General features: G+C 52.1%; 7 protein-coding genes across 9 annotated transcripts; 3 read left to right on the top strand and 4 right to left on the bottom strand.

Moving 5' to 3' along the window:
• The first annotated feature begins 1,809 nt into the window (after positions 1-1,809).
• Positions 1,810-11,762, top strand: YBX1 (Y-box binding protein 1). 2 transcript variants are annotated; one of them, XM_059829995.1, is made up of 8 exons: positions 1,810-2,095; positions 2,519-2,582; positions 6,176-6,209; positions 8,485-8,574; positions 8,796-9,098; positions 9,507-9,589; positions 9,693-9,958; positions 11,722-11,762. In XM_059829995.1, exons 1-7 carry the CDS (start codon positions 1,939-1,941, stop codon positions 9,925-9,927), a joined length of 966 nt encoding a protein of 321 aa, XP_059685978.1. In that variant the 5' UTR covers positions 1,810-1,938; the 3' UTR covers positions 9,928-9,958; positions 11,722-11,762. The 2 variants fall into 2 exon arrangements, with proteins under 2 accessions (XP_059685978.1, XP_059685977.1); XM_059829994.1 differs by having other exon boundaries at positions 9,681-9,958.
• Positions 11,763-14,271: 2,509 nt separating this feature from the next.
• LOC104254905 (claudin-16) lies at positions 14,272-17,024 on the bottom strand. Its single transcript, XM_059830083.1, has 5 exons — positions 16,845-17,024; positions 16,481-16,583; positions 15,290-15,454; positions 14,946-15,137; positions 14,272-14,363 (listed from the first exon to the last, which is right to left on the bottom strand). The coding sequence occupies exons 1-5, from the start codon at positions 17,022-17,024 to the stop codon at positions 14,272-14,274; spliced, it is 732 nt and encodes a 243-aa protein (XP_059686066.1).
• A 4,872-nt stretch (positions 17,025-21,896) lies between these two features.
• Positions 21,897-26,105, bottom strand: CLDN19 (claudin 19). Its single transcript, XM_059830062.1, has 5 exons — positions 25,883-26,105; positions 24,315-24,479; positions 24,002-24,089; positions 23,387-23,533; positions 21,897-21,948 (listed from the first exon to the last, which is right to left on the bottom strand). Exons 1-5 carry the CDS (start codon positions 26,103-26,105, stop codon positions 21,897-21,899), a joined length of 675 nt encoding a protein of 224 aa, XP_059686045.1.
• A 3,210-nt stretch (positions 26,106-29,315) lies between these two features.
• On the bottom strand, positions 29,316-37,630 carry P3H1 (prolyl 3-hydroxylase 1). The gene is made up of 15 exons (XM_059829908.1): positions 37,163-37,630; positions 36,555-36,707; positions 36,145-36,334; positions 35,542-35,673; positions 33,355-33,494; positions 32,527-32,616; positions 32,360-32,412; positions 31,869-31,990; positions 31,575-31,702; positions 31,382-31,477; positions 31,101-31,251; positions 30,476-30,593; positions 30,191-30,266; positions 29,878-30,018; positions 29,316-29,796 (listed from the first exon to the last, which is right to left on the bottom strand). The coding sequence occupies exons 1-15, from the start codon at positions 37,628-37,630 to the stop codon at positions 29,671-29,673; spliced, it is 2,184 nt and encodes a 727-aa protein (XP_059685891.1). The 3' UTR covers positions 29,316-29,670.
• A 215-nt stretch (positions 37,631-37,845) lies between these two features.
• Positions 37,846-41,535, top strand: C27H1orf50 (chromosome 27 C1orf50 homolog). The gene is made up of 4 exons (XM_059830073.1): positions 37,846-37,977; positions 39,070-39,156; positions 40,282-40,413; positions 41,195-41,535. The coding sequence occupies exons 1-4, from the start codon at positions 37,846-37,848 to the stop codon at positions 41,375-41,377; spliced, it is 534 nt and encodes a 177-aa protein (XP_059686056.1). The 3' UTR covers positions 41,378-41,535.
• Positions 41,536-46,728: 5,193 nt separating this feature from the next.
• On the top strand, positions 46,729-76,016 carry CDC42 (cell division cycle 42). Its single transcript, XM_059829818.1, has 6 exons — positions 46,729-46,776; positions 60,069-60,210; positions 65,127-65,199; positions 68,285-68,394; positions 68,498-68,695; positions 74,593-76,016. Exons 2-6 carry the CDS (start codon positions 60,106-60,108, stop codon positions 74,680-74,682), a joined length of 576 nt encoding a protein of 191 aa, XP_059685801.1. The 5' UTR covers positions 46,729-46,776; positions 60,069-60,105; the 3' UTR covers positions 74,683-76,016.
• A 30,489-nt stretch (positions 76,017-106,505) lies between these two features.
• On the bottom strand, positions 106,506-122,028 carry WNT4 (Wnt family member 4). Of its 2 annotated transcripts, none has more exons than XM_059829905.1 (5): positions 121,952-122,028; positions 110,026-110,261; positions 107,710-107,841; positions 107,198-107,340; positions 106,506-106,973 (listed from the first exon to the last, which is right to left on the bottom strand). In XM_059829905.1, the coding sequence occupies exons 1-5, from the start codon at positions 122,026-122,028 to the stop codon at positions 106,506-106,508; spliced, it is 1,056 nt and encodes a 351-aa protein (XP_059685888.1). The 2 variants fall into 2 exon arrangements, with proteins under 2 accessions (XP_059685888.1, XP_059685890.1); XM_059829907.1 differs by lacking the exon at positions 121,952-122,028 and adding an exon at positions 119,806-119,840.
• Positions 122,029-136,972: the final 14,944 nt, after the last annotated feature.

Below are 136,972 nucleotides of genomic sequence, written 5' to 3'. Positions count from 1 at the left end.
TGGAGGCGAAGAGGAGGTGAAAGGCGGTTGTTAGAGAAGATGAAGAGCCCAGCAGCGATGCTTTCCCGACTGCCTGGGTGGGGAGAAGGGCTCGGGGTAAGGCGAGCTGTCTCTCCCCTGGCAGAGGAGCTCCGCTGGGAAGGAAGAGTGGGATACTTAGGAAAAGGCTAATTAAAGACAAGACTTCAAGAGACCTCTGACCCAAGGCCACAGCCCGGCTCTTAAATGGCTCAATTAGGAGCATTTATCTTGAGTACCCCCCAGGCAGGTGCGATCAAAGGAGCTCTGGGGCAGCAGCGGGAGCACAGGCAGAGCAGAGCCGGGGGGGGCTCGTGGAACACCTCCCCCGGCTCCCCAATTTCCATGGGCGAAGCCCGGACCCTGTACCCCCCTCACCGGGAGCGCTGGCAGCGGGCGCAGGACCTCCGTGCTGCCTGCACCCGGGGGCGGGGGGGGGTTAGACCGGGCTGCCCTCTCCTCCGAGGGGGGGTTAGACCGGGCTGCCCGTTCCCCCGGGGGGGGTTAGACCAGGCTGCCCGTTCCCCCCGGGGGGGGTTAGACCGGGCTGCCTTCTCCCCCGGGGGGGGTTAGACCGGGCTGCCCGCTCCCCCGGGGAGGGTTAGACCGGGCTGCCCGCTCCCCCGGGCGGGGGGGTAGACCGGGCTGCCCTCTCCCCCGGGGGGGTTAGACCGGGCTGCCCTCTCCCCCGGGGGGGGGGGGTTAGACCGGGCTGCCCGCTCCCCCGGGGGGGGGTTAGACCGGGCTGCCCTCTCCCCCGGGGGGGTTAGACCGGGCTGCCCTATCCCCGCGGCGGGGGTTAGACCGGGCTGCCCTCTCGCCCGGGGGGGGGGGGGGGTTAGACCGGGCTGCCCTCTCCCCCGGGGGGGTTAGACCGGGCTGCCCTCTCGCCCGGGGGGGGGGGGGGGTTAGACCGGGGTGCCCTCTCCCCCGGGGGGGGGGGGGGTTAGACCGGGCTGCCCTCTCCCCCGGGGGGGTTAGACCGGGCTGCTCTCTCCCCCCGGGGGGGGGGGGTGTCAGGTCCGCCAGCGCGGCCCCCCCCCCCCCGTTTCTCAGGGGCCGGTTACGGCGCTGTAACCGCACGTTAATTCTGTACTTGAAGCAGCTCCGCCATATCTCCGGGTCCGTCATTTCCCACCGTTAATTAACGCTCGCGGGCTCCTTCCGATTGTTATTTCTCTTAATGGGAGCCGCGCGCCCCGGGGCTGCACCCAGCCCCTGTACCGGGCCCGGAGGCGGGGACCGCCCGCACGATCGCTCTGCCCCGCGTTTTTAAAGCGAGGGGAAACGCCGCCAGCGCGTCCGTTGGGCCGAGTCCCGGTAATACCGGGGCTGGGGCGGCCACTCAGCCGGGGTGAGAGGGAGCGAGAGGCCCCGGCGGCCCCGCGCGGGAGGAACCGGGCTCGCGGGGCGGGAGGGGACGGAGCAGCACCGGCCGCCGCTACCGCCACATGGCCGCACGCACTTCCCCGGTCGGGCCCGTTCGGGGCGGGAGCGGCGGCGGCGGCCAATCAGGGCGCGGGGGCGGGGACTCCGGGTAGGCCGGTAAGAAAAGAGAGCCTGGCAGCCGCGGCCGGAGCAGCCAATGGGCGCGCGTTTCTGAGGAAAGGCAGGTGCCGCCACCAATAGGCGTTCCGCGAGGGGCGGTGGCTAGGAGGGGAAGATCCAATGGGCTCGCTGGCGGCTTAACGGACGGGCCGAGCGGCGAATAGAGTCGCGCGCGGGCGGGGCGCGCGGGGTGGCTAGCCGGTGCGGGCCGCCATTGTGGCCAGTTCGATCGGTATCGGGAGCGGAGAGCGGAGCTCAGCGAGCCCGGAGCAGGGAGCAGCCCCCCCACGGCCGGCCTCAGTCACCATCACACCGCGGGAGGCGGCGCAAACAGCCAGTCACCACCACCGTCCGCACCGAACAGCCGCCGCCATGAGCAGCGAGGCCGAGACCCAGCCGCCCGCCGCCCCCGTCCCCGCGGCGGCCCCCGCCGCCCCCGCCGACTCCAAGCCTAACGGCGGGACCGGGAACGGGGGCAGCGGCCTGGCCTCGGCGGCGCCTCCCGCCGGCGGGGACAAGAAGGTCATCGGTGAGGGGAGGGGGGTGTCCGTGGCGGTTGGGAGGCCGCGGCGGCGGCGCGATCTACCCCCCCCCCCCCCTCCCCCGCGCCATCGCTGAGGGCGGCGCGAGCTCCCCCTCGCTGAGGGGCGGCGCGCGCCGCTGCCGCCTCCTCCTCAACCTCCCGGCGCGCGCACCCCCTCGCTCGCGCCCGCGGCGGCCGTTGGGCGCTCTCCTCCTCCTCTTCCCCACCCCCCCACCCCCCCTCCCTCCCGCGCGCGCCGCCGGGCCCCGCGTGTCGGCGGGTGGGGGCGGGGCGCCTCAAAATGTCCGCCACGCGGGGCCTTTGTGTGCGCCGCCCCGCCACGTGCCGCCCTGACGCCGCCGCCTCTCTCCTCTCTCTCCCTCCTCTCCCTCTTCTCCTCCCCCCCCCCCCCCCCCCACCTTCCCTCAGCAACGAAGGTTTTGGGAACAGTGAAATGGTTCAACGTGAGGAACGGTTACGGCTTCATCAACAGGTGAGGAGGGCCCGGCGGCGGCCTCCGCCCCCCGCCACGGGGAGCACCGGGGAGAGGGCTCGGGGCGGCGGGGGGGGGCCATGCGCTCGGGCCTTGCAGCCCTTGGGCCCGAGGTGAAGTGCGCTTCGGGGTGACACGTGCTGCAGGGAGCGGGGCGGGCGGGTCAGTGCCTCTGTCACCTCTGTCACCCTGCTTGGTGACGCTTGGCAGAAGAAACTGATGGGATGTGTCCCACCTCCCTCCCGGGGTCTCTTACCCCGTCGGTTTGTACCAGGTTGGCTCTTCAGTACTTGAATCTTGGCCTTGCTCTCTTAGTGAATTCATTTTCATGGCGGTGTTTCTTATGTTAAGATTTTTTGTACGGTGGTTGGGGTTTTTGGTGGTGTTTTTTGGGTTTTTTTTTTTTTTGCTCTTGAGGGCGTAAAAGTCTGCTGGCTGCTAGCACGCACAAAATACTTGTTTAAACTCCTGCATGAAGTTCAGTCGCATCAACGCAAGCAAAAATTGCTTTGAGCAGTTGGTAGTTAAAAGGGCGCTCTCTTGAGGGAACCCTAAACGTACAGGGAAATGAGCAAAGTTCAGATTTCTTTTATATTGCAAGACTGGAGTGTATAAAGGGGTTTCAAGAAACAAGCGCCTAGAAAATTCCTTTTATGACAGTAGTTGATTTTAAAGAAAAATTTGAGCACTTAGAGTTGTGCAAATACTTAAAATTGGCGTATCAGTGAAGCTATCCAGTAGTAGAGGAGTCCTGGAATTGCTCTGCAAACCAGTTCAAGTGTAGATACTGGTGTTTTTATTGGGCCTTTTATTTAGGTTTGGTTTAAATACTGCTTTTTTTTAACTGTCTGTTACCTCATGACCCAGTCTTAAGTGTCTGCCAAGCTCCTTAATTGGTTTTGTGTCTGCAACTTTAAAAACTTGACTCTTGAGTCTGCCCAGCTTGCATTCTTCACGTAGGTTTTAATGTTACGTGTCCCGTAGTCATGGGTGCTGTAAGCTTTAGCGTCTTTGGGTTTTGTAAACGCGCGTAAAGTCATAGGCCACAAACTCTACCTCTAGGGAAGGCTTTTTTCCTGTCTCCCTCAGTAGTGGAAGCGCTCAGTGATGTGAGTCAAGCAAGGAAGCAACAGCAGCTAGTTAAGACATCCGAATGGCTTCCCCGGCCATTAACTTGGCAGCTGTTTAATCCCTGAGGTTGCCATTTTTAATGAGAAACCCAGCGTGATCTCGTGTTATCAAGAGGTTAGAGCCACAGCCTGAGAACCAGGCTGGAGGACATTTCCTCGGCTCTGGAATCTCTCTGGCTTGCTGCAAGGGAAACTTTGCGGGAGCTCCTGCCCTTGCTTGTCTTTGCTTCAGCCGGGTCTGCTTGCAGCTAAAATTAGCTTTGGAACTAAAATTTAGCTTTGATGTAGGTGCACGTTAACTTCAAGTATTTCCTGTGTTCTTTTAATGTTAGAAGTGCATTTCTGTTCTGAAATACTAGTTTGAATTCTGAATATCTGTCAGTTGTTTCTCACAGTTGTCAAAATAATAAGCGGATGTGCAGGCCGCTGGCTTGGTCCTCTTGCTGTAACTGGAGCTGCACATTGATACCTGGCTTTGTATTTGGTGCTCCACTGGACTTAGTGGTGTTTTCTTAGTCTGTCTGCTTGTCTGATTCCCTTTTTTTTTATTTTAGGGGTTGAAGGTGTTGAGGGGAGAATCCTTTAGTGCAAAGATAGGCTAAAGGGCTTGTTAGGCCTTCAGTGTGGAGGTTTCTCTTGTACCGTTTCAAGTTTTCTTTGAGAAAGTGATTGCTGTCACTGTGACACCATCCAAGCGGCAGTAGGCTTGCTGCTTCTGGATGTGCTTGCTGGAAAACACCATCGGGAATCACATGGCAGGCACTGGGCTTCAAAATCAACCAGTACATTTTTTAACTAACCCCCTGTATACCTTCAGCTATATTTGTGTAACTGAGTCATTCATGGATCTAAAACTCCAGTGTCCTCTTAAATGGAAATTGCATTTTCAAAAGGACTTTAAAAACAAGCATCTGGTGTGGTTGCCCAAAATCAAACTTGGACAAGAGTGTGGAGCGTTCATGCTTGCAGAGCACAGACGAGGAGCACTTCCTACCACCATTTTTCAGTTGAGAGTGAAGGAATGTGCTGAACTTTTTTTTTTTACTGAAAACCTGTAACTGGGCTCTTCTGAATCTGAAGGTTTTCAGCTTTTGGAGCAGCTGGTAAGAGATCTTGCATTGCGAAGAAGAAAGTATTTAGGCTCAGGCTTTGCAAGGGCTTCTGGGTGCTGCATCGTGGGCCTTGGAGATAAGCTAAAGATGATGCCTCATGGTGAAAAAAGCCTCATGATGATCAGACTGGCTCTGCTTTGTTGCCTTTTCACTACTTTTTTCCAGTAACCTTTGATGCTTGTAGGCACCGATTCCATGAGGAAACAAGGTGTCTTATTTTTGCTGGTGCTGTCTGACAGAAGAGCCATAGCTTGGATTGGATTTTTGGAAAATGTTTAATTGTCATCCTCATGTTGTAAAGCCAGGGGTGAGAACACCTGGCTTTATCTTTAAAAAAAAAAATAAAATAAAAAATTCTTGCTTCAGTCACCCATACCTGTAAGCTCTCCAGTTCTGAGCACATTCTCACACAAGCTTGCTTTGTGATGTCTTTAACCAGTCATTCTAGGAAATAAAAGCCACTTTGGTATTGATTCAAACTGTTCCATAGACTTGTGAAACTAACACTGTAGCGATGTTCAGTTGGTACGATGTGAGCTTGGACGCGTGGCTGTAAGCTTGGTATGAGTGGTGCAAACGGCACGTACGCCGCTCAAACCAGCACGGAGGCTGTTTTGGCTGTGCCTCTGGATTGCAGAACAGAAACTTTTCTGACTTCGGTTGGTACTCTGTTGTGGTTGTCCAGCCTCGCGCAGCGTGGTAGCTGTGGAAACTGTATTGTGATTGCGCTGAAGGATGCTTTTGGATGCTTGTAGGTACAGACTTGAGCTGTTCTCCGTTTCTTGTGAGGGGAGAACCCAAGCTCTTCCTTCTCTGCTCACAAATGCAGCTTGACTAACCCTGCTGCCTCCAGTGGAGCGCTGATCAGCTAGTGTTGCTCCTTAAATGAAGGAGAGGTTGAGGCTGAGACGATGTAACTCTGGAGAGATCACGCAGGGCTCGAGTGGTGATATTATAGCTTGTTTCAAAGACTGCGATAGCTGCTCTTCCACACAGAGCACTGCCAGAAATGATTGTCTGGTCACTGTCAGGTGCTCTTTCAAACATCTCCGTCGGCGGGATGTGAAGGACAGAGGGGCATGCAGGAGGGAGGAGGAATGCTTTCACAGGCGACTTACTGGACTTCATTGTGTGCTCTGAACCTTGCATAGGCTACCTGACGATCCCTTCACCCCGCGCAGTCAGCTAGTAGGGGACTAGTTGCGAGCAGGTTGAGGAGCAAGGCTGATGTTGAAACCCGGTTGTCTTGACAGCTCCCTGTTTTGTCCCCACCCCAAACAACTGAATTTTTAAATTGGGCTAATTTACTGTGTGTTTCATACGTGAATTCCAATTTCCTGTTGTCTTGCAGGAATGACACCAAGGAAGACGTGTTTGTCCATCAGGTAAGATTTCCTTGAAACTGGAACGTGTTACCTCTGTGAAACGCACTGTGCATGACCAATGTAAGTAGGATTGAAGTTGTGAAAGAGCCTCGCTTTCTCCAAGAAGTGTTACTTGAACACAAACTTCCGTTTCTCACTGTTGGACGGCAAGCAGAGCCTGCTTGTACTCGGGGGTTTTGCACATCACATACATCCATCCTGAGACACGAGGTACGTGGAGCTGAGCGGGCTGGTAGTGTTCAGTGATGAAAATTGCAGTGTCTGCAAGTACGCTCTGTTGGCTTGGGGATAACTGTTTGAAGGCCGGTTAGTTGCCTTCTGGATTCATACACTTGTTAGTAAGCATATGGAGATAAAGTTAAATGAAAAGCTTGCAGCAGGGGGAGAAATTAATTGGGCTGTAATAGGGATGAAGTGCCAGTGAAGATTTTTTCTTTTTAGGCAAAACTTTTATGGAACTTATGGCTCCAGCCTTTCAGTGAAAGCCTGAAAACATTTTAATAGATACTTTATCAATTAAACAGATAGAGACACTTAACTACAATCTCTGGGGAGCATGTAAACCTCTGCAAACCGGACCAGAGTGAGACTGCACACCACACCTGTGCTTTATTTCATGGAGCGGGTTGGCCTTAGTTTAGGCCTTTGTGTCTGACTTGCAAGTCTCTGTGATCGTCTCTGTGTTTTTTACCCTGTCTGTCTTAGGATCTCTTGTTGTGAAGCAGCCCACAAAGAGTTCTTACTGGAGCGTGGCTTACTTCTGGCATTTAGGAGTCTGTGGATTGTTGTTTTGTTTTGAGTTAGGGATGTACTGCTGATGTTGTAAACAAAGGGAGGAAAAAGTAACCTCTGGGAAGTGTTTTGGCTTGAGTTTGATTTGCCAGCTCTCAGCTTCTTGCTTGTGCTATGTCTGAATTACCTGCTATTAAAACGTAGAGGCATTTGTTTGTAACAAGTTATTCTGTAATGGGCAGTGGAGAAAGGCCAAACGACTCTACTGTGTTTTTGTGTACCGAGGCAGGAATACATACCCTGAAGGAAAGTTTTCAGACTTCATTACTCGATTTGCAGGTAGGGTAACCTGTAAGTGACCTTGACTTACGAGTCAGATTTCAGGACTTGTCATGTAACTACTGTCTGTGTTTCTAAAAGCGCGGTTTGGCAGTGATTTGTTTTAATGTAATTTTCACAATAAAACAGTTTTAGGGGTCTAACCTGAAAGAAATCAGCTTGTTTTAGGAGTCATGGCTGTGTATGCTTTTTCCCATCCCCATTATCAAGCTTGGGTGTCATAAAGAGCTGTTAGACTCAGCTACTGTTGTAACGAGGTTTCCTGTCTTTCCCTAAAATCACTGCTTTATAGGCTGAGAATTGTGGGCATGTTTTTCCATAGGTTTTGTTCCATTTAGGGAAGAAAATCTAGTCAAAATCTGTTGCTGGTATTTTTTTGTGAAGTTGTTACACTTGCGTTACTGTTCAGTTAAAGTGCTTGATAAGCAGAATGTAGCTGAGAGCGGTGCATATTGAGTATTAACCATTCTGTCAAAAACTTAATCCACTGCTGAATAGCACAGAAAATCCAGTGTTTTCTAGTAATGTCATTTAACACACAGATACCGATACAAAGGCTTGTCTGGCGCCGATACCTTGGAAGGGCTAATTCTTGGCGTGTCATACACGGCTAGAGTAGATTTGTGATTAATTGGTAAATGCTGTGGCTGAAGCGATGGTATTGGAAGCCTCAGGAGAAAGAAATCTCTTCATTTATGGCCATCGATGTGTTTACATAGCTTGGGACACGTAGTCTACTGCACGCCGCGGTGGTGTGGGAAATGGTAGTGGGCTGGAAAGCTGAGTGTGTGATTGGAAAGGCTTATATATTGGTGTATATACTTCAGAGGAATGTATAAATACTATAGGGTTGTTTAATGCTAAACTCTGGTAAGAAATACTATGGCCAGTGTGTATTGTGGGTTTTCTGTTTGTTTGCAAACTGCTTTTTCAGCTAGCAGGCAGCATGTTGGCAGATGTTTCCAGTCAATGGTAAAGCCGTTGCACATTTCAAATAGGCCAGAACTATAGTAATACAGGTAAATTTTATGGCTTCCTGGATGTGCAGTGTTTTAATTGCTTTTTCAGGAGTACAGGTCTTCCTCCTAAGATACTAAATACTCAAATTCCTTAATCTTTTAAAAAAAAAAAAAGTCGCCACATATGCTACGTAATATTCTCATGCTGTGTCTGTAAACGTAATCCTGCAATGTTATGTTGTTAGACTGCCATAAAGAAGAATAACCCCAGGAAGTACCTCCGCAGCGTAGGAGATGGAGAGACCGTGGAGTTTGATGTGGTTGAGGGAGAAAAGGTAAACACATCTCTCGGTGTTGGAGTATGCGCGGAAAACTTGGTCTGCAGGCTTTGGTGTGGTGCCTGTGGTTTGAGTCGATGCCTGATGACATCCAAGGAGATGAATGCTTTTTTCATTGCTTTACAATGTGGATGTAAATCGTTGCTCAGTACTAAATTATATTATGCTATAACCGATTTGATGCTGACTGTTCATCTAACGCTTTCCCTGCTCTTTAGGGTGCGGAGGCGGCTAATGTTACAGGTCCTGGTGGAGTTCCAGTGCAAGGCAGTAAATACGCAGCAGACCGTAACCATTACAGACGATATCCACGTCGTAGGGGTCCTCCACGCAACTACCAGCAAAACTACCAGAATAGTGAGAGTGGGGAAAAGAACGAAGGAGCAGAGAACATACCAGAAGGCCAAGCCCAGCAACGCCGTCCCTATCGCAGGCGGCGGTACCCACCTTACTATATGCGTAGGCCCTACGGGCGTCGACCACAATATTCCAACCCTCCCGTGCAGGGAGAGATAGTGGAGGTAACATTTGTTTAAAGTGTGATGCTAAACTGGCTTGATTGCTTTGGAGCAGGGTGTTGGGACGGAGCTTTTTGCCACTTTTCGTAGATACTCAAGATGGTTTTGGTAAAGTTTGGCAGTAAGATGGAACATTGGAGCAGGTGTTGATAAGCTGAAGGTCTTAACATTACGGCTTCTAAAAAGCAAAGTGTGTTTGAATTTGTGTTGACTTCCTGTATGATTAACTGGAAGAAACACCGGTTCTAACGGTGCGTACTCTTGTGCCCTAGGACCGCTGCCTGCCTTGTTGTACACCTCAGACTTAACCTGACAGCCCCCTTACAGCCGCCTTCCTCACGGCTCCGCTGGTTGTGGCATTGATAGGCTTTTGCATGTGGCTGAGGTGGTTTGTTGCCTAATGTCTTCCAGGGTGCTGACAACCAGGGTGCAGGAGAACAAGGCAGACCAGTCAGGCAGAACATGTATCGAGGTTACAGACCACGATTTCGCAGGTATGCTGCAGATCAACTTTTTTTTAACCTTGCCTTTTAGCAACAGAGACAGAACATGGCGATGGTCAGATGCTGCATTGTTAAAGCCTAGCTTGACTTTCAGGGGTCCTCCTCGTCAAAGACAGCCTAGAGAGGACGGGAACGAAGAAGATAAAGAGAACCAAGGGGATGAGACCCAAAGTCAGCAGCCACCTCAACGTCGGTACCGTCGTAACTTCAACTACCGACGCAGACGCCCAGAGAACCCTAAACCACAAGATGGCAAAGAGACGAAGACAGCCGAACCACCAGCTGAGAACACGTCCGCTCCCGAGGCCGAGCAGGGCGGGGCTGAGTAAATACCGGCTTACCATCTCTACCATCATCCGGGTGCGTGTCCGGAGGTTCTTGAGGATACAATTTAATGACTGACTTTTATTTTCTTTTGATGCTCTCCTTTAATTTTTGCCTTACAAGGTTTGGACTATCCTTGCTCGCTTTGTAACTGAGCTGACTGCACTTGCGAGTCTGCAGAACCAAGCTGTGAGACTTTGCTGTGCAAATGCTGATTAATTGGGAGGACTGAGTTACGAGGCTTCAGTTTCCATTGATGGAGTCGCTGCCTAGAATACCGTTAATCTTGAAATCTTGGCTTTGCTCAGTGGTTCAGGCTTTGTCCACCTAGAAGTAGTAATTCCAGCGGTGCTGGTGTAGTGACTGGAAGGTAGCTAGGAGAAACAGGTTCTGGGGCTGACTCCGCTCTGTAAGTGTCTGAGCCTTTATTGCTTGGTTCCAAAGGGGAGGTGAATTGCATTGACTTCTAGGCATTAATTTCTGGGAAGTTGGCGCAGAATTTGCAGGAGCCGTCTCCTTAGCAGCTTTTTATTGAAACAAAAATGTGCTGGAAAAACTGGTAGAGACGGTCCTTTTCATGGAGCATCCAGGGTGCCTGTGGCCGAAGTACTGCGGCACTGGTGCGGCTTGCTGCTTGGGAGGATTGCGTGAAGGTCGATGTTAAAGCACCGTTTTCGCTGCAAGGTAGACTGGCTGTGATTTGGCGCTTGTTTGGTGCTGTCTTCCGATGGCCAGATTTGCTTATCTGGGAAAATTTTCATTGCTCAGTCTCTCTCTACTTGTTCTTTTTTTCTGGCACCTTCCTTGTCTGTTCTTCCTCTCTCCACATTTCCTCTCGCCAGCGTTCGTATCCCATGCCTGTTGTGTCTCGCTCCTCGCTCGTTGCCTGGAGGACAGGCCAGTGGAAAGACACATTTAGGCGCTGGTGGGGAGCGGTCACGAATGGTCACATGAATGGAATGAACAGGGAGCGCAGGAGCTGGGCACGGAGAGTGGCTTGGTGTCAGCAGTGGCTGCCGCCGTCTCCCAGATGTGGGAGCTCAGGGCCTCGGGTGCTGCTGGATTTGTCACGCAGGTGGATTACGTGATACCTCTTCAAGTCTCGCTGCAGTGTTTGCTGTGAACCTTTCTTCTATCCTGGTGTTCATCTTCATGGTCAACACAACTGGATGAGTTGTTAATATCCTGGGCTTTGGAGAAACCCCAAGACGACGCTTGGTTGCTCTTTCTGTCTCTTGATAGTATTGGAGAGTATAAATTGTGGTTTCTGTGGTCTGGGCAGTGGCTTACTGAAGCCACGCTGCCTCTGTTCGGCACAGGTAGAAATCTGCTCTTCGGCCGCCTTCTGAAAATCTTCCATTGTCCCCGTGCCTTCCCGGGGGTTGGCTCAGGGTTTTCCAGCTGCGTTTCCAGACCTGCTCCCACAGCGCAGAGCCTGATGTGAGCAGCCCTCCCTGGAGGCTGTCGCGAAAGAGGCTGGCGCAGGAGGCCGGCGAGGGGAGAGGTGTAGGCGGGATTCCTTTTGTGCTTAAATTCCGTGTCTTTTCCTTCGGGAGTCCTCCGCGTTTGTTTGGCGTGGAAGGTGGCAGGTTTGGTCACTGAAAGGGGGCTGCTGGTCTGGTGGAGTGCAGTGCGCTCACTAGAGCTGTGGCTGGTGGGGTTTTTTCTGCGTGTGCGTGAAAGGTAGCTCACCGAGAATTTGTGACTTGCGGGTGAGTCTTGGTAGACCGAACACTTGTACAAGCCCCTGGCACCTGTCTGATCATCCTTTTTTTGTTTTCTCCTCTTTTTCAGTTTAGTCATCAAAGAAAAGACTTAAGAAATGAAGAAGAAAAGAAAATGAAATTCCAGCAATAAGAAATGAACAAAAGAATTGGAACTGAAGACCTTAAGTGCTTGCTTTTTGCTGTTGACCAGATTACTAGAACTATCTGCATTATCTATGCAGCATGGGGTTTTTATTATTTTTACCTAAAGAAGTCTCCTTTTGGAAACGATAAACACGTTTTTTAAAAACCTGTTTTTTCTCAATATACCTTTAAAGGTTTTTAAATTGTTTCATATCTGGTCAAGTTGAGATTTTTAAGAACCTCATTTTTAATTTGTATGAAATATACACCTGATTTTTTCAAGTCAAACTGCAAGCATCTGTTAATAAAGGTCTTAAAGAATTACCTTGTGTGCGTGGTCCTTTTAAACCCACTTTGGGATGAAAGGTTTTAAGTTAAGTGTTCATGAAAGGTTTGGGGAAAAAAAATGACTGCTTTATTTCTTCAGCATCCACACTGTTGGGGTAAAATGCAAAAAAAAAAAAAAAGTAAAAAAATTAAAACGTAATTGAGCCGTACTGCAATTGGGTGGGAGGTCCCGGAGAGTGAGGAGAGGAGGTGCTCGCTGCCGGTCCGGTGCGTTCCCAAGAGTTCTTTGCTGGAGCAGCTCAGCTGTGTCCCTGCTGGAACACAGCCCTCGCAAGACTGAGGTGGTGTGAGGGTGCCGAACCAAACCAAACCCCCCGCCCTTGTCCCTGGGATGTGCAGAGCACCGCTGCTCTTGACCGCTTACGACGCGGGTGCGACGTCTTTACAGCTGAGTCACTGTCAGAGTTGCTGGTGTGCGGGAAGGGGAATCCAGGGAAAACCCAGGAAAAATGTGGGTTCCCAGCTGGGTTTGAAATCCAGAGCCTCCAACAGCAGCCTGGCGTGTGCAGGGGCTTGGCTTAGCTGTTGTGTGGCTCCGTGTGCGCTGCTTTGCCTCTGGGGAACCCAGCCTGCTGCCTGGAAGCCTTTCTGGGTGGTGGCGGGCTCCTCGTGTCCCTGCGGTGACTAGCCACGCGGAAACTGAGCTGTGCCACGCAGAAACTGAGCTGCACCTCGCAGCAAAACCGGCTCTCGTGGCTCTTCAACCCCACAGTGAGAGCCAGGGGAGTGCTGGGGCTGCTCCACCGGCGCTAGAGCTGTTTCTTCTGGTCGCTGCTGCTCAGCCTCCCCCAGTCCCGCAGCTCGTGGTGCTGTGCTCTAGTAACACCAGTTGTAAACTACGGGTAAGGAACGCGGCTGCCATCGAGGAGCGCCCGGTGGGTGGGGTATGGTTGATGGCAGATTTTGAGAGCTTTCCTTTCTATGCGCTAATGAGCTCTGTGCTTGTATCATGCAAATGCTTGCTCTTTAATTGTTTTCCTGCGTGCTCAAGTGCCAGCCGTTAATGACCCCATGCATTTTGGTTTTGCTCTAAATACCTTCTAACACACTTCTGACTGCCCATCCTCTAAATGTGTCCGCTGTCCGTCCTGTGGACCACAGACATCCTGCTGTTTAATAGCAAACTCAGTCATGCTCTTTATTTCTCACACAGCTTTAGTGATTGGATTTCTTTTTTTTCAGGTCCCTGGGGAAAAATTATTAGCCTTTCCAAAAAAAATGTTAGTAATTTAATAAATCAGCTGCTGCCAATGATATTGACAGCCTTGCACCCATGCTGTGGGACACAGCAGTTGGCCAGTGTGTTCCTGCATCGTACCCAAAGCGGGAGCTGCAATAAAACAGAGGTTTGCTGCCTTTCAGCTTTGTGCGAGATTTGAAGTGCTGTCCCCGTCTTCCCTGGGGACAGACGGCTCAGTCAGCAACTGGAGGGTGGTTGGTGTTTTTGGGTTCTGGTTTGTTTTCATAATGCTTTGCAAGTGAAGAAGGATGATAATTCACTTGGAAAACTGAATTCTCTTTTTGTGTGGACTTAAAAACTCTACTTAGCAGGTAGAGCACCTCCATTAGGCGTCAAACCGACTCACCTCCTTGTGCCTGCCACGTACGGCTACAGAGTTCCTCCACCGATAACCCCATGGTAACAATCAATGCTACTGGCTTTACCCAGTTTTTAAATGCAAACCTTCCGCTGCCAAATTTCTGAGCGCCTGGGCAGTTTCCAGCGGGCTGGTGCGTGAGTGATCGGGGCCGCCAGCCACGTGGAGTCAGTGTTGCTCTGTGCAGAAAAGGGTTTTCGCTAAATTCCTCCAAAGCAGCGGCTGAGCAATGTCTGAGGAGGTCTTTTGCCCTCAGTGTCCCAACAGCTTCCCCAGGGGACCTGGGGGCATCTTTTCTTAAAGCAACACTTTTCTGGGGTTTGTTTTTGTGAAACCTGTCTGGGAGTGGGGGAAAAAGCCCCCTCTGTGGGTGACTTCTGCAGCACCCTTGCTTTTTTTGCAGCCACTGATGCTACAGCTCGCGTGGACCCTGCAATAGAGCCTTAAAGCAATCACAGAGACGTCCCAGTGTAGGTGACGGTGCTTTAATGGGGTCAGGCTGGGCGGGAGAGCATCCCACAGCGGGGCCGGGCATGGGAGGTGCTGCTGGCCATCACACGCGGGAGTCCATGGCGTACATCTTGCTGGTGGCCGTTTGGCCCCGGGGCTGGGGAGACCTCTGGGGTTGCCGGCGGGTGCTGGGGTCTGCCAGGAAAGAGCTGGGGTTGTGTCATGGCCGGCAATAGCAGGGGGAGTCGAGGGGTGCCACAGCCTGGGGACACGGCAGGAGAAATGAACCCGGACAGCCAGCGCTGTGGGGTCGACTTCCACCCAGTGGGACCAGGGCTGGGGATGATGTCTGGCGAGGCATCACCCGTCCCACGTCCCCGGTGGTGGGACGGTCAGATTTTCGCCTGCACATCCCTGTGGCCACCGGCTCAGGCTTTGGCTGGTCACAGTGACACAGCTCCAGTACGGCCACTGCTTTGGATAGACATCAACACACCTTTACCAGGACCTCGAGGTCCCACAGATGTAGATGGAGCATTTCTACCCCTCCTCCGTGCCTTTACGGGGCTTATGGGATCCTCACTCAGCCCAGTCCTGCCTGGCATGACCCAGCCTCCCCCGCCAAGGTGCACAGGTCGGACACGAAGGGTTCCCCTTGATTTGGCTGGACCCTGCGAGAAGCGCCTGCACCCTCTGAGCTGCTCCTTCACCCCACATACATCCTTGCAGGGCAAAAAGCTACTGGAGGTGGGATGGGGTGGGACAGGGCAGACTGACCTGCGCAGGCATAGAGGCAGCAGGTCAGCAGGACGGATGCCGCGAAGCAGCCCGTCGAGCCAGCCATCCCCAGCCAGCACGACCACCCGAAGTCATAGTGGACTCCCAGGAATATATTGTGCGACACCAGCGTGGCCCTCTCCACGTAGACATCCACTGCATACCACACGGAGCCCACAAGACCCAGGATGCCTAGGAGGAATGGGGCTGGTTAAGAGAGAACCATCCAACCCCCCCATGCTCCCCAAGACCCCTCTGAGGGGGTGTCCCTAGCTCTCTGCATCCCCCCCACTCCCCGTGGGACACGAGGTCCATCTGCCCCTTGAGCTTTCCCAGCCACGCACTCCCGATGCTGAGGATGACACCGGCCCCGTAGCACATCTTCAGTTTGACACGAGGATCTTCCTTGAGGAACTTGATGCAGTCAAGCCCAAGGAGCAATGTAGCCAAAGCCAGGCCGGCCAGAAGGTCCGCTGTGATCAGCAGGGTCCGCGTCACCACGATCTTCACTGGGCAGGGAAGGAAAAAAAACTGGAAAGGGGACTGAGGAGTGGTCAGAGGAACTGGTCTCCCCACTCCAGATCGCTACCTGTGTCCCTGCTAGAGTCATCCAGCTCACCAGTGGGCATGTCCGTAGGAGATGTCCGCACTGAGAGCCACCAACGCCATGCCTGCCGTGTGCCGTAGGCAAGGAGCTCACCAGGCTCATCTGAAACCTTGCAACAGGACTTAATAAGCCCGTTATTAGACCAGCTCAAGAAACCAAACAACTTAAGGTGCACCAATCAGCACCTGGGATGTGGTCACCTACTCAAGACCTTCTTCCCCGGGCTTGGGCAGAAGACGCTGCTGTCCAGACTGTCTGGTTTTTCCTCCAAGTTGTGTAGCCGGTGTTTTGAACAGCAAATGTCAACGTACCGATGAAAAATAGAAGAACTGGCATGGGTCACATCACCAGCTGTGTGCAACGTGACTTCTCCCTACAAAGCTCCCTCCAGAGCAGCACAGCAGCCCCACTTACTCTATGCTGACTTCTTGTTCCCTTCTCCGCTGCCTGAATCTGTGCTGTCCCATGTCATCACCCTACACAAGGGTTCTTCTGTGCAGGGCCTGATGTGCCCTGTGCAGGCCAGGAGAAGTCTCCATACCACAATATGACTGTCCATGAGCTGAGGACGCAAGTCCTTGGCCAGTGGGAATGGTCCTCAGCCCTGCATGCAACATCAAGGGGTTGCGAATCCCACCATGCACTGGGGGGTAAGAGCTGTGCCTGGGCTCTGTGTGCCAAAACACCTTTGTTGTGAGGTGGCACAGCTTCGTGGCCTCTCTCCTGCTTGGTGACCCCATGGCAGATCTGGCTGAACCATGGGTTGCTGTCCAGGCTGTGCTGATGGGGCAGGAGACCAAGAGAAACCCTGGGCCTGCATTGCTAGCGGATGAAGGTCAGCCCTTTGCAACGAGGATCATCTTCTCGAAAAGGGAAGAGGGAAAACAGCTGGGAACTTAAAAAATGCCTCCAGGCCATGCCAGCTTACCTGGATGGTCTGCCAAAATGGAGTCATACTGGTCACAGGTCCTGACCCCATCCTGCATGTTGGTGACACACTCCCTCCAAAGCCCCCGGCATTTGTGACTTACCTGGAAGCAGGAGAAAGAAATTCAAGCAAAAAGCACCAAAAAGCACCCCAGCTCCCCAGGGGTATCCCAGCCCTGCAAGGCAGATCTTCAGGCTCTCACCACCACAGCTGGACACGTTCTGGTGACTCCCCACCCATACCCTGCTCTCTGTCTCCTCCTGCTCCAGCATTTCTCTCTCTCTCTAATCCTCCAACTCACACAGAAAGCAGTGGGTTTGTCCCACCATATCCCCTTTCCAAGTCCAGGGTGACGTGGAGCAACCCCACGGATGTCAAGGCGCCCACCTTGATTCCAGCTGCTAACCTTGAAGATGGTTTCTCTGCTCACCTCCAAGCTGTCATCAGCGTTCACCATCCAGCAGTCAGTGCATGTGGCAAGGAGCAGGAAGACGGTTGAGAGAAGAGCAAGACCAAACGCCGTCATCTGCAAGGCTGCGCTCATGGGGTCACCTGCAAGGGCACAGAGATGTCCGCCACCTCTGCTCTGGCCACTTCCCAGGTGCCTGATCCACCAAGGACAAAGTGGCACCTGGGCCAGGGTGGCCGCTGGATCCCTATGAGTCATCTGGGGCCCATCTCATGGTCCTCAGTGCTGCCAAAATGCTCAATACCCTCAGCTGAGGTTGGGCCACCAGGTTTGCATGTAGACAGGGCCTTCAGAGATACATTAATTTCACAGTGGAGACATACCCATACGGGGTTGCTCTCTAGACGTCCTCTCTTCCCAATACATCATCTGACGTTGCCAACCACTAGCACTTGCCTTTTGGGAATCAAGAGCTGCTGGAAAATGTCAAACAACTATCGTTGTCAAAGCCTGTGATCTGAGCATGTGGCTCCTGATACCCTGAGATTTTCGTGATGCTTCCATCCCCACATCCATGTGGTTCGGTGGGAGGATCACCTGCCTTTTCTTGCCTTTTTTTTTTGAAGAAAAGCAATGAAGTGTTGAAACATCCAGGCTGGAGCACAAGCAAGTGTCCCATGGAGATGTCCTAATCTCAAGCGGCAAGCCCAAAGAAAGCATCTCCCATTACGGAGGTGGGTGACGGCTGCTGGCGCTTGATGTGGGTGCCCTTGGGTGCTGCCAAGGCTTTCCAAAGGCCAGAGGGGATGGGACCATCTCTTTTCCTTTCTTGCCAGAGATGGAGGGACTTTGCAGAGAGGGGAGCTGTGCCCAAGGTATGGAGCAGAGGACATCGTATCTCCATAGCCTGGCCGTGAATCCCGCTTTGCTGTTTTGCAACTCAAGATGCTAAATAGTTTAGTGCCTGAAGTTGCAACCGCTGCAACAGCCCTTTGGGCAGAGGGGTTCCCATGAGTGGGCTAATTAATGAGACCGGATGGGTCTCTGAGCTGCAGGGGTTAATTATCGTAGGGTGATGACTCTTCACTATGGTGGAGTTTGTGACCTTCAGCCAGATGCTGCCCGCCCTGGCATGGCGCAGGCTTCCCCGTGGGGCAGAGGTGGGAAGGAGGGTCACGGTTCCCACAGCCAGTGTGCAACGTCTCCCACGACATCCTCTCTAGGGACGTTGCTGGGAGCAGAGGTACGACTCACCCCGTCTCTTTGAGCATTTCCATCAGCTTCACTCTGAGAGCATATGTTATTAACAGGCAGCCTCTCAGACCCCAATTTACAGTATTTTTTAATTTCCCAGACTCCCTTCTGAGCTAATTCTCCGTAATGTTGGTTTTTTTCACTAGACCCTGGCTGTTTTGGAGCCTTTGAAGAAAATCTGTTCAGCCATTTGAGTTATATGAGCAAGAAAAAAAAAAAGAGAAGAAAGAAATCCTTAACCCTGGCAAAAACCAGCTCTGAACCCTGTTAGCAATAAAAAGGGGCTCGGGGCGGGGAGCGTTACCTTCACCGCAGGCTCATCCTTGCTGGGGTGGGACGATGGCAAAAGCTCTTTGTCGCCGCTGACTGGGGCTGGGGTCGTGGGTCTCGAAGGCTTTCAAGTGCCGACGGGATGCGATCCTGACCCACCCGATGGAGTCGGGGAAATGCAGCACCTGCCGGAGCCTCTGCTGGGCTATTTAAGGTTTTTCCAAGGCACGTCAGCTGGGCTTTGCGCTCCACAGCGTGATGGGCATCCCCGTGGTTAAAACGGTAATAGGTTGGAAATGGAGCCTCCCCAAAAAAATATCACGTGGGGAAACCTGTGGGGAACCCGCTGGGAACACTCCCCAGGTGGGGGACTCTGTGTCCCAGGCGAATAGCCCACATTTTTTAATTAGACCTTTTAATTACCGCCTAGGAGTGAGTGACCCAAGATATGTTGGGTCCCCAGGACTGGTGCAAGAGAGTCGGAGGGATGGAGGTGGCTGGAGATAGAAGCTAAAATGCGAGGAGGAGAAGTAAAACCCTTCGGCCAGGCATGCAGCCAGTAATAAAGACCCTTTTTCTTTTTTTCCATTAAGTGGAAACCAAGTGATAACCACTGCAGTGGTTATGGCTCAGATAACGTGTCCGGTCAGCCCCCAAGGAGGTTTCGGTGACCCTGGGAAGTGGCACCCCGGCTGCCTGGCGCTTGGAGCTGCCCTGACCACTCCAGGTTCGCTCCCTGATCCCCTACTAGTGGGAAAAACAGCGCTTTTGCTCTCGCTTTCTCGCAAAGCATCGTGTTGCGGCATCCTCCGAGCACCCCTGGGATCAGCTGTGCCCCGCGGCTCTCAGCCATCACTACACCCTCCTCTCCTAGACCCCGAAAACACGTCCCTGTTTCCATTTCATGGGTTATATTTGAGATGCACTTTTGGGTTTTTGCGCTTTGTTTTGGGTTTTTGCGCTTTGTTTTGGGTTTTTTCACTTTGTTTTGGGTTTTTTCGCTTTGTTTTGGGTTGGTTTTTTCCCCTCCAGTTAATCCTCCGCAGCATGGAGCTGCGGGGATTTTGGCAGCGCACCAGGGTCTCGGCAAATCCTCGAGCTTCAGCCCCGCAGAGGCACCCGGGCGCTTGACGTATGCGATTGCTGTGGCTTTATTTTGGGTTATCCTGTTTTCCCGGGATTTTGGCACATGGCAGGTCCAAGGCTTGGGCATGTAGCGGCGAATTAGTGCTGAAAACATCCAGGAGGGTTTGCGCACCTTCATTTTCCAACATTTGCAGCTCGGGAATTTCTGGTACTTGGACATCCGTGGCACGTGAAATTTTGGTGTGACCCCACGCAGCACTAAACTGCAGGTGCGTGCCTTGGCGACACCGATAAAATAGGTTTATTTTTACTTTTTACTCTAAACAGTCAGTTTATTATACATCAAACTGATCTGCCTTGTCGATTCTCAATTGAAACCTTTTGGAGGGTTGAAAAGATCCAGGCAGAGGGGTAGATCTATCGATCAATGAATAATAAAGATCATTTCCCTGGTTAACGAAGGTGAAGATGAGAGCTTGTGTCCCACTAGGTTTGTAAAACCCATGTGTTAAAAAAAATGGTGCTGATAGGAGCCCTGAATCTTTGTGGTTTAGCACAGGTTGCGCAGGGGAACGCTGCTGCGGCACGGAAAAAAAAAAGAAATAAAGATGTTTTCTTTGATGGGACCATCTCAAAGAGGTGGAGAGGACTCTGTAGATGCTGGTGGGGCAGGCCAACAAATAAAAATGAATAAAAACAATAAAAATGAATAAAAACATCGTTGAATTAAGCCATTCATGGCTCAGAGGCATGAGAAAAGCCCTTCTGCGTGTGGACCGGCCGCGGGCCCCCGGCCGTGGGCAACGAAGCCGCAGAAACATATTCGTGCTAAATATAACAAAGGGCGCTGAAACGGAATTTTAATTTTAATAATTTATTTTTCTTTAAGAAAAAAAGGCGATTTTTTTTTATCCCACTCCGTTATTTATGTGGAATTTCAGTGCCGTGGCAATTTGGTGAGATTTGCTGCGATCTTGGCGTCTGGGGGAGTCATTTTCCCTCTTCCCTTATTTCTGCCTATTCAAAAACGAGTATTATTTCACAGGGCCTTGGAAGCAAGCGAGAGGTATGACCAGAAACCTAAATATTGTTCCTTATACCGGTTTTATTAAATAAAAGAAGTGTGTTGGGGGGGGGGGGGATCCGTGTTTTAGCCTGGACGCAATGTGGGTGGAGGCGGATCCCACGCACCGCAGTGATCCCGGCGTCCCGTTCCCATATTTTATCCCGCTTTGCCCTGTGCAAAACACACGAGGGATTGTCCAGAGGACAGTGGGGGCCTTTATACCCCCGAACACGTTATCGCTGCTCAGCTATTTTCCCACCCCCTGGCTTTGATGTGCTTCCAGCCTGCACGTCCATTCCCAGGGAGTCCTCGGGTGACCCGTGGAGATGTCACGGGAGCCACCAATGACCCCAAATCCTGTCTTTCGGAGAGGGGATGGGGTGTACTTGTGGATCAGGTGCCACGGGCAGGACGAGGATGCTGAGCTAAGACACTGGCTGTGCAAAAACCTGGATGGAAAGCATCATCCCCCAAGGAAAACCATCACAGGGGGGTCCTGCCCCTCCGCGGGGAAAGCAAAAATCAGTTTAAATTAGGAAAGTGCCCGGTTAGGCAGAAGCCAGCCCTGAATTCCTGGAAAATGGGAGAAAATAAGGGAGAGCCCAGTTTTGAGGGTCCGTAAGAGGGGCAACGAGAGGAGGATGCTGGTGGCGTTTCAGCCTTGGGAAGAGCCCTGCGGAGGTACCAAGTGGCGGCTGCAAGCAGGAGACGCTGGGTGCAACCGGGCTGCACGGGACATCGGGGCTTTTCCATGGGTTTAGCCTTAAATTAAGCAATTCTTAAGCCACATCCCCTCCTTCGAGAGCAACACATGGCAAAAGACTCAAGATCTTTGGCCAGCACCTGCCCAGGAGGGCAAAAACCGTTCGGCATGGGGGAGAATCTCCTGCCTGGACCATGCTGCAGAAGTTGCTTTGAGCCAGGAAAGGAGTCCCTGGCAGGGGACTGGTTCAGATTTGGAAACGGGGAGAACAAAGAGACGATTTTAGAAAGATGCCCATGATCGGAAATATTTTAATACCATTGAGTCACAATTTTTAGTACAAACAATCAGCAAAAAAAAATGCGTTGAAAAATCCCAACCGGTCCCATTCCCACGGCCATGCATCCCATAGAAAAGTTAATGCAATTTTGTATTAAAAGAATAAAAACATTCTTCTACACAACACTGTACTCTTGATATAAAAACGCCTTTTTGAGTGATTTTTTGGGGTTTTTAAAGCACGAGTTTCCTTTTCAATCCGCACTGCAGTAGCTTTTGCTGTGTGTTTTTGGAAGGGAACCCCGTAAGTTGGGTTCAGCCAACCAAGCACCTGATGGGTGAAGACAGACTATAAGCACTGCTCTCCCCTGATGGGTGAAGAAGACATTTTTACAGGGGGTCTGCAATTTAAAAGAGAAAGAGGGCTGTTAGTCATGCGGGACAGAGAGAAATCACCCCCCCCAGGGCAAAAATAGCATTGCTTCCCCTCCCGCACGGACCGGGACCCAAAGCAGTGCATGGGCATAAAATAAGAGTATATATAAGATAAGAGTATAAAATAAAATAGAGTAACATGAAATAAAATAGAGTAAAAGAAAATAAGATAGAGCAAAATAAAATAAAATAGAGTAAAATAATAGAGTAAAAGGAAATAAAATAGAGCAAAATAAAAAAAAAAAAATCAGCTACTTCAGCTAATAGGGATTTAAAAAAAAAATAATAAAAAATATATAATCAAGCTCTTTGGATCATTTCCACTGTTTTTTCCTGCAGGTTAGCCAGCACAGCACATGCAACATGGATGGACGGATGGAGATACGGAGGGTTTTTGGGGGATTTACGGATGAAATTGGAGCTGCGGCGTTTGCAGAGCAGTTAGTAGCGGTCGAGAGGAGGTACAAGGAGGTGGAGGCAATTAGCACGTCGGCATTTGAAGACTTCACCGCCCGCTCCAGGGGATCCTGTCGGGGGAAGAGGGATTTGGACACAGCGGGGAGGCGTCAAAATTCATGGGTCTGTCCATCTGCTACCTGAAATAGCTGCGTTGGGCACCAAAAATAAAAACAAACCACTGCTTTGTGTTCAAAGCCCCGTTTTGCCTGCTTTAATTTGACCAGCGCCAGTTCTTCTTCTGCTTAACGAGGCCACATACTTGTGCCTGGTGAGAAACGAGCCCAGGGCAGATTTTAGCTGGCAGAGCTCAGCTGGAGCACCAGCGACTGGGCTCGAATCAAGAATTAATAATAATTTTAAAAATGTTGCTTTTGGGTAGCAATGAGGCAGGGGAACGCTCGCACCCCGAAAGCATCCCTCTGTCAAAAGCGGGGCGCGGAGATGCTCGAGCCCCGGGTTGGGCTGGGTCTGATGGAGGTGGGCAGCAGCTTCATCCCGGGAAAACCGAGCGCCGGCTTTGCTCCTCGCTTGCTTCCAAAAACAGGGCTGCAGGATGCCGGGGCGGGGGGGGGTCACAGCACAAAGCACCTCTGGGCAGCACACCCCCGCGGGGACCGGCATCGCCCCGCTGCTGCCGTCGCTCCGCAGCATCCGCCTGACAGACGGACGCGGTCCAGCCACCCACGGTCCCGGCCACCCCGGAGGGGCCAACCTGCCCGGCTCGGGGGGAGTCTGACAAGGATGGATACGGGAGCTATGACCCCAAACCCCCCTATTTTAGAGGATGGCGCTGCAAACGGTGCTGAAACCTGGAATATGATGAGGAGAAAAAGGTCTCATGGGGCATCCGGGACCACGGGGGTGGGAGCGCCGGGGTCTTGCCGGTTTTTGGGAGGGGAGGGAGGCGCTGGGCGGCAGGAGGGCAGGGTTAGGGATCAGACGTACTCCCGAGCCGTCGAAGGCTGCGACTGCCGGTAGTACTGCTGTCCTCGCCGCTCCTTGGCGGGGCAGGAGCAGCACAGGAGGGAGCCCCCCAGCATGGTGAGGCTGGCGGCCCCCCAGCCGATGAAGAGAGCAGAGCCAAGTTCGTACCTGTGGCGAGAGAGAGAGGGGAGCATCAGGGAGGGGGGGCAGAAAAGGCAGAGGTGCAAATTGAGATGAAGACCCCGTGGACACAAGGATGCTCGAAGCCCTGATGAGGCTACGGGCGGCGTCGAGGCAGATGTTGGGTCTTCTCCTCTCTGGCCATCCCCATTTTTCCCGTTGGCCGGATCCAGCTACCAGGTTTCCCAGTGCTTTAATCCTCCCTTGGGCCGAAACGCCATGTGAGCGCTCTTACTCTGTCCCAGTGCAAAGTCGGCGGTGGTACCGACTAAAGCTTTGGCATTGGGGAGAGACCTTCTGCGATATGGCAGCTGTGGGGTGGCATAGGTCCCACACCGTGTGGCACATCTGCCTATGACCCCACATGTAGTCAAAACCGGCAAGAGGTGGTCCTATGGGAAGCGCAGGGACAAGCTGGGATTCAGGTAAAGAGCACGCCCTGAGCCGGGCTCTTACCTGGCGTTGATGGGGACGGTGCTCTTTTCGAAGAACTCGTAGGTCACCTGTGTGGCATACAAGGACACGGCGGCCAACGTGCACAGACCTGGCCATAGAATCACAAGAGGGTTGGGGTTGGAAGAGACCTTTAGAGGTCATCTAGTCCAACCCCCCTGCAACGAGCAGGGCCAACTTCAACTAGACACCAAGCGTTGAACACCAGCAACACCCAGCCCGTCACCAAACCTCTCCCCTTCCTCCATCAAACAGCTTTTAAAAGGTGTTGGAGGTCTTCTGTATCAGAGCGGTGCAAAGGCTGGAGCTGCCTTACCGGAGAGGACAAAGAGGACACCTCCAGCAACAGCGATGCGGCTTTTGGTAACGGGATCCTCTTCGCCAACTTTGGTGCATTTCATGCCCACCACGCTCACAATGATGCCGAAGAAGCCCAGGAGGAGAGAAATCACCATGAGAGCCCGGGAGGTCTGGATGTGAACTGCAAGGCAGCGGGGGGGGGGGGGGGGGGGGGGAAGAAAAGCCGCTCGCCAGCGTGTGCTTTCGGCCACAGCCGGTCTGGGAAAGCAAGGTCACCTCGTCCCACGAGGGGATGAACCTGTCCTTAACCCTGTCCTCGCTGCGTGGCTCCAGTGTCACCCCTTCCCCACGCGGCTGGTGGGGAGACCTCAGCTCAACTGGGTTCACCGCTCCCGATGCCTTCCCTGACCTTCCTCCCGGCCACACTCATCCTCGCCGTGATTTCCTGGGCTGGGAAACGCCTTGCCCACAGCGGGACCACGGTCCCCAAATGCCACAGGGGTGATGCACAGCCCCAGCAGGGTTGCGATGTCCCCATGGGGCACTGTTGGTCTCCGAAAGCCCACCCTGGAGCTCAAACTCACAGGGGTGGGGGGGGTGTCTCAGGCACACAAAGGGGCTCAAACCGATGGGGACAAGGGGGGCTCAGAGCCGGGGTGGGGGTGTTGGAGGCCAAGAGGGGCTCAGACGCATGGGGTGGAGGGGGGAGGCTTGGACCCACATTGTGGCTCAGATCAGTGGAGGGGTAAAGGGGGCTCAGACCTTTCCGAGGGGGGTCAGGCGCATTAGAGGGGCTCAGCCCCATGGCTGGGGGGCTGTGTGAGAAGGGCTCAGACCTGCCGAGGACTCAGACAACTGGAGGGGCCAGGGGAGCTCAGACCCACGGGGGCACTCAGACATGGACAGGGTACAGACCTGTTGGAGGGGGGGTGCGGTTCAAACCCACAGAGGGGCTCAGACCCATATCAGGGAGGGGGTCAAACCCATAAAAGGGGCTTAAACCCATATGGGAGGGGTCAAACCCATAAGAGGGGCTCAGACCCATATGGGGGGGGGTTCAAACCCACAGAGGGGCTCAGACCCATACGCGGGGGGGGTTCAAAGCCTCAGAGGGGCTCAGATCCATACAAGGGGGGTTCAAACCCACAGAGGGGCTCAGACCCATATCAGGGAGGGGGTCAAACCCATAAAAGGGGCTTAGACCCATATGGGAGGGGTCAAACCCATAAGAGGGGCTCAGACCCATATGGGGGAGGTTCAAACCCATAAGAGGGGATCAGACCCATACAGGGGGGGGGTTCAAACCCACAGAGGGGCTCAGACCCATACGCGGGGGGGGTTCAAAGCCTCAGAGGGGCTCAGATCCATACAAGGGGGGTTCAAACCCACAGAGGGGATCAGACCCATATCAGGGAGGGGGGTCAAACCCACAGAGGGGCTCAGACCCATACGGGGGGGGTCAAACCCATAGAGGGACTCAGACTCGCAAGGGGCAAGGGCAGCCCAGACACTTAGGGGAGGTCAGACCCACGGAGGAAGGAAGCGGGGCTCATCCCCACGGGGCCCTGGCCCCCCCGTACCCACCGTCGAGGGAGAAGAGCGAGTCGTGGAGGCGGCACTGGACCTGCCCGGTGCTCTGGGCGGCGCAGCTCATCCACAGCCCCTCGTGAAGCCCCACGGCCGTGATGATGGCGTCCCCCGCGTACGAGCTCTGCCTCCACTGAGGCAGCACGGCCGCCGCCAGCGCTGCCACCCACCCGCCCAGCGCCGCCAGGTACCCGGCCAGCTCCCGCGCCCCGCCGCCCATCGCCGCCGCCCCGCGCCTGCCCGCGCCGCGCTCCCCGCCACGGCCCGCCGCCGCGGCCACGCCCCCGCTCCTCCCGGCCACGCCCCCGGCCACGCCCCCATCCCTCCCGGCCACGCCCTCGCCACGCCCCCGCCCCTCCCGGCCACGCCCCCGGCCACGCCCCCGCCACCCCAGCCACGCCCCCGCGGAGCTGGCGCGGAGCGTGCAGGGAGGAGGGAAAAGGCCGAGGTGGGCCCTGAGGGGGAGGGGGGGCTGTGGGGGATGCGGAGGGATCGGGGGGGGGGGGGGATTGGGTCCGGGGGGGAAGTGGGGTGGGGGGGGTGATTTGGGGCCGGGGGGAGGAGGTTTGGGGTCTGAGGGGGGGATTTGGGACCTCGGGGGGGGAGATTTGGGGCCTGGGGGGGAAAGATTTGGGGTCTGAGGGGGGAGATTTGGGGCCTGGGGGGGGAAGATTTGGGGTCTGAGGGGGGGATTTGGGGCCCGGGGGGGGGAGATTTGGGTCCTAGGGGGGGAGATTTGGGGCCTGGGGGGGAAAGATTTGGGGTCTGAGAGGGGAGATTTGGGGCCTGGGGGGGGGAGACTTGGATCCTGGGGGGGAGATTTGGGGCCTGGGGGGGGAAGATTTGGGGTCTGAGGGGGGAGATTTGGGGCCTGGGGGGGGGAGACTTGGATCCTGGGGGGGAAATTTGGGTCTGAGGGGCGGGAGATTTGGGGCCTGGGGGGGTTGAGATTTGGGGTCTGAGGGGGGGATTTGAGGCCTGGGGGAGAGATTTGGGGCCTGGGGGGATGAGATGTGGGGTCTGAGGGGGAGATTTGGGGCCTGGGGGGTTGAGATTTGGGGTCTGAGGGGGAGATTTGGGGCCTGGGGGGATGAGATTTGGGGCCTGGGGGGATGAGATTTGGGGTCTGAGGGGGGGGATTTGAGGCCTGGGGGAGAGATTTGGGGCCTGGGGGGGAGATTTGGGGCCTGGGGGGATGAGATTTGGGGCCTGGGGGGAAAGATTTGGGGTCTGAGAGGGGGATTTGGGGCCTGTGGAGGAGATTTGGGCCCGGGGGGGGGGGAAGATTTGGGGTCTGAGGGGGGAGATTTGGGGCCTGGGGGGGGAGACTTGGATACTGGGGGGGAGATTTGGGTCTGAGGGGCATGAGATTTGGGGCCTGGGGGGTTGAGATTTTGGGTCTGAGGGGGGGATTTGGGGCCCGGGGGGGGAGATTTGAGTCCTAGGGGGGGAGATTTGGGGCCTGGGGGGGGAAGATTTGGGGTCTGAGAGGGGGATTTGGGGCCTGGGGGGGGAAGATTTGGGGTCTGAGGGGGGAGACTTGGATCCTGGGGGGGAGATTTGGGTCTGAGGGGCGGGAGATTTGGGGCCTGGGGGGTTGAGATTTGGGGCCTGGGGGGGAGATTTGGGGCCCGGGGGGATGAGATTTGGGGTCTGAGGGGGAGATTTGGGGCCTGGGGGGGGGGGAAGATTTGGGGTCTGAGGGGGGAGATTTGGGGCCTGGGGGGGGAGACTTGGATCCTGGGGGGGAGAATTGGGTCGGAGGGGCGGGAGATTTGGGGCCTGGGGGGTTGAGATTTGGGGTCTGAGGGGGGGAGTTGTGGCCTGGGGGGGAGACTTGGGTCCTGGGGGGCTGAGATGTGGGGTCTGAGGGGGGGATTTGGGTCCTGGGGGGATGAGATTTGGGGTCTGAGGGGGAGATTTGGGTCCTGGGGGGATGAGATTTGGGGTCTGGGGGAGAGATTTGGGGCCTGGGGGGATGAGATTTGGGGTCTGGGGGGGAGATTTGGGGTCTGAGGGGGGGATTTGGGGCCTGGAGGGGAGATTTGGGGCCTGGGGGGTTGAGATTTGGGGTCTGAGGGGGGGATTTCTGGCCTGGGGGCGAGATTTGGGGTGTAAGGGGGGGATTTGGGGCCTTGGAGGGAGATTTGGGTCCTCGGGGGGGAAGATCTGAGGTCTGAGGGGGATTTTGGGGACTGGGGGGGGGAGATTTGGATCCTGGGGGGAAGAATTGGGTCAGAGGGGGGCGAGATTTGGGTCTGGGGGGGTTAAGATTGGGGGTCTGAGGTGGGGATTTGGGGCCTTGGGGGGAGATTTGGGGTCTGCGGAGCGGAAGATTTGGGTCGTGGTGGGGTGGAGATTTGGGTCTTGGGGGGGAGATTTGGGGCGTGGGGGGTATTTGGGTCCTGGGGGGGAGATTTGGGTCTTGGGGCACATGGGACCCCCCAAGCGACAGTGGAGGGAGATGGGAAAATGGGGGTCCCCAAGGGAGGCAGAGAGGGGGGACTGGGGGAGGTGAGCCCCCACCCCATCCCCGACCCCTTGCACTCCTGCCGTGGGCCGGGACCCCCCCTCCAGCCACAGAGGCCCCGGGGGTGGCTCCAGGAATTTGGCAGGGGAGCTGAGAGGGGGTCATGCCCCCCACGCCGCCAGGCCTGACCCTCACCTCTCCGCGGGGGGAATCTGGCATGCCACCGCAGCATCAACAAGGGCCGGCATTGACGGCGGCGTCCCCCCTGCAGGAGTGGGGACATGGGCTGTGGGGGGGGGACACGTGCCACCACCCCGGTGACACCAAGCAAGCGGCAGCCCTGGGACCTGGCAATCGTTAACCGCCCCGGCCTCATCAGCAGTCTGCTCACGCGCTTGGCCGGCCGGGGTCGGACACCGGGATGGTGGGCAACCACCAGCAGGACCATCCATTCATCCCAGAGAAACCGACCCCCAGGACCGCCCCCTCCCACCGCGATGCTGAACAGGGCCTGCCCTACGCCCTCTCCAAATATTATGGGGGTGCCCGGCTCCGGTGGCGTGGGGCAGGATTTATTTACTCACATTCCCTGGATGGTTATGGTAATGGCCGGGGCTGGACACCCACGGGAACAATTTGATGCCCTGTTCGGGGGGTGCGAGGGTGCTCAATGTCCTTCTTGTTCAAGGACGGTTCCCTCCTCCCCAAAATCCGTGGGTCCTTTCCCACGCTGCAGGAGCAGGGTCCAGGGGATGCTGTGGGGCTTATGTAGGGGTTGCAGCGTCCATGGGACCTGCTTGCCCCTCAGAAAGTCCTCCTTGGCCCCAGAAAAAACCCTTCCTGGGGTTGCAGGGCTGCAAAACCCTTGGGTAAGCATTTGCAAGGAGGTACGGATGCATCCCAACACCGGCCACCAGCAGCCGCCAGACCCCACTCACCAAGCAACAGCTTAGAAAAAAACCGCCTTTATTCACCCATTTTCTGCAGAAGGCACTTAAATAGCCGCAGGTTCAGCCGAGCGGAAAGGCACGTGTGTGCTACCGTGGCACCGGGTCCTCACCCCCAAAAGAGCATCCCTCCCTTGTCCCCCATGTCACCCCTCCCAGAGTCTCTGTGACACCCCCAGGTCAAGCGGCAGCTCCGCAGGGAGGATGCTGGATGCTGCAGGGGTGGTGCAGGGCATCCCCCAATTCCCCATCCCGTGTCGGCTGGGGGCAGAGGGGGGTCCCGTCCAGCAGCCCCACGGCTGAGCAGCCTGAAGCCACAACGCTGGTGTCGCTGGTCCCGGCAGGGACGTCCTGGTCCCTATGGGACGTTACAGCTCATCCTTCCCCACCGCAACAGCAGCCGGCGGTTCCTGCTCCGGCTCTGGCTCCCGCAGCAAATCCCCCTCTTCCGTGCCAAAAAGCATCTTCACCAGGTCGTCCGCCTGCACGCGCTCCTGTGGGGCAGACCCACGGGGGTAAGCATGGCCATTGTCCCCCCCCAAAAACCCACCTGCTGCCGGGGGTGGGGAGCTTACCCTCTCGCTGTGCCGAGGGTCCAGGGTGAACCAGAGGGCGATGGCGCAGCGTTGGCCCTTGGTCACGGCTTTCACCCCGTGGGGGTTCTCTGAACCGGAGGAAAAGCCCACGGCACGACCACACTGTGGCTGAACCTCCGCCTGCGATGGATGGGAGACCCCGGTCAGGATGCACCCAGCGGGCGAAGGGGTGAGTTGGTCCCCCCCAGCCCAAATTCATCCCTTGCGGTGGCAGAGGGGACGGAGCCAGCAGGCAGGAGCTGGGTTTGGTGTCGGGGTCACGCATGGATCCTCAAGGAGCTGAGCTACTTACGGTCTCCGTCTTGGCATCCAACTCGGTGAAGTAGAAAGCTCCTCCTTCAAAGTCCCCGTTGAGGTAGAGGATGGCACTAAAGGAAGCAGGGGACAAGGGGAGGTGACAACCATCACCCCAGGCCACAGCTCCAGCGACTGGGAGCTCCCCCAACACCACAGCAAGAGCCAGAGGCAGGAGAGCCCAGCTCGGGTTGTCCTCCCATCCTGCTCCTCCCGACCCAGGTGCCACCGAGCCACGGTGCCCTCAGGTGGGGAAGCTCTGGCTGATAGACACCACTGGTACCTGTAATCCCGGAAGGTGTAGGCTGGAGGTTCCTTCACACACACCAGGGCCTCCGCGTTGAGGATGCAGTTGTCCACGTGCACCTCGTGGCTGTTGTCACTCCGGCCTTCTTGTTTCTCTAGGGTGGAACAAGACCTGGCGCGTCAGAATCCCTTTGTCCCTGCAGGTCCGGGGTCTGTCCCCAAGCACCATGTGCTTGGAGGTGACAAGAAAGTCACCTGTAGCCTAAAGCCCTTCCACTCGCTGAAGCGTGGACCATGAGAGGCCATTCAGGTGGCACAAACCTCCGTTGACTTGTCCCATGGCATCTCCAGGGCCCTCCAGACACAGCCTCTCCCAGCACCCAATCCCAAATGCCTCCGGGTGCTGAAATCCAGTATGGCATGAAGCCAGCTGCCCCACTGGAGGCAACCAACAGAGCTACTCATCTTCCCAAACCGGGCTTAGAGACAAGCTCCCCACACCTCCCTTTTGGGAAAAGGAGCAGGTTAGGGAGCAGCAAGGAGGTCTCCAAGGGAAAGTCCAAGACCAGCCCACCCCAGCTGTTGGAAGGGACCCAGACAGGATAAGAGGCTGAAGGAGACTTGCTTCTCCTTGGGTTGTGCTCCTCTGAGGCCGTGCTCACCATCGATGGCCGTGCGGCACACCAGGTGGGAGTAGGAGAAGTGGAGCGGGACCTCCAGGCGGAAGTAGGACTCCATCATGCGTCGCACCTTCTCCGTCACGTTGTAGTAGAGGTAGGCGCTCTGCAGGGGCACCTTGCCCTCCTGGCCCAGCTGTGGGGGACGGACAGGACACAGGCTCAGCCCCAGGCAGGTTGGGCAAGCACGGGCAGCTGCCTGCCTTCAAACCCCCCCTCCTTGTCCCCACAGCCTGTTTCTCCCCGCTCCCCACAGGCACCCTAACCTTGAGGGCCTTGAGGACAGTCACGCCATAGAAGGTCTCGCTGGGGGTGTGGGGAGATGTCTTCCCACGATAGCCGTCCCCGGCTGAGGCAGCTGCCTGCAAAACCCAATCGGCGTTACTTCTGAGCCGCAGGATGGGACCCTTCAGCATCGCCTGCCCCATCCCTGCCCATTCCTCCCGTCCCTGTGCTCACGTTTGTGAGTCTCTGCAGCTCCCGGCACTCCTCAGCGGAAAGGACTCCGTCCACCACGACGCGCTGGGAGCCGTTCAGGGTCTTGGAGTTCATGGTGACACTGGCTCCTTCGTACACCAAGGGGCCACCTGTAGTGCAAACAGGATCAGGAGGGCACAGGGATGGGTGCCACCAACTCTGGGGTACAGCGCTGGGGGAAGCTGTGGTCCTGCCACCACCCACGTGGAAGGACCGTGAGCTGGCAGCAGGGAACATGGAGGTCCCCATCCCACCTCCCCTCCCGGCCCTCTGCACCTTCTCGGATGAACTTGCTCATATCAGCAGACTCCTTGGCCTTCTCCTCTACCAGCGTCTCGATCTCCTTCATGAGGTTGCCGATCTCCTCTGAAATGCGCGCCGCCGTCTCCCGCTCCACCCTGGGCATGTGGCAGCCATCAGCTCCACCACCCCACAGTCCCCGCGTCGCCAACGAGGGGCACCAGGACAAGGGCAGGACAAGTTGTCTCCAGGGGCCGGTGACAAAGCCCAAGGCTGGAGAGAATCATCTCAACGCATCCCTTACCCCAGGCTGCTTGGGATGACCTAGCCATCCCCATCACCCCAAGGGCCGATGGGGAGCAAAGTTCTGCCCTCCAGCAGCCTCTCCCAGCCCCAACACCAAAAACCCCCCCTGGCAGCAGCTCCATGGCCATGGTCCTTGGCCCAAATCCCAGGGAGGAAGAGGGGTACGTCCCGTCGGTCCCCCCGTTGGGTAGGCTTGGCCATCAGCTTGGGAGAGCACTCACTTTTGTTTCTCTCGCAGCCTTTTCGGTATCACCTCTTCGGGTGTCCATGTGTCCTGCAGCCAGAAGAACAACCGCATCAGGAGCTGGACGAGGATCTGGCTGGGACGCAGACACCTCATCCCCTTTCCACCTGGCCACCGTGTCCAGCCTGGTCCAGCACCACTCACCGGGTCCACGAAGGGGATGCCGAAGACGTCGTAACTGAAGAAGAGCAGCTCCTTCTCCATCAGGCTTCGCTCGCGGTATGCCTGGATCTCCTGTGGCGAGGGGCAGAGGGACGGGGTGAGGGCACGGCACGAGGGCTCTGGAAAGACCCTGAGCAAGGACAGGAGGGTGCAGGGTTTACATCATTCCCGCAGTCCTTGCTCCAGACCCGCAGCCCTGGTTTCCCAGTCCCTCTGGCAGCCGGGAAGCAAGTGGCTTTCCCCATCCTGCATGAACTTCCCTGTCCCGTGTGGATGAGCCCTGGGGAGAGGACGGGGGAGACAGAGGCACAGGCACGTCCCTCCTGCAGGAAGCTCTTTAGAAGCAGATTCCCTTCCCTGCTCCTCCTGACATGGGGCAGAGACCTCCATCCCTGCCTACCACCTCCCAGGCAGCACCCGTGCATCCAGATCCAGCTGGTTTGAAGCTAAATCTTCCCCTTTTTAAGCAATTACACGTCAGTTGTAGAAGTCTGCAGCAGAGGTGGGCTTAGACCCTCCTAAAAAGCCTGTCCGTCTGCCTCTCCCAAACCTCTCCCACAAGAGCTGGTCCATTTGTGCAAGCCATCAAGCCTTCACTTAGCCACAGATATCTTGTTAGTGATGTTTTTCAGTCTCTCAGCTATTTTCCAGCTTGTTGGGTCTTGCATCCATCCATTCCCCTCCACCTTGCCACCGAAGGGTGGCTGGACCAGAGCAGACCCATCCAAAGCAGATTCCCAAACCTCTGCAAAGGTCCCCAAGGAGGGGAGAAGATGTCCCTGCAATGGCTCAGCTCAGCTGGTCGCTCACCTCTCGGGGTTGGATGGGTCCTGCCAGGTTTTCCCCCAGGACAGCAGTGTAATAGGCCAAATTCTGGTTCATCACCTCGTCGTTTGGGAAGAAGAGCAAATAGGTTTTGGCGCATTCAATGGCTTTTTCGTAATTCCCATCTGCAAAGAGAAACGGGGCTGTTATAGCACGTCCAAGAGCATCAGAGACAGAGCAAACACGGATATGGAGGAGAAACAAGAGAGAAAGTCCTTGTTCTCCAAAGGGTCTCCCAAGTAGGGCAGATACCCTGGAGCAAAGACAACTGCTGCCACAAAGGCCAAATTAAGAGTCCGAGGCGCTCTCCTGCCTCCAGAAATCATCTCACCAGAAATCAGGGCCACTGCTTGGGTAGTTTTCTCACTTGGAAAACATCTTGAAACCTATTTCCAGGCAGAAAGACCCAACCACTTCTAAGCTAACCTGCAATTTTCAGCCACTTAAGCATCCTGACCCACTTTCACGCCTTTCAGTCTTCTTGGACTTCATTTTTTTTTCCCGTCCTTTTGGAGAAATTTGCACAGAAACAGTTTAGTTTTTTCTAAGGAGGTGAATAAAAAATAAAACAAAATTGGGTATATTTGCCTGGGTTATAACTAACTGTTCTGGAGGGGGAGGATGCCTCTGTGGTTTGGAGGAAGAGGCGGGTAGCTGGCAGGAGAAAAAGAAAACACTTCTCTAGGCTGTTATTTCACTTGGAAAGCGAAGATGCCGGGGAACTGAGCATCTAAAGTGACATGGAGGGTTCTTGCAACCAGGCGCAGCAAGACCCAGCTCTCCTGTGGCACATTTCAGGCTGGAGGAGCGGACCTGTGCGAACTTCGAATTGCACCTCGAATCCTGTGTTCAGTTTTGGGCTCCTCACTCCAAGAAGGACATTGAGGTGCTGGAGCGTGTCCAGAGAAGGGCGATGAAGCTGATGAGGGGTCTGGAGCACAAGTCTGATGAGGAGCGGCTGAGGGAGCTGGGGGTGTTCAGTCTGGAGAAGAGGGGGCTGAGGGGAGACCTCATTGCTCTCTACAACTGCCTGAAAGGGGGTTGTGGGGAGGTGGGTGTTGGTCTCTTCTCCCACGTAACTAGCGATAGAAGGAGAGGAAATGGCCTCAAGTTGTCCCAGGGGAGGTTCAGGCTGGATATTAGGAAAAATTTCTTCACTGAAAGGGTTGTCAGACATTGAACAGGCTGCCCAGGGAGGTGGTAGAGTCACCATCCCTGGAGGTTTTTAAAAGACATGTGGATGAGGTGCTTAGGAACACGGTTTAGTGGTGGACTTAGCAGCGTTAGGTTAATGGTTGGACTCCATGATCTTAGTCTTTTCCAACCTAAACGATTCTATGATCCTATGAACTTCAGGAAGGTCAAGTAGGCAGTGCTCCACCAGTATCAGTAAAGACTGGGGAATGGATAGGTTTAGAGCAGCCCCGTGGAGAAGGACTTTGGGGTACTGGTGGACGAAAAATCCCATGTGAGCTGGCAATGTGCGCTTGCAGCCCAGAAAGCCAAGCGTATCCTGGGCTATATCACAAGAAGCGTGGCCAGCAGGTCAACGGAGGTGATGCTCCCCCTCTATTTCATGAGATCCCACCTGGAGCACTGCATCCAGCTTTGGGGTTCACAGCACAAAAAGGACATGGACTTGTTAGAGTGGGTCCAGAGTTGGACCACAAAAACAATCCAAGGGCTGGAACACCTCTCCAATGAGGACTGGGGTTGTTGAGCCTGAAGATGAGAAGGCTCCAGGGAGACCTTCTTGTAGCCTTTCCATATATAAAGGGGGCTTACAAGAAAGATGGAGATGACTTTTTACCAAGGCTTGTAGTGACAGGACAAGGGACAATGGTCTTAAACTGAAAGAGGGCACGTTTAGGTGGGACATAAGGAGGATTTTTTTTTATGATGAGGGTGGTGAAACACTGGAGCAGGTTGCCCAGAGAAGTGGTGGATGCCCCACCACTGGAAGCGTTCAAGGTCAGGTTGGACGGTGCTTTGAGCAACGTGGTCTCGCGCAAAACATCCCTGCATCTTGGGTTGGACTAGATGATCTTTGAAGGTCCCTTCCCAACCCACACCGTCCTGTGAGTCTATGATTTCCGCCCGTGAAGAACGGCCAGTGCAGAGCACGATGTCAGTGCCAATGGCCAACGGAGAACGGGGCAACGAGGTGCTTACTGTTGTAGTAGGCAAACTGCAGGTAGTTGAAGTGCGAGGGCAGGAAATCCTCCAAGGGCTTCTCCCGGCCGGGCTGGGAGGCCAGCTCCGTAACACAGCCCTGCTTGCAGCTTAGCACCTGCATGTAGTGATCTGGTGGAAAAAACACTGGTGTCACTGCACATGGTCACCCAAGGGGTGGTAGACAGGACCTTGGGGGTCTCCATGCCAACCTCCTCCTCGCCGCAAGGCTGTTGGCAGCTTTTCGGTGGTGGAAACCCTCAAGGATGGTGGTCGCCCACCTCTGTGAGACTAGGGCTGGGCTGCTTTCTGGGGAAGGAGTGACCATCCTCAGCCTCCCACCCTTGTGTCTTGGTGACCCTCTGATGGTCCCTTTCCTGTTTCTCCATGTCTGTCTGGAATGCGGAGGGTTCCTGGGCATCAACCCCAGCACTGAGCGTGGGCAAACACCTCCTGCCGCTTACTGGCCACGCTCCTCCTAGCAAAACCTAGGGTGGGGTTTGCCCTCTTTGGGGACCCACCACCCCCCAGGTCTTTGGGGACCACCACCCCCCAGGATTGTCCCCAGCTCTTCATACAGGACACAGCACGCGTGGTTCTCACCTGTGATGGCCTGGAAAAGGTCTGCGTTGTACTCCAGGTAGTTGTAGCCCTCGTAGTCGTAGGGTCCCTCGCAGAGCGCGCGGCACTCGGCGTCCGCCACAAAATACTCCTCCAGCGCCTTCTCCAGGTGCAGGATGGCGGCGGCCGGCTGCTCCTCTGTGTAAAACCGGACACCCAGCCGAAACTCGCTCTGCAGAGGGATGAGAAATGACGGGGGGGAGCTCAACGCCCCGCTCCCCGTGACGGAGCACCCGGGGTGCCTTGTCCCCACGGGATGGACCTCACAGCACCAAGGTGGCATCTCGGGAGCTTTGCCGAGCCACCAGCCGTGGTGTGACTACCCCAGGCCCAGCAGCGGACGGGTGTTTTGGAGGGGTTGCCCGAAGCGGAGGCGGTGGGGGGGGTCTCACCATGTGGGGTTTGGCCTCCAGGTCGGTGAAGTCACCCTCGCGGACCCCCGCCATGGCGTGGTAGTACTCCAGGTTCTGCCTCATCTCCTGGTGCCCGGGGTTGGCCACGAAGAAGGTGTGGGCCGCTGCCGCCGCCTGCGCCGGCCGGTTCATCTGGGAGGGACGGGGGGTGAGACAGCGCCCGCCCCACGGCGCGGACCCCCCCCCCGGGGGTGCAGAGGGGACCCCCGTCCCCGGGGCATCACGGGGGTCCCGCAGCGGGGCGGAGGGCGGTGACGGGGGAGGCTCCGGCGAGCTCCGACGTGGCACTGCGGGGGGGGGGGGCAGGGGAGGGGCGGGCAGGGCCCGGGGCCGCCGTCCGACACCCCCCACCCCGCCGGGGCGGCCAACCGACCCCCTCCCGGGTCCCGGCCCCCCCCCCCCCTCCCCGGGATCGCCCCCGCCCCGTTCTCTCGGTCCCCCCCGCCCCGGGATCCCCCCGGGCATCCCCCCCATCCCGCATCCCGCCGCACCGAGACACCCCCCTTCCCTTCCCGGGATCGCTGCCGGTCCCGCCGCCGCCGCCCCCCCCCCCCGCCGCCTCCCCGCTCCCGCCGCCGGTCCCGCACCTTGAAATAAGCGACCTGGAGGTAGTTGTAGGGGCTGCGCTTGCTGAACTCGCGGTCCAGCTCGTCGCTCAGTCGGTACCGGGAGGGCGCGGCGGGCCCGCAGCCCCGCAGGCAGGCGGCGCGGCGCAGCAGCCCCCGGAAGAAGAGCAGGTCGCGGAGCACCGGTTCGGGCTGGGGCTCGGCCCCCTCCGCCGGTACGGCCGTGGCGTTGGCGCAGCGCAGGCGACATCGTACCAAGCGGGAGCGCACGGCCGCCCGGGCCCGCAGCGCCCGTTCCATCTGCAGCACCACGGTGGGCCAGTCGCCCCGAGCGTACGCCTCGGCGCCGGCGGCGAACAGAGCATCCGGGGGCTGCGCCGGCAGCGGGGGGTCGGCCGGTACCGGCCCCGGTACCGGCTCCGGTGGTGTCGCCGCCCGCGCCAGCAGCGCCAGCAGCGGCAGCACCGGCAGCAGCGCGGGCAGCGCCATGGCCGAGCCTCGGGGCCGCGCCCGCGGACGCCCCGCCCCCGAACCGGGCACCGGGCCGCGCGGCGCCCCGCCCCCGCCGCCGCGCCCCGCCCGCCGACCAATCAGCGCCCGCAGCCGCGCCGCCTGTAGCCCCGCCCCAGCACCGGCCGTAGTCACGCCCCGCGGCGGAAGCTCCGCCCCGCTGGGCGGAAGGGGCGGGGCTTGGCCGGTCGGTGATGGCGGCGGAGGGCGGCGCGGAGCCCGGCGGCGGCGGAGCGGGCCTGGCCCTGGTGGAGGGCAGCACAGGTCCCGCCGCCCGCGTCGGGGATCCCGGGGACCTGGTGGCCCTGGCCCGGCAGGTGCAGCAGGTGAGGGCCGGGCCCCGGCGGTGGGACGGCGGAGGCAGGGCCGGGCCCGGTGTCCCGCTGTCCCCCGGTGTCCCGCTGTCCCCCGGTGTCCCGCTGTCCCCCGGTGTCCCGCTGCTCCCCGGCCGGCTCCAGGGCTTCCTCAGCTGGCGGCGGCCACCGTGCCTCCCGGCACGTCCCACTGCTCTCCGGTCTCCCCGGCGGCCTCCCGGTGTGTCCCGTGGTCCGCGGTGCCTCCCACCATATCCCACTGTCCCTTCCCAGTATGCCCCAGTGCCCCCCAGTACCGTCCCGTGTTCCCCAGTGTGCCACGCTACGCCTCCAGTACCTCCCATCGCACCTCAGTGCCTCCCGCTGGGTCTTGCTGCCCCCCCCAGTGACTCCCAGAACATCCCACTAAGCTCCCAGTCCATCCCAGTATGCCTTACTGTCTCCCAGTTGGTCCCACTGCCTTTAGACCACCCCAGTGTGTCCAGGTGCACCTTACCACCCGCTCTCCTAGTCCATCCCAGCACCTCCTGATGCGTCCTATTTCTCCTTCAGTGACTCCCAGTCCATCCCAGTTCCTCCTGATATGTTCTACTGCCCCTCCTAGTGCCTCCCAGTTCATCCCAGTGCCTTTCAGCCCACCCCAGTGCCTCCCAGTATGTTCTACTATCCCCCCAGTGCCTCCTAGTACATCGTACTGCCTTCCAATTCTGCGTCCCAGTCCAGTATGTTCCACAGAGCTTCTCAGTCCACCCAGTCCACCTAAATGCTTCTGTGTAAGTCCTACTGCCTCCTCCCAGTGCATCCCACTACCTCTCCGTCCACCCCAGTGCCTCCCAGTAGGTCCTACTGCCCCCTTCCACTGCCACCCAGCATGTCCAGGCACACCCCAGTGCCTGGTCCCTGCTCCACGCCTGTCACCCCACTGCCCACGGGTGCCATGGCTGCCCCCCAGCCACACGCAGGGCAGCTCCTGCACCACCCACAGTCCCGTTAAAGCCTCGACTGAGGCCACGGCCGCTGCGTCTCCAGTGCACAGCCAGCGTGGCAAGGTCCGAAGGGCCACGGCTCTTCCCTGTCCTGATCGAACCTTATTCTTCCTCGCAGGCAGACACCTTCATCCGAGCGAACGCCTGCAATAAATTGACCGTCATTGCTGAGCAGATCCGGTACTTGCAGGAGCAGGCTCGGAAGGTGAGGACAGCTCCGCAAGCTGGGCAGAAGGCTTGTTGCCTTGTGCTTGCGAGGCGGGGGGAGATGAGTGTCTGTCTTAACTGCCAGACATTTGGGAAGAGCTGTGGCCTAGATGTGAATCATGGCCAGGAGCCAAGTAGAGAAGAGAAGATTCAGTGGGAAAATAAGGAGGGTTTATTGTCTGGTATCAGCTGGGGACAGCGGAGGATGTTTTTGGTGCTTTCCCCGAGTCCTCTGTGCATCAGGGAGGACTTCTGTTAAGGCAGAGGGGCGAGGGCAGCCAGTCAAAAGCAGCTCAGGTGTCAGGAAGAACAAAGAGATGACTCTGGTTTTGGGACAGACAACTCCTGTCACCATAGCATGTGCGCTGTGCTCCCGTGAGGACCCGGCGCAGTGGGGTGACGATGTGGCTCTGGCTGGATCTGAGCCCCTGGGAGAGATGAGCTGTTATCGGACGACGGGCTTGGCTTTCCAGCTTCTCCCAGCTCATTTGCTGGAGTAGGTGGCTCCGGCAGCAAGCCCAGCGGGGCTCGGCTGTCCTCTTCAATTCAGACTTCACCCTTGGGGGTGAAATCTCAGTGCCTGAGTGGGAAAGGATCTGCCAGTCACTGCAACTGGCCTGCTGCCATCAAGGCCACTACGTCATAAAATTGTTAACTGCTGGAGCCGGAGCTGTGAAGCAGTCGGCTATTGGAGCCGGGGAGATGAATTCCCCTTTGTTTGCTGTCCCTTCCCCAGGGGACCTCAGCAGGGAAGCCCCCAAGGTCCGACAGCTGTGTACGGAGACGAGGAATGAGTCCAGCACGTGGTGGGGTTGGGCACAGAGGTGAACCTGGGGCTGTGGTGAAGAGGTCCTTGATGCTTGGAGGTATCTCTGCCTCCATGGAGCGGTGCAGGGGCTCTGAGATCCAGCTGACAGGGGAAACTTGGAGAAAACTTCATCTCTTTGGAAAGCGTCTCCTTCCTGGGGCAAGTAAAGATGTGCCATGTGAAGCCAGACGTGTGCCAGGGAGGATGACGCCTCGCGAGCGGTGTGTCAAGTGATGTATCTCAGGCTCTGGCTGAGAGGCGATAGCGTGCTGTCATTTTATTTCAAGTGTGGAAATTTTAAATTTGTTTTTTTAGGTCTTGGATGAAGCTAACAGAGATGCTGATCTGCACCACGTGGCCTGCAACCTCGTGAAGAAGCCGGGAAACATTTACTACATGTACAGGCGGGAGAGTGGCCAGCGATACTTCTCCATCCTGTCTCCCAAGGTGGGTAGTAACAGCCCCTGAGGAAGCAGGGAGGGGAAAAAAACCACGTTTCTGGTGCTTGGGCACTTCTGGATCTCAGGCAAAAGCAGCAACTTGATGGAGGCATTTGTTGGCTCCTGCTCAGTTGGTGTTTGTCCTTGGTCTGAGTTACTCTGCTGGTATAAGAGCCATATTATGAAGTTCTCTTAGCTCTTGGTGAATGGTGGGCAAGAAGACCTTTGGTGCGCGGACCTGAATTCTGCCTTTCGGTCCCTGCAGTTTTTTCTCTAGAAGTAAAGAACTGCAAATGTGCCCTGGGCCTTGCCTGTCCAGTGTGGCTGTCTGGCAGCAGTCTTCTTGGGGGCTTCAGTCCAGGGAGTGAGTTTATCTGCCGCTTGGTAGGGGTGGTCTTGCAGGTATCCTCCTTCCAGGCTACCTGTTTTCTTACGTGCAGGGTGAAGGCTTCAGAGCAAAGCGCCGAGCATGTAGAGGAGCTCTGTGTAGGTCAGGGAGATCACAGAATTACAGAATGAGAGGACTTGGAAGGGACCTCTGGAGATCATCTGGTCCAAGATCTTGTATCCCCAAGCCTCCCTGTGTTAGCAGCACTGTAGCTTGACCTGGTCTTAGACTTGGGGTAGTTGAGCCTATTTTTAGGTTAGAAAATGGAATGGTCACATAGCTGCAACTGCTTCAGAGGTGGTAGGGCTATCCAGCATGGGCAGAGGTTGGGGTGAGGGACAGCACAGCCCAGCTCCAAGGGAAGCTGAGCAGCGATGTGAATCTCTCCTTTCTCTTCCAGGAATGGGGGACCAGTCCCCACGAATTTCTCGGTGCCTATAAGCTCCAGCATGACATGTCCTGGACTCCGTTTGAGGACATTGAGAGACGAGATGCTGAAATAAATATCCTGGACAAGCTGCTGAGCCGTCAGGCAGCGCTGCCCCCGTGTACAGAGCCCAACTTCCAGGGCCTCACCAAGTGACACAAGTGACCATACGGGACCCCTGTGCAGAGTCCCTGCGTGAGGACACGCAGTGCCTGCATGCTGCCAAAGGCAGGGCAAGGAAAGAGACCAAAAAACAAAAATGCTGATGCCGCCAGTACTTGCTCTGTGCTTTAACGAGACTAATTCTGCATTCAGTCTTACTGGATTTTCTAGTAATTGAGTAATTTATTTCTTTGACTTATGCCAAGCTGTAGCGAGAGGCAGATAATATCAGGTGGAGTCAATTCCAAGAGGGCTTGGGGCAAAAAGCAAAAACGCTTGGGGCACATGTGATAATGCTATAAAATATGTCCTACCTGTCCGGCTCTGGTGTACCTCACTGTGACTACCTGCGGCAGGTAATGATTTCAGGGCTGGATTTTGCCCCTCATTAGAATGCTTATATTTAGGAAGCTCTCTGGCCTGGCAGTTGAAACCCCCCCCAGAAAGGTCTGTTGTGACCTGAGTCTGTTGGTCTCTGTCCCAGCTGGTCCAAACCTCTGAGTCTGTCACACAGGGTGACCTGGAGCTCTCTTGTCTGGGAAGAGCATCCTCAAAAGTGCCATGCAGGCTGCAGGTGCTTTTCAAAAGGTGGGTGTTTCACAGTCCTCGTGTGTTCCCCTTGGCTTTGAGTGGTTGAGCTGCCAGGGTGAGATGGGAATGTGCGGGGATACTGAATGCCTCTGTGCCAGGGCAGTGGAGAAAATAAAAAAATCGATCTCGGATGTACCTCCAAGACAGGCCCTGTGTCCTGTCTGCATGGCAAGCATCCCTTTGGCTTTACCAGGGAGACTTGGTGGCATGTGGGGCTGGTAGGACAACTCCAGCCTCTCTTTTTCCACCAAGAACTGGGGAGAGGCAGAGATCAGAGCTGCTGAGCTGTTCTCCCTCTGCCAAGCTGCACAGGGCTCCTTCAGGAGCTCGCCTGCTCTGCAAGGAGCCAAGGTGGGAATGTACTGATGGAGAAGAAGATGTCCAGGTTGGATCCTGGCATGTAACGTCAGATCTAGTTGGATCCTCCCATGACTTGTTCACTGCCCTGAGATGACAATGTAGTGACCTTACGTGCTGCTCAAGGCATTGCATGTGCACACTGGCCTTAGCCTCCTCCTGTGCTGGTGACGTGTGAACGTTGGGGACCATTTGTGGAAGGGGAATTGGTCTGGGCCTACGAAGGGTTGAGGTGGTGTCTCTTGGTGGAGCCCAACCGCAAGTACACTTGCGGTTGGGCTCCACCAAGAGGCACCACCTCCACCCACATTTGCAGTTGAGCTCTCCTCACTTCTGAGATGGTGATGGAAGAGCGGTGTCCTCTGTTCCCCATGGCACGGCCTTGGGTGCAGCAGTTGCTCACCTTCCTGGGGGCTTGCTTGTTCCAGGTGGTCACTCAGCTCCAAGTGACCTTCCCAGGCATTGCCCCATCCCTCCTTACCCACTGCTGAGGAAGACACCGCTGCCTTCAGCTCTGCTGGGTGATGCCTGACACAATTCGGGGCTAAATCTGTGCATCAGGCTTGGATTGGTTCATGCATACGCTCTCAAAATAATCTCTTTAACTCCTCTAAACTTCCTTGTTCCCTTTCTAGCATTGATTTGTTCATCTTACACCAAATCCCCAGAGCGTCCTGCTCCTCCTGGTCCTCACCTGCAGCTGGGAGGGGGTTGGGTGTCCAGCTGGAGTCCTGCAGAGGAGGATGCTGCAGCACCGCGTTCTCCCAGGTCACCCTCGACTCAATGCCTCTCCATCTCAATGTCTGAACCTACTGCTTCGGGTTAGGTGCTGCAGTGACTCTGCCAAGGGGAGGGAAGTCCTCTCTGCGTCCCCAAGAGACCCTTGGAGACCAGCACCATCACTGGGTCTTGCCATGGCTGCGGTTCATTCCCCCTTTGGCAGGGCACAGCCTCTCCTCCAGCCTCCAGTCTCCCTCTCTTCCGATCCCCACACCCCCGGCGCACCCTGGGAGTTGCCTTGAGAGATGCTCGGGGCTGCTGGCAGCACTGATTCCCCATGGGAAGAGCCGTTCCCTGCTAGGATGGCAGGTTTGAGACAGCTCCCTGGCAGCCCAGGATTTTTTTTGTCCTAGATTTTCTTCTCCCAGCTCTGCCAGATGCAGTAACCCAGCCCCGTCCCAGCGTGGTTGGCAGAAACCTTCAGAGTCAATGCGGGACGTTTCAAGCACCTTTTCCCAGATCACCCTCTCTCACTTGGAGCACAAGGGCAGATTAAAAGCAATGTGGTGTTATTATTATTATTAGACCAGGGTATAATTAATTCCTTATCGAGTCACAAGTGTTTAATTTGACGGGTTTTTTTCCCTGCTTGTTTCATCACCCCAGGTCTTATTTTAGTGCATGTTATTAAATCTTAACTTGGAAGGGAGAAAGTTAATTACTGCATGGGCTTTGCCATGGTGCTAATTACAGCAACACCAGACATCTTCACATGTGTTGATTTATGCTCCTCTGGGAAGAGGGGATTCCTGCCCCAGTTTTCTCTCTGTTTCCCATCATTAGAGTCTGTACAATGACATGCACGAGGGGAACGGGGTGATGTCCGTAGACCTCCGTAGCTTGGAATTTCACGCGCTGGCCTTTGGTGGGATTTCACGCATGCTTTCCTACATCTCCAGCAAACACCCCTGACCCTCCGTACCCCGTAACTCCCCGGTGCCCTGCAGTTCCTCTGGGTGCTGGCAAGTCTTTTTCTTGGATTTGCCCCAAAAGAGCAGAACCACTGTGGCCGTATCTTTGTGTGCAAATATACAGAAGTTATGAAGAGGCAAGACATGGAGATGGTGGGCTCGTGCTCGGTGCTGTCTACACTGCGGGAAGCAGGGACGTGGCTGCCGAATGGTCCCACTGCGGTACAGGGAGGTGATGCTGGAAAGGGGGAACCGTTCCCCCGAAACAGCTCACCCGGCATTGCCATCTCGGCTGGTTTTTGATCTAATTAAACCCAAAGAACTGAGGCAACATCAGAAATGCTGGAAGGTGCTCCTGCAGAGCCAAGCAACCCATCCTCTGGAAGGTGGGCGAGGATGGAGCCGGTGGCAGGAAGATGAGCTGGAGCCTCCTGCAATGATTGCAGTGAGGATGAGTTTCTGGAGAACCGAGGAGACGGTGCTCTGCGGAGGACTCCTCAAGTCCCTCCAGGTTCACGATCTCATCCACTCGGCTCAGCCTCTACCGAGCTGTTGCCTTTATGGGTTTTTGGCTCGACGGTGCAGGGATTTCACCCAAAAATCAGCTGGGAAGAGTCAGCGGGATACGGTGCTGGAGGGCAGAGGTTGTCTGCAGATGAGGTATGGGCTGTATCTTGGCCCTACGTGTTTTTCAAGCCTTTCATTTGGGCGAGCGTGTGCCGTCTGCTTTGGAGGAACAAGCAGGTAGTTAAGGAGTGAACGAGGCGGAACCAGAGGCTGCAGGCTCATGGCTGCTGTTCCGGCTGCAGTTCATAATGCGTTTCCCAGATAAAAAGGTTAAAAATCAGCTGTCTCCTACAAGACTTTGCTTCCATTCATGGTTTCATCTTGAAAATTCATTTGGGAAATATCCCTCTTCCTTTTGTGAGCGCTCAGAGCAGCAGTGAACCCGGTCTGAAGGCAATGGCTCGCTCCGAAATCCCCAGGGATGGACAATATTTGGAGAAGACACGGATGTGCTTCTGACGCCGTTAGCATTGGGCAGAGCAGTTTTTTGCTCCGTTTTTGGACGTGCAGGTAAACCAGGGCTCGTTTAAAAGGGCCGGCAGAAAGATGCTCTTAAGGTCTGACCCGCTCCTGGGTGCTCCCCAGAGCCAACGTTCGCTGACTCCGGGGGCTGCCGGCCCTAAGACTGGCAGGTTGTCCTGGCTGTTAAAAGTTGAATTACTCGAAACAATTTTTCTGTTTCAGGCCAGATTTTGGCTCCTGCTTTTCAAATTGGGAGTGCCTGGAGATTTTCTCCTTGCGCTCTTGTTCCTGAAGGGTAGTTTATATTTTATTTGAGGGGGTTTAAGGGGATTTGGTTATAAGCCCTGTGAGTGCCCGCTGCACTGCGGGGTCGTCTCCCAGCCCGGGGGGCTCTCCCAACAGGAGCAGTTGTGGCTCTTTGGCCCTTCTTGTTTCAGCTTCAGCTCCAGGCAGAAAAAAAAAGGAAGAAAAAACTTAGGGAATTTGGAAAAGGTGATGCAGGGACACACATGCACCCTGTATGAGAGACTTCGTCCTCTCCGTGTGCTCCCGCAGCCCCCGGGGTGCATGGACGGGGGTGCAGGTGCTGCAGGGTGGGGGGTCCCGCAGCCCCCGGGGTGCATGCACGGGGGTGCAGGTGCAGGGTGGGGGGTCCCGCAGCCCCCGGGGTGCATGCACGGGGGTGCAGATGCATGGTGGGGGGGTCCTGCATCCCCCGGGATGCCTGCACAGGGGTGCAGGTGCAGGGTGGGGGGTCCCACAGCCCCCGGGGTGCATGCACGGTGGTGCAGGTGCTGCAGGGTGGGGGGTCCCGCAGCCCCCCGGGGTGCATGTACAGGAGTACAGATGGACGGTGGGGGGGTCCCTCAGCCCCCGGCGTGCATGCACGGGGGTGCAGGTGCAGGGTGGGGGGTCCCACAGCCCCCGGGGTGCATGCACGGTGGTGCAGGTGCTGCAGGGTGGGGGGTCCCGCAGCCCCCGGAGTGCATGCACGGTGGTGCAGGTGCTGCAGGGGGGGGGGTCCCGCAGCCCCCGGGGTGCATGCACGGGGGTGCAGATGCAGAGTGGGGGGTCCCGCAGCCCCCGGGGTGCATGCACGGGGGTGCAGGTGCAGGGTGGGGGGTCCCGCAGCCCCCGGGGTGCATGCACGGGGGTGCAGGTGCAGGGTGGGGGGTCCCGCAGCCCCCGGGGTGCATGCACGGGGGTGCAGGTGCAGGGTGGGGGGTCCCGCAGCCCCCGGAGTGCATGCACGGGGGTGCAGGTGCACGGTGGGGGGGTCCCGCAGCCCCGGGGGTGCATGCACGGGGGTGCAGATGCACGGTGGGGGGGTCCCGCAGCCCCGGGGGGCACGCAGGGCGGCGCATGCGTGGCGCGGGGGCTGCTGCAGGCACGGCCCAGGGCCTCCCCCCGGGTGGACGGGCCTCTCCGGGTGCGGGCCGGCCGGCAGCCGGGCTCCCCCCGCCGCGCCGGGGACGGCTCCGCGGGTACCGGGGCGCGCTCCCGCGCGGGGGCAGCGCGCGCCCGCGCTGGGGCGGGGCGTGGCGGGGCGTGCCAGCCGAGCAGCGCCCCGTGTCGGCCGCGCTCCGCCCCTCCCCTCCGGCCGCGCCCCTCGCCACCGCCCCGCCCGGCCCTCCGCTGCGTGGTGACGTCAGCCGGCAGCGTGCCCCTGTGCCTCAGCCGAGGAGACCCCGCAGCGAGCTGCCAACGCCCGGCGGAGACTCTGAGGTGAGCGGCCGCGCCGGGGCGGGCACGGTACCGCCGCGACCCCCCCCCCCTCCGCGGCCACCCACCCCGTTTTCCCCGTCCTCCGGCCTGGCACGGCCGGCCGGTGCCGCCGTCGTGCGGGAGCCGCCCTCCCGGGGCCCGCGGTGTGTGTGCGGGGCCTCCCCAGGCAGCCGCCCGCGGGGTGGGCCCTTCCCAAGGCCGCGGGGAGTGGGGGGAGCGGGCTCGCGCGGAGCCCCCCCCCCCCCCACCGGTGCCTGTTTTGTGGGGGGGGAGCTCGGCCTTCGTGGGGTCGGGTCTGCCGGGGGGCGGCGGTGCCGGGCCTTGCCCTCCTCTCCCCTCCCCCGCTTCCTGGCGCGGCGGGCGGGGGCCGGACCCTCGGCGCTCGGGAGCGGCGGCAGGAAGCGCTCCCGCTCCTGGGCTGGGTGCATCGGCCGTCGCGGGGGCCCGGGCCTCGTTCCCCCCGGGGACTGCCCTGCCCTGGCTGCGGCGGCTTCCCGCTCCTCGGGGTGGCTTGGCTGCACTCGGGGGCTGTGGGGGAAAAACCCCGAGGGTCAGTTTGTGCTTCTGGGGCTGCAGGTTGGGCTCTCCGGCTTCTTTCAGGCGAGCAGCGCCGAGCACCATTGTAGCGCTGAGCCGCAGCGGGGGGGCAGGCACTGTGGAAGGCTTAGCTTAAGGTGTATGGGCTGCAAAAAGTCAGTTCCTACACGAAAAGGAGTTGGGAGGCGCTTCTTGGCTTTTGCCTCCCTAGCTGCGCGGTCGTTGGGTTACTCGAAGCCTTGTCCCATAGCTGTCGTTATACAGCGCCAAAGATGTCGCTGGTTTTGGCTAGGGTAGGAGCCAGTGCTACTTTGAGGGTTGGTGTTGACATGCGTTTCTTCTTCGAAATCTCATCAGGAGGTATATACTACAGCAGCACGTCACCTAGCTGTGTTTTAAAGGTTTGTTTTAGTGATCTGGACCTCAGTAGTGTTTTTTTCCTATAAGCAAGTAGAACTTGCAGCTGGTGGCAACAGTGGGAGACACTCATATAGCCAGGTAGCTGTGAGCATAACAACCAGCATTGTGAAACCTGTGCTTGATGAAGAATTGCAAAATGGTCAGAATTCCTGTTGCCTTGTCTGTGTGGGTATTGCAGCCGGTGGAGCCAGAGTGGCTTTGCTACCCTCTTTCGATAAAAGCATGGGCAAGAGGAGGCCATGTTAGATGACAACTGTGTAGTCAGAAGTAGTTCAGTCTGGCCATCTGTGATTGTCTTTGTCTCATGTTCATCTGTGCTGCTTCTCTCCTAGGAAAGGAGGTGCTAGCTGTCTTTATTCAAAGTGTTAAATCGCAGTGCCCCTAACGTCGTTTTTTTTGGAAGGGTATTTAAAACCTGGATCAAGCTCCTTGTATTGCTAATCAGAATAACTCTGTAAAGCACTTAAAGCTTTTCCCTTTCAGTTGGCAAAAGGTTCTTATGCAAAACCAACTTTAGATAGAAAGCCTTTGCATTCAGCTAGCTATATGTGGAGAATCTGTTGTTCTGCTTTGTAAACTGTTCCTTCTTGTTAGTGTAGGATTATGGGGAAGGCAGTATGGGCAAAAGTATATTTGAAACAGGTCTTACGGACACACAGAAGACTTGGATCAGTATGTTGCTGACTGTAGAAATGATTCTGTGTTTAAACTGTTCTCTTGTTATATGCTTCAGTAGCAATGAGGAAAAGGATTTTTAAGTCTTGGCAGGGAATAAAAACTACTGTGATGCAAGATAAAACATGTTTGCAGTTTGGTAACATGTTCTAGGCAGAAATTTTAATCATTAGATTTGCATACTTTGAACTTGGTTATTCATGACCTGCAACTGATGCTCTTAGTTCATTATATGTCCTGCTTTGGGGTTATTTGTTTGTCTGAAACTGATGGCTGGTTTTGGGGCGTTTATTGTGTTTTCACTGTTATATAGATATGTTCTGGAAGTCCTAGAGTCTCTGGAGTATCTAGAATGGCAACTGTAGATCTTCTACTAAAAGAACAATAGTAAACAGAAACGAAGCCCATCTGAAACTCCTAGGGGTTTCCCTGATGAGTGTGCAACTGTGCTTTTCTTACTTTCCTGTAAAGCATATGGAAGGCCGATGTGAAGTGCAGCATGAAGTTGACCGCTAATCCTGTTGTAAAAGTTCCTTCTGGTTAAAATGCAGCTGCAGTACTAAAATAAATTTCCAAGTCTTATGAGCATAGACAGCCGGACATCTTAATTAAAATCTTTTCAACAGCTATCTGTTACCCTACAATCTTCAAAGTTAATATAGCATATTGATGTAGCCGGGTTCCAGCTCTGCTTCTGGCTCCTGAGAACTTGTACCATAAATGAATATGCATCACTGCAGTTGAGGTGTGTGTAATCTGTTTTACGCTAATGTGAGTGCTCACAGCTTTTAAAAGTCATCTATGGGCTTGTGTATTTTAGCCTTCTCTTTCCTCTGCCTGCCTTTTGCGGTCAGCCGAGCTTTCACGCTGTTGTTAGGCTCGATCATATGAATTTCAGTGATCTGAGCTTCTAGAGCAATAGCCTGTAAGGCCGAATTGTAGGGGGACGTAGTCATCCTTGCTCTTGAGGCTCCATTCCCCACCTTTTTGTAGAAGGTGAAGGTGCTGTCAAATTAAGCGGAAGCGAAATTAGTTTCTGGTACTCCAGGTAGCAAGAAGCTCTCTTTAACCACTTAGCATATTGTGGACTTCTGCCTTGGCTCCTCTCACCCCACTACGCTAAATGCAGGTGTAAACCCCCCTATTTTTAGTCTTTAATATATGACAAATAAAACAACTTACTGACTAGATAAGCTCTTATGCTGAGTTTTAAAAGAAATTTAAAGTATCTTTACACTTCTGCAGCCTATCGTCATTTAATTAGGTGGCTTCCTTCAAGCCCTGTTTAAAATAGCTTACACCCTGCTAGCTAAGGGTATCCGTCAGAAAGGATTACCCCTAGAAATGGTGGGTAAAACCTTTTCACCAGAGTATCTCCTAGGGCTAAAGCCCGGCACAAAGTTATTCCTCCCTGAGTATGTATGTAGTGGTTAGCTGCCTCTTGCAGCCCCTGCTGCATCTTTATGATGGTGTGCAGGTAAATGCCTGAGATAAGTGACAAAAATGGCATTAAAGCAAGATATTCCTAGCTTCTGGTGGTGGGTGGTTGTTGGGTAGAAGAACTGGGCTTGTTCATGCAGTCCTGTGTGTGCAGTAAACTTCAAATAGCGAGTACGAGAGTTTCAATACTGCTGTTGTGTAATTGATCTTTGTAATCTTCCCTTTGAGTTTCAGATAGTGACTTCTGTTTTAAAGAGTTTTAAGACTTCAAAGTACTGTTTGTCCTGTTTCCTCATCAGTAAAGGAGTTGTTCTTAATGTATTGACTTTTCTTCTAAACAAGTGACATTTCATAAAGAGAAAACAAAGAGTTAGTTTTGCAAAAGCTTTTAAAAACCGTTGTTCTATTTTAAGCTCTTGTGCTGCTAATTCACCCCATTACTTTTGAACGTTACGGCATAATTCCGAGCAGGAGAGTTGTTCCATGCGCTGTCCTCTGGTCTCGTGAAAAACCAAACCCTTTTTTATTAAAGTAACGCAGGGGCTTCCTTTGAGCTTTTCTGTCTGGCGGTGGTGTGCAGATGCCAGCTCATCTGTACTAAGACTTCTGTGCCTGTGGTCAGATTGCCTGGTATCAGCGCATGTTTTCTAAGTGTAGACCAAACTATGGCAGGGTGAAGGTTTTTACCATGCTAATAACGGTGTTAGAGCAAACCTTAAACTGTGTAGTGGAGTGGGACTAGCCGGGGCCCAGAGGCAGACTGCCGGGTACAACAGGAGAGGATTGCTGTCGCTTGTGGTGCCAGACTCACAGCAATAGCTAAGGCTGGCAGAATTGTCTGGCTTTGTAACAAGCTGTTTTGAATTGCTCGACTCTTCTCAAGTTGAAAGATGCTGTGCTATGTTTTTGGCCAACAGTGTTCTGTTTTGGGGAAAAAATGACAAAAATGCTTCTGCAGCTTTGGATGTAAGGAAAGAAGGCATCTGCCACTTCATCAACTGGTGTAGCTGTTTATGTTGGGCCAGCTGTGGTTGGTAAACAGCTGAATGCAAAAGGGCTTGCTGTGGGAGGGCTGCATACAGGGCTTGGATTTGGCAGCGAGCGTGCTCTGGTTGTGGTTCACCTTGGTGCGTTTGAGCAGTTAGCTTGAGTTTAGTGATTTATTTTGGGGTTTTTTTAGTGCTTGTGAAGTGTTGCTGAGCTAAAGGCTTAGTTCCTCTCAGAAGGATCCTCTTCTGTGTCCTGGAGTGGGGGCTGTTATTACTTCTTGAGCGTCTTCTGCATTTACCTACTGCCGAGAAGCTGCCAGTTGCCCAACAGGCTCTTGGTCCTGCCGCCTCGGCCGTGATCACGACGCTGCGGGTGGCTTGCCTTCTGCCGTGCAAGGGAGGGTGGTTCCAGCTGCTCTGGTTAGGTGAGTGCGGGGAGAGGTGCGGGGCAACCTCTCCCGCTTCAGTCCTGGTGTTAGCGAGCTTTCCAGCTACTTCATTAGTTTTAATAGAAACACCAAGGTAGCTCAGTGGCTGGGAAAAGTCTCTTTGGGAATGTTTTTTTAACAAAGCTTCAACTCTTTAGTCCTCAGACAGTATGTTGCTACTCAGCCTGCGCCATCCCCCCCGAAACACACCACATCCTCAAGGCACCCTTTGGGCTGTGTGCGTGGAGCACCCGCAACTGTCCCGTTCCCTGAGCATCACAGGAGTGAGGGGTGATCTGTTGCAACTGATGTAAATGCAGGGTGCTTTCCATTATGCAAAAATGTGCCTCAAAATAGAGGAACTTCTGCCAGTGTCTGTTTTACCACTGTTAAATGTAGTTGGCCATGGGTATGGGGAGAGAAACATCGAGGCTAATGTGCGCTGTGATCTGTTAGTATGCACAAATAGGAGTATAGGTGCAGCTTGTATTTTTAAATATTAACAGTATGAGACTAAGCTAATAAAGATAGGGTTTTTAATGTGGTATTAAAATACTGAACAGGATTTTGTTACATGGTAGAGTAAAACAGCTTCCTGCAGAGTATGAAAGCGAAGAGTAATAATGTAAGATTAAAATGCCTTTGACAAAAAAGGACTTAACATAAGCCCACATACTTCCCAGTGTTTAATCTGGGGCAGGTTTTCCCAGTGCTGATGGCTGGTTTTGACAGTGTAACCTTAACCAGAGTGATAACAGAGAAGTTGACACTTTTGCTTTTTCCCGTTGAGTTTGTGATAAAGTTAAGGTAGTTGTTTTGAGCGGTGAAGTGGGACAGATGGGCAGTGCCGCTGCTAAGGCAGGTGTGGGCATGGCTGCACCGCAGTGTAGCTGGTGTGGCAGCAAAGAGCCCACTGAGTCATACTCTATCCGACTGGCCTGCACGGGCAGCTTTCTTGTTTTGAACTTAGGACTAAAATGGGATGACATGGCTTTCCCCTTTTTTTGAAGTTACAGAACTTGAAATGTGTTGGTAGTTTAGGTTCAGGCTTTTAAAATTCCCCCACCCAGCTCTCTTCACTTCCTATCTTGTGTATGTGTCTGCCTCACCAGTTTGTTGTGAGGAGCCTTTATGAAGATATGCAAAATAGCTGTCAATTCTTACATAATTAGAAAAAGAAAGTTGCGTTGAAGTGTAGAAAATATCGGTTGATCTCAGGCAGTTGCATTTGGAGAAGAGCTCTCTTACTTCTTCCTTAGTAATTCATAGTGACTTGTCCAGAAACAGGTGCTTCAAAACCACAGAGGTGTTGGGATACACAAGCTCTGTCGAGTGGCAGACTCAGATACTCCAAGATCCCAGACACATACTTTATCTCAAACCGGGATTCCCGTAATGATAGCAAATTTTGTGGGATTCAAGAACAACATCAGCCTGAGAGCCCAATTAGGTCTCTCATGGTGCCGGTCCGGTTATGTCGGTGATCTCTCGTCCTGTGTCTCTTCATAAAGTTGGCTTTTGTGGGCCTGCCTAAATGTTTCCCATTCTTGTGCCCAACACCAGGTCGAGACTGTGGTGTGGGCAGGCATGTGAGACGGACCCCACCAGTGTGCTCTGCTGCTGTGAGTCTCTTCTGCCTCAGATTGAGACCTGCCGGCTGCAGGTCTGGATCTTTACCCGAATTCTTGCGTCCGTCTTGACAACTTGTAGCACAATGGAGCTTTTTTAGCTGTATGTCTCGTAATTAGACACCTTCTATATAAACCAAATAGTAATGCTGTTTTTTTGGAGATAGTTCTCCCTTGTGGAGTGCAAATTCAGAGATAGGTTTTAAAGGATTGTTTGACTTGTTTGTGGCAGTGGAAAAAAAAAAAAAAGCTTAAAACGGATATCTTTTTCAAGATCCTGAACTGATGTGATACAAGATTGTTTCTTCAGTCTGTCCCTTCTGCTTTTTGCAGGTTTTGCCTTGGACTTCATGGTTTGCCTTCTTCTTCATGGTTTGCCTTGTTCTAAGGGAGTGCAGCTCCTGTGCTGGTTTGTGGTTTGACAGTCTTTCTAAGCTCTGTTTAAGAAATGAAATACCCAGGCCTTAGGCTCAATTTGGAACCTTTGGGAGCAAATGCATTTCTGTATATAGCTTGTGTGCCTGCAGCAGTCTGAGCTGTGGGGAAGACAGGCAGGTAGGTGATCTTGGGCACCAGGTGGTTTAGAGCATAATGTATTCTTTTAAATTTCATTTACCACATTATTAGCATAGAAGTGGCAGATGTGTTTAGTTCTGGGGTGAGATCTTCATGAAGAAGATGCCTAGCAGGCTGAAAGGTGGGCTTTGGGCTGGAAGATTTAGGTAACTTCTGTAAATGGCTTCTGTACACCTGCAGAGCAGAACACTGGCCATGGTAATACTGATCTTGAAACCAGTTTTGCCTTCTGTGTCGGTTAGTCTTTCTGGAGTTCAGCTCTTAATCAGAGAGCAGCTTCTGTTGGTGTTTTGCATCATAGGTGTGCAACGATATCAGTGTACCAAGAAGTCCAAGGTCTTTTAACTCCACAGTTGACAGCTGAACTTGTGCAGTCTCTTCATTAGTGGTTTGTGATCTTTGCAGAGAACTGGTGTGTTGTATGCAGTGATCTTTGTGACGAAGTGTTCACTGCGCCAGGTTTGTAATACAGACATGCAATTATTACCTGCTCCATATAATGCTGGTAGGTATCTCTGGTGGGGAAAACTTGATTGCTTGGTTCGTAGTAGCTGATTATCTCTCTTTGGTGCCCCTGATTTGGGAGACTTGTGGCTTTGAAAAGCAAAAGTGTTAGTTTGTAGTAGGGATAGAGGAGGTGGTAGAGGGCAAGGACCTTGAAATGGCAGGGCAAGGGTGCCTTGAAATGGGTTTAGTTAAGCTAGGAACAAATTATCAAATACAAACAAATACTTTATTTAGAAATGTGGTTTTTTTATAAATATGACATGAAAGTAGTGTGGAAGGGTAGAAGTGGTTAACAGAGATCATAAGTAAAATCCTGTGAATATTGTTCCTTTCATTGTGGCCTCCTGAGTGCTTTGACCCCACAGGAGTTAGGTGAATAACCTGTTTACTGTAAAATTACATTGTTTGGGGGGGAAAAAATGTAGTTTTCAGAAATGGCTCTGTTTTCTTGCGATGTGGAGCAGGCTCTCAAACAAGATCTGGAAGCTGTGACAGACTGGTAAAGCTTCAACTCGTGAGTTAATGGTGTATACTAAAGAGCATCATGAAATGGTTCTTGGTCATCAGCCGGCAGTTGCTCGCAGCAAGCTGCGTTTAGCCAGTACCTGTGATGAAATGGCAGCAGTTTCAGTCCTGCCTGAGAGGAAGTCGTGGTGCTGCTGAGGCTCGACAGGAAACTAGTGCAGGATGTGTAGACAGATTTGACAGCTCGGTTTCCTTTGGCTAGGAGAATGTACACATTTTAACCTAAAAACAGACTTCAGTAGCTTAAAAAGAAAAGGAATCTTAACAAGCTTGAAGGCTTGCGGTTTCTGCTTCAAATTGCGTGTACAGCAAGAGTGAAGGCAAGATCATGCAGAACCTTACCCCTTGGTTAGGAGGCAACACTGATTGTGTACGAAGACCCACAGAATTTCACTTAATTTTTCAGTCAGTAGTTCATACAACTACTACAATATACTGCAGCTACTCTGAATTACAGACAGGTTTTAAAACTAAAAAGCTCCCATAGTAACACCACATTCATGTGTTTGCCATTAAGATGGGAAAATCAGGCTTGCACAAGAGGGCTTGTGGCCCTCAGTGTCAGGGTGCATTTGGGACAGCATTCCTTGCAACTTGTGCTTAGTAAATGGGAACCTGCCATAGGTACCATGGATTTCGTCAGCCTTCTGTGATCTGTCACTGTAGTCTTATGTGTGTACAGGCCTGGGTGGAGAATGTGCAAAATTCCAAATCTTCCTTTGCACTGGGAAGGATTACCTATCCACAACGTCCCACTGGAGCCTTCAGTTGACTGTTCATTGCAGCACTTGCATGTGTCAGTAACTGCTTTTTGGGATTAATCCTAAATGCAGACGAGCTGTCTTTCATAAAAATGTAACTGAGCTTTAAAGCGAAATTCTGTAAAATGGGCCTATTGAGTCTGGAATAGGGCCATCCGATGAATTTGCCAAAGTTTACAGGGCTTTGTAATTCAGTTTCCGGGATGCTAGATCCTGGTTCTCCAGAATACTGTTGAGTTCTGTGAAATCCTGCTGGTGTGATCATGTGCTGAACAGGTTAAAATCCAACAAATATTAGAAGTATGATCAGTTAACATGTACTTTACTGAAGCACTGGAGTTTTTATGATTAGAATACAAAAAGATTTGAAAAAATAATCCAGTCTTTTAAAAAAGAAGGCTTTAGAGCTTGTTGAACAGAACCAAGTCATACTGATTTGCATTACATTACCAGTCTTCATCAGCTCTCCCCTCTGGGCTTGGCCAGATGGCTCACAATTACATGGCTCAATCCACTCGCTGCACTCAAACTGAGATGACTTCAGCGCTTTCCAGTCTGTGTCAATACCCTCAGATACTTATAACTACTTGGAGTGTTTTCTAGTCCTGCTGGGTGTTGTATATGCAGACTTCCTTTTATTAGGCTACTTTGGAGGGGGAACAAACCCAAACCTCTTGTAACTTCTTTGTTTCTGCCTCCCTTGGCGTTGCACTGTAGGGGTGAGTTATTCTCTAGTTGTATCTCATATTGGACTAAATTGCTTTTAAACCACAAGTTAATGACGTATGTGTCTTTAAAGTTTTTCCTATGGAAGAGTAGGTCCCAGGATAGTGCATCTAAGCTCCCTAAAAATGAGCCTGTTTTCAGCTGTGTTCTGTGGAACTCTTAGAAGTGGAAAACAAAGTAGCTCATCCAGCTAATCTAGAAAGCCTACTAATCCAAGTAAAATAACTTATTCAACAACTCCACTTTTCCACTGGTAAGACTTTGGAGGCCTGTGCTTAAGACTCTAAATCTGTTTAAAACTTAGGCTATCTTATTTCAGTATTTAAAGATAAAGTTACATATCCATTTAAAAAAAGGGTGAGGGGATCTCTTTACCTAAAGGTGTGCTCAAGTGTGTTTTGGTCCTTTAAAGATGTAATACTGAAGTGTCTAATGGGGTGTGGGGGGGGGGAATTAAACAACTGTGTGAGAAAGTGGTAGTTGCTTGGTACGTAGAGACCTTCTAGTGGGCCAGTTCAATGTTTTTCATGGTAGATTTTTTTTAACTTATTCCTTTAGGAAAAAAAAAGAAAACAACCCCCTCAGTCTTTTCCAGCTCCCCTGTTGTGCGGTTCAGGTTCTGCTTTATGCTCCAGAGTGAGGCCTCGGGTTATTTGCTCTCTGTTTTGTTCCACTGCCAGAAAGCTTAAAGGATCAGGTCAGCTGGTGGGAAAAGGTGGCGTGTGGTTTTGAGTTCAGAGCCTTTGCCTCACGCTCACACCCAGTGTAGTGTGGTACACATTTAAGCAGTGCTTTTATAGGAAATACTCTTAATTTGAACTGCTGGTGTTCTCTACTGTACGAGAGTAATTATGTAGCTAAAGTTGATCAATCGCTGCAAGAGTCAGAATTGACTGTATGGGAATAATGTGGTCTGCGTGTAAGGCGCGTGTGTACAGCTTGTGCTTTGTCTTAGCTGGAGTCTTTGACCTGAGCCCTTATCAGAGTACAGCAGCTTCTCTCCCAGAGCCAGTGTGGGGACTTGAGCTGCGTCTGAGGACAGAAAGAAGTGGAGATTTGCAGTACAGCCATGTGATCTGATGTGCTTTCTGATACTGTGGTTTCATTTTGTTGCTTGCTTGATGCTCTCTGGAGTAATGAGTTTTTTAAAAAGTAACACTAAACACATATTTTGTTTTTTTTTTTACAAAGGCGTATGCGAGCTTTTCTTGTACGGGTGCATATACAGCATTTTAAGATTTATAGTTACTCATGGATTGGTATGTTGCAATGCATAGGAAGTGCTTCAGAGTCTGGATTTTTCCTCTAGTGTGCTTGCTGGGTTCTGGAAAGGCTGTCTTGAAGCAGGTGTGTAACCTGCAAATTATGGGTAAACAAGGAAATACAAATAATTGGGGCAAGAGGGTAGAAGAGGAGGTAGAGCAGGAAGGGAGGGGAGGAATACAGAAGGGAGGAGGAGGAGGTGTCTGCCAGGGGGAGGGTGGGGTGGGAAGGGAGATGAGGTTTCTCCGCAGGGGTGGCTGCACAGTGTGGTTAAGCTGGAGGTGGATGTGCTTGTCCTCTTGTGCTATCACCTGGGGTGAGCAAGGACAGCCGGAGCAGAGATTCCCTGAGTCTGGTAGGCAGTGTAATGAATTCCAGTTGAAATTGAAAAAGCATACAAGAAGTGACTGGGCAACCCAGTGTGGAGAGTTGTTTTGTACTAAATCTATTAACTCTGAAAGGAATTCACGAAGGCTGCTACCTGTGCTGTGCAGCGACACAGCTGAATGGCTGTGTTTGGGCAAATCCCAAAACAAAAGGCAGATGATGGTGCCTTACTGTGTGGATAAGGCTGGCAAGGTAGCGAGGCACGCTGGTAGTTTAGGCTGGTTTTAGTTGCTTGATTTGGTTAGCTAGGCCTCAGACTGTTTGGATGTGTTTTCCTTTTAAAATCTATTTAACAAGTGACTCATCCCTTTCCACCTTTGTTTTGAGCATGAAGCCTTTCTTAATTTGTACTGAGCTGCTCTGTTCCATTGCCTGCTTTCTTTCTGGTGATTTTTTTTATTCTAAAATGTGACTTTTTCTCTGTGATCAGTGCCACCAGCATTGCAAGGCAGAACTATGTGAGCACCTCTGCAGTTGAGGCAATATTGACTAATATTACTTAGATATAAACACTTGAGCTGGCCTGAATACAGAACGTGTCTTTTGAAATGGAAACGATTGTATTAATGAAGGGCCAGTTAATATGGTTTCGCTGCGCATGCTGCTGATCGTTCTGTGTGAAACTGAGGTCTGCTGCGTAAATCAACAGATTTTATTATTCTGATATTGAAATACAGCACCAAATAGAGGACTGGTGATAACGCCTGATGCCTACGCAAATCCTTCATTGTGTCTGTATCTGCTGAAAAAAAGATGTATAGATAGCAGTGTTGTGAGTGCGTGGCGTACCGGATGCTGGCTAGTGCCCTGCTCTGAGAAAGACTCTTTGCTGCTACTTCCTAAAATTGACTGCTGTGGATCTCTGTGGCTTGTGGGAATCGTGGTGATTAGTATTCTCCTACAAGTACTGTTTTTAGGAACTTTTGAGGATGTTTATTATGAAGTTAGCTGGCTCTGTCTAAACCTTTGAGCATCCCTGCAGCATGTGAAGAAAAGCTAGTGGTATAAGTTTTGGTTTGAGTCGCTAGCAATTACCTTTCCTTGCAAGCATGACGATGTGATGTGCAGTATCAAATCATGTTGCTACCTATGACCAGAATGCTCAAAAACCTGGAACTGCATTGTATTTCTTCCAGATCACTCTGAGAAGTGAAGTCCCCAGGAGGTGCCCAAATGCATAGTTCAGTAGGGATCAATTCAATTTTTTTATAGTTACCCAGAATTGAGAGCCATGGCAATGTCCTTGCTAGGCTAAAGCATTGCCACCGTTCTGAGGGTGAATCTGCTGCAGTGGATGTCTCTTCTTGTCCTCTCCCCCCACATCCTGGCAGGGGGTAACTTGGTTTGCAAGTCTTTGCTGCTGTAAGTAAAAGTACTTCCAATAATATGGAAATGTTGATAGTCAGTGGGAGCTTTGCCACTAGGCTTGCTGGGGTCAGGATTTCACACCTGTATGTGAATGAATGGCCAGAGGCCTGGTACTTGGCTAATTAAAGTAATATATTAATGAAAGGCAGCTGTGTCTGGCATGGGAGGTAGCTAACTAATGTTTGGAGGATGTATTGATGGCAAATACTGATTTTTGTTTATGTGCTGAAGTCTGTGCTGGGACAGTAGCTGGGTGCATCATGATTTTGTAATGGCTGGAGAGTAATAAGATTCCTTGGGAACCTGATGCCCTGCTGAACTTCTCAGTTCTGTTAGCCACTTCAAAGTGGGGCTAAAGGTACATGTTAAGTAGTGATCTTAACCAAAAGATTGTAGAACTGTACTTAGGCTTTCAAAAAAAGAAAAAAAAACACACAACAAAAAAGGCAGGGGGAGGAGGAATTAATCATGTTTACTTTTGTCTGTACCTGCTTATTTTTATCTTGTAAACTAGTTTCAAAGCTCAGACTGCTGTGTTTCCTGCTGAGCTTTCTTTACTGAAGTGCTCTGCAGAGGGAGGATCTTTTGGGAGGCATGTATATTACTTAGCAGCTATTGAGACTCAAGCTTAGACTGGTCCCTTTCAGTACATCTAAGGCAGGATGCTTCCATGCATTAAAAACAGTCTGGAAAGGTCTTAAGACTCCTCTCCCTCACTACTAGGTAACTAGCAAAAAACCACACCGAATTTACCTAGTCCTTCTTCCCAATGTAGAAAAGTGGCCATGCCAAACATAGTCTTAGGTGGTGTTTGGCAATTGTTTGCAGTCGAGGGGTCTAGCTGTAGGGAGGAGGTATTTGCCTTTATGGAAATATGCAGCTTCCTATCTTGTGTGTGTGATAGAGAGAAAGAATCTACCAATTCATCTAGGAATGTCTCATTTTATGATTCCATATGTGCTCTTAGTGCTTTGGGCTCCAGTCGAAGCTCATCAATGACATGTACTGCTGTCTAGTGAGAATGAGAAACATCTAAATATGTGTATCTCTCTTTTCTTCTAGGTTCTCATTGGAGTTGATAGTCTACTAGACTCCAGCTATGCAGACGATCAAGTGTGTAGTTGTGGGTGATGGTGCTGTTGGTAAAACCTGTCTCTTAATTTCTTACACAACAAATAAATTCCCGTCGGAATACGTACCAACGGTAAGTGTGAGAATGGTTTCAGTTGTTCTTTGGGCACGATGGGGTAGGGCAGCATTTGTTCCTTTCCTAACTAACCTTTGTGGCATGCACACCTTAATACTTGTTCTTACAGCCTGCTTTCCCATTGGAGACTAACTAATATGTTATGGAAAAGTAATGATCAGTGTGTTTGGTACACTGCTGCTACCTCTCTTTCGCACTACCTGGTGGTGCTGGGATGCCTTGCCTGTGTCTGGTCAGTTCCTGCAGCTTGAGTGCTTTGCAGAATCTGGGCTTCTGTTTGTTGATGGCCACCAGCTGGATTCTGTGAACAAGATTATTTGCAGTTGTTAGGACTGCTAAGTGGAGAGCAAGCAGCAGGAACACCTGCTCTCCAGCTTGCTCTTTCAGTTCTTGCCACATCTTCATTTTTAGGGAAAGTATTTTATGTTGCTAGAACGGTCAGTGACTACAATTAACATTTTCTGATGCTCATTTTTGCTTTGCAACTCTGAAAGATCCAGAGGTCATGCAGTGAACTATGGAGCGTGGCTAGTTGTTTCTCACATGCTCAGCTGGAGTAATTTTTGGATCTAGACTGCCCAGTCTCATTCATTTGTACTTCCAAGCACTTGCCAACTTTGTGTGTAGTCCTTGTCTATTTCTAAGTAACCTTTTTGAGTCTTACAGGCTCAGTTTTGAGATAATGAAACCCTTGGCTTATCTAAAGATCAAGTTGGGAGCAGTTTGCTGACTGCCTGCAAGGCACATGTGCATTTATCTTTCTAATAGAAAAGTGCTTTTCTTGTTAATATTGCATATGCAAGATCAGCGTGCTGACACTGAGGTGGCTCAGTTTTTTAGTGAGGTTGCTGCAAAAGACTTTGACATCTGGATGCTCTTTTTATTAGTTTTCTCTGTTATGGACCTGAAAAGGCCATCTTCTACACATCTTCTTGAGTTCACCCAGATACCTCAAACAAATTTGAATCTGGAAATGCACTGTGAAGAGGTTGAATGCCTGTCAGTGAAAGGGTCAATGATCTTTTCTGTTATTATGAAGCAACTTAAAAGAACAGATAGCTCCTCTGAGATGCAGGTAGCTCCTGCCTGATTGCTCTTTCAGAATAGCTACTTCTTCTTCATAAAATTGTCCTCTCTTTGTGGAAAAGAAGTTGCAGTGAACTTCTCTGCCTCTTTTTGAGGTATTGGCTTTGTACACTATCCAAAGAACTTCAACTTACCAAATTTGAGGTTTGTTAAGAATAGGACAGACTTCCACAGACCAAAAATGTTTGTGTTTAGTTGTAGATCTGGAACTAAAGATGAAAGGACTCCCAAACATGAGAATATTCAGGTTGGATGCAGTGACCACTGTTAGGAACCTGAGGGTTGTGCTGTAGACGTGAAGACCTAAGTTCATCTTGTGGAGATCCTCTCATTATGGACTGGTAGGGAAGAAGTTGCATTTGAAACTGCATTTTGCCATTCTCAAGTCTTTGAGGGTGGTGTCAGGTATCCTGCTGTGGTGCTGCTAGAACAACCACATCCCGTGCTGAACCTATGGAAATCTGCTTGCCCTATTTAAGCTGTTCTTTATGGTCAAGACAAAATGAAAATGGTCAGTGAGTTCAGGCAGTGAGTGTTTCTATACTTTTCCATAGTGAAATGACCCTTAATTATGTTGAAAAACGTTATAATCTTAAAATGTGTGTTTTGAAAGCTTGCAAGTTTGTCTGCTGTCCTGCAGATGGTAGCACTGTCTATAAATCCCTGCTAACAAGCAATGTGGAAAAGCTACTCAAAGAAACAGTTACTTGCCAGTAAAGTGTGCTTAAGGTGCGCTAAGGCTTATTTATAGTGACTTTTAAAACTGTCCCATGTTTCTGGAATAGTATTTACCTCTGAACCTCATGGCTTGAGGAACTCACTGTTCTGGGGATATCACAGGCCTATTCCTAATTCTGTGGATGGCCTGGAGGCATATTTCATACTCTGGAAACCGGTAAGTAACCTCTGATATTCCAGCTAATACTTCTAGTAATAAATGGGCTAAGAAATACAATGATAGCACTGTTCCCAAAATGAAAGCAAGGTGTCTGAGAGTTGACAAGCTTTAATGTCCCCAGAATGTTTGTGGCTGGATAAGGACCCTAGGGTAAAGGGGGCAGGACTCAAACTGCTTAACAAAAATGTTTATGCAGGAAAAGAACCTGGACATAAATTTCTAATTTTGAGAACCTGGTAAATACTGGTGGTAGCTCAAGGCCGGTGTACCGACAAACACCGGCAATCCAGCTGCAGCAGCTACTGCGAAGTATCTCTTGAGAGGAAGGTGGCACCCTTCTTCCTTGAGTGCGGCCAGTGGTACAGGGCACGAAGCAGTTAGCAGGAGGTAGGGGTGCTTCAGCAAATCAGTAACAGTCTGGCTTCAAACTGAGCCGCTCTGCGCGTGTAGGCACTGGAGTGGCAGGTATAAACTGCCTGTGCTGCTGCCCTGCGTAGCTGTACTTGTGCACCATAATCGGAGTAGTGCTCTGCAGTAGCGTGGCCAAAACGTCGATGGAGAATGCGCCAGCTCAGACTGATAAATTAGTTTCTTTCACTTGGCTCTGTGTTTTGCAGCTCTTTCTCTTTTTTGAGGATATTCCTCAGTGGGAGATGGGTTTCATACTGGTACTGCACACGGTTTGTCGCCTGCATGTTTTTGACGTCATTGCCATTCTCAAAACAGGCACTGAGGAGCATGTCTGTGGAAGGGCACTGGCAACACTTGGGTAGTGGCAGGTCAGTTGCGAGTCCTGTAACACGAAAGCTCATGCCACCTGCAGTAACGGGCTGTCTGGCACTGGCAGGAATGGAAACTTCTTGTTGGGCTAATACTTGCTCTGATTTTTAGCCTGTTTGGCACAACTGAGGATGAAATTGTCTGCGGATTATGCTATGAGACTGTAGTTGCCAGGTTTATCTGAAGGCTACCCTTGTAACCCTGGCCTCCTTAGGGCTGAACCCCAGACCTTTTCAATAGTGGCTGTACCTGGAAAAAAAAAAAAAACCAACCCATATCCCATTTTGCAGATAGGGAGCTTAAAAAAAAATCATGATGAGGGAGAATGCATGCTAATCCCCCTAAAGGGCAGCTACAAGTAGTATTATTGACTTCCTGTTCACTGGGCGAAAATGCGGGGATATCTTTGGGGGATTAAGCTGCCAATCATCTTCTGACATCTGAAAGAGCAAGTGCTCTGACCTTCAAGAAGCTGGAATGTTCTACGCTGTTCTGTATCTACCAACAGATGAGTTCTCATCCTGACCTGTCCTTTGGAGTCTTGACGTTCTAGTCATTGCATATTGATATGCCCTATGAAATGACTTCCGCTCTTCTCCAGCCTGAAGATCTTATTTGTAGCTGGACACTTTCTGGGGTGTTTGGTAAGGCAAACTCAGTGCAATGTGTAAAGGATTGGGCTGCAGGTAGAGGAGATGAGTGTTGAAATGTCTTGCAGTACTTTAAAATCTTGAATGCTAATCCAAAATAGTGTGAGAGGTGGACTTCTTGCTGATGTTCCTGGGGATTTGCAGCATGCTGTGGCCACAGCTGCTTTCTCAGATGCTGTGAGCTGTGACAAGTTGAAAAAAATGAGTGTGGTGTCAGGTATTGCTTTAACCAGGACAGTCAGGTGGAAAGGAGACAGATCTGAACTCTTGGAAGTTCAAGTTTGAAGTGCTGTCTCGCTGGTCTTACCTCAATTTTTAGTGTGGTTTTTTAAAGACCTAAGCTCTTACTAAAGCCCTGTTAATAGATGCATGTGACTGCTTATTTCTCCATGTCCCTCCCTCCTCACTTCCATAAAAAGCTTTTGAGATGACTGCTGGCCTTTTTAATGTTGTGGTTTACTTCGGCTGTGGGAGCTGCTCAGACATCAGTTTTGTGTTGTAGCAGAGCTTCCCTATGCTTATCCAGAGATCTCAACTGTCTCTGAGTAACCTTGCAGCACAGTATGCAGGGGCAGGTTTGTTTTTACAGTGGAAAGGATTTTTTGCTAAAGGTACTTTGTGAAATACTGTCTATTGCGGTTCTGAAGATAAAATGGTTATTGAAATTAAGGATACTGACCTCAGACAGTATACTCCTTAATGCTGAGCATGTGGGTGTTGAAGGAGAAGGCTTTGGGTAGGTCCTCGTGCTCTGTTGTGTTGTAAACAAGTTACTGGGGGAAGCATTTCTGGTAGTGTTAGCTTTTGATCTGCGTAGTGGGTCTGCCCTTGAGGACAGGATTATTGTGCCAGATGCTGTACAGAGACAATATAACTTGGTCTTCTGGAGCTAGATTCTCCATTTAGATTGAGAGTGCATTTGACACAGAGTGATTTTTTGAACAGCTATATTGCTTCCTGCAAAGATGGAGGATAAATTTGTGTTGAAAATATGGATTTTTTTTTTTTATTGAATTCTCTAGATGTTCAGAAAGACGAGCTTCAGGGGACTCCGGTCCTCTGAGAAGCAGCCCTGTAGCTCTGTGCCCTGAAGGGCAGGGCTGAAGTTTATCAGTTCTGCCTTTGTGGGGATGTGTTTACTGTGTCGGACCAAGTGTGAAGGTTGAAATTTCTGTGGCAGTGTGGGAAACCTCTTTGCAATTACAGGCAAGAGCTGTTGCAGGTGTTTTGCTCAGTGGCTTTTACCCTGTTATATGCAGCGGTGTACCTAGTGTGCCTGTGCTTTCGATGTCTCAGGGAAATGACTCTTGCATCCCTATTCCAAATTGAATTGTCCTGTTAACAGCCTTAATGGTAATAGCATTGTAAGCCTAGTGGCTTGTGTTATCCTGCGAGGATGACTCTTGTACAAATCGGAGATGGTCTGGCAAGGTGGGTACGATGATGGATTGAAAGATGGCTTATTAACATCCTTTTAAGTGTTTCTCTTTTCCTAACAGGTTTTCGATAACTATGCTGTAACAGTGATGATTGGAGGAGAGCCTTACACCCTAGGCCTCTTTGATACTGCAGGTAAGAAATCAAGTGCTTGTGTCATTGTAGCTGCCCAAGATTTAGTTGAGGTGATCTTGAACATGAAGACATACAGTTGTTCGGGGTTTTTTATGAAAAAGAAAAAAATCTTTCTTGATTCTTCTTTCCTGACCTTTGGGGAGTTGCTAAATTGAGTTTATTTAAAAAAAAAAAACCAAACCAAAAAACCTCAAACCAAAACAAGAAAACCTTGTGCTTCTTTTAGAGCTGTTTTATTTTGTGACACCAGATGACAGGTTTCAAACTTTTACCTCTAATCTAGGTGATACCTGAAGGATAAGGGGTTTCTATGTTTTTAAACAAAATTAAAGGAGAAAATTGTGTTGAACAAAATAAGTGGATTGTATGTGTTTTTTGTTTAGTAAATAGCCTATTTTTTTACCAAATGTCAAGACAGAAGGACTAACATTAGAATAGCTTAGACATACGTGTGGCATGTGTCTGTGTTAATAAAATGGATGAAATCAGGATGTTGTGTGGAGTTTCATAAACCCTCTCATGTGGGCTTTTTTAAAATTAAAAATAAATCTGCAGGCTTCTTTGTTTATGGTTATTAGACTGTATCTCAGTTTCTGGCTGGAGAAATGTACAGTGATTAAACAGCTACACACATTGCTTTGCACATGTGAAAATTCAGCAACGAAGGGTAAAAACTGGTTCAGCTGCTAGTTACCCATCCCCAACCCATAATAATACCATAGTGGTATGGCAGCATCTGGTGTTGTAAACTCCCCTTCAAAAAGGTCCTTCCAGAGAGTTTCATTGATAAGCTGTTACCTAAAATGGTCTTGATAGAACTTCATCTGACTGTTTCCAGCTGTATTCTTACAGATGCATCATTCGTGCCTCATTTGATTAATGAAATGGTCTTATGCTTCCAACTGAACACTATAGCTTCAATTAGCTCTTCACATTCTTCTTCCAAATGCGATTTGTGTGTTAGTTATTGCAAACACCTTAGCTCTTGGATAAGGAGTTAAGTAGAAAAGACAGGATCCTTCCTGACACACATTGTGTAGGCTGCTGTAGAGACCAGTACTTAGATGGGTCTCAACTATAGCATTCTGGTAACCTGCGTGGGTAAAAGCTGTGTTCGGTCCTTCTCTGCCGGTTTTCCTGCTGAGGCCTTCTGGGTTCAGGCCTCTGGAAACTGGTGCCTGTGTAGATAGGCATATCCATGTACTGCCCATCAATGTGAGTGCAGTAACCCATCTAGGAATTCTGAAAACTTAACTGAGTCCCTTTAGTGCGTGTAGGTGACTCTAAGCACTTGTGAATATAAAGGTTTTCTTTTTGGAGCTGGGTTTCTGAAGTGGGAGGCTTTTGTTCTTTAAAGTTTACCTGCTTTTTGCTAAAGAGTAGCCAGCACAAGTTACAGAACTTAACAATGGATAAACCCCCTATTACTAGCTGTCAAATTTAAAAAAATATAAAAAGTCTTTGTTTTGAACTTGTGCTATGAAGACAAAGCTTTTTGGAGTAGTCTGTCAGTGCTTAGCTCCTCTGTATCTAGCCAAGCATGATAGCTGTGACAAGCTGTTTAGACCTCTGTCTTCAAACTGTAGATCTTCATCTGCTGAGATGTCCCAGGTGTTGATTAATCACATCTCTGTCAAGATCAAAGGTCTTTGTCCTGCATGATAGGTGAGAGAGCATCAGTTGAAATCTGAGGCATTTGTATCAGAAACAGTGTGCCCAGCAGGAGTAGGGAAGGGATTGTCCCCCTGTACTCGGCGCTGGTGAGGCCGCACCTCGAATGCTGTGTTCAGGTTTGGGCCCCTCACTACAAGAAGGACATTGAGGTGCTGGAGCGTGTCCAGAGAAGGGCGACGGAGCTGGTGAGGGGTCTGGAGCACAAGTCTGATGAGGAGCGGCTGAGGGAGCTGGGGGTGTTCAGTCTGGAGAAGAGGAGGCTGAGGGGAGACCTCATCGCTCTCTACAGCTATCTGAAAGGGGGTTGTGGGAAGGTGGGTGTTGGTCTCTTCTCCCAAGTGACTAGCTACAGAACGAGAGGAAATGGCCTCAAGTTGCGCCAGGGGAGGTTCAGACTGGATATTAGGAAAAACTTCTTCACTGAAAGGGTTGTCAGACATTGAACAGGCTGCCCGGGCAGGTGGTGGCGTCACCATCCCTGGAGGTTTTTAAAAGACGTGTGGATGAGGTGCTTAGGGACATGGTTTAGTGGTGGACTTAGCAGCGTTAGGTTTATGGTTGGTCTTGATGATCTTAAACGTCTTTGCCAACCTAAATGATTCTATGATTTTGAACAAGTGTTTCTGATTTGGTTGCCAGCAAGTACAGCAGCTCCTTTAGCGCCAGATTTGCTTTTTTAAAAACAGTGCTACTGAATTGTGCAGGAAGAAGTTTAAGAATGAGCTTGGGCAGAGTCGGGCTGGTGGGTCAGTGCTAATGGTGCCCTGCAGGGACTGCCTGCTCTCTTACAGACCCAAAGGGAAGAGCCTGGCTTCTTCTCAAGCACAGCCTGCATTGGGACTTCAGTGCGTTTTTAGGGGAATGCTGCTGGATGGCCTGAACACACTCACCTGTAACAGCGGCATTCTCTTCTTACTGCTTGGGCGACACTTCACCACGTGTTCACAAGCATAAGTCAGAACGTTCTAGTGAGCAAAACTGCTTTTTTTTTTTCCAAACTGCACGGTTTTTGCAGGGTAATGAAATTTGACGGCATAATGCTTTTAATGAATGGACTATGTGCAGAAGACCTCATCTATAACCAGATCCATGTTCTGCAACTTTTTGTTATAATTGAGGAAAGTGTTATGCAGTCTGAAGGTGTTTGATCTAAAAATGTATTGGATCGTATTCCTATCAGACTTCCCAGCTCTCCTGTGACTAAGCAGCTCATTGTTACATAGCAACTGAATGAATTCTGGATTTGAAAACTAGGATCTTCGAATGTTTGGGTTCAGGGCATGTGTATTTGCTTAAGAGTTAGGATTAATCACAATAATGCCATTGTGCTGGAATATGTATTCTAACCACCTGTAAAGGGCAGTATTTAATTGTCTGGGCCTAATACTGTGTTAATTTTTTCCTCCTCCAGGTCAGGAAGACTATGATAGATTACGACCCCTTAGCTATCCACAGACAGATGTATTTCTGGTCTGTTTTTCAGTGGTGTCTCCTTCTTCATTTGAAAATGTGAAAGAAAAGGTTGGTTTGAACTGCCTAAAAAGGGAGCTGCTGCAGCAATTTCAGAAATAAGTCAGGAGTTACTAACCACCTAAGATAAATACTGTGTCTTCTCTGTCTTTAGTGGGTACCTGAAATTACTCACCACTGTCCAAAGACTCCCTTCCTGCTTGTTGGGACCCAAATTGATCTAAGAGATGATCCCTCAACAATTGAGAAACTTGCCAAGAACAAGCAGAAGCCCATAACTCCAGAGACGGCTGAAAAACTGGCCCGGGACCTGAAGGCTGTCAAATACGTGGAATGCTCTGCACTTACGCAGGTGAGGGTTGGTCTTTGACCGTTTTTGTGTGCTTGTATGCCATACTTTTTTTCAGTTACAGGGAAAACCAGCTCAATATGGATGTGAAAGGGTATGAGCTCTGTTTCTGCTGGTGACACAGTAGCTTTCTCTTTGTCTTGTTGTTCTAAGGCACAAGGAGTTGGCAGTGGTACAAAAAAAAAATCGGCCTGTGAAGATCAGGCATAGTGTAGAGGGGTGATGGAGGAGGATGTGCTTGCTGTGTTTGCTTTTGTGTCAGAGGAAAACAGCTATTGAAAACTTAGAAGGCGTGTTACGGGCAGTAAGTGGGTTCGGACACAGAATGCAGCTCGCTACTGAAGAGAGCAGGCAAAGAAAAAATCTCTCAGAAAAGTCAGTTCTGGTACTTCTAAGACTACATAGAAGCCTTTGTACTTGTGAGAGCTTTTTTCTCTTCCAGTGCAGTTGGTGGTGAGCATGTTTCCTTTGTCCGCCTTAAGATGGAAGTTCTGTTGAAACAGAAAATAATAACAATGAAATAATTATTAAGACATAAATATGGTGATGTTGTGTGAACTAACTTGTGAACATGAGTCTAAAGCCAACTAAGATAACTTATTTGAGGCCAGGAAACCCGATTAGCCTTTCCTTTTGAGGCAGGAATACTAGGGTGGGGTGGATGGGAGCCATCAGCTGGCTAGCTGGCCTGTTGCCTTGACTTTGGATGCCCTAGGAACTTAATTTTGTGTGCCTACTCTTGCAGAATTTACTACAACTTTTAATGCTCAATGCTACTCTAGAAAGAATTTGTCCCTACCTGATGTGCGTGGAACTAGGGCTGTACAGTATCAAGTCCCTCACTCTTCAGTTTTGTTGTGCATTGATCTCTAGTATCTTAAGCACAAAGGTTTATTGCTAAACTTCGTGAAGCCTGAAGTTCTACTTATCTTGCACCTTTTGCTCAGATTGCATGTTGACTTTTCCATTTGGGATCCTGAGACTTTTTTTTTTGTAACAAAGCTTTGCCTGAGCGTTTGCTGAGAAGGAAGAGGCTTTTGATGGAATTGTGCAGGACACTGGCACTGGAGGTGTTGTGGCGAGGCACACTGCAGTTCATCCTGGGAATCCCTGATCGAAAGGTGGTCTCGGCTGTGCTTCCTTACTGCCCACACACAAGCTGAGGGTTATTTGTGCTTAAGCTGTAACTCTCTTAGATCTGTTCAGTCCTGAAATACCATTTTATGATGGTGTCTGGCGCATCCTGAATGCTGCTGCTAACTAGGCTGTAGAACCTGCTAGTTGGATACATACATACTAGGATTCTTTGTCCTGTATTCCTCACTGAGACCCTTTCCTCTGTAGCTTTAAACTTGCCTTGTTTAGTCTGCTCAGATTGCATGCAAGCACTTAGAATTACCAGAGTAAGAGCTGATGTGATTAAAAATTTCAGTGTTTATCCATTCTTTTTATTTCCAGATAGACTAAACTGTATCTGTTGCAGAGAACAGCTTTATGCACTTGGAAGCTCAGCCTGAATTTCTTCCAGAGCACTAGTGCTTGTTATACCCATTGGTGGTTTTAAGAATCAAGAGTAACCTGGGAGGAAGGTTCAGAAGCCTTCTCACCTGGAAGACTAGTCGGTTTGCATCTGCTCTGTTCTTCTTCCTTCATTATTGTTGACTCCCCTCACAAAACACCTTTTTCTCAGTCTGTCAGTAATAGCTGCCAAACAACCCTTTGCAGATAATCTACATTTCTGTTTGAAGTTCCCGGCAGTGATCTAGCTGGCAGCTTGCTAAACACAGAAGTCGGCTGGCTTTCCTAGCCAGGAGGGTTGTTTTCCTACCTGCAAGGCAATGTTGTAGTAGCTGAGTAGACTCAGCTGGGTAGTTCAGTCTCTCTTTACCTTGGCTTCTGTCTACACAGTTCACTTCAGCAGCCTAGGGTGTTTTTTTCCTTCCCAACTAACTTAGAAATGACTTTGACACCACAGTAGCAAGTAATCATAAAATCATGGAGCCAGAGCATGTTTTTTTTTTTTCCGGAGAGGAAGAATTTGCTTGTCTGTGTGGAGGAGTTGATGTTCTGAAAGTACTAGGTGAGTTGTAAGAGGCTGAGTTTCTGAGTCTTTTCTGTAAAGACAGAGTATCTCCTCCCTGAGTTTGACTCTGCAGTACTGAGGAGCCAGTTCTATCCCCCTGTTCCTCAGGTTGTGGAATCCCTTTTTGTGATGAAGGCACTTCCAATGTCTGTCTTCAACTTTTTTCTTCAAAATAGTACCCAATACCACTGTAAAAAGTGGGTAACGCTTTTCTTTTAGGAAAAGGTGACTGACAAAACAGATTACAACTAAAATGTTTGTTACTTTTGTTACACTTAGGATCTAAATGTCTAAGTGGACTTTCTGAAGCTCAATGCTAGTACCTAACACAAGGGAGAACTTTGAATTCAGTTCCTTTCCCCCGCCCCCGATGCTGGGTTGACACTTTTGACACAGTCAGATTTATAAAGTGTCTTAAACTGCACGTGAATGGAGGGAGTAAAGGGAGCCTGAGCTTACCTTGTTCCCCAGTGCAGCACAGGAGCTGTGTGACTTTAACCACAGTATCAAGGCCTGTGTTTGCCAGTGGAATCAAACACAGCTCCCTTCATGCGATTACTCTTGTATCGTCCAGGCTTTTAACCCCAGTCCCATTTTCACAACAATTTTGTCCCAGTCATGTTTTTTCCTCTTCTTCCCTTATCCCAGTTTTTTTGCTAGGTCCTTCAAAACAAATCCCTAATTCTGTTCCCTTAACCAAATGAATTTCTCCTGTGCAATGGGAAAACAAGAGGAGTCCCTGAGTAGAAGAATTAAGGAAGCATGTTTTCTTGACTCTTGCCCTGCCTGGGTTCTTAATCTCTCTAACAGTACATTACTGAGTTTATACTACAGCCTTATTCTCACAGGGAAAGAAAATCTAATTAGTACTCAGACTCCACATAGGCATTATTTATCTGAAGTCTCTAGCTCTTTTGTCAGCCTGGGTTGCAACTCATTTAAAAAAAAGTTGCTGGGGAGGATGTACAGAATGATTGTACCTGGTAATTTCCTTAACGTCTGTTCTTTCAAGTATAATCTTGCATGTAACATGACGGACTTAAATGCTTCCAGATGGAGTTGCCTTAGAGATCTCCCCTGTATGTGCTTCAGTAAAACAAGATTAAAGACCTTCTAAAAGGGATATATCCAGTCTAACCTGTGAGGGAGAAACCAGTTACCTTTGAATGGTTTTTAAAAAATCTAAAATCTTAATTTTGCAAAGACTACAATTGTTTACAGGAAGTAATTTAAGCTTTTCTGTTTGTCGTTGGCTGGGATAAAGCAGTTCATCTGAATTTATGAAGGTCGCACTCATGACAGTAGATTTAGGCGAGTCCAGTTAGCGTAAACTGAGCCAGGTTTCACTTCTGGTGTTCGTGTGTGACTTGGCAGAGTTGTGTGGGAACGGTAACACACTGCAGTGTTCCTGTTGTGCTTATAGCAAATGCAACGCATGCTTCATGCTCCGGTGTAATCCCTGCAGACTCCTTGCAGCTCTGTGACTGCTTGTCTGGTGTTGGATCTCAGTTACTCCAATCCTAACATCATTTCTGTCTTCCTGTGACTTGAGTGGTGGTTATACTTGCTTTGGTAACTGAACTGAATAACTGAAGTGCACCATTTCCACGCTGGCTCCCAATGTCAAAATAGCAGCACTGGTAAGGTATTGCATCGCTTCTTAAAAGACTGATAGCCGATGTCTGAAGATGATGATGGCTTACCAGAGAGGTACTGCTTCGATCCCAGATCCTGTTTTCCCAGCCATCTGGAGATCTTCAGTTGTTCAGGGGCTGAATTCACAAAGCAGAGGAGTTGTTTGGAGCCTTTGCTGTGGAGTAGCTGTTGCTGGGATGGTTTTGGAGCAGTAAATCTGTGCATCTGACGTGCTTGCTTATCCACAGTGGGTGACTACAAAAGGTTTACCTGACTTTTTGCATCCCTGTGGTGGGGCAAGCTGCTCTCCACTGTGTTTATTCCCCTGTAAACTCCTTACATGTATATTCAACAGTTAAGTGGAAACCACCATCTTTTGTGCAGCCCCTCCCACCCCAATGTTCTTGCCAGTTGCCGCTGTGTTTGTGCCTCTGCCCTTCTGGGTGTTCATTTCGTTTAACTTGGTCTGTCACATGTTCTGTCTGTCTCTGACGTTGACTTCTGGGTCATCTAAATGAGATTTCCTCCTGGGATCTACTTTGTTTTTTGCAAAGTAAATCTGCTTACTGCCTCTGTGAATTCAGCCTGGTCTATCCTGAATGCTCTTTGTATCTGCTTGTTTTTCTCTAATCCTCTAACCTGGCTGCTGTTTTTTCTCCTCCCCTCTGTCTTGTAGAGAGGTCTGAAGAATGTGTTTGATGAGGCTATCCTAGCTGCCCTCGAGCCTCCGGAAACTCAGCCCAAAAGGAAGTGCTGTATATTCTAAACTTTCTCCTTCCCCTCTTGCTGCTGCTTCCTCTGTCCCACTACTGTAGAAACCTGGTTAAAAAATGAATAAAACCACCTTGATTGAAAGCTGTTGTGTCTGCTTACCATCTTAGAGCAACCTCTGTATTAGCTCTTGGACTGAAAACAATACTTAAGTTCTTTAGTAAAACATTGTGACCGTGGAACACGAACTGGACTCGCTTAACTCTCTGCTGCTTGGGTTGCCAGATGTGGGTAGCTTTATAATTCAGGCTGTCGGGGAAAGGATCTGGTTACATCATTATTTAAAGAAAGATCAAAAGACTAAGACATGATGTTTGATCTTCCTGAATCCAACTGGAAGAAACGATGCGTGTTTTTTTCAATTTCTGCTTGTGACTCTTGTTAACTGTATTTGCATGACAAAAGTACATGAAATGGTGATCTGCAAGTTACACTGTAATGTGAAGGGTTTTCTGGTTCTCCTTTGTGCAGTGAGATGTTTTTCTGTTGCTGTTGCTTTGGCTGTCTGTGCTGTAGTGGAGTATTTGTCAGTCCTCGGGGGGAAGGAAATATCAATGTACTTGCTACTGCTTTATGAACTGTTAAAATTCTTGCTTTCACTAACATGGTAGACATCTTCATTTCAATAATAGATCCTTAAAGCCTGTTACTGTAAGATGTAAAGCTGCTTCTTACTCTCATGCTTCTGACTTTTATTGTTTTAAGGAGAAAACATCAATTGTAGCTTGTCTTTAAATTTTGAAATTAAAAGTTGCAGTTGTTTGTATAAATGACTGATGAAGCTTTATTCCGATTTGCACTTCCTGGCTTCAGTTTAACACTTAACGCAATGTACAGTACCCGCTTCGTACTCCTCCCATCTTGACTTCTCTGGTACCATGCACAGCTTCTGGGCTCTACCTGGTTGCTTCTGTCGGGTGTTTGGGGCTGGGAGCCTGACCAGAGCGTGTACAGGACCGATTTATTGTTGCATGCTTGCCTTGTCTCTTCTCTCCCCTGACACACATGTGTCTGCACTGCTGTACACGGCGTGCTGCAGATCGAGCTCTTCCATTTGAATGCAGCACTTTCTGCTTTGTCATTGGCATGTGAAATGTGTTAGTAGCCAACTAATCCTAAAAATTGCCTTAAGGAAATTGGTAGGTGTATTTTACTTCTTGTGAAGTATACTGGTCTGGCCTCAAAGGATTCATGTTCCTGTTCAGAAAATCAGATGCTGTGCTAAGGAACTGCTAACCACAGCAATGCAGCTTGGACAGAGCCTAGCTGAGCAAAGGAGACTCTGGGAGTTGTAGATGGCAAACCTCGACTCGTCGTTAGAGGGGTTTGTCTGCCACTTGGCTTTCTGTGGTTTTGTTTGTGTGAAAACTGAAAAATGAGACTGCCCCTTTCTCTCTTTGCCCCTTTTCAGAAAGGCCTAAAGAATGTATTTGACGAAGCGATATTGGCTGCCCTGGAGCCTCCGGAGCCGAAGAAGACTCGCAGGTGTGTGCTGCTATGAACGTCCCTCCAGAGCCCCTTCTGCAAAGCTGGTGTTTGATGTCATACTAAAAGCAATGTTTAAATCAAACTAAAGATACAAATTTTAAAATTTGTTTTCGCAATAATGACAAATGCCCTGCACTCCCATCTCCCCCACACGATCCCTGTGTGAGATGAGAATGTTAGTGTTTATTCCCCAGTGCTCCCTCAATTCAGTTAAACTAGTTAATTTTGAGTAATTATGTATTATCAGAAAACACTGATCAGTACTAGTTTTTTATTTTGTTTACTGTTTCTAATTTTTTTTTGTTTAAAATCCAGGCATGCTTGTGATGACTTTTTCTGTAACAGACTAATTCTAGGCTGTTTTACTGAAGCCTTGTCCCTTACGCCAGTCTGGCAAGACTTGGTTCTGGTTTCTAGAACTTTTAGGGCTGTTCTGCAGCCAGCCAGCAGCCTGGGTGTGAGCAGACTTTAGTACTAAAGACAAATACAGGAAAGTAAAATGTCCCAAGCTGGTGCTCCTCTAAGGAGGAGTGTAGAAAATGTATCTGCATCTCCTCTGAAGTTGCCTTGTATCTCTTCCCCTGGCTTTCCACTGTGCAGGTCATAAATTTCTACCCCATCCTCTAAGTTATGAAGCCTTAGGAATAGGAGAATCCTTTTGTCTGGATGCACCATCAGACTTGAAACTAGCTTGCCGGTCTCTTCCTTAATCTTGACATCATAACCTTTTGTCACGTGATGAAGAAATAACTGCACCTTTTAAAGCATGCCCAACTGATTTAGTTGGCTTTTAACAAATCCATCCTCTGCCAATCCTTAATTATTAGAGAAACGCTTACAACGACCAGCATATACACTGCTGTTTGGATGCTCTGAAAGGACCTGGTGTGTATTCAAATGAGTTTTGGAGCTGGCCCTGGTGGTGCATCTCTTACTGGATGGCTTGGCATCCTTAAGGGGGGGTGGAAAGGTAGACCTGTGTCAGTAGGAAGGAACTGCAGGGACGGGTTTCTAGTGTTTAGTTTGGCACCATATAGGGACCAGTTAAGGGAATCCCCTTTTTCTGCATTTTGCTCATAAGTAACCTTGGACCTGTAAGCTGGGCTCCAGCCGGCTGAGGATTGTGTGCAGAGTCGTTACATAGACTGACTGCAGTGTCGTAGGGATTTTACCAAAAACACGTTTTGGCTTGCAAATTCAAAGTTTTTTTTAAGACTTAGGGAATCTTCTCCATCTTCCAAAATTCCGATTTTTGTAGACTCATTAGTGTTGAACCAATGCTTTTTCATGTCTAAGTTCTTTGTATATGCATTCTTTTCAGATGTATTAAACAAAGTATCTTCACAAGCCTGCCTGAGGGTAGTTATTTCCTTGCCTTTCTCTTGAGTGTGAAGGACTTGTAAATATGGTCCTTTATCCCTTGCGAGCCCCACTCTCCTCCTTGCAAGTTAGTTTGGGTCTTTCCTTAATGCTTAATCCTGTCAGTTTGTCTTCCCTCATCTCTGCTGCTGGCTTCAGTTCTGTCAAGATCGCTCTGATCTTCAGAGTCTCTGCTGTCATACCCAACTCTGAAGAGAGGGCACGGAGGTTCTTAACAAAGGGAATACTCATTGCTATGCATGTTCCCAAATATTAAAAGTTGGCTTTTGGGGCTTATTGGGCTCTTGCACCTCTTCTGGCAAGAAGCTAGTCTTTGTGGAAGTTTCCTGTTCCCTGTTCATGGGCACATAGCAAAAACCCTGAAGGGACAAATGACATCATGCTTATCTCCCTCCCTAAAAAGCACAGGATTTATTACAGCTTTTTGTTAATTCTCCAAAGAAACCGTGAAGTTTTACACTGTTGATGCATAATTTATATTAATTATTAAAACACATTCAAAAGAGCCTCATTAAAGGTCACTTATTTTGAGAAGCTGACTTGTGGGTGCTGTAATCCAGAAGCTTAGTGTAAATGTGTGCTTTTCACTTTTCATGGTGATTAGTGCTGCTGTTCAACTTTGCAGTTCAGTTTTTAATTGCTGTCTTCTGTGGGGCGGCTTGGCTGTAGGTCTCTGGCTCCCAGTTGAAAGTACTGCTGGTACTTGTAATGCTTGGTGACAGCTGAGCATTGGTGGCTGCTCCGTGTGCTTACAGCAGACTGAAATGGCCTTCTGCACCTTCTAATAGCTCAACCTAATTCATATGTCCAAAGGCAGCACTGAGACTGGTGACCAAGGGATTGCCTGCGTGAAATCGGGCAGGAAACTACTTCTGAAGTGGAAGGGGAACCCTTTAGGACTTATGCTTTAAAGCAGTAGGGTTACCCTGTCAAGCCTTTTCTGTCTTGGATGCATCCTTACATGGGGGTTGCCTATAGCTATCTGGTGCCTCTGTGTACATTTTTCTGGCAGTGACTTGTGAGAGTCCTTTCATGCAGGTCCATTTGGCTAATCGGTAAAGTCTGTTCTGTTAAATCAGTGCCACAAGGTTAAACTTGACTCTGGAGAGAATCCTGGAGGCACTGGATGATGGAAAAACATCCTTTTCAAGGAGCGGTGCTGCTTCCTTCCTTCATCTCAGTGTGGCATTAGCTTTGCAAAAGTGTGGTAGCTCTGTGAATCTGCCAGGACATAGCTGTCCCAGTCCAGAGAGAGGACAAGATGCTGGAGTTGGTTAAACAAGCACAAACAGCTTAGCTTGTGGGCTGTTTAACACCATGCCCTTTTGCTCTGGAGCTCAGTGGTGAGGTCTCTCTGAAGCCAAATGTGTGAGGTGTGCTCTGTGTTGCCAGGTTATATGAGCATAAGAGCACCTTGGTGACTGTCTCCCTGTGTGAAGACATGCAAAACGGGCAAAAGCAGGCAAAACCACCACTTCTTCCCCTTCTGGGAGTGCCATTTTCAGCTAGCAGGTTTGAAAGCAAAGGTCTTGGAGGCAGGTGGGAATACTTGGCATTTCCCTTCATACTAGCATGGCAAGCTAGTATTTGGTATGAGCTGGGATTGCCTCATGTTACTGCTTTTACAACAGAGGAATTGCTTATCTGAAGATGCACCCACAGCTCAGTGCTGTCTTCCTTCTCACCTGTGAGGATTCTTGAGGTACTTGTAGAAGCTTACTGGTAGGTGAGGTCTGGGCTGGCTGCTTAACCAACTGCTACATGTATTAGTGTTGTCTCTTGTAAAGGGCCAAAAGTCTCTGATGAGAAGGCATCTGACAATGATATTAAAATTGCTCCAAGGACTGAAGGCTGCACGGACACTGGAGAGCAGCTTCCTCTTTTAATAGCTGGGGGACAGAGCAAACTTTTGATGAAATCTTTTGGTTATTCATGTAACTCCTCTATTAAGCAGCCACTTAACCCTGCACAAGGACTAGGTGAGTGATTTCTGGTTTTCAGCTGGCTCTCATGTGAATCTCTAGTTCCTAATACTAAGTCAGTTTTGCTTAAAAGCAGGTAGCGAGCAGAGCTCTTGCTTCTGTTGGCTACTCTCAACAAGTGGCTCTGCTTCAGAGACAACAAGCAGCTGCTAAAGATACAATGATGATCCCCTTTCCCTCCCTTGGCTGTGTGTTCCCACACTATCCTTCACTTAAGTGAAGTTTCATTCGCTTAAGTTCCATTAAGCTGTACAGGGAGACGATTACATTCACTACTTGCATGGAAATGTAACATCTTGCAGGATACTTTCCTGCTGAACTAGTGGACTCGACTGCCTGTTTTTTTGTGCTTGGGCTGATGCCAAAATGACTGCAAGGGAGGAGGTAGGAGAGCAGATCTGGTGTAGAGGCTTAGGGAGGAGGTGGGAGCATGCACACAGTCTGACCAGTTCAGCTGTATCCAGTAAACACATGTATGCTGTGGTGACAAATAGCATGCATGACAACAGCACAGTGGGAAAACAAACTGATTCAACAGAGTTGAAATATGGAAATTGAGACTATCCGCTAAATAGGCAAGTACTTAAGGTGAAGAAAAGTCTGCCTCTCTTGTAAGGGACATACTTGCATAAGAAATCCAAAACAAGGGGTTGGACTCCAGGGTTGATTATTGGTGGGAAGAGTGCTCCAGGGCAGCAGTTGCTTTCCCAAGCAGGAGATAACTTTAAGCACACCCTTGTGCTCAGTCCCTCCCTTGCTGATTTAGTTAACATGTGGAAATTTGCTGCTGTATATAAGCTGATCTAACTAACCCTGCTGTTTCTGTAGCTCCTGGTGCAGGCATGGTCTCTGCATGGCTGCTGTAACTCAGATTGGTGCTAAGATTGTGTTCAACTGGTGACTGTTTTTTCACCTCCAAGCTTCCCTGTGCTGTGCCATCAGGAACGTGTTGGAGATGCGAGTTTTATCTTGTTCTCCCGTGCCTCTTTCCCTGTGGGGCCATGGGAAGTTATGTTATGCCTTGGAAGAAATGGTGCTGCTGAAGAACAGCAGTGTTTGGGAGGTGGCTTTTATCAGTGAGACAGACTGAGCTCTGCAGCTTTCCCAGGAGGATGTTCATCTGCTCAGCCATATTCTTTACACGTCTCCTCCCTCTCCTTCCCAGTAATGTGCTAGTTCTTGCTGTCAGCGCTGTGCATTATACTTACCTAGGTGTGGCCCTTATTAAAACATGGGTAGGGTATCATGTAAGGAAAGATGAGCACATTTGATAAGACCTCTGAGAGAAGAACTTTTTGGAGCAACTGCATCTTTACCAGCACCACTGAGCCACCCAGGCTCTTAGCAGTTTGTTTCATGGCATTGCCTAACTGTGGTACACCACCAGGCAAATGCTGCCCGTTGCCTGAAAGGCTTTCCAAGTGGTGTGCTTTCTCACCTGACTTGGGATGGTCCTCTTCACTATTTACTCTCTCTGCTTGGGTTACGCCTGCCTGCTCTTTCTTTCTTAAGGGGCTCCCAGAAGGGAGATTTGACAAGGTGCAGCTACTTTAGTGTGTTAGGTCACATCGATGTGCAAATCTCCAAGTTGTCCGTACTTGACGTGCTCTGTTTCACATTGCCAGAGTGTTTTTGGAGTGTGCTAGTTAGATTTGTGCTAGGTAAAATTTAAATGGATGTTGTCTTCCAGCAGCTAATGGAGTTTGGGTCTTTGGGACCTGGCTAGAGTTAGTTTGAAGGGCCCCCTGAAATGTGCGCAGTGTTGCTGTTGGGTACGGTTTCACTTGGCAGGTCTGCTTCTGCTGTCTCTGCCGTTTGCTGCTGTAGACACAGCTAAAAACAGACTGATGATTTAGGCGTGTTCCCAAGAGGCAGCAATGTCCTCTGTTACTTGGCCACCATCTAGGTCTCATTTTGCAGCTGGTAGCAGCTGCCTCCTTTTAAAAACAGACTTTGAGTGGGATTTGCGAGAGCTGTTGTGTCAGCGCTGCCCCTGACCCAGCCTTCCTGTTGCCTTAACTTACACGAACCACCCTCTCTCTCACTGTGCAGCTATTTTATGTGGGGTGCCTCTGGGGTCCTGTGCTGGGGAGGTGCACTGCTTTGCTTTCCCATGCTGCCCATACTCTGGTTCCTCTGAGAAACATTCCTCACTGTTGTTCCTCTTCAACCCCTGGTCTCCTGTCTGAGGACTGCAAGTCACCATTTGGGTGCCCCGGAGGCGTTCCTGCTAGTGAGTAGTAAAACAAGTAGAGAAGATCAAGCATGGAAGAGGAAAGTACCGCTTCAAAAACAGTAAAGAAGAATCCTGAAGTGATTAAATGAAGAATAAATTAGTTCTAGCTGCCGAAAGGAGCAGGCCCCTGCTCCTGGCAGTGCATTTCTGCTGGTTTTGTTACCTTAGTCACGGTGGTGATCTGTCCCTTTCATGAGCTGAATCAGTTCCCGAAACCCAGCCTGGGAAAAAAGAAACCATGAGCAGGGAGTCATTGGTTGGCTGGAGCTCTCCTGTGAACTCCTGCCCTAAATGACTTGTCCAGGATTGCGCAAGAAACTGGTAGCAGGGCACAGGTTTGAGCTCAACAACAAGGTTATCTTAATGAGAGATCCTGCTGCCCTGTCATAAAGACACTGGCAAGTCCAGGACCTCCTCCCTCTTCCTCCCTTGCAAGCTGGTGCCAACCGACCAACTCCTCACTATAGTGAGGTGAGATAAAAGTATCATTTGTCATGGGCTTAGATCAGGATAAAAAGGCTGGATAAAAATGAAATTGGCTTTAGCTCAGACAGAGGAGCCTGCATGAGGGAAAGGGGAATGAAACTCCTGATGCTGGTGGCAGGGCTCCTGTCTGATTCTGAGGACTCTGGGGTATAGATTCTGTATTTCTTCAGACCTAGCCTCATGCTGCTGTCCTCTGCCTGCTTCTCAGCTTTGTCGGAGGTTGAGAGTAATAAAAGCAGTGTATTTGTCTGATCACCCCTAATCTAGTGGTCCCTGGAAATTAGCAAAGTCTTTTCCTTACCCCAAGAAGCTCTTGGTCCTGAATTGTCAAAGCAGGCATCACTGCTAAGGACCAAATTGACACAGACCCTCTGTGATGTGTGCTGGCAGGCCACTGGGACTGCTTTGCAGCAGGGAAGAGGGCTTTCCTGAGCTGCTGGCACTCATCTCGTCACACCTGAAGCCCATCTAAAAGGGCAAAGAGTGTGTGGTGGGGTGTCTATTAAGGTACAGTGGGGCAGTAGCTGGGCAAGCAGGTTTCATGGCTCCGAAATGGAATATTTAACATGGCCAAGCCCGTAAACGGTCGTGTTTCAAGGTGCCCTCTGGTGGTTTTGGACAGAAGGACTGAGATGAAAAATCAGCCTGCGTTATTGACGTCAGCCGCTCGTAACAGCCTCTGCAGCAAATTGGACTGAGCGCTCTCCGCACCACACCCAGGGAGCTTCCGGAGCTGAGCAACGCTCAGAGCAGGAGCTGCAGAGTGGTACATGGTGGGCCCAACTCCAGCAGTCCTGCAGGCTTCCTGGATGGCCTGCAGTGGTGCCTGGGTCATGTGTGCTGCTAATAAAGCCTGATGAGGGACTAAATGAATCAGCTGTAAGGGTCGAACCGCTTGGTATCTGCATGGGAGGTGACTGGATGTTTCAGGGTGAGGTGGTGGGGTACTGGAGCAGGAAGACCCAGGCTAAAGGCCTTACAGCAGCTTTTTCATGGGCTCTCTGATAAGAGATGGGCTTGAGCTCTGAAGCACAGGTTTACTATCACCTTTAATCCCTTGCTGTCAGTATTTGTGCTGGGATAAACTACATAAACATCAAACTGAACTAGATATTTACTAAGTTCCTGACTTTTAGACTTTATGCATGTGTGAAAATACGTGTTAGTTTTGAATTTCCAGCTTTTCCTTGGTTTTGAAGAAATCGGGACCCTGCTGAGGATTGTGTAGTGCAGCCTGGGGTTGCTGTCTACGCATACGGGCAGTGTGTGTGCATCTGCTCTCTCCTCCTGTGCCTCTACTTGATGCACCTCTCAAGCTAGAGAAGTCCCCATGTGAAAGATGTAGTTGTAAGTGTGCAAGCAAAAGGCCTAAACCCCACAGTCCAAGGAGTGTACTGGTCCCATCTGTACAGTCACTGGAGGCTGGAGTTGGATGAACACTGCGCAGGTTTGTGTGGCTTATTCCTGCTGGGCTGACCCCAGATATGTCTGCCTTTTGTCTGAAGGGCTGATATTTCCCTGCTAGCAGTTACAGCAGGTGAGCTGTATAACAACATCTGCAGGTACTGTGCTGACCTCTCAGCAAACGTTGCTGCTGAAAAGTCCAGCTCCTCTCTTTCCTGAATAAAAGTGGTTTCTGCACAAGTCTGGGACACTGATGACCTGCCAATGCTCAACGTGTGGGAGGACATCAGCATCTCTTATTTTGGGGTGATGATGCTCACCAAAGCGTACCTGTGATTGCAGGGGATTGGAGGGGAGAGGAATTTTCACATTCATGCAGAGGGGAATGGTTCCTTTATCTGAGATACAGCCCTGGAAAGATGGATGGGTAGTAAGCAGAGTGCTGCACACGTCTTCCTTGAATTTAGCATGGGATCTGTGAGGAATAGCACCCTAGACTCTATAGATGCGACCTCCCTGTGGTCCCAATGACATGGTTACAGCTAGAGGGAGCTTACCCAGGAGAAACTCACAGCTTTTGACCCTTCCTGAATGTTTTGGGAGCATCAGATAGGTGGGGAGTTTCCCTTGCCAAGAGCTGTGACAGCAGTGAAGCAGGTAGGTATCTTGCCCTCTCCTTCATGATGCTCTGCTGGTTTGAAGGAGTTTCTCTTCCCCTTCCCATCAGGTGGGAGCCTTCAAAAAGTCCTGCGCTCCTGCTCTGCAGCTAGTCCCGGTTTGGGTCATTTGTTTCCCAAACCTCATCCCTGCCACCTTTCACAATTTGGTACCCAAGGGGAACTTGAGATGCCAGCACAGTGCAGCAAGCTTCCCAGAGCTTTCAGCAACGGGGTCTATTTCTTGATGGTTTCTGAGTTGTTTGCTGTCTTCCACCTGCCTGTTCCGATTCTGGGCTGTCTACCTTCCTTACATCCAAGTGTCAGCGCAGGGTGAGAAGCAATTCCTCTTCAATGCAACCGTGGGCACAAAGCGGGGTTAACGCGGGCAAAACTAGAAATGTCAAATGGCGGTTGGAAGCTCGCAATGAGCACCTTCACGCACGAGTTGAGAACTGATGTCTTCCAAGCGAGGTAAGTGACTGCTTTGGCCCTCGAGGAGTGTTTCAGCCTTCTCACCCGCAGCCTGGTGCCACAGTCAGCTCCTTCCTTCATGGCCTGTGTGGGCTGTATGTGTGCAGCAGAGGTGCAGGGCTGTGCTGGGTGTAGAGGGGATGCTTGAATATATGTAAGCGCTAACAGCATGTGAAAGGCTTGCCCTGTAAACATGCTCTGGCTTCTTCCTTTCTCCTGGGGAGTGTCTGACTCGCGCACCACTTTTAGAAACTGCTGAGGCATCGTCCTGGCAGCCAAGAGGCTGTTGCTTGTTTCCTGCGAGGGCTGGGTCTCCGGTGCACTCCTGCACTGATGGGGAGATCTAGCCATGTCCGAGTAATGTAGCTGCGGTTCTGAAAAGCAGAAGTGGGAAGAGGCAGAAGGGCTGGCAGACAGGAAGGGGGGCTGGTTACGTGGTCACTGCTCTCTGTTTTTATCCAAAGTTTGATTTTAAGAGGCATTGGCTGGCCCACCCTGGAGTGCAACATCCCTGGCTTCATCCCAAGTGGTGGCTGACCATGTTGGGATGCGCAGGTGGCCGCTGAGGTCGCCACCGACAGCAGGGGATACTTGGCAACCCAGGAGGTGGCCATGGCAGATCACTGGAGGCGTTCAGCGCTGCTTAGGAGTTGGAGCCTCCTGTGCCAGCAAAGGGTGAGCTAATGAGCATTGACTCAACGATGAATTTGTCCTGGCCCTGGGTCAGATCCTGGCAGAGGATGGGGTCTGCTCAGCTCTCCAGGCACGGTGCTTCGCTGTGTAACAGGAACTGGACACTCGGTGGCTCCAGTAGAGTAAATCAGAGAGATCATGGGCATAACTGATGTGGCATTGCACCCTTTGCTCGCTGTCAGGATTTGCCTGCACATAGCTCTCAAGCTTGTAGTGCGTTGCATTGCCTGCGTTCAGTCTAACTGACCAGAGCATGTAGCAGCAATTGCAGCTTTCTAGCACCCAAAAATCTGGCTCTGAAGCACAAGAAAAAGCTTTTTTCCATGACGCTGCATTTCTCTGCTCATATTCTGCATCAGGAGCGGGGCTCTGGGGGTAAACCAGGCAGGTGTTGCTTGCTGTAGGCACGGTTTTTACAGGACTGGGGAGCACTTGCAGTGTTTTTTGGATTTGGGGGCAAAGAAATGAGCCCACCAACCTCTTCTGACAATGGCCAGCTGCATGTTTATCTTGGGCAGATAAATCTGGGCTGCTGCACTGAATCTGCCCTCGGTACCCAAGCTCCACAAATGCTGTGAGTACACCTGGTGCCTGTGGGAGACCAGCAGCCGTGAAGGCACAGAGAGCATCTACGGTGCAAACTGGCACCTCCTGAGAGCTCTGCCCACTGGTGCAGGGTGAGGCAAGGCCAGCCCCATTGTTGCTTGGGGATTGAGAAGTGTTGCCTTCCGTGTACAGGCAGGGATTTCGCCTTTGCTGCCTGTATTGGGCTCACGTGGAGGCAACAGCAAGCACAAGCTGTGCGTGTGTCATTGCTGTACAGCAGAGCTGGCATTGCTTAGCACAGTGTTTGTCCTTTGATGGGATAGGCATCCTTATTGCTGCCCCTGGAAGCAGCAGGCTTTTTTTTATTTCCTTTGAATTAATGAAAATAAAAAAGGAGGGGAAAAAAAAAAAGAGAAGAAAAATAAGTCTCTCATGGCAAACCAGGGCCAACCGTCCCAAGAGGTGCTTATGAACCTGGCACTGACTGATATTTAAAGCCCTGTTAAAATAAACCTCGAAATGTTTTGCGCAATATATTTTTCTTCCCTTATTTGACAAATACTGATCACCCTGATTTGGTATGTGCTCGAATAACAAAGATGGTAATTTGTCACCTACGTGCACTGGGGGAACGTGCAGGGATGGAGTCGGCTGCAAGAAATAATCTGGAATTTCTCACTGCTGCTCAGCACATGGGTCATTATGGCCCGTGCAGCTAACCTCACCGTGGTGTCCATCAGCCATGGTGCTGTCCCCTTCCTCTGTTCACAGTGGCTTTCCCTGGGATCAAATCCAGCATCTGGGACCAAGGTTCTCCGTTTTCCTGCTCGCTCATGTTCCTGTCGCATGCAGGGTGGCTGCGGCACTGTTGCCAGAGCTGTGGGTGAAGCTGGAAGGGACTCGGGGCGCCGGGGTCTGAGGGAGGTGGTGCAAACCTGGCCTCTGATGCGAGTGGATCCTGCGGGGGTAAACCACAGGGGTGTTATATCTGGGTTAGTTACGGGGTTGCAGGGCTGGGCAAGGTACCCCCTTTTCTGTGGATGGTTATTCCTTGCTTCTTGCTGGGCTAGTTGGCAAATCTTTGGTGACCTGAAAGGAGCGGTTTAGGACCAGCCTGGTGTTTCCAAAGGGGGTGTCACTGCTCCAGTTAATCCCAAGTGAGCCCTGCGCTGCACGGAGCTGTCCCTGGGAGGCTGGAGGAGAGGAGGGGAAAGCTGCTGATTTTCCTCTGCCTTTCCTTCTCCCGCTGGCAGCCTTCTCCCATGTCTTGGTTCCCCACGTGTCTGCCCAGTATCCTCTGACCAGGTTCCTCTTCTCTGTTGTACCTGCAACCCCTTCCGCCTGTCTCTTGTCCTCTGCAATTGCTCCCTTTCCATCTGTCCCTCCCTCTGCAGCTTCCTTCTCTCTTCTTCCCCCCGCCCTCATTTTGCCTTCTTGTCCTTTTGAACTGCCTCTTCTTCTCTGGGGGGACCTGTTTATGGAGCAGCGCGGAGAGATGCCAGCAAGTAACGTCAGGAGACGGGGTCAGGCAGCAGATGCCATGCGCTCAAGCCTTCTTGCAGAGGTCTCGGCATGCCCTAGGATCTCCCGACAGTTGTGCACCTGATTCCCGCAGAGTCACGTATCATTGAAGCCCCTTCGGAGGGTGAAAACGTGCTGCTGAAGCTGGGCTGGCCTTGCTGCAGCTCCCGAGCAGGTGTGGGGAGAGCTGGCTGCTTGCTCCGGGTTGCAGTGAGGCTTTCAAACCTCTCTCTTGGTGGGGGTGAAGCGGCACCCGCTCTTCAGAGCTTTCCCAGGGGCTAAGAGTTGGTACTATTGTGGGGGTTTTTTTTGTTTTTTTTTTTTTTTTTTAAATGTGACACTCTTGTAGAGCCTTTTCCAAGAGGCGAAGCAGAAGTGATTAGTGTTATGTTTGCTCAACCTTAACTACAGCTGAACAAACTTTGTTTTTCCTCCTTAGGAATTATTATTCGGCTGAAAATTAAAACAGTTTACTTGTTAGTGCCGTTACATAGTATCATGTGTTTTTCTTTCTTTTTATGTCCCCTTTTCTTTACGATCCTAAAGACGCTCCAGTGGGCTATGGGGCAGCAGGACTCTGTGGGTCCATACAGCCCAAATGATTTTTAATTGAGCTAGCAGCCAAGTTGGCTGGGAGCACGGTGGAAATGTTAAGCCCCTTTCCCTTGAAACCGCTGATTTTAAAAATGAAAATATTATTCCTAAACATAGTATTTAGCCTCTTCTGTGAACAGGCGAAGCAGATGTAATGCAGGCGACATCCTTGCTTTTGTGAGATGTGGACACTGTAGCTGCCCTGGGGTGGATTTTCAGGCTCCTACCATGTAGGTACAGCTCCCTTGCCCCCCATGGATGTTGTCCTGTGCCAAGACATGTTATCTCCGGAGCTGGGGTCTCATCAGCACGATGCTTTGCAAGGTCCTGGTCCACCCCCCTCCCTTGACTCCATTGCAAAGCATCAGTGGGCTGAACGGTGACCAGACAGACCTGGCTTGGCCAAATCGCAGAGATTTTGTTCTAGTCCTGCAACCTGGCGAAGCTTTGCACTGCAGGGCAGCACCTCTGTGCAGGCTTTCCCAAGCCCACTAGATGGCAAACACGTAAAAGCTTTGCTCCTCCGCTCCTGGCCAGAGTCAGGCCCCGTTTGCAATGCCAAGGGGTGGGCTGGAGATATTTTTATATTATTATTTTTTTTTTTTGCCGGGGGCCGTCCGCACCAGCAGCCACCGGCTGTAGGCCTAGTGCAATCATTTACATTTCCAGCTCCTTTGTATAACATCAATACTGGTGAGTGTACAAACTGCTGAGCTGTTTACAACTGCGCCGGGGCTCCGCCATCAACAGAGCGTGGCTGAATTAGTAGCGTCCAGCTGGGCTCCGACTGCTGCCGGACTGCAGAGAGCAGCCTAGGCTCTGTTGTTTTTGGCTTCCTCCAGATGAACCCGGCCCTGGTTTAGAGAGGATCGGGAGGAAGAGGAGAGAGGCGAGGGGGTTTAGTGGGGGAGGTTGTTCCACTGACGGGCTGTTCTGAGCAGCCTGGGTTTCCTAGGCTCATCCTAAGCGCCTCTTTGCCCAGAAGCTGTGTCCCCCCGGAGCAGTTTCTGCATGGGGACAGGGGAGCGGGCAGAAAGCACTGAGCCCCTCTCAGGTACCCCGATCCGGGGTTTGTAGAAGGCCGTACCATCTGCAACGCTGCCCAGATGCCCCGTCCCTTTTTGTAGATGTCCCTTCAGTGGTGCTCTCAGTCCCCTAAGCTCTCGTGAACTTGGGGTGGTTTGGCTTCATTGGTGAAAGAAATTGCTCAGGTGGATGGGACAAACCTGTCCCAGGGAGGCCACTGCCACCAGGCTGATGCATCTCCCCAGCTTTGGCTTCTGCACCTTTTCACGTTCTCACGTGAAGGGAAGATGCTGCTCAGGTTTGTAAGCTGGGACTTTCTTTTGAGGGTTCAGCGAAACAGTGGGAGCATCTTTTGCCTCCCAAGAGCGAGGAAGCTTGAATCTGCTGGGCTGGCATGTCTCGTAATGTGAAAGAGCTGCTACCAGCAGCCCAGAGAAACTGGGGACGTGGCTGCCAAAGGAGACTTTTTCAAGATGCTTGAGTAATTCAGGAGCTTGGTGGATGCAGGTACTGAGGTGCCCAGAGAGCTGCCTCTGAAAACCCCTCCAAGACTTTAATCTGTATCTTGAGAGGCTGAAATATCTTTGAAAATCTGGCCATGGTGTCTGGCCAGAGCTCAGCCGCCGTGCCTAGAAAGCAGTATCGCTTTTGAAGATGGGACTGTGTTGCTCGAGGGGCCTTTTGGAAACGTGAGCTTTGACCCCGTGCCCTGATCAAGCCTGTCCTGCTCCCGAGCCCTGTCTGGAGACATGGTGGGGAGGATGATTTGCCCTGGGGCTGCCTGCTGTGACTGAGGTGGGTGTTCAGATGCACTCCTAACCCTGGGAGGAATGGGGAAGGGTCTGGGCTGTGTGATGTGTCCGCAGTGCTGGTGGGGCATGCGTGGAGTGCACGCGGTGCTTGCGTTGCCCTTCGGTGATGAACTTGGCTGTGAATGCAGGAAAGCCTTAGTGTGGTGCTGTGGGCATCTACTTTTTGCCCTGGTCCTTCCTCGGACCCCTGCGGCAGGGTCCCTGTCCCACTGTGTGGTGCAGACTTTGCCTCTGCAGGGAGGAGCACCTGGAGTTTGATTCCTGCCTCGACCTCCCTCATTTTAAGTGTCTGCCCCTTACTCTGCTCCCTTCTAGTTTCATTCTGGCTTGGCTCTAGCCTGGCTCCAGCATGGGTTAATCTGTCAAACTCTTTTTAACAAACGCACCCAGACAATGAACCATCTCGGATCTCTGCCTCCTCTCCCCTCCTGCAACCGACGGCAATTTGGGTTCGAAAACAATAGTCCTGGTCTAACAGACCTGATTTCATTCTCTGGGGAGATTGCAGGTTTGGTTGCTGAAGATAACTGAGTTTACGCGGTAGGCTCCAGCTCTGCAAAAGGTTCAATTTACTGTCGTGGTGTTTAAAAATTAGCACAGCACACTGCAAAATGAGTGTGTTGCTCACTCAACCTGCTCATGTCCTGTGCGGGGACAGCCTGCAAAGGGGAGCAGGGGACCTGGTGACGGACATCCCTGCCGTGCGGCGAGGGTGCTGGGGGGGTTAGCTTAGGCTTTGGCCATGCTTCCTAAAATGCAGAGCCTCAGGGCAGTGCCTCAAAGGCAGAGTGGTGGGATGGGAAGGGGAATGGAGCACTGTCCATCCCTGCTGTGGGGAGCTCCAAGGTGACAGCAGTCTCCGAAATCACTTTGAGTCACCCGGAGGTGCCACTGCTGTGGCCGGAGGTGATGTTCGGCACCCTTTCCCAGCTCTCCATCTGGGGAAGGACTTGCACGTGTGCTTGTGGAGGTGTGTTGCCAACACGGCAGTGCTCAGAGTGACTGAAATCCTGTGGCACCCAGGCTCATCGGAGGTGCAGATGAGCCTGGCTCCCGCCTTGCCTTGCCTTGCCTGGCAGGAATCACAGCCCAACCCCAATGGCCCAGGACTTGCTCCAGGATTGCTCTGCGCAGGCGTTGTGAGCGAAGCCAGGTTTCTAGTCCCTTCCTTGCTTGCCTCCTGCCTTCAAGGGGGGAGATCTAATCGCGTGCAGATAGCGAAGCCTGAGAGCTACAGCCGTATTATTCCCCATCTGCGCCAGATGCGTTTTATTACCGTCTTGAGTGGAGTTAGCAAAATGTCAGGCTGGAGGGAGCGCAGTGCACCCTGCGGGTCCTGCAGGGCTGGAGTTGTAGGGGAGGCTCCGTGTGCTGTGTGTTCATCGCCAGACCCCCTTCTCTCTTAGAGGCTTACCCCCCAAGGCACCCCAAGAAAGCTGGGGGGGACCAAGGCTCCTTCCTGAGTACCCAGCCAATCCTGCAGCTTTTCATGGGTGATGTCTGTATCCGAAGACCAACACTGGGACCTGGAGTCTTGGAGAATGAGGACAAGTAAGGGGGGAACATGAAAACAAACCACACTGGAGGAGCTTCTGCTGGCTCTGATGACCCATGGGAACGTTTTGGGGCCGGGGTGCTGGTTTAGGAAGGTCTGCGTCACTGTATTTTAATTTCTGGGAGCAGCTCGGAGAACCAGGGCTCTGGTATACAGCTGGGTCTGTCACTCTTTTGACACGGTCCTCTCCAAAAAGCCCCTGAACCTGCTAGCTTAGCTTGCCAGCTCTGGCTTCTTGCCTGCTTCCCTCCTGAAGGCTGGTTGGAAGGCACAGACATGGGCAGAATGAGCACTTAATCAGTCGTGATGTCGCTGCAGCGACAAAAAGGATCATTTTGGTCACTCCAGGTGCTGTCAGAGCTTGAAGGACCAGACCCCCAGACCACAGCCAACACAAGAGGCTGAGGCCTGGCTGCGGGTTGGCTGCATGGCTGTATATCGGCATCTCAGAAGGGCTGGCTGGGAAGGTCTCCTCTGTTTTGGGGAGGTGCTGGCAACTGGGGAACCAAGATAAAATGGAAGCGTTGTTTTTTCCAAGCTTCCCTGAGCCCAGGCAGTGGTTGCAGCAGGTTCCTGGTTTCAAGGGACATCAGTGGGTGGCAATACACTTTGTGCATCCTCTCTGCAGCTGTGGCGGTGCTGGGGTAGAAGTCTGCTTGGTGGCACGGACAGTGGCAGAGAGCGCTGGATCAGACCCAGCTGGCCTGGAGCTTGTGGGGCAGATTCTGTTCATTCATGGCTTTTGGAGGTTTGTTCCTCCACGGCCCTGGCTCCTTCCTTGTCCCTGAAGACCTTGCATGGGTAGGGTGGACATCTCATGGGTAGATGTCCTAGTTCTCCTGCCTGCGCGACATTCCTGAAATGAGCTGGCACTGGTGTGGCATCTGAATAGGGCATGTTTTGCATTTTATGGCTTCTTTCTTCCGCGTGCCCACCTTGCATAAGACCCTGGGGACATGGCAGCAGCCAAATCCCAGCCACTGGATGCACTGAAGCAGTGGAATACACCGAGGAGACACTGAGCAGCGGGCCAAGCCCTGCTGCCTGGGGTAAGTGCCCAAGAACAGCCTGGTCCTGCCAGGAATGGCTGGCTGGCTCTCCCACTGAGGCCAAAACATGCATCCATCCATCCGCCAGCCTCTGCCCTGGCCCCCTCTCATTTTCCTCTCCTTTGACTTTGCAGATGCATTCAGGGGCTGGAAGCTGCTGGGCGCATGCAGACATGGTGGAAAGGAGCCCAAGGGCTGGGCAGAGGTGGAAAAGGGGCTGCTTTGTGCTGCGGGGCCTTCCCAGCCCACTGGCAGCCCCCCAAGCCCTCCGCCTCCTGCCACTCCCCCCCCTCTCCCGGCAGCCCCCAGTCCTTGGTTCCTCGGGGCGCTTGCCCGAGGCATCGTTTGCTGAATGCCCCTCTCCCTCCCCACCACGGGCTCCAGCACGGGGATGCCTGGCCAAGATCACAGGACAGCTTAAGGGTTTAAACAGATAGGAGGCTTAATAGCTTGACCCTAGGACCTCTCCATCGCCTGCTTGGGGCAGTGGCTGTGATTTTGCAGCGCGTGTGGGAACGCGTCCCGAGCCAGGCATCGCTCCGCTGGGGTGGATCTCCGGCCATGCGTTGCAACAGGGGCTGGACAGACCTCTGCTCGCAGTGGAGGACTGAGCATCTGTGGGCCAAAGGCTTATGTGCACACTGTGACTCTTGGAGATGTTGGTCCCCCTGTCTAGACGGGCTGTGTGAGCCTGACTTCTGCAGGGGGGATGTGGTTACCCCTCTGCTGGGTTATGGGGCTGATTGGGGGAGTACGGGCAGGATGGGCAACCAAGACCCTGCCTGTCTGAGCGTACTTGAATGGATCCCAGGGAGGCGGCGGTTTGTCTCTGGCCACGCATGGGAGATGTGGATTTGGGGCTGATGCTTGGTGACGCAGCTCTCATCTCCTCTCCTCTAGCGGCTGTGCTCAGCACGATCCCGGCTGTGTCCTGGCGTGGATGATGAGTAGCCCCAGCTACAGGAGCAGTGAGCACTGAGGAGGAGCTGGCACGCTGGGGTCGCAGCCCCTCTGATGCCACCTGGGATCCCCAGTACACGCTGATCTCAGGCATGGTGCTCAGCGCTGCCGTAACCCCGCCAGCTGCTCTCCTGCACCGTTCCCGACATGTCTCCTCACGTGCCGGCTCCGATGGGTGCTCGGCTGCTGCCTGGGGCTCTTGGCGTGCTTGCGCAAGGCGGGCAGCCCTGACCTGCTCGGGGCTGTGTGGGTGGCATCCTGGCCTGGCAGCAGCAGCATGGTGCCCCGTGCCAAAGGGCTCCAAGCAGAGCTGGCCCCATGCGGGCTGGCATGCAAGGGGGAGGATTTGCTGCCATCTCCCCTCCTGTCTTCAGCCGTCAGTGGGTTTGTCCCCTGGAGAGCAGCCTGGGTCCCTTCACTGTCCCAAGGTGTGTCCTGCATTCTCTCCTTGAAGAGAGGCCCAATTTTAACTCTGCAAACCTGTCGTACCCAAAATCACAACGCGCCTCAGAAAAGCCTGGCAACCCTGCTTGCGCTGCAGCATCGTGGGGGTCAAACCGGAGCAGGAGCCCTTGGGCGAGTCCCAAAACCCTGCCCGGGGCTGTCACCAAGCCCAGGAACATCCCTGGCTCCAGAAGGGATCGGGTGATCCCTGTGGTGACCTACTGGCCTGCATCCCAGCAGTGCCCGAGCCGAGCAGCAGGGACCCGCGCTGGGGTGAGGGGGCCCATCAGCATTTCCCCCCCCTTCCCCAAGTTGTTATTTCAGCTGCTGGAGCCTCTGCGGGGCTGACAAACACCCCGCAGGTGCTGTTTGCAAGTACCTTCTCCTCTCTGCCCCAAAACCCCCCTGCTCCCCGGCCTGGGACTCCCTCACCGCCTGCCCCCAGACCTCGCGCCTCTCTCCCTCCTGGTCCCCCGGGACCAGCACTGCATACACGAATCCTTGTTGCTTGCCTCCATCCTGACCTGAGCTGTTAACAGAGGCTGCTTTTCTGCCGGCTTAGGAGCCAGTGGCAGCGTGCACGGCCCCGGCCACCAAGCTCCAGCCCTCCAGGGCTGCCTCTTAACCTGGAGAAGCAGCGGGTTATTTGTGTTGCTCTTGGCAGGGACGCCCTGGCCCTCCAAAACAGAGGTGAATGCGCACGGAGGTGTGGGGCGCGGGCCAGCGTGCGCTGTTTGTGTTGGACCCGCCACGCGGGGAATTAGTTCAACTCGGCTGCTAATTGCTTCTGAAGTGCGGGCCTCTGTCAAACGGACATGGACGCGTGATGGGGACAACGAGCGCAGCCGGGGAGGAAAGCTGGCCCCACGCTACTTTGGTCTGGGCTCTTGAGACCTCGATATCTCCCCTCTCCCGGTTGTAACAGCCTCACTTAACCTGCAGGGAGCGGAGGTTTTTTGGCTGTGACCCAGCTGCACAGGAGCCCCGGGACTGAGATGTGATGCTCTGCCTTTGGTGGAGAAAGAGCAACCCCCTTCCCTGCCCCATCATCACTCCTGGGCTGGAGAGGCGGAATTGGCAGGGAAGAAGCTTTCCCTGCCCCAGATCCCTGTGCTGAGCCTTGCTGGCTCTCTCTGCCCTGTCTCAGCCCAGCTTTGCTGTCACACTTGTTTGTAAATTCCCCAGTGCTCCAACTGGTGGGACTGGTGGCTGGGAAGGACGAGAGGTGGGAAAGGAGGATTTTGCCATGCAGAAGGGCTTCCCCCTTGCTCAAGCATGGGCTGATCCCCGCCATCCTTGTCCCTTCGCTGTACCTGGTCCTGCTACAGCATTGGGGCTGGGGTGGTGGTGCAAAGGGGTCAGGTTCCCCCACCTCCATGTGAGTCCAGCTGAGCGCAGGCAGGAGAGGAGAGGCCTTGAAAGCACCACCCTGCATGTTGTACAGAGCGTTTCTGGGACCTCTGGCTGTGCCAGCACCAAAGCCCTGGGTGCATGTTGTAGGGTGCTGGCGTTTCCCTTTGCAGGATGGACGCAGCATCGTTCAACATCACTCCCCTTTGAGGAGGCCAAATTCACCACTGCATCAGCCATCCATCTGTGGTGGGAGGGGATGTCCTTTCCCAGAGGTGGGTGGGATCCAGGGTGGGAGGAGGACCTGCCAGATGCTCTCCTGGCCTTGGGAAGGAGCCACCAACCCTACCACCGTCTTTCATGCAACTGTGATCATGCTGTTGACCCATGGCACCCCCAGGGCAATGTGAAGGGAGAGGACTCCAGGCCAGGCCAAGAACAGAAAGCCCCAGGCAGGCTAAGGTCCCTGGGGTGGACGTGGTCCACTGGTTCTTATGCAGGGGACACAGTCCCCTGGTCCTCAGCTCTCTGAGATTTAGCATTGGCTGTTGCTTTGAGCTTCTGTGGGCTGAACCAGGGTGCCTGTCCAGTGCCTGCATCCCTGCTGGATGCTGCGTGCTGCCCGGCTCACTGCGCCGCTGGCCTCCATCCTGCAGTCCTGCCTGTGCCCTCTCCCACCCCTTGCCGCTTCCCCTCCCTCCCCCTGCTTTCGTTTAGTAATTGTCGTTTAAAAGCCCAAACCCCCATTGTCCAAACGGGGATTAAGCACCATCTGTGCAAACTTTGAGGCCATTTTCGGTGACTGGGAGGAAACGGATGACTCAGAGAGACATTTCGACACAGATCGGCTGTGACCCCAGGCTGAGCGGGTGGATCTCTGTGGAGCAGCCCTGTTAACCCAGGCACCTCCCGGCAGCCTTTTGAGGTTCATGGCAAGGGAGTCAGCAGCAGTTTTCAGAGGGCTGTGGGTTCCCTCCTGAACTGTGAGGTGTTCCAGCTATCCCTCATGTCAGAGCTTTAGTCCATCTGGTCCCAGGGGTGGCTCCTGAGTTCTGGTTTTGAGTGGTGCTGGTGGGAAGGGGATGTTGGCTCCATGGTGGAGTGCTGAGGCTAGGAGGTCAGTCTGCATTAGTGTGGGACCCCCCAAAACCCTCGTGCTTTGGCTCTTTTCCCCTAAAACGTTGTCTGAAGGATGGTGAAGGTGGTCCTGGAGGAAGGTGACAGCGAGCGCTGCATTCACTGGTGAATACCAGGAGATGCTTTCACATGGGAGCAAGAAAGTTGGGCTCCAAGCAGCTTCTCTCCATTACCACCTCACCTGCCCCATGCATGACATGTTCCCATAACCCACCTTGACTGGGTTGACACCCAAAGTGAGGATGCAGTGGTGGTGAGGTGCATGGGAGGCAGAGGACCAGGCTACCGGCCATGGTGGCCCAGCAGTGAGGAGCACTTGGCCAAGAAAGGACTTTCAGCAGGACTCAGCGTGGGTCCAGCTGTTGTGGCGTGAAGAGGGAGATGTTCAATGCTGGTCTCCTTTCAGCACACCTGAACAGCTGCTGTCAGCTCTGACCTGTGCCTGGACTCCGTGCAAGGTGTCTGACTTCCCTGCAAAACCCCTGCCTTAGCAAACTCCAACAAAAAAAAAAATGCTGTTGGTCCAGTGTCCCGAAGGAGGAAGTTTGGGGAAAGAACAGATTTTAAGGTGGTTAAGGTTGGGAGGACTGAGAGGATCAGACGTTTTGAAGGACGGGGATTTAGCTGATCCCATGATTACAGGAGGTGGGTCTGGGTCCTGAGGAGGGCAGGCACAGCTAAGCCCAAGGAGCTGAACAGGGATCCCTGGGTGATGGATGTGAGAATGATGAGTGAAGTGCTCCTTATTTTTGTTTGTAGGGGAAAAAGGGATTTCAAGGTTGCAACTTTTTCCCTTTGCCCTATGTTTTTGTTATTCCCCAACTCCACCATGGCTTGTTTCTGGCTCACCAGGATGCTGCTGATGTGCAAAAGGTGATGTTGGAGCAACTCTGAGCTCAGATCCAACAGCAAGGGCTGGACTTTGAGTGCTGGCAGTGATATGGAAGGAGCACCAGGAAAATGCTCCTCAATTGGGAGCATTTTGCTCGGCTCCTGCTCATGGTTGCTGTCCATGCCTGTTGTATTGAGATGGGAAACGGGTATGAAATGTCTCAGCTCCCTGCTTTGCTGGGGCATGCCTGTATCTAAATCTGGGATCCTGTGCACAGCTCAGGGTCTTCAGATCCTGAGAGGTGATGGTTGAGGCAGGAAATAAGTAGCCCTCAACAAGGAGCTGTGATTAAGACAGCTTTACACCACAAGTCCAGCCTGGGCAGATACAATAAACCCAGAAGTTGGTGAAATTATTAGGCAGAGCTTAAGTAAAATGATCTGAAGACAGTGCTAAGGCAGGTGAGATTTTGCTTGGCTTAATGCACAAAACAGAGAAGAAAAGGAGAGGAAAGAATTTCCCCTGTGAAAGTCTCGGCTGGTTCAATTTCCAGTGACAGTCAAAGAGTTAAAGTGATATGTTGGGAGTTATGAGTGTTTATCTAAAAGAAAAGTGGCAGGTGAAAGGGATAAAATAACACAGTTTGTAAAGCAATGCAATATGTTCGAATTATCCAAGGATCAGAGCTGGAATTTGGAAGGTAATACTGGATAGAAGGAAATGGGAGATGGAGACAGAAATAGGATGGGGAAAAAACAGCTTGAGGTGGCTTCCCCATTGGTTGCTACAAAGGAAAAAAAAAGGGGTTGGCATTATTAAGACCATTGTGAATTTGTTTATTAGAGGGGATTTTTATTGTACTTTCAGAATTAAGCTCAGGGCCTCTGTTATATCAGGGCGCAGAACAGACCCTCCCAAGCTGGGTTTGGCTGGAAAAACATGGGCAGAGTCTGTTACCGTGCCTGAGAACATCCCTGGAAATGGCCGTTGTGCTCAGATGACCTGTGAAACGCCCAGTGCCATCCTTGACTGAGTGCTGGGATCCTTCCCTTCCTCCTCCGGTGCGCTGGGCTGCGGGTGCTCAGCCCCATGGCAGAATTGACTTCCCCCCAAACCTCCGATGGGCTGAGCACTTTCTCCAGCAGCGACGAAACAACTGCTTTCCACCTACCCAACCAAGCATCTACTTCTGCTCTTGTCTCCGTAGCGTTGCGGGATTTTCTTTATGGGGAAGCACACGGGAAGATGGGTCTTGGCACCCTGGGAAGATGCAGGGGATGCAGCTGGGAAACTGCTCTGCTAGGAGAGCTCGGGCACCTCCAAAGGGCTGCTCTTAAAACTGTGGCAAAGCCATGCAGGAAGATTTCAAGTAGATTTGTCCCACTGCCCTCACTCTTAACTGGCTTTTAGGACCTCAGCTTCATCTGGTCTCCAGGCACCACCCTCACTAGTCCAGAGCTCAGCTTCTCCTGGGCTGTTTGCCCGGTTCTGGGAGGTTTCCGGCTCATGCTGGCTGAGAAACTCAGAGAGGGCTTGGGGAAGTCACAGCACCTCCACCGCTGCCTCTGCCCTGAGCCTTCTGCCTGGAAAAAGGCTGCTCCAGAATCTCCATTTGCCTCCTCAGCCACATCTTTGTCCTGACCTCTGCTCCTCTAGATGGTATGTTTTCGCCTCCAGCATCTTCAAATGTTGTCATCATCCACCATCTTCGCTGGGTAAAAAACTGGCTGGACGGCCGAGCCCATAGAGTCATGGTGAATGGAGTTAAATCCAGTTGGCGGCCGGTCACAAGTGGAGTCCCCCAGGGCTCAGTTTTGGGGCCAATATATTGATCAATGATCTAGATGAGGGGATCGAGTGCTCCCTCAGCAAGTTTGCAGACCACACCAAGCTGGGCAGGAGTGTTGATCTGCTCGAGGGTAGGAAGAGTCTGCAGAGGGATCTGGACAGGCTGGATCGATGGGCCGAGGCCAATTGTATGAGGTTCAATAAGGCCAAGTGCTGGGTCCTGCACATGGGTCACAACAACCCCATGCAACGCTACAGGCTTGGGGACGAGTGGCTGGAAAGCTGCCCGGCAGAAAAGGACCTGAGGGTGTTGGTCGACAGCCGGCTGAAGATGAGCCAGCAGTGTGCCCAGGTGGCCAAGAAGGCCAACGGCATCCTGGCTTGTATCAGAAATGGTGTGGCCAGCAGGAGCAGGGAGGGGATCGTGCCCCTGTACTCGGCGCTGGTGAGGCCGCACCTCGAATGCTGTGTTCAGTTTTGGGCCCCTCACTCCAAGAAGGACACTGAGGTGCTGGAGCGTGTCCAGAGAAGGGCGACGAAGCTGATGAGGGGTCTGGAGCACAAGTCTGATGAGGAGCGGCTGAGGGAGCTGGGGGTGTTCAGTCTGGAGAAGAGGAGGCTGAGGGGAGACCTCATCGCTCTCTACAACTACCTGAAAGGGGGTTGTGGTGAGGTGGGTGTTGGTCTCTTCTCCCAAGAAAACTAGTGATAGGAGAAGAGGAAATGGCCTCAAGTTGCGCCAGGGGAGGTTTAGGCTGGATATTAGGAAAAATGTCTTTCCTGAGAGAGTGGTGAGACACTGGAACAGGCTGCCTAGGGAGGTGGTGGAGTCACCATCACTGGAGGTGTTTAAGGAACGTGTGGACGTGGCATTGCAGGACATGGTTTAGTGGGCACGGTGGGGTTGGGTTGATGGTTGGACTTGATGATCCTACAGGTCTTTTCCAACCTTAGTGATTCTGTGATTCACCTGCTAAAGCCTTTAGGTTGGCAGCTTTCTCATGGCTGTGGTATTGGAAGATCCCTTCCCATTGCATGACTGCCCTCTCTTATCAGGGCTTCTGTGCCTTTGGCACTCACCAAGGAGACCAGGATTGTGTTCAAACCTCCGTGTGGTTTGCAGGTACAACAATATACATCAGCCTTCTTTAACCAAGTGAAGGTAAAAGGAAAAAGCCCAAGAGTGGAGTGTAATTGATGCATTGACTTCCTGAATTGGCAAGCAACCCAGAGCGAGGACTCTGAGGTGTACCATCATTCCAGTGTGCTTCTTTATCAGCCTGACTTTTCCTAGCTGCGGCACGTGGAAAATTGAGATGGCAAAGTGACTTTATTGAGAAAAAAAGACACAAAGGACTGATTTATTTTGTGTCTAATTCAGCTCTGAGGCCCTCCCAGATGTTCCGGGTTTCTTGGTGGAAATGAAACGGCTGCAGATTTTCCAGCTGGCCACGGAAAGCAGAGCACTTACACCAGGCCAAGTCCCAAATGAGCTATCTGCAGGGCTTCCACTGCTGCTGTTTCGCTTTGGCTGTTCTGCCTTTCCCCATGTTCACCTCAAAGTTCATTTTTCTTAATAGCATCCTGGGAGTCCTGCCGGTCCCACTCTGCCCCTTGTGGTCCCAGTCCTCTGGAGAGTATGCATCTTCGTGCTGTGCCATGGGTTGTATGTTTTTTTCCTTCTTTTGCACCATCGGTTACTCGTTCATCCCGCTTTCCGTCCAGACCTGGTGTCTTTCTTCGCTTGGCTTTGATGAAACCGCAAAGATGTGGCACCATCACACCAGCTTCCACTGAATGCGAGAGGCAGCCCTGGAGCTGCAGAACCTCCTCTTCCATGCTTATACCCAATTGTCTTTATTCCTGCAGATCTAGTGAGGTCTACTGGTGGGCTTTGAACAAGCCTGCCTTTTGCTCCAAAACAAAGCAAACCAGGTGGAGGAAGGCATGGCTCATCTTGCTAATGAAGCAGAAGATGAAGTACTTGAGTTCACCTGCCTCTGACTTTCTAGAGAGAGGACTTTGCTCTAGAATAGAAAGCTGCACCATGAAGCCTTCTGCATTTCCTACAGCACCCCATGAGCCTAGAGAGTGTTGCTACCATGCAAAATAAGTTAAATATCCTGCTGCTGTAGAGACTCCAGAACATCTTCACGGTGTCCTTGGAAGTGGCTGCAAGCTGATGGTCACCCTGTGGTTGGCCCCAGATAGCTTGTCTGTGCAAGGTCTGTTACCCGTGGTGATTCTGCAAGGCAACATGAATATTGATGTTCCTTTTTTTGCAGAATTCCAGATTTTTTCACTCTTCCAACTGAGCTGCATATAAACCACAGTGCCTTGACCCCTGGCACTGCTCTGAACATGTTCTTTATTTCCGTGGTCTTTCTTGGACATTTTGTTTTATAGCCAAGTTTCAAGTTCGAAGGCATCTATAATCCTGCCACATTTAATTTTCTGCACAACTTCCTTCCTGGACAGTAGCTCAGCAAGCAACTTTTTGCAGTACAACAGAGTGCCTGAACTGTCTTTTTCAGAAGCAGCCTGAAAACTCCCTTTTAAATTTCTAACTCTTGGGTTCAAGAGCCATTCACTGATAAAGTTCCATACACCAACTTTCTCTCCCTCAGAAAAGTTGAGGTTTTGAGGCTGCGAATTGCATGCTTTGTCAGGTGCTGAGTGTCTTGGGTTTCTTTGGTGGAAACTGTAGATAAGAGAGAAGGTGCAGTAGCACTTTTGGTGTCCTACATCCTTTTCCGGCCACGGCAATTTTTCTGACAGTTCCTTGACATGGGAGCAGATTGTACATCTCTTGTTTCTGGACCAGCAAAGCAATGCTTGTACATCCATGTAGTTGAAATCATCTTGCAGGCCAAAGGATGGGAACTGGAAAAGCTGATAGCTTCTCAGGTTATGGTGTGGGGGAAGAAGTCACAGTTCCGTTGAGCTCCTGCTTGGTAAGCAGTGGTCCTGTTCTGGCAAAGGGTGCAGGTACCTCTGTGAGACCAACTTCTGGGCACCTGGGGATGATAAGGCAGGTGGGGGAGGTGACCAGCCATCAAGGTTTTGGTTTCTGGTCTGTACACCAGTAGTCACTTGTGAAGGGAGGTCACCTAAGTGGTGGTTGCCTGCTTTGCAATCGTGCTTGATAGCCTTCTTTTGGACAGGGCCAAAAGAACCCCTTCTTATTATGCCTTGCTATAATAGCTCTCACTTGTGGTGTGCATGTGGAGGAGCTCACAGGGATATTTCTGTGCTGTCTTGCCTCTGTTTCGCGTGGCTGCAATTACGGGAGCAAAGCTGCAATAGTGCAACAACTGTCCTAGATCAGAGCCGGGGGGACAAGTGGACTCAACAGCCGCTGAGGGTTTTTGGGTGGGGTTTTTTTTTTGCACTGCTGAGCAACTGATTCTAATTAAGGCTTGCAATTTGTACTTTCACTCGTGGCCGATGGAGATCTGGAAGGAGAGGGCCCCTGATGTATGATTTAGCTGCTTTGGACCAAGCGTCTGGCGTTGAGGCACTGCCCAGGGCAGGCTGGGGATCTGCAGTGGTATGGAGACTCACCCAGCCAACACGCCTTGCTCATGCGCTCGAGGAAATACTAATGGTGAGATTTGGGATGGGGGGGGAATGTCTTGCCAGGTCAGGAGGCCAGCCTAGGGGAGCTCGTGGCTCCTGAGGTCTGAGCACAGGCACAAGGACGGGGCTTGTGTGTGGCCACATCTCTGGGAACCCTAAGGAGGGGCTCTGCGACTGCAGAGACATCCCGGGCATACCTGCGAGTGACGAGGAGGGGAGCGCCTGGTGCAGGCGCTGCTCAAGCGCCAGATGTTAGCATGGTCCAGCCTAAATGCTGAGATGCTGGGCCTGATCCTCAGCCCGGCTCCTGCCCCTTCCTCCCCCTCTGCCTGCACTGGGTGTTACAATCCAGTCTAAGGCAGGTTGCACAATTTATTTTCCTGTACTTAAAGCAGGATTTTGGCAGCCAGGGTCGGGAGGCCTCTCTGAGGAGCGCTGGCTGGGCGCCCTCCCGCTGTCACGGGATCATGCTGCTGTCAAAGGCTCTGCTCCACCGGGCATCCTTCGGCGTGGCCTTCTGCTGCGGCTTCGGGGCTGATGGAGGAAGCGCATGGGTGGCCAAGACAGCTTCAGCAAGTGTAGGTGGGAGCAGTGGTCACCCCAGCGTGGGTGCTCTTGTGCCAGACTGAGGTGACACCCGTCATTTCCAATTCCCGTGACGTGGCAGCTATAAGGAGGACTCATCCCCTTCCGCGGTCTGCCCATGCAGAGAGACACCATCCCATCCTTAAAGCAGCCTTTCTCAGTGGTCCCAGGCTCTTTTTTCCTGCTGTCTCCATCACCTGGCTTCCCTACGGCCAGCTGGTAAATTCGTGTGGATAAAGGGAGGGCAGGAGATAGAGGAAAATTACTGTGGTCGCCACTGCAGGAATATGCAAAGGGATTTGCTATTACATTCACTGACGGTGTAAAGGAGGGAAAGGATGCGAGCACTAATTCGTACTCTGCATGAGCACTATTACTGTCACCCATGGTGGTTTAGTTGCTTTGCGAGGAGAGCAGTGGGTGAGGCTGAGCATGCCCAGGGAGGGAGGATGAGATAGTTGGGAATGACGGAAGTGTTCGTGGCCAGAAAAGGGCATGAGGGTGATGTGGCGAAAACAGCTGGAGGGAAATATCAGCTCTGCCCATGCGCTTGGCCGTGTCCTGCTCAGACTGGAGGGTGGAGAGGTGGCAAATGTGAAGCCCAGAGCATGGAGTAGCTGAAGTTGAAGGTATGTGACACATGGGGCGAGTTTTCCAGGAGAAAAAGTGAAGAAAAAAGGAGCAGAAGATGGTGGTGAAGTTGGGAGTTTGGGGAATGGGAAAAAATCATGGAGTTGCCCATCCACTGGAGCAGGGCGGAGAGGACTTGGAGGGGATGTCCTGTTTTTGCCACGACGATCTTGAGTTGGCAGTGGGACATCCAGGAAGGTTTACGAGTGGGAGAGGCTGGGTGGAGACGTCGGTCTGCGAGTCCTCGGAGGAGAGATGAGCTCACCAGGGAGAGGGTGTCAAGGGGGCCGAGGATGAGGACCGAATGCCGAGCCTGTGGCGCTGGGATGGGGGCGAGCATGTGGAGGGATGCAGTGGTGGGGAGAGGATTAGTGGGACGTTCTCAGGTGCACGGGGGATGTAGGGGACAGGCTGAGCGGGTGGGGGACACAGGAGGAGGAAGACATCAACGTCTTGCTCCGTCCACAGTTGCTGAGAAGCTGGCGTCTCCCTGCACCTTGTTTCAGCATGAGGCTGAAGCATGTTTCGTTTCACCACCGTGCTGGGAGGTGGTGTGGGGGAGTGGAGACAGTCCCTCACCTGAGGCTGAAGCTGGAGTGCGGAGGGGAAGGAATGGAGCTGGGAGGTTTTGGGGTGGGATCCACCAGGAGAGGAGAGGAGCCGTTTGACAGAAGGGTTTTTAGGTGGCTCGGGGCTCATTTTCTCCCGTCCTACCGTCCTATTTCTGCAACAACAGCTAAATTTAAAAAAACAGCCCTCAACCCCTGCCACTCACAGAGGCCAAAGAGAAAGAAGCCATTGGTTTTACCATGAATGCTGTGGAAAGGTGAGCTTGGAGAGCACAAAAACGGAGAGCTACAACTGAAGAAAGGAGACAAGGCATAGCATTAGTGCAGCCGGACCCAGCAGCAGCCCGTGCTGAAGCAAGCAGCTCCGGACCATAGGGAATGGCATGAAAAGGATTCAGCTGAGTGCCTCCGGCTTGTGGAAGGACAAAGGACAAGTGATCTGCACAGGCTGGGGGCAGCTTGGAGTGTGCTGGGCATCTGGCACCACATCCCCTCCAAATCCAGCACCCTGTAGCACAGGGATGGAGGCAAGAGGTGGCAGGTCCCTGACTCTGCATCTACAGCTGGTTCTTGCCCCCCCCCCAACCCAACCGCACCTTGAGACCACTGGCAGCACACGTAGCAGCTGTGGCCTTTGGCTGCGGGCATGGGAGGACAGCACTGTTTTAAGCAGATGAATATCAGCAGCCTCTCGACAGGAGGAAGTCGCAGACTTACTGAAATCTAAGATAAGTGGCCTCTTAAGCCAGCGGTGTGTCAAGTCATTAAGGCAGAAGATTAGTGAGCAAGCTCTCCTTCCACTGATGGGAAAGCAGGGATGCAGCCTGTGGTCCAAACACCAGCATCTCCCGAGAAGATACAGGTGGAGGGACAAGGACAGCCTTAGTGTCCCCTCTACACTGTCAAGAGGCACCACGTGGGCACCTCTCCTCCTAGCTAAGGACTCTTGGGAGGCGACCAATAATGATTAGGTGTTTACAGCATGTGCTGGTTTCACACAGCCCAGTGGAGCCTGATTGCTAGAAGAAAACCCCATGGCTCATTCAGCACAAACTCATTATTTAATAGACAAAGTAAGTATGAAAAAAAGGCCTTTCCCCCCCACCCCGGTGCTGAAATCTACAGTTGTGAGAAGAGCCAGAGTGCTGCGGAGCTGGGGTATCTCCGGGTGACATTTACAGGGCTCAGCTTTCATCACAGCTTGAAAAAATCCCGTGTGTGGAGATTATCTCCACACTGATCTGGATTGTCTTGTTCAGCTTTGGCCCTCATCCTAGATGGACAACGAGCAGAAAACTTGGCCAGTGGCCTGAGGTCTGTGACCTCCTCTGCATGAGCTGGGAAGAGGAGGAACAGTCTCCAAGGTACTTGAGAACTTGCAGCCTTGGGGGACTAAAGAGATGGAGCGGGGGGGGGGGGGCGAAGCTGAGATCCCCCCTGAGGATTTAATGCTGCACCCTTGACCAACTGAGCCATTGAGAGAGGCAATCCCTGCTCTGCACTGCCCTGGTGAAGAGGTCTCTGGTTTGCATTGAAGTGGATCAACCCACCGTGGCTCCACCTCGGGGTCTCCCCGGGGTCTCAGCCCCCCCACCACCTGGCACCCTTTGCTGAAGGTTTTTTGGAGCTGGGGCTGGGCAGGCGGGAGGGAGGCAGCTGGGGGGTATTGGGGGGGATGCCTCAGTGCAAATCCCCCTCGCCCTGCGCTGCTTCAAGTCAGTTGTCAGCAGCCTTCCAGCCGGACGGTGTCTGGAGACCTTCCAGCGACCACAGACTCTCCCCCAGCCCATCACTGCCACAGCCCAGACGGGATTTAACGTATGTCTGCACGTTCCCCCAACCTTTCCCCTCTCAAGATGAAGCAAGGAAGAAAAACAAGACTGCAGGTTTGGAAAGACCCCCCCAGCCAAGAGGGTGATGGTCTCAGCTCCGGGCTTTTCTGGACCATGCAGGGAGCTCCCAGTTTGCACAGGAGGGCTCAGCAATGCCACCCCAAGCTGACTCCTTGCTGCAGCGTGGGCAGATGTTCCTGTTGGCTCAAGGTGCCATTTTGAGGTTTTTCTCCGCTCCCCTTTTGCCTCTTGACTCGCAGACAAGTGGGTGAGGGAGAGAGGAACCGGTTCGCTTTCCACCTCCCCTCGCAGTGCCCCTCTGCTTATTAGTTCTCCAAATATTTCGTCCTGCAGCCCGGCAGCAAGGACTCTGCACTAAACCGATCCCAGGCAGAAGGGAAGCCGGAGTGGGTAGGACAGCGCGTTATCCTCATGGCATCGCTCCAGGCCAGCCTGCGGGGAGTGAGACGGGGCAGCTGGGGCCCTGCTGCACTAATTCCTGGTGGTCGGGGCACACATGGAAGCATCCCTCAGACTCAGCCCTCTCCTGCTGCCCAAGGGTAGCAACAGAGCACGAGCATTGCCTTTTCCCCCCAGCAGCATCTTTCCCCCACCCCCAGAAATTGCTCCACTTAATAATTTTGCTTTTCTGAGGAGCCAAAGGGACGGGAACTGGCCCCAGAGCCCACACCGGGTGTGGAGAACAAGCATGTGGAGGAAGGAGAGACTTGGTTGTGGGATGCTAGTGAGCAAGGTGGTGGCAATTAATGGGACAGAGGAAAAGAAATCCCCTGGGATTTCCTCCCATCAGCTCCCAGCTCCATTAAGAGTCATTGGATTGCAGGTACCATGGTCTCTCTGAACTCTTCACAGTCTCCAGCTGAACAAGATGCTGGAGAAGTGAGGGGGGAAAGGAGCTTGCAAGGGCAAGGGGAGCATGATGGGAACATTGCGTCCTCCGACAGCCCTGGGCAGCTGCTGAGGAGCTTCTGTAAATCAGAGTGGCCACTGGAGCTGCTCCAAAATCCATCCAACACCCAGGAGGCCATCAAGCATCCCACAACAAGGGGATGCAAGAGTGTCCCATGTCCCCCTCATATACTGATCATCCTGACTGGGCTTTCCCTGCATTGAGCTTAACTCCTGGGGACATTGCCACCCTGTCACCATCTGCCCATCCTCTGCAATGCACCTGGCTGCACACGCTGGCTGTGCTCCATCCCCTCCGAGGCTCAGCCAAGGCAAGCAGTGCTCTGGGATGCTCAGCACACATGCTCAGCACGCCTTAAACAAATAAAAATAACTGCAATAGAAGATACCAAGTGCCTAACGCTAGCCTCAGCTTAAACACCTCCTGTTTGCAATGCTCCGGAGTCAGCAGGAGCTCATCTGATGAGAGAAGGCATCACGCAGGTCCCCAGCCAGCCACCGAGAGCAGACACATCCCTAGTGGCACTGGACACCAAGGGGCTCTGGCTTCAGCAATAAATAAAAGCAAGCAAACAAAACAAAACAAAAAAAGCCAACAATGATAATTTTTTTTAAACTTTAAATATTTTTTTTTCTTTAAAATCTGTTTTCCTCTGGGGCTCTGTCTCTGTAAAGAGCTGCGCTCTCCCTGCAGTGTCTGGGTTACTTCCTCAGTCCTGGCCGTGGGGCAAGGGAGAAGCAGGGTCAGTTAGAGAGGGGGGATGGATGGGTGCTCCCCTCCGTCCATCACCGGCACGTATGGATTTCCACCACCCGATGGCAGGGTTTGCACTTGACGGAGCAGCACCAGTGGAATTTGCAGCTGCACCTTTCCACAACCTCCACTTCGTCCGTATGAAAGCCCCGGCCGCAGCACATCAGCTCACAGCCATCGATAGCCTTGGAGGTCTTGTTGCACTGCCGGCCGCTGGTGCCCAGCACCCCATTCTTGAGGTCGTGGTCACAGAAGTCGGGACTGGAGTCCAGGTAGACGAGGTCCTCGTCCGTGTGCGGCTTGAACTGGGAGTTTTTGGGCACCAGCACTTTGGTGGATCCGATCTCGCTCTGCTCGACCTCCGTAGCACCGTCAAATTTCTCTTTCAGGACGTTTCCCACTTTGCGGAAGGGGGGCATGGCTTTCCAGCACGTCTTGAACTCGCACGAGCCTGACACGCCGTGACACTTGCACTCCACCCTCATGTTGTTCAGGATCGCCTGGAGGAACAGACACAAGAAACGAGAGGGGATGGTCAGCTCTGGATGGACAAAGCAAGAAGAGCGTGACATACAGGGTCTGGAAGGGTTGTGCACAAAGCAATGCTGATGTACGTGAGCTGATGGGATTAAATGAAGCCAAAATGTCTCAAGCAATGGCTGCAGAGCGCAGCTGGGATGCTGCAGAGCCGCACCGGCTGCCTTGGTTTCCCCCTCACCATTACCTTCCTTCCTGCCTCGTTGTTGTGGAGGTTCATTAACGCTCTGTTGGAAGAAGCCCCTTTGCTCCTCTCACGGACGTCGACAAAGGACTGCGAGAAGGCCACGCCATAGGCGATGTTATCGGAGCAGCCTGACCACTGGAAGCCTAAGGCAGAAAGCACAGATGAGAGAGATTACAGCCAGTCTGCCTTGCTCGTCCTCTCCAGCCCTGCTCTTGCTGAAATACAGCTGACCTGCCACCCCTTCTGTCTTGCTACCCACTAGGCTGGGCTGCCTAGGGGATTGGGGAAGCTGGGGAGTGTGGCCCTGGGGGGGGACACGGACAAGATGCTTTCTCTGACCCGCGGGCGATGCTCCCAGATGCCTTTTTGAGGGACTTGTGGCCTAACAGGAGTTTGTTTGTTGTTTTTTTTTAAACTTTTTCCTCCTTTCTGGATGGCTCCAGAGTGGGCATTTCCATGCTTGGCCATTTTGCATCCCCGCCCGGCTGCCCCCCGCCCCTTTGCATGCTCACCCTGCGGGCTGCCCCCCTGCACTGTGCGGTCACATCCACACTTGTCCAGCTCGCCGCTGCTGCAGGCTCGGGTCACTGCGAAGGCCACCCCTGCCGAAGAGATGGCATAGACGAATGCTGCCTCCCGTGTCCCTGCAACAGCACAAATGATGGTGGGAAATGTGGCAGCAAGTCTGAGACACGCGAGAGGGCTTTCTGGAGGGGGTGCAGCCAGGTGGCCAAAGGCCCTTGGTAGGCTGTTGCATGTTTCTCTGCTCCTCTTCCCTCCTAATGCTGGTGTTGCACATAAACCCCCTTGAAAAGTTGGTCTGAAAACTGCCTCTCGGCAAAACATGCTATGCAGAGCTATCAAGTCAAGCCCTTTGCTCCATCTCTTCCTCCTAAGATGGGGTTCCCCATGCAGGACTCTCATCCTCCCCACTCCCAGGGATGCTGTTTGCTTAGTGCCAAGCCTAGACCAGTCTCAGCAGAGACACCTCAGTGCTGGAAAATCATTTGCAGCAGTGAGAGACCTGTCTCACAGTAGTGAAGGAGCTGGGAACCATTCCACGAGGTTAAAAACACGAATGCGATGGGCAAATCGGAACCTGGCAATGAGGGAGATGCAAAGGCTGTATTGCCAATGTGGGGAGAGCTCTCCAGAGCTTATGTGGAGAGACTGTCTTGCCCAGTGCTTGCAGGACACCTCTGCCATGAAATCCCTCCTGCGTCCAAAATAGTTGGCTGCTTTTCACATCCAGAAACATCCCCTGCAGATCCTTGCCATCCTCTCACACAGGGTCCTGTAGCTCCCAGCACCTCCCAAACTAACCCGCAAAACCCCACTCCGTTCCCAAAGCGCCTTGCAAAACCATGCTGGTCCCCACAGTGCAGCCCCTTCCCAGCTCTTGCATCGACCTGTGTGGTGCCATCTGGTTAGGAAGAGCTTGTTTGGGAAGTCAGGGGACATCCCTGGGCATACGTGCACAGGGTGGCATGGCCAGGGATCAGCTCTTGCAACACCCAAATCCCCACTGTCCTCCGAGGCCAGTTGAGGACACAGCCCTTCCACCTCCGAGCAAGGAGGGTTGGCATTTGGGGTAGTCCCATGCTGGGGGTAGAGGAGGGGATGGCTTGCAAGCAAACATTGCCCCAGCTTGCCGGTCGGACAGAGGGCAACTACTTTGGTGGTCGCAGCCCAGACTTTGGTGGCCCAGCTGTAATCTGGCCTGGGCGGCAGTGGCTGGGGAGGACCCAGCCAGCGCGGGGACTGAACCGCCTCCAAGTTAATCGAGGTTAATAGTAGGATCGTGTTGGTCCGTTTGTGCTGTGGCTGCCTAAAAAGAAACGACTTTTAGTTTCTGGTATTTCTGGTATTTCCAGTCCCTGAACCTTCACAAGAAGAGATCTTCACCCCTGCGTTTAGGGGAGGAAAGTCAAACAAGGAGCTGGGGGGGACGCTTTGGTCTATGGGTCCTGGGATGGGAAGTGAGATGGTGCATCAGAGATGGCAGTGGCACCTGAGGAGAGGCAAGGGCCGCTGTGGTGGGCTCCAGGGGTTGCAGAGGGGCTCTCCCCACCATCTCCTCACCCCGATGCTCTGGGTCCTTGCTTGGTTTGACCACAGCCCTGTGCCTCCCAGACGCCTGTGCGCAGCTGGGATCAGAGGGGCTGGAGGCTGCCCTGGCCATAAGTCCCCCCTGAAGGCTGGCAGCTGGGCGGTGGCGGGCGATGATGCTGTCCTCGGAGGGTCCAGTTGCCGTGTGTTTTACTCGCATCGGGCGGCAGAGGGCTGTCCTCCCGAGGTCTCGCCCGCAAACGGCTCTGCTCGAGAGCAGGACACCAGTCTGGCAGCGGTCACCGCTTCGGCGCCGCCCGGAGAAGAGACTGAATAAATCCAGCATCCCGCTGCAGCCGCGGCTTTGCGGAGCGAAGCTCCTGGGTTTGGCGGGGCAGAGATTAGACCACAGGGTGACTGTAGGGCTCTGCGCGAACTTAGCATGTCCTTGTAAAAGGTCCAGGCTCTCCAGATGCCCTGGGCTGGTGCCTCCATGCAACGGGCACCCGCTGGGTGTGAAAAAGGTTCAGGAGAGGAAGCACCCAGCAGCTGAGGAACTGCAGGGGTCTGGATATGCTGCCCCAACACAGTCAGAAGAGCCCTGCTGAAATGCCCAGGGAAGACCCGTCAGCCCCAAGATCCAGCACTGGGCTGTTCCCTGCTCTCCCCAGCCGCTGGCTTAGGGGCAAGCAAGCAAAACCCGCCTGCAGCCCACCGGACTGCTGCTGTAGCCATTCCCCCATGCAGCAGCACCCCAGGCATGTGTCCTCCTGGCTCACCTTGCGTTACCACCTTGCCGAAGACAGGCAGGGTGTCCAGAGTGGAGCAGTTCCAGCGGCGGTTGCGGAACTGGTACTGGCACTCCTCGATGGCCAGCTGGGCTCCACGCCGCACTGAGTCCATCACCTCCAGGTTCCTCTTGCACATCTGCACCTGGCGCTGGATCAAGCCCTTCAGCTTCTCGCAGGTCTCCTCCTCAGAGATGCTCCCCACTGAAGACAGCTTTGCCAGGTACCTGCCACGACAGCCAGCACAACTGGTTAGGAGGCAAGGGTTGGGGGAGCACGAACCCATGTTCAGCTGGGACACCCCGCACTGTGGAAGGCAAGGAGACGTAACCTCTCATCCCCTCCATAGCTGAGACCTGGTGCCCATCTGGGGTCACATTAAATGTGTAACTGTGGTGGCTCTGCAGGATGCATTTTTGGCTGGCAGAGAGCAAGCCCAAGCAAAACACCCATCCCTCTGCAGCATGGTCCCCTGTCTCTCGGGGAGCCCAGCTACTGGCTCCCCTTTGCCTCTATTGCCTGCAAGGAAGATATTTTCAGTGTTGTCTGAATGTGCCCGGTCAGGTCTCCTGAGTACCGGCACATCCAAGTGCTACTAGGAAAAGCCAGAGGTCTCTGAAGTCAGCCAAAACAAGCAGGACAGGCACTCGGCTGCCAGCTCCAGCTGCCACACTGCTCCCGCAGCATGGCTGTGTGCTCATCACCGACAAACATTGCCCTCCAAACCACTTCCCTCCTTGAGCCTGCTTTTAGCTCCCCCAGTCCCCAGCAGGCAAGGATGGCCTCTGGGAGCTGCCAGGTTTCCTGTCACTTGGGATTTGAGCAGGGCTCAAAGTGGGGATGACAGAACCAGGAGCCTGCTGTTGGGCAAAACTGCACATGCTGGGCACCTCCTCCACCAGCCCAGCTCATGAACATGGCCATGAGGTCTTTGCTGACCTGGAAAAGACTGGCCCTGCGTGGAGGTGACCATGTGTTCTGCTTTCCATCGCCCCATCCTCAGCAGAAGGAGCTACAGAGCTGCTCTCGGGTGTTAGCATTAGGGGAATGAGGGAGCTTACCCTTTTGGGGCAAGCACCTTGCAAGCTCTTGGCATCTCCTCATCGAGTGTGTGGGCACGATGGTCCATCCTGCATATGCCAGTAACCCAACCCACCGTGCCCTGCATGTGTGCACGCTTGCCCACTTCCCAGGTCCATCCGCCTGCCCCAGCCTCTGGATGCCAGAGGGGGCTTAAGATAGACCCAGTCAGATTATCCAAAAGCTCAGTCAGGCTGTTGGATAATCCAAGATTCTCTATAGGTATCTGTGCTGGCACATGCGTAGCAGAGAATCCCTCCTTCCCGTGGCTGCTGGCACCCACTTTAAGTGATACTGCCACTGGTGGAGCCCTGTGCTGCCATGGAGAAGGGAGATCCTCTGCATGGGACAGGCAAAACTCATGCTAGCACCAAGCTTTAACGTCCTCAGGAATTGCCAGCGTCAGCTCATGTTGCTACCTTGTCTGCTCTGAGAGATGCGAGTACTGAGCGAAGGCTTTTTAGAGACCTCATTCCTTGACTCTGCATTTCCCAGCCCTACAGAGCTTGTGGGTTTTTTTGTTTGCTTGTTTTTTTCCTCCTCCTCCCAAGTTGCGACATCCTGCTAAGGATTTTTCCTTTGAAGCCCTGCTCGCCTCCGAGAAGTGACTGTGCAAAAGTGGCTCCTGCTCCCTGCCTGTTCCCATGTGTCCCAGGAGCCAGATCTGCTGACTTCAGCCACAAAATCAAGCTGTCACAGCCTCTTCCTCCCATTAGCCCTGCCAGTCTGCCCCAGGAGGAGAGAACAAGATTTTCTCTTCTGTGCATCAGCAGAATTATTCACCAGCTTGGTTTCACGCTTACAACTGAGGGGCCGTGGGAGACGGTGAGAAAGCTGGCTTGGCTTGCAGTGTCCGTGGGGAGTCTGCATGGCGAGCCGTCAAAAGCATTCAGATTTCCTTGTGTGTGGAGATCACTTGATGCAATGCCTCTCAGACAGCAGAAAGTGGCAGGCTGCCTTGGTTTCAGAGTGAAGTTCTTTTCTAGCCTTTATACCAGCTAAGCATCTTTGCCCAAGGCTTTCTGCTCCTTCAAGGGCGCAGCCCTGTTTGCAGAGGACTGGCCGTGTGGCTCCCTGAAGCACATGGCTGGCTTGGGAACCCCACTGTGGCCAAACCCAGGGCTGTCACCTTTCTGCTGGCCCCTACACCATGCAATGAGTGTCCCTATCCCCGTGCTGCAGTCCTGGAGACAGGGTGTGACAGTTGCTGTATCTCACTGCACGCAGCTGACCCAAGATGAAGGCAGCAAACCACCCTCTGGAGCTTTGAGGATGTTGGATGCTGAGCAAACCCGGGGTGACTGTGACAGCCCTCTCCCCTCCCAGGTCCAGCCATCGTTTCAGTTAGAACATGGAGAAGCTGACGCACAGCAAAGCGGTGAGATTCATCCCAAGGCACCATGGGTCGGTTGATCAGCTTTAAGCCTGTAAGCCAAGAAAACCAGATTCTGCCTCCAGTACTAACCCCTTGTGCTGATCTGGCTTTTCCTCCCTCCTGCTACTTAATCAGCATTTATCATACCAGGGAACCAGGTCCTGCAAAGCAGTGCGGCCGGTCCTGCCGATGAGTCAGTGCCCCGTCCGACTGCAGGCACCTTGGCAGGAGAGAGCCATTCCGCAGGTGTAACAGCTACATTAACATCAGCTCTGCTCAGGATGGGGGCATCATCTCCTTTTCTAATACATTTCCCAGCTCGGTGGGTTTCTGCAGGCAATGGGGAGCTATAAATTCAAAACACACATGAAGAAAAGCATGACAAGAGCCTTTCAAGCCTTTCCAAGTAGATGCGCCTGATAAGATGCCTCCCCAACAAGCATTTAATGCTGTTTGGGATGATAAAACAAAGGCCAAGGATGCTTCAAAGATAGGTACAGCTCTCCAAGAACAGGTCTGGTAATTTGTTTTGCAAGGCAGGCAAATAAGATGAAGCTATCCAGAACGGTGCTCTGGCCTCTCTCCCCCATGACAGGTCCTCTGTATGCCATCATCCTTCCTCAGCCCATGCGTGTCTGCCCCTCCTTGGGGATGGAGGCAACTATGCCTAAAATGCCATGGCCCCGTCAGACTTCCAGCATACTACCAGTCTCCTGCATCCCGTGAGTACCATCTCTGCTTTCCAAAAAAGGCATTTTTTTGGTGGGGAGAGGCTGCCATCCTGGTGACTAGTCCAGGAGGGATCCAGAGGTTGAGTCAAGGATGCAAGGAAAGACCTTTGTCAAGTGTGGGGCAGCTTCGAGGCTTTCACATGGTATCTCTCCGCACCACATTCAGGGGCACCGGGCAGGAACATGTCACCTCTTTTCCCCTCTCTGGGGCAGCTGAAGGGTGAGATAAGAGCTGGGAAACGTGCTCTGCCCTCACACACTCAAAGATGCTTCCACCCTGCGACTCACAGAGTATTTCTCAGGGCTGGGGAGCCCAAGCAAGGTACCAAACCCATCTGCAGCTTCCCACAGTCACCATGGAAACCTGGCTCTAGCACTGTGCCTGGTCCTTAATGAGGCTCTTGATCCAAACTTTGTTTTCCTGGACTGAGGTGGTAGGAACCACAGGCAAATATTTTGTCTACCCACACACACAGCAAGACAGGCACAATAGGAAGAAACCAAACAGTTCCTGCCCTCTGCAAGGTCTCGGTGCAGATCTGCATCCTAGTATCACATCCCGATCGCTGCACAGAGCTCTAAGTTATAACTTAAGTCTCACATGCAGCCTCAAAAAAGACTTTCTTGTGGAAAAAAAACCCCAAATAATGGCATATTTTCTTCCTTTTCCAAGATTGAGCAAAGAATGCTTCAAGGGGTGAGCTGCTGCCCAAGCCATTTGTTCAAGTTTTGTCTTCTTGCTGCATCATGGCATTTATGTTTCTTTTCTTCTGCCTTTAAATCATAGAATTATTAAGGTTGGAAAAGACCTGTAAGATCATCAAGTCTAACCATCAACCCAACACCACTGTGCCCACTAAACCATGTCCCGCAGTGCCACGTCCACACATTCCTTGAACACCTCCAGGGATAGTGACTCCACCACCTCCCTGGGCAGCCTGTTCCAGTGTCTCACCACTCTCTCAGTAAAGAAGTTTTTCCTAATATCCAGCCTAAACCTCCCCTGGCGCAACTTGAGGCCATTTCCTCTCGTTCTATCGCTAGTTAGATGGGAGAAGAGACCAACACCCACCTCTCCACAACCTCCTGTTAGGACGAGTCACTTGCAGAACAAGCTCCCTTTTAATAAGAGTCACTGGTTTAACACAAAACTGATGGAAAGCCCTTACTTTTTATCCATTTACAGGCCAAGATCGAAGCCCCGTAATTTAAGCAGCTGCAGTTGATCCACCCTGCAAGATGGCAAATAAGGAAACCTCAAACCCAGGGAGCTTTGAAAGGGCCGGGGAAGGGGGAAAGCCCTACTTAAATAAAAATGACAGTAATAATTTCAGGAGAAAGAATAATTGGTGGAATGACAAGAAGACATTGAAGAGCCACAGCAGTTGGCAGATAGAGCCAGAAGGAAAGGGGAGGGGATTCCCTGACATGGGAAGGTGTGGAAAATTGAGTCATTGACAAATTCTCAATAGAGGTCAGGGAAGATGTAGCAGATGTCTTAGAGAAAGCAGAAATCTCTGGTGTTTCTTTTATTTAAACAAATGAGTTTCAAGTGTAAGAACTCTTCGCATTATCTCATTTTGGGACTATTTTCCTGAAGATGGTAACAGTCAGACCCAGGCCAGTGGTATCACTGATATATCACTCAGAGATGCTGAGAAGTCAGATGAGCTCAGAAGCTTCACCCTGTTCAGCAAACACCCAACCTGCCTGGGATACCTGCCTGGCCAAGGCCAAAAAAGGCTTGTTCAAGTCTTGAATTGCTGAGATGCTCCAGCTCTGCTCCTCTCTGAAAGGCAGCCTCTGCAAACATCCTGCTCATGGAGCAACAAAGTCAGCCTGGATCAGCAGTGCATCTTTGTGCTTCTTGTGGCTGGATGTTTGGTCAGCCAGTGACTCAGGGATGTATTTAGGATTGAGACTGCCTTGTGCAGAGAGGTTTCCTCTGAGGAAGAAGAAAAGGCTTGTTTAGGATGGAAAAACCAAAAGTGCATGGAGATAGACAGATGCAAAGAGAGAGAGGTACTGATGAGGCATTGCAAGGAGCCATCCTGCAGCTATGGAGAAGGGGATCATCTTTTCCTTGTTGCTTTCCCCTTCCAAGCAGGGAGAAGGCATGGGGACATGTCCCAGGGTTGGCAGGTGAAACGATGCTCTAGGTGGGCCAGAGAGTCCACGTGTTTTGTCTTGGTGTCCTGCACTGGGTTTAGTACCACTCCTCCTGTACCTATGGGCTTGGCCATGTTGGCACCACCCACATCCTTGGCATGGTTCAGCAGGTCTGCCAGCTTGGGCATGTTCCTGGCAGGATCTGCTGGAGACTGGCAAGGTTGCCCTTATCCAGCTGATGGCTCTGCAACAGGACATGTCCCTCCCAGAGACTACGCATCCCCCTCCTGGGATTAGATATCCTGCCTTTCCATCCCTTCTAAGTGTAAACCATGATTTACAAAGTCATCATCTGAGAGCCTGGCTGGTTTCTTCCCTGGATGAAAAACAGCTCTCTGGCTCAGTCCTTCCTGTCACAGTTAATGCACATTTCATCTCTTGGCCAAAACCGTGCTTTTCACACCCTAATCTCCACCTCCAATTAATAGCTACCAAAACAGTCTCCCAGGAAGAAGCATTGCCATGCTCACCATTACCTGCCTACAGACCTAGACCTGAATGTGCAACTCCACCATCTGAGCTCAAAGGTGAATATACAGCTCAAATCCTGCCCCTCCACACCTTGGACCCTGCACCTAGCACCCCACAGTGTCTCGGATGTGCACCTAGCAAACACCCATCTACCCGTGCACCAACCATTGGTGGTGGCCTGCCTCCCTCATCACAAATCTTTAGGGACAGCGAGATGGCCTGGCTGCTGGTCCCAACCCAGTGCTGCTTCTTGGCTTTCTGGGGGCAGTATCTCCACTTTGTGATGGGGAAGACCAGGATGGAAGCTGGGGAGACCCTGAGAGCAGCATCCACTCTGGAAACCCACTTTGGATGCGTAGGAAAAATCCTTTACTGCATCTTCCTTTATAAGCCAACAGAAGCTACTCCTGGGCTTGAGTACAACAGCAATGCCTTGTTGCAAGAGGAGGCAAGTGCAGGCCACCAGGCTGAGCTCTGTGGGAATTCCCCTCATGCAGCGCTTCAGGCCAGACCTGATTGGAGAAAATCTGATGAGTTTTTAGTTTCGATCAGAATTTGCAAAGACGTGGCAAGAGAAGCAGGATTAGTTTGATCTCACCCAACTTGCAACAGACCCCAGGCTGCTCTCCATCAGCCAAGATACTCAATTAATTTTTTCCCCGAGTAATTTCATGAAAGGACAATACTGGCTCCAGTTCTGCTGAGCCGGCCAGATCCTGCACACCACCTTCCCAGCTGCAAACTGCAACAGCCCATGGCAGCAGCTCCCAGAGAACCTGGAGGATGCTGCCAGGGGTCACCCACGGGCATAGGGGGCAGACACCCTGGGGCTGGAGCCAAACAAAGGTTACCTGCACTTTGTATCCAGAGCAGAGTCTGCCATTTGAGCAGCCTTGGATGACTGAGATTTTTGTGGATTCGCAAGGCTTTCAAGCTTATAAAAAAAAAAAAAAAATCACCAAGTATTGTAAGAGCCAGCGTTGTTGCACTTCTAAGGAAATATGGAAGAAGCTCCTGGAAACTGTTAACCTCAAGGATTGCTCAGCAATTTCATCATTTTAAGAAAGCCCAAATAAACGACTCTAATGCATTTCTCTCTATCTGCAAGGCTGAATTAATTGAGAGGACAGTAGCTCTCAGTAGAGTAACACAAACATTTTTTTGCTTCAACGCAAAAGTCCAGTTCTGACTCATGGAGTCATAGCAAACCATTGCAAAAAAAGAAATCTCCTTCTTGCTGTTGCTCATACTTGGAGCTGATCCAATTCTGCACAATCTGGGGTGCACAGTGGTTTTACCTCACTCATGTCCATCCTCCCTAGAATAAGGCTCTGCTGCTAAAGATTGGGGTGTAGTTTTATTTGAGTCTTCCTTAGGAAAAGACAGAAATACCCATCACTGCCGAGGAGCCAGAGAGCATGGATCCCTCCTACACCCTGGCAAATGCAGCCCTGAAGACCTCCTGCCAGACAGGACCAGCGCTCAGAGACAAGCCAAGCTGGTTGGAAGCCCAGCGCCAAGATTGGCAGAGGTCTCTTGTCTCTGCAGGATGCAACCCTTAAAGCCAGTCTATTTTTATCGCTGAGCTAAAATTAGCTGTTTTCGTCAAAAGTGGCAAGACTTATAAATAAATAAATAAATAAAAATTAACACGTATTTCCAATGGAGGCTGCTGGTTTCACTCTCCCTCCCCACACTCTCGGGGAATGGGTGTCACTAGATGCATGCACCAACCTTGCGGACCCGGCAGGATTCCCAGAGCAATGCAAAGGAGCTCTGCACAACCCAGAAGCGGAGAGCCACTCGTCCAACCCACAGCAGCCCTCAAAGCAAGGAAATTCTCCATCAAACCCAATCGGTGCAACTCACCATCCCAGCTGCCAGAGCCAATGTGACCAGGGAACCTTCCTGACGCTGTCCTCACATCAAAAAAACAAGAGCGCAGGGAGGGGAGCGGGGCTCAGCAGGAACAGCTCTGCCCTGGAGCTAGCTGCACCTGCCGAATCAGCGCGGCGGCGGCACGGCATCCGCCAGGAAAATGCTGGACTGGTTCCTCGCCAGGTGGAAAATGGGAGGGTCGCAACGACAATGCAAAGAATCTCGTACAAAATTCAACCAAGCCAGACTCAAAGTGAAGTGAGCTCTCCCCACTAACAAAGCTGGGGAGACTCACCTTGAAAAAAATCAAGCCTGGTTTAAAACCAGAGCGATGCAAGTGTAGGACCCAGGCATGCTTCTTCCCAAATACTCTGCATTGCTATGACCCAAACTGGCACAAAATGAGCGTTCAGGCTGCTCTTGCAACATCCCCACTGCAAAGCTGGCAGGGATGAGCATGGAGAATTGGGCCCCGCATTTGCAAAGCACCTTGTGATGTTCAGATGAAAGGAGGTCAGAGAAACCCAAACTCCTTTTATACCTTCCTCTCCAGCCCTCAAAAGTGGTTACTCTTAGAGGGCAGCTGCTTAGCCAGGCTTGTTTGGACACTTGCAAGGTCTTTAAGCTTTCCCAGAGTGCTCAAATTCAATTTTTTTAAAGGGTTTAAAAGCCCGTCTGTGCTCCTGGCCCTTTAAGCCAAGTCTCAAGCCCAGACGGAAGTTTTAAACCCCTGTAAATAGGGGGTAGACCATGCTGCCGGTGGCACACCCTGCTCTGCAGCGGCATAACCGCATCTCAGACTATTCAGTGTCCATATGAAGAGCCTCCTCCAAAGCCAGTTTTAGCTGCAAGAAAATGGAAAGAGGCTGTAATGATTCCCAGATAGCTCAATAACCAGGGGTCTCACCCATAAAGGACCCCTGCCCTGTTGTATCCGATGCTTTCCAGGCACGGGATTTGACTCTCATCATTCAAACCACCCAAACAGCTGCAGATCACAGCCGCCCCAGTGCCATGTGCAGTTAGTGGGTGCTTACATCCACACTCCACTTTGCACATTTTCTAGTTCACCTCTTCAGGTGGACTTCCCTCCCTCCAAAATATAGAAATAAATGAATAAATAAGCAACTAGATGACTGCTCGCCCCTTACCTCCTACTGAAACAGGAGCCCGGCACTCCAATGCCAGCTTCAGAGAGGTGCTCGTTTGGCTGAAACCCTCTACAAAACACCCCCAGCATTGGGATGGTTTTGGACCACTGAGAGAACATGCTTCCAAATTCAACCACATTACTGCATGTGCAGGTTCAAGAGCTGAATTGAGACTGTGAAATGCTTTGGAAAGTAACTCGGCTGTTTCCCCGGTATAAAGCACGTCCCTGGGCTCCTCCAGAGATAAAGCAGAAGCCAGAGGGACCTTCTTGTGCACAAGCAGCTAGATGTAAAAGGGACTAACTACAGCCCTTTATTTAATTTTACAATTCTGTGCCTAAAGAGACGGGACGAAAAGCTTTAAAACTCTCTGAGCCTCCAAAGGCAGGAGGAAAAGCAAGCCTGAGGCTTTCACGAGAAGGAGGAACAGAGCATCTCTTCAGATTTGGAGAAAAGAGGTTTTCTGGATAGCCAGCAAGCCAAGCAGTGACTCCCAGAACTCAGACACTGAGAAAACACACCTGAGGTTTGCTTCCTAACCAGAGAGAAAGTAGCTCGGTCTGTTTAATGAAAAGATTTGGCAAAGTCCCTTCCAGCTCAACGGTCACCGTAGCAAAGTGATCCCTCCGAGAGATACCTACACCATCTCCCTTTTATACGGGATGAAGCGGCTCAGAGGACACCGTTTGCGTGGCCAGAATGAGCCCTTCCCCACAAAGCCAGGCTTACAGAAAACCTTCAGCTCAAGTGTTGCAAGCGGCGTCTCTCCAAAGCGCTGGGGGAATGCGAGTCCGGACAGGTCGAAAGAAGCTTTAGGGGGAAAAAAAAAAAAAAAGTCACAACCGAGCTTAATCACTAATCCAGCAGGTTTCTGGAAAAGCAAACTTCACCGTGCGCTGCCACCCAGCGCACACACCTATGTGCAGAAATATGCACCCGGCGAGGCTGGATCCGCCCCCGGTGTGCTGGGCACGGGCTGGCAGCGCCCCGGCGGCTCTGTGATAAAGCAGAGCACGCCGGAGCCCACACGCGTGAGGGCTTCGCGAAGATGTACAAGGCACACTCATTCCTCGAATATCTGATAACTCCTGGGATCCTTCTAACTCTGTTTATTGCCTCCGGCAGCCTTTGTTTCTGATGTGAGAAGATAAACAATGGGAATTGTCTTAATCCTAAAGGCAAAGAATAAAAAGCACCGAGCGGGGGATGACGCTTTTATCACGATACATTTGCAACATCAAAAAAGTTGACCCCCTTCCTTTCAAACGCACTGAAATGTATCTGCTTTTCCTCCCCTGTTGGCAGGAATGAGCCCTCCGCTCTCCCGCGGCCGAGCCCCCCGCGCCCACCCCTCGCTTCGCCAGCACGGACGGCTGCACACAGCCCTCCCCGTCTATTGCGGCGAACCACCCCTCCGCCTCGGCTTCCCAAATACGATCCCAGCTGTGTGCGGCGCCGGGGACCGGGGGGTCCCACCTCTCTGCGTCCGCTCTGTGCGGCTTGTCGACCTCGCTCATGAAATCCCCCTTCGCCAGGCACTTCCCTGTGCTCGTCCTGGGGCAGCCGAGGCTGCTCTTCTCCAGGGACCTGCCATCATCCCGCAGGGCTTCCTCAGCAGGACTTTCTCCCTGCAGGAAAAACACTCCCACAGTTCCCAATATACCTTCACCAGAAGCATGACAGCTTAAAGGACCACCTTGATAGCTGCTATGATCCACCCACCACTTGCCAGAGACGCGTGGCACGCAAGTCGCTCCATCTGGCAAAGGAGGAGGGGAGGAGGACTAAGTGCTAATGCATGCCAGGCAGCTACCGATGGGCGAGCACCTTTTCCCATGGGCAGGACACTTGAAGAATGCTGCTGACCTGTCGCTTTCCCTGGGCGTAGGGAGCATCCTCCGAAACCCACCCACGTCCCACAGCCTCCAGTGAGCCAAATCTAAAGGCAGGAGAGACGGCAGCCGTATCTGGACGCAGAGAGGACGACTCATGCAGGGGATGTGCTTGTGGGACCGTGCCCACCTGGGCGCAGGTGTCAGGAGAGGCACAAGCCACTTGGGATCTTTCATGCCGATAGCCCCAGGGACTCCCCACCCGGCCACGGTGTACCTGCCCTTGCCGATGGAGACCTGGGGAGGTGAGATGGAGGTGGTTCACATTCCCAGCCTGAGAGCGGGTCCACTGGGTGCCTGCACCGGGAACTAATTAGCTCACGGCAGCCGGCGATGCTGGGAGCAGGGGCAGTGCCATCTCCCACCAGACAAGATTAAGTAGGAGGAACGGTCACCTTCGCTCAAAGTTAGGTGGGAAGGTGCTGTCATGCTCCATCCCCTCTGCCCCGCGGGGGGGGGGATATCCCCAGAAGACAGTCCCACCACCTTGGCAAACACACAGGAATTTTCCAGAATGATTTCCACCCCTGTTTACCTTACACATTATTTCAGCGTTTGTTCAGTGGGTTCCCAATGTCACCGGGCGCCTCTGTGGTGTGCAGCAGCCCCCCGCCACCCGTCTTCCCGCTGGGAATGGGGGTCCAAGGCGCAGGCAGCCCTACCCACCGCGAATTCTCACGGCTGGCACGCTCGGCCGCCCCAGCCCTGCCAAATTCTTCCCTGGACCGCCGGCCCTCGCGCGGCACCTCGCCAACTCTTGGGCCCTGCTCTGACCTGATGCCCTGACCTCCGTCCTCCCCCGGCGTGGCCAGGATTCATAACTTAAAGACGAAAAGGGGACCGGGGCTCGATAAACAGCCCCTGTCCAACCAGCCTTGATAACACACCGGGCCCAAGCGGCTGGGGAGGGTCGGCATCCCCTGCAGCCCACCTGCCCGGGGATGCAGGCTGCGACCCCCGCCGCCTCCGGTTTTGGGGGGGTCAGAGGGGACAGCGGGTACCCGGGGACAGAAGCCCGATGCCCCACCGCGTACCGAGCGGCATCGTTGCGGGGGGTCGCACCCCGATGCTGCCCGACCCCGGCGGCACCTGCTCCGCCCACCCCGGGGGGGAGCAACAAGTGGCGGCGGCGGCGGCGGCCCCCCCCCGCATCGCCCCGCGGCTACTCACAGCCAGTTGCTGGCGTTGGCCGAGAAGGTGGCGAGGATGATGAGCAGCAAGGAGCGCAGGAAATACTCCGGGCTCATCCTGGAGGGCAGGCAGGGGGAGAGCGAGCGCAGCCGGCGGCGGCAGCCCCCCCCGCCCGCCCGGGGCAGCCGCCGCCGCAGGTGGGCGCCGGGCAGGAGCGGCGGCGGCGGCGGCGGGCGCTGCCCGGTGGATGCGCCCGCGGCGGCCGCCGAGCCCGACTGTCAGCTCGGCCGGCCCATCCCGGGATGGAGCGGCGGGCCGGGGGCGGGCCGGGGGCGGGGGCAGCCCCGGGGGCCGCCCCGGCTCCGCCGCTACCTGGGCGGGACCCGCCGGCGGGGACACCCCCGGAGGCGGAACGGACGGCGGGGAGGGCACCGGGGGCTCTGCCGGCGCCGCCTGCCCCGCCGCAGTCCCCCCCCTTCCCGCGCCCCGCAGCGACCCCCGCGACCCCCTGGACGGGGTTGGGGGTGCGGGGCACAGGGGGCTTTGCTTCTCCCCGGAGGTGCAGGGGGAGATGGGGGCGTGGAAGAGGGGAGGAGGGGGGTTTCTCTCGCCTTTGACGCTTTTAGGGTGATTTCGGAAAAGCAGAGCCCGCAGGACGGGGCATGGCGCTGCCTCGGGTTCCCGTATCGCTGGGGGCAGCCCGGACCTCGCCGAGGCTCCCTTCCCCATTAACCACCACCCGGTCGATGGGGAGGGATTTCCCAAATCCCAGTTTCCGAGGGATGGCCGCAAAGGCAAAATTTTGGCATTCGAAAATTCACAAACAAGGAGAGGGGTCTGGGGGGGTTTCCATCGAGAGGGAATAGCGGCCGGAGCCGGCAGCAGGTTGCAAACCCTCTTGGTGTCTCCACAGGGCTGCGCCCGTGGCGAGCAGCCAGCCGCAGTGCTCTGGTGATGGGCTCCGGGCTGTGTGCGTGGAGGGTGATGCCCGACCAAGTATCGAGGCTTAAATCCACCACTGAAGTTGTCTAGAAAGGTCAGCTCTTGGGACCCCCAGGAGCTACCAGCAGCATGGATTGCCCACCGTGGAGGCCAAGAGGTGCGGCGGGGATCCCTATCTCCTCCTCCATCCACCATGCCTCCATCTATCCCCAGCAGGCCGTGTGGGCACAAACGACTTAATTTAAAGCCAGGAGCGACATGAGATGGCTGCTTGGTGTGAAATCCAAGATCCCAGGCAGCCAACAACTGTGCACCAATTCTCCTCCTGACAATGTTGTTAGTTAGGTCCATTACTAAAACCTCTTGCTACCACCTCTAAAATCTTGCCAAGCTGGTTTGGAGCTATTCAAAATTTCCTTTGTCTTTTCAACTACATTTTCCTGCTCTCAGTGTAGCCAGGACACACTTATTCAAAGCACGGCAACTTGCACTGGGCTGCACACATGCCTGTCTAAGTATATTACACCTACTTTAAAATCTCTGCATTAGTTCCCTGTCAAAGCGAGGATTTAATTTCAAAGTGCTTTGACTTATATTCCAGCTCCTGACAGGCGGCAGCCCACCCTCACCTAGTCATTCATCTGGCTTTCACATCCTTGCTGATTATCCCAGTTGAAAGCGGGATGCTGGCTGCTTTGCCGGTGAATCGGAGGTTGTTGCTGTGAGCCCCGACTGGGTAATTCAGTGCAACTGGAGCTGATTAATCTGGCTCATCGTTCGAGAGAAAGCTGTGGCCTTCCTCTGGCTTCTAATCGCTCTGGGTGTTGAGTGAAGTCGTCAGGAAGGCAAGAGCTAATTGAAAGGCTAAGGGGAATGAGAGGTTAGAGGGCCATGGCTGGCTGGCCAGAGCTGCATGGGCCCACGGGAATATAATATTTTTGGGCCTCGGATGTGTTATTCCCCCCCAGGGAGAAACACCAGAGAGTTCAACAGAAGCCAGAGGGGTGGGCATGGTCCCAGATTTCTGCATGCGTCATGGGGACACCCTGGCTGACACCTGTAGCCCAAGGAGCGTCCCTGTCCGAGATGCTCCTGGTGCCAGTTCTGGCGGTGCTGCCGGCAGGCTCAGGGCACCCTGTGGCTCTTGTCGGGGTAGCTGTGATGGCAGGATGGTGCGGCGAGTGCCTGACGTGAGCTGGAAGACCTCTGTGAGATGCCATAGTATGATTTCCCAGGGCCCTTCATATGGGCCCCGTGCACTCTGGGTGATGTGAGATGCTCCTCTGCCCTATGATGTCCCCTCCCAGCACCTGGCTCCAGACTCATTTCGCTGCCCCTGTGTTAAGGGCAGGTTAGGTGGGTCAAGGAGGCGTTTGGGAAGGCAGATCCCCCGGTCACTCTGCTCCTCATCCTGCTAGCAGTAGCGGAGGTTGCCAGCCACTTGGCCCCAGCACCCCTGGAGATGCCCCCCCGGGGTCTGCTCCCTCCTGCCTTTCACTTCCCACCTTCTGCCTGCACCACGCCTGTCTCGACACCTCTCCTGGCCTGGGTGAGGAGTTGTAGAGCATGTCCACCTGCTTCTGCCGCAGGTTCAAGCCACTGTCTCCAGCGCAGCAGGTAGAGCAGAGGGGAACATCCCGACTTACCCAGCAGGAAGGGAAGGATATGCAGAGGGCATGAATGCCAGGCCATTTGCAGCAGTCGCAGCGTGGGATCACGTCCACAGGATGTGTTGGGACTAGGGTGTCCACAGAGTGATGGGTGGGAGCCCCACGCCGGAGGGAAGGCAGATGCAGACACATCTGGAGTGAGTCACCCTGAAGGGAAGTGCAGGGTGAGCTGTCTGCGGAGATGATAACAGCACAGCAGGGCAGGGGGGTGTTTATTTTACAGTCTCTGCGGTGGAGGAGATGATGAGTGTGAACGGACAGAATGTGGAAATGGGCACTCACCGGGAGAGGGGGGTCCCTTGGCCTTTTCAAAGATGCCCATGAAACACTGCTCAGTCTTTACCTGCAGACTAGGCACTTTCTGCAAGCTGGCCTCTTATTCAGAAGATGCCAGGTTGCTGTAAAGACTTCAAAGCACAGCTGATTTGGAAGCGAGGAAGACCCAGATCCAGGAGAGCATTTAAGGAGGTACCAGGTCTCCTGGCCTTGTGCACTGGTGCAGAGCATCCTGCACAGTGGGACCTCTCCTTTGCCACCCTCTGAGGACAGCAGCTGGGGGCGAAGAGCCCTTGTCACCCGCAGCGTGGCTCGGAGCTCCGCGCCTGCTGACGACCCCAGTGCTGCAGGGCATCGCTTTTTATTACTGCCCATGTCTTGCTTTAATGAACATCAAAACCCCATTAGATAAGAAGGCTCCCTTTGACGTGTGAATATATTTCGGTGGATGGGAAGAGGAATAAAATGCACCTGAGGAGTGTTTCGTAGGCTGCTTGCCCAGGTGCTTCTCTATTCAAAGGCTGCAGAGAAATTACCATCGCCGTATCAAAGGCGAGGAAAAGGTCCCAGTGGTGGTAGCAGGAAGGAGGTTTCCAACTCTGAGACCAACGTGAAAGCACAGAGCTTGCAAAGGTCCCTGCAAAAGTGTAGCCAGACTCTGGATTTAAGTGATGTAAATACAACTACACTGAAGAGTAAGTGCAGGCAGGTAGCACTCTTGCTCAGTTTCTGGATCTGACCAGTGCTATTAGTCATAGAGGTTGTGGGAGATATTTTACAGGTTCTTTTTGACTTTCTGATGCCCCTGGGGCTTACCAAATGGGATTGAAAGTGGGGTAGTCTGCAGTCTGGACGGTGGTCTCAGCCGTGCGATGGGGAGAAGAGCTGCGAGAAAGAGGGAGGCAAAACTCATGGGTGAATCTGAGGCTGTGGGAGTTGATGCTGAATAGAAATAAATTCTGTTTTGAACTTAATGGAACATAAATATCGGACACTTAGCAACAGTACATGTATTAATCCTCTCCTGGAGAAAGGAGAAGCTGTTCTGAGAGCCTCCATACCAGAAAACACAGGACAATTGTACTCCTTTATAGAAACCTGTGGTTTTTCTGATGAAATTTATTTCAAACTATCCAAACATTTCAGAGCAGCACTGATGACTGCTCAGAGAAGGTGCTGTATAGGAGTGCAGTTCACAAACAGAAGCAGCTTTGCAAAGATGAAAATTGTTCTGACAAAAGAACTGTGTCCAGTGAATTATAAACAGAACACGAGTGGTTGCTGTAACCCGTGCTCACCTGGTCGACTAAACACAACACGATGGTCACCAGAAAATCAAGACAGTCCTTTTTCAGCTGCAGCAGGAAGCCTTGAGCTCCATGTGGGTTGCAGAGCACTTCAGCATGCGTGCTTGGGGATGTGCATTTATTTGTGCGAGCCTTCAGAAACCGCAGGCGCAGACGTTCAGTCCTAACAAATCTGCCGTGCCATCACCTGAAATCTGGCGCCAAGGCTGGAAAAATTCACTCCTCTGAGTTTATTGTCAAACAGGGCACTGAAAAAAAAAGCAGAGCGGCTTGGGATTTAAGGTCTTTACTTTTGGATGTTGTCTCTGAACACACCATGAAAGTTTCTCTGGGAAAAATGAGTGTCTATGGTGAATTTGTGTGTGCTGTCCATACAGGAACTTAAGAGCATCCCTGAATATGGAGAATGCTTTCAAACCATACCATTGCAGAAAGAGCCAAGTTTTCCACCAGCCAAATATATCCTTTTTCACAGGTCTGTGAATGAATTGTCTGCTGGCTTGTACTATCTTCAAAGGAGATTGTATCACCATTCCAGGCTCCGGGGTTTAAAATATGTCACAACTGACTTCATCACTCACCCAGGTGCCGTCCAAACCAAACAGATTGTAGCACTCCTGAAACAAATCTTGATCCAGGTGCCGGACAAGTGGTCATAAACAGTGGTGCACGTGCAGCGAGCCAGTGGCAGAGTGACAGCCAGCTACTGCAACCTTTGCCCTACTCACCTTGCCCAGGGAGAAAAAGAGATTGCAGGCTGGTCAGACACATAACACCCTGATCGACTCCTCTTCACTGCTTATTATACCTCCAAGCATTCAGGAGCACCAAGACTTCATCCTCCGTTGCGGGAGCTGGGGGCCAGCCACGCTCAGCGGAGCAGGGTGGGAGGAGGGATGGTGCCCACCAGGATTGCGAAGGGTCTTCCAGGCTGGTGATGGCCAGGAAAGGACTGGGCAGGGATGAACACCTCTGACCATTTGTGACTTGTGGTGGAGTTGTCTTCACATTCAGCACGTTGCAGACCTACTCCTGCACCAGGTGGTGTTATCAATGACGAGGTGCTCACCTTAAGTGATGTCCACATCTCTCTTCCCACGTGTGATGGTTTCCAAAGGAGGTTGTGGGGATGTGTCTTGCTCCAGCTCTCTCCTGGCATCACCCAACCTCTTGGTGGTGTGGTTTTGGCCCAGCCAACCTGCACCCTGCCAGGCAGTGGCCAGGCAAAGTTCAAGGGAGGTCTTGTCACAAGGAATGGCAGCTTTGTTTTAGGCTTAGCTATATGATCCCTAGCGGGTCCATACCATTTAACTCTCTGTGCCACCATTCCCTGGCCTGTTTTGCTTAGTCATACAGACATAGCCTTTTGGGGGATACAAACCCAGAGGTGAGGAAGAACAGAAGAAAATCAAGGAAAAGAGACATGCTGACTGGGATATTTGGTCTACTGATGCTGAATAAAATGATGCTGGAGAAAACCCTCTAAATCTCAGGTGGCAAGAAAAAATGCACACTAGAGCCTGGAAAGAGCCTCCGAGCTTCCTCCTGGGACAAGGGCAGAGACAAGTGAGCTTGTCTGTGCCAGTGGAGAAGTCCAGGACCAAAGTCCTCTGCCCAAGGTGTCTGCCTTCTCCGTGCATAAATTCCCCCTCTTTTCTTCAGCAAAGAGGCTGCGGAGCTGCCTTGGCAAAGCCCTTTGAAGGCCCTGTGGAGTATCAGTAAGGAACAGTGTTTTTTCTGTCTTTGGCTATCAGACAAATGACGACACCGGCCTTACAGCAGAGCATGGCTACGTTTGGAGGACATCAACCTGTCTTCCCTTCCCTGAGTGGACAATGTTTTAAACAACAGAACAGGAAATGTAAGAGACAGTAAAATCCCCTCAGCTCTCCAGCGCATTTCTACGTAAATATGGTGGTAAAATGATGAAAACAAAACCTTTCGGAGACAAAGGCGAGCGAGGGACCTGGTGATGCAGCAGTGAAAAATCTGTATTTTGTTATAATAAAGTGAAACCGCTGTGTTTATCCTGTGTCTTGGAGGATTTGGTGCAATTATTCTTAGGAAGGGAGGGAAGCCACGTAGAAATCAGAATAGTCCAGATTTTTGCTAAAATATTTGTACAAATCAGGTTATTCAACTACAGCAAAGGACTTCTTTGGGGCTGTTGCTTCTGAAATTATCCTGCAAAACTGGAAGGACCGTAAATGCTTGGCTTTAATAGCTAGCTACATACAATGCAAACCTAATCAGTGAAGCTTGAAATGTCTGTGGCAGGGAAGAAAGGCAGAGTTTTATGGCTCTACGGAGGTGTACAGAAGACTGGACAAAAAAGCTGCCTAACGCACATGGAGGAAGGCAACCGCTGATCTCCCATCTGCTAAAAGTCACTGTGTGGTCAGAGACAATGGGGCGAATTTTCCATGCTGACACAGGCTGCCTTTTGCCTGGCTTGGTTGTGAAGGCTCAGAGGAGCCATAGCACGGGACCTGCCTTCCACCCAACCTCCTCCAGGGTGTTCGGGCAGCCTCCTTATCCTTGACTCCCACCCGGACTGCATGGCTGTGGGGCTGGGACCCAGCAGAAACCATCCCAGCAATCTGGGGAAGAATTAGGGTTGCACTGTCTAACTTTCGGTTTTGCCTCCAGCGAAGGCTAAAAATGTTCCACATCACTTAGAGGTGTCAGGTTATTTAGCCGTAGGCTGGGAACAGCCCTCAGAACATCTCGGTTACACATTACCCTGAATATCTCAGCAAATTACTTGCAGCTAATTGAAATAAAGGAAACGCAGTGGCTCGGTTTTACCTGATGGACTGCATATAGCAACGCAGTCACTGCATTTCGTATTGATCATAAATCAGGATTTATTATCCCACCTGGCAAATATTGACTTCATTTTTTTTTTCTCGGTTGGTACTTCCTTCTCATGTCAATATAGCAGTGTTCGTCCCAACTAAAGTCAATAGTTTCTTATTAACATTTCAGCTGTAGAAGTGCAAAGCCTCTGAATTGTCTTAGATGTTCCCCAGAATCCCCAAACCTCTGGGCGATGGTTTTCAACCTGCTTCGGTTTGCTGAGTCTAAAAAATTTTCCTGTGGCAATGCAGCCCCTTCTAAAGCAACTTAACTGTACTGATAACAGACTCCAGGTTGATGAGTTACTTTCTGTGGACCCCGCATAAGTAGGGATTTGTGGATCAGAGGTTCAAAAGTGCAGATGCAAGAGATACATGGGAGACACTCAATCAGTTAGACATGAATCGTTTCGCATATTGAATTCAGAGGAGTTCCTGAGTCATGGGGCAGATGTGCTCCAGAAAACCTCTTAACAGAAATCACCAAGAATGGGACTGCTGAGGCAAGCAAAGGCTGTGGGTGCTTGCATATGTTTGACCTGTGAATATGCTTTTTTTTTTTTTTTTTTTTGACTTGTGAATTCAGCTTGAAGTCAGGAAAATGTTGCATGGATCAGGGGATGGGAAATCAGTCCTCCACTGGCAGTGCTGCATCCATTGCCTGTCCCCTGTTCTTGAAAAAGCTCCTGGGGAGAATGTGGTGGCTGCAGCACGGGGAGCCCGGCCAGCCGAATCTGCAGCACTGGGATTTCTCCAGAGCAGAACAAAGAGATAGGTCGTAAATACCGCAGAGCCAGGGAAATGGGGGAAATGCAGAGGGGCTCAGACACAGGAAATTTGGGGAGGAGACGGGATCAGAAAGGCACATGTTCACAGTCTCACTCAGGTTAGTGGGAAAGAATGAAATGGCTGGAGGAAAGACAGGGGAAACTCCACATATTTGGGGGACAAGCCATGGGCAGGTGGAAGGAGACAGGTCTCCTTGAAGAAGTTTAAACAGCAAGTGGAGAGGAGATTAAAAACAATAGATTGTGTTGTCCATGTACCTGTGTTTCTTGTACTCAGTAACCAGGTGGTGATGGATAGTGGAGCAACATCTTGTCTCCTTGATGAGGGGAGATGCACCTCCAGAGTAACTCCTGGGGGGTTTCTGGGCAAAGGCCAGTGAAGGGATGGCTGGCGGAGCATGAAGAGGAGCTGAGCACTGTTTCTAGGGCTGCTAGACCCAATGTCCTCTCCCGTCAAAGGGGTAGCACTTGGTCTTTGTGGCCTGGACACACGAAGAGCACTGTGGGCTACCAGGATCACAAGAGTGTCCAGCCACAGGGTGGACCACTGAGTGCTGAGATGCAGGAGCCCTACCAGGATGGTGTTAGCGAGACAGTGGTCTGAGGCTGCCTACCAGGAATGCACTAACAGAAGTGCTTTTGAGTAACAGCCGATGAGGAAGAGACGCCAGGAGCAGGAAGGCACAGCACAGAAACCCAGCAGTGGAGATGGAGGATGGGGGGCTTCCCATCACCCCTGGGTGTCTGGGTAAGCAGCGCCTCAGGGAAGAGGGATGTTAGGGGTACAGGACCTTCCTAACACAGATATTTTCTGAGGCAGATGCTCAGCATCAAGGGAAATGTCCTAGGTCAAGACCCTCTAGGCAGTAACCAACCTGGAGACTGAAGCTGAGAGGTTGGCCATGTTCCTCCTCCCAAGGGTTTCTTCAATGTCCTCTGACTTGGACCCTGGTGGGTTCCTTCCCACCATGGGCCCCTATTCCTCCTCTGGGGAGGGAGAAATAGCAGAACCCATGGGGGGAAGGAAGGCCTTGGGGATGCTGAGGTTTTGGGTGGGGATGCCATGCTGCGATGTATAACACACTACAGTGGTCTCTGAAACACCTGAGAGCCTGGAGGGCATCGCTGGTCTGCCAGACCCCTTTGAGGTCCTTAGACAGGTCCTTTGCTGTGATTTTCAGGATGCACCATCCCACAAAAGCCAGACACCCAGCACACTCTGAGGAGCTCACGCATGGCAGTCCACCACAAAGGGTTCAACACATCTTCCTTAAGTGTAACCACCTGAAAAATGTGTGTCAATGGTAAGATAATCAGCTAGGGTCCCTTCTCAATCTATAGAGAAATGCTGGCCTCTCCAGTGGGCATTGACCCCATCTCTCCCCAGTGGGTCGTTCTTGCAGAGCCTGTGGCAATGCTTGGCAAAGCTGTAGAGAAGCCCATGTAAGTTTTCAAGACTGGACTTTTTTTGGGTGAGTGGGTGAGATGAATTAATCCTTGGCAACCCATTTGAGGAGGACTCAAAAATGAAATTTGTGAACCGCTTGCTGATTTGAGGCATTTTCCCTGGGTGTCTCTGAAGGGGAAATTACAGCAGCAAGTCAGGCTACCCAGGCCCACAGAGCTGCTGTCACAGATGCCAGAATTCATAAGTGCAGTTGTGGGTGACTCAAGGGGCTCAAAGGACTCCCATTTGTAAATGCTGACATTGATATATGGGTCATCTTCCATCCTAGAAACACTGTACAAAGCGACAGACTTCATACAGCCCAAAAATGTTGCATGATTCAGGAAATGCCTTGGTGTACGTCTGGCATCGAGGGAAAGCCAAAGGGAAGATGTTTAACCATCTCTCTGGCTTTCTACCAATCTGAGATGAGCAGTACAGAGTGGCCAGTGTGCATGGACCCAGGCCTGATGAAATGAGTAGAAAAATACTCAGAAGTTTTCATTTTTATTTTTTCCTTCCCAAAGTGCATTTTTTTAGTCATTTCTTCATTTTTCAGATTACTGACTTCTCTCACTTGGGGAAATTCCTAGTTTTCAAGAAAATTGTGAACCATTTAGAGCACTGATTTCCAAGCAGTTCCTGTCCAGAGGTGCAGGAGATGATGGCAAGACCCTCACAGTGAACACTAGCAAAGACTGCAGCACTCACAGCATCTTTTCAGCAGACTCTGTAATGTTAAGTGTACAAGAGCACCTAGTTTGGGGACCCCAATTTAGAAAGAAGTTGAAACACACTTTGGTGAGATGCACTTTTAAGGATCTGGCCCAATCTCAGTGTGCTCAGCACATTCCCAGGGTGTCCCATCATCTCTTAGAGCTCTTATGGTCGCCTGCTTTAGCACCATTTCAAAACCAAGAGTGGGTCTCTCCTCCCACCAAAGCAAACGCTGTGCTGATTCACTACAGTTCTGCTCTCTTGAGCAAAACAGGGCAGTTTGCATTGCTTACTCTACCAGTATATAAGGAAACACAAAGCTGTGAAACAATTACGGTTGCTTAAGAGAATCAGCCAGCAAAACAAACACTAAATGTTTAGGAAAGCAAGAACAGCTATGTCACATGGCGCACACACAGTTAACAGGGAGCCTGACCTGCTGTGTTTTTCAGGACTAAACAGAATCTTCAGCCATAAATGCAGCAAGGAAACAAGTTTCGATCCTGCCCTGTGGTGATACTGTGGATGGGGGGAACATGAAACCAGAACCATTGAAGAAGTCCAAGTTAGCAATGATGCAGAGTGCTACATCCTAGTTGTGGTGAGGAGGCATCTTGCTAGCTTTGCAGCCTGGATGGCCGTAACTCATCTCTTCATCTGCAGGCAGCAGCTGCCAGAAGTGAATTCCACTTAATCCTCCCAGCCCTCTCAAACAAAACCCTTCATATGAGGCAGGGGAGCCGTTACAAACTCTGGTACTTGTGGCTGGCTGTGACATTGTCCTGCTTGGCCAAGCCATCCTGCAGCCTTTCCTAGTCCAGCCGCTGGAGAGGACTGGGAACGTCCTCCTCGCCTTGATGGACCAGCCCTTCCCTACAGGAAAACCTTGCCCTGCCACATCTGAGGGAGGCTGGTGCTCGATACGGGACAGCAGCAGCACTTTTTCTTGGAGGTCCTCTTTGTGCACCACAGGTCTGACTGTGCTGCCACCCAGCACAGGACCACCGAAGAATGGCCGAGGCCAGAATTCGTGGTGACCACGCCGAGGATGGGTGCATCTGGCTCACCTCAGTGGCCAGGAGCGTGCTGGCTGGGACACGCCACTAGAGGGGGACACAGCCACGTGTAACGGGACGTGGCCACCGGCCACGAGTGTGGACCTGTGGGGCAGACTCAGTGGCCCGGTGACCGGGTGGCCAGCATGAGCCATTGCCGTCTCTGACCTGCTGGACCTCGATCGCCCATGGTGCTTACAGCCAGCCTATACCCAGCCACAGGAAGGCAACGTGTATGTAAAACTCTCTGGCCCTTCGGTTGATGGTGAAGCCAACGGCTGCGGTATGGAAAGGGGTGGACTTCGCTCTTCACTCTTCCCGCTCGTCCTTGGTATGACTCCAGAGGTTGGCTGGCATTTTCCAGGTCTGAAAATCCTGGAAACCTTGCATTGGGTCTGCTCAGTGTGTGGAGTGGGCATATGGCAAGGTGACCTGTGGGGAAGACCCCAAAATGACTCAAATGAGAGGAAGAGTTTCAAGAGTTTTCCAATCTATCTTTCCCTTTACTGTGGCAACTCTTTAAAACGAGATCACTAATTTGGGATAACCAGGCGGTGTGTATGTCTGGTGCTGTGACCTGCAGCCTACTGCTTCTCTTTCCTTACAGACCTTTTCCTGGGGACTCTTAGCTGCAGTGACTTCTGATGGTACAGCTGGTTTGATCTTGGATTTACACCTAAGTTGAGACCTGAAGGTGGGGCAGTGTTTCAGAGGAACCTAAAGGAGTATGGGACATGATTCCTACTAAATTGTAATGGGATCAATGCTTAATTCTTCAGCCAACTTTGAAAGCTACAATTTTGTGGATCAAATTCTCCAAAAAAGGGTTACAACTGGGCATGAATGATGCTGCTGATCTTCTGTTCATCTGGAAGTGAGGTAGTTGTTTGCGTGGCTGCAGGGTCCATCTGCCTGCCAAGTGAAGCCAGAGGTGTGATGCCCATCTATAGACATGTGGTGGAGAGAGGACCATGATGTTCAGAGAGGATTGTAGTGTCCAACCATGGCATTTGATGCCTTGGGTGTGTTTCACATGCTTGTTCATCATGGGTGATGTCTGAGAATGGGGCGAGGAGGAGTGTCCCTCCCAGCTGCTTGTGAGTGTCAGTGGAGCACGTGTGGCTTTGATGACCTTCCGTTGTATTCCTTCAGTATGGACATGGGTGGTCTGGGTGGACGTGGGACTTCAAAAGCATGTGTGTGTTTGTGTGTGTTTGGACGGGACCAGTTAACACCATGGCATGTCTTCAGTGGTGGCGTTTCATGTGGCCTATCTAGTCCTGAGCACCATCTATCTCATCCTCAACAGACCACACAAAAGGTCTGATGAAGGTGCCTGATATCAAATTGAACAATTGTCTGCAAGTGAAGGGCGATGATAGGGGATCCCGGTACCTGCAGGTGCATGCAAATATGCAGAAACTCAGCAGAGACATCTAAGGAAGGACAAAGTCTCTGCATCAAAAATCTCTTCTGTTTTTTCTCTGGACAAAACTGAGGCTGTTACAAGAAGCAGTGGTCCATGCAGTTTGATTGACAGCTCAATGATTTTGTCAAAAACCATGCAGAACTCCATATTTTCCTTAATGTTTTTCAGTCAGCCACAGAAGTTTTGTTTTTCATCTGAAGGCAAAAATGACTTAAAATTCAAAGAATAAATGAATTTACATTGGTGGCTTGCAATTCCCAGCAGATAATAAGAAGTGAAATTACTTTCCATTGTGTTAGCTAATTTGCTGAATCTTACAGTCATTTCTCCTACTCAAATGGTAGGTATTTTATTTACTAGATTTATTGCTAACTGAAACCTTCTATAGCAGTGAAATTACTTAGGATTTCTTTAGTATAAACTATTACGGATTTCTGCAATTGATTGCACAATGAATAGCTCTTTTTATCACTCCAGAGAAATGTAGGGATGGGATTTCATGCCATTAATTTTTATGGGAGTTCAATGTCAGGGCTCCTCAGGGAGCTTTGAAAATCACAGCCCTTAATTTTTAATTTTCAGTCCTTATAAACAATGCTATTTATTTGGGTGTGCCTGTGAGCTGAGGGCCAGTCAAACATCGGTTCTTCGTAGGCCCTGCCAAACTCTGGATCCTTGTGAGTTTATTATTTTAATCTGTAGTTACAGGGGAAGAGCTGGGCCCTGATGCACAACCCGATCCTGTGCTGTCCTTCCTCTGGTCCCTCACCCTGCTTGGCTCCATGTGATGCATTTGGCCAAGGACCCATGCCTGGACCTATAAAAGGGCTCAAGTATGTGACATGTAAGAGCCAAAAGGGTCATTTTGGGAAGGGATTTTGCTCCTGTTAGGCCAAGTCTGGGCACCTGGGCACCTACAGCAACTGCAGGCGTTTGGAGGAGCCAAAAAGGGTTTTGGAGGAGTCCGTGGCCATGGTGGTCCCTGGGAGGGACTCACTAGCAGACGCTGCACTGGTCTGATCCCCAGGACTTGGGAGCTGCTAAGAAAATCAGTGGGGCAACATCTCTCTGGCTCTCCCAGAGAGGGGGTAGGAGGCAGGAGAAGTTGAGGGAAGTCTCCCTGCAGCATTTGGTCCTGTGGAGATCATGTGGGTTTAGTCTTTGTTATCTGCAGCCAAGATCAGAGCTGGCACCCCATGCCTGAAAAATACCTGCAGCTTTGGAAATGGGAACCCATACGGTGATCTTCACCTTTCTTAATAGAAATGGCATTAAATCCCATGTTTCACCTCAGGGGACAGGCATCCGCCCAGAAGTGTGTTGAGCGGCTCCCACTGCAATGACCTTATTGCCCTGACTCACATCTTCCTGGCCCAGCTTCTCCTCTCACTCCCTGCCTGCGCTACCCGCCTGCTGGCAGGGTGCTGGGGGCCCTGCGGCTGCCGGCACCTCCCTCTGCAGTCCTGGGTGATAGGACCCATTACACAGCCTGGCACCACCTTTGCCGCGCTGCCATCCATCAGCTGAGGAGCAAATCTGCCCACGCCATTGCCTGTAGCCAAACCAGCAGCTCTCATCCTATGCAGGAGCTCTGCGGCTCTGGGCAAACCCAGAGGTGTTTGTACCCAACTAAGTAGTGGCCATGGGTTAAAGTTAATTGAAAAGATTGGGAAGGTCATAAAAAAAAAGCTGGATGAAAACCATCATCACCCTATGTCCATCAAAAGCAAAACCCAGGGATGCGAGCTGTCTCCTCTCCCTTGTCTGCAGCCTGTGGCTCACCACTCCATCTGCTGTGCCAAGAGGACAATTTGCAGTACCCCTGGTTTGGGAGTGGAAGGGGTTAACGGGGTTCCTCATCCCACTCAGACCCTGGGTGATGGGGGCGAACTGGGGACTTCCAAGGAGGGGCTGGAAACTCCCAGCATCTGAGGCTGGGAGGCAGTGGGATTAAGGAACACAGTCCTTGGCCGGTCCTTCTGCCCTCTGGCAAGGGGCATATTGCTCTGGGACTTGGGATGGCAACGAGGGACCGGGACTTTGGAGGACTCTGTGACTTTCTTGCAACAATGGGGAATGGGGGGAAGAGCTTGCAAGTGAGGAGAGGCACTTGCCCCAAGAAGGGAAGCTCACTTGACTTGGAGGCAGCGTCCTTGTTGATCCTGGTGGCCCATCAGTTGATGGTGGTCCATTAGCTCATACCTAGCCATGGCACGCAACACTGAGGTCAGCTAGACTGGTCTGATGAGGTCCAGGACCCAAGGGAGGCTTTAAGGACAGGGCAGCCCTGAGCATCTCCCATCACCATGCACCTCTCTGTGCGCAGCAGTCTTAGGTGGGAGACTCTTCCGTGACCCCTTGCTGCCAGGTGAGCCCTTGTTTGCGCAGTTGCCTGGCGGATGAAATGTATTTATAGCTGTTGTTAAATCATAGCCGTGCAGCTGAGAGACTGGGCCGCTTCCAAGGACTGCTCACGCCGATCTGGCGGGGGATGGAGGCAGGTTACATATTTACACATTAGTTTAAAATGTGGATTCTTTTCCCCTGGGGGCCCAGAATGGCTCATAGGCA

Source organism: Gavia stellata, chromosome 27 (genome assembly GCF_030936135.1).
Source record: "Gavia stellata isolate bGavSte3 chromosome 27, bGavSte3.hap2, whole genome shotgun sequence".
Classification (NCBI taxonomy): domain Eukaryota; kingdom Metazoa; phylum Chordata; class Aves; order Gaviiformes; family Gaviidae; genus Gavia; species Gavia stellata.
The sequence above is the reverse complement of the archived record's forward strand: the minus strand, read 5'-3'. Positions and strand labels throughout refer to the sequence as shown.

Excerpts from the sequence above, each read along its gene's own strand:
- YBX1 (XM_059829994.1), top strand. The coding sequence starts at position 1,939 with ATGAGCAGCGAGGCCGAGACCCAGCCGCCCGCCGCCCCCGTCCCCGCG. Across the intron at positions 2,583-6,175 it reads GGTTACGGCTTCATCAACAG|GAATGACACCAAGGAAGACG; the intron begins GTGAGGAGGGCC and ends GTTGTCTTGCAG. Across the intron at positions 6,210-8,484 it reads AAGACGTGTTTGTCCATCAG|ACTGCCATAAAGAAGAATAA; the intron begins GTAAGATTTCCT and ends TTATGTTGTTAG.
- LOC104254905 (XM_059830083.1), bottom strand. The coding sequence starts at position 17,024 with ATGAGCGCAGCCTTGCAGATGACGGCGTTTGGTCTTGCTCTTCTCTCA. Across the intron at positions 16,584-16,844 it reads GGCGCCTTGACATCCGTGGG|GTAAGTCACAAATGCCGGGG; the intron begins GTTGCTCCACGT and ends TCCTGCTTCCAG. Across the intron at positions 15,455-16,480 it reads CATTTTGGCAGACCATCCAG|TGAAGATCGTGGTGACGCGG; the intron begins GTAAGCTGGCAT and ends TTCCCTGCCCAG.
- CLDN19 (XM_059830062.1), bottom strand. The coding sequence starts at position 26,105 with ATGGGCGGCGGGGCGCGGGAGCTGGCCGGGTACCTGGCGGCGCTGGGC. Across the intron at positions 24,480-25,882 it reads CTCGCTCTTCTCCCTCGACG|TTCACATCCAGACCTCCCGG; the intron begins GTGGGTACGGGG and ends GCTGCCTTGCAG. Across the intron at positions 24,090-24,314 it reads TGTCCTCTTTGTCCTCTCCG|GTCTGTGCACGTTGGCCGCC; the intron begins GTAAGGCAGCTC and ends TTCTATGGCCAG.
- P3H1 (XM_059829908.1), bottom strand. The coding sequence starts at position 37,630 with ATGGCGCTGCCCGCGCTGCTGCCGGTGCTGCCGCTGCTGGCGCTGCTG. Across the intron at positions 36,335-36,554 it reads TGGAGGCCAAACCCCACATG|AGCGAGTTTCGGCTGGGTGT; the intron begins GTGAGACCCCCC and ends ATCCCTCTGCAG. Across the intron at positions 29,797-29,877 it reads ACCCTCGGCACAGCGAGAGG|GAGCGCGTGCAGGCGGACGA; the intron begins GTAAGCTCCCCA and ends TCTGCCCCACAG.
- C27H1orf50 (XM_059830073.1), top strand. The coding sequence starts at position 37,846 with ATGGCGGCGGAGGGCGGCGCGGAGCCCGGCGGCGGCGGAGCGGGCCTG. Across the intron at positions 39,157-40,281 it reads TGCAGGAGCAGGCTCGGAAG|GTCTTGGATGAAGCTAACAG; the intron begins GTGAGGACAGCT and ends TTGTTTTTTTAG. Across the intron at positions 40,414-41,194 it reads TCTCCATCCTGTCTCCCAAG|GAATGGGGGACCAGTCCCCA; the intron begins GTGGGTAGTAAC and ends TTTCTCTTCCAG.
- CDC42 (XM_059829818.1), top strand. The coding sequence starts at position 60,106 with ATGCAGACGATCAAGTGTGTAGTTGTGGGTGATGGTGCTGTTGGTAAA. Across the intron at positions 65,200-68,284 it reads AGGCCTCTTTGATACTGCAG|GTCAGGAAGACTATGATAGA; the intron begins GTAAGAAATCAA and ends TTCCTCCTCCAG. Across the intron at positions 68,696-74,592 it reads AATGCTCTGCACTTACGCAG|AAAGGCCTAAAGAATGTATT; the intron begins GTGAGGGTTGGT and ends GCCCCTTTTCAG.
- WNT4 (XM_059829905.1), bottom strand. The coding sequence starts at position 122,028 with ATGAGCCCGGAGTATTTCCTGCGCTCCTTGCTGCTCATCATCCTCGCC. Across the intron at positions 107,341-107,709 it reads GCAGGGGGGCAGCCCGCAGG|GCTTCCAGTGGTCAGGCTGC; the intron begins GTGAGCATGCAA and ends TTTCTGCCTTAG. Across the intron at positions 106,974-107,197 it reads ACAACGAGGCAGGAAGGAAG|GCGATCCTGAACAACATGAG; the intron begins GTAATGGTGAGG and ends CTGTTCCTCCAG.